The sequence below is a fragment of the Talpa europaea genome (assembly GCF_964194135.1).
Source record: "Talpa europaea genome assembly, chromosome: 14".
NCBI lineage: Eukaryota > Metazoa > Chordata > Mammalia > Eulipotyphla > Talpidae > Talpa > Talpa europaea.
This window is the reverse complement of record NC_140082.1, coordinates 72,294,299-72,400,812: the sequence shown is the minus strand read 5'-3', so window position 1 is coordinate 72,400,812 and position 106,514 is coordinate 72,294,299. Positions and strand designations below refer to the sequence as shown.

The window sequence follows — 106,514 nt, the reverse complement described above, 5'->3', positions numbered from 1 at the left end:
AGCTCTGCCCAGTACCTGCACGTGATTGTATCTCAGCCCTGGGGCACAGGCAGGTGTTGCTTGTTAGTGGCTCTGCTGTCAGCTGAAGCCAGGCCCATCATTGCTCACCGTGCAGTGGTGGAGCCCAGCAGTGGAGGGATGGAGGTGGCCCAGCTCACTGAAACATCACCTTGCCCATCTGTGAGAGGGGGAGGTTCTGGTGGCCTCAGCTCCCAGGGCAGTCCTGGGGATGAGGTGAAATACACACGTAGCGAGGCCACAAACATGTCTAGACCAGGAGCACACATGTTAACTGTCACCCGGGCTTTGAGGTGGACTTAGCAGAAGAATGAGAATGATAGAAAGCTTAAAGAGATCTATCAAAAGGAGGTGCGCTAGCCCAGGACACCCCTTGGCAAGGGGAGAGAAGTGACTTCTCTGACTGCTCGGGGCCCCTTCCATCTGAGAGGCACCCTCACCCCGGACCATGCACATACTCCCTGTCTCATCAGTCTGCCCTCTGCACATATTTTAAGGAAGACAGGCTTCATCTTCCTCTTCCTCGGGCTTCATCTCCAAATATGGACACAGAAGTCTAGCTTCCATATGACGGGAAGAAACCACTTAGCCTGTAGCTAGTGCGGGTGAGAGTGTACAGGCACCCCTTTTTAAGAGGCTCCACACAGCATGGCACATTATGGCACGAGACAGTTCACTCTGCAGAGAGGGAGAAGGGCACAGGCATCCCCACAGAGCAGTTCCCCACCCCCGAGGCTGTGCCCGAAACAGAAGGTGCCAGGTCACCTCCGACGGAGGTCAGGGCCCGAGATGTGCCTGGATGGTGGAGAATTGGGGCGAGGCTCACGTCCAGGTCGATGCGGGCTTTGTGAAACTGGGAAACACCCACCTCGACCTAGGACAAGGGAAGAACACCGCAAGCAACAGCAATGCTGGGAGCCGGCTCACCACACTGGCCCGAGATACCTTTTTTCCTCTGGGGTGGGAAAAAAGGCTTCGACTCCTTAAAGGCTACAGAGAAGAGAAAAAACCCTTTAAAAGCAGTCAATAAACCACGAAGGAACTTGCGGCAGCCCCTGCCGCGGAACGCCAGTGAACATACTGGAAAGAGGGAGGCTTTTACTCAGACACATAGTACATCCGAGTGAATAAGACCCCCTTCCCCTGTGCGCTGGACTGGACAGTCAGTGACGGGTAAGATCGGGGGCAGACTAAAGAAGGCACTGGCCAGCCTCATGTCTGTGACTCCTGACGACCTACGACAGGCGCAGTCCCCGAGGGGCTTCATCATAATAAACTTTGACGTTCAGATCAAACAAGGCCTACAAGCCTATAAGCCCAATCTAGGCAATAAGCCCGCAGTAAAAAAACCCCTTCTTTGCTTGAAAACAAGGCTGCTAAGAGCGTTGCCTACAAACAAGCCTGATGGAATTACCTACAAAGCAGTTTAACCATTAACCAGTTAGTCATTGTTTCTGAATAAGTAGTAACTTAGCAACTTGTCTATAATTATACTATTTTCTTACCTGGCTTTTTCTATATATGTAAAAATCAGTTTCAGGAAATGTATTGTAAACACATATGCTTAGCAACTTGTAAACCATTGGCTAGAAAATTGCGTTCTATGCCTAGGTGACAAGAAACATTGTTATGCTGGAAAAATAGATTTTGTGTGACCTAATGCCTTTTGAAAATCTATAAATATGCGTAATGATTTGAGCAAATTACACTCAGATTTTCACTCTCCCTTGAGTGTGTCTGTGTGTCATTCTTTCTTGTCCCCCGCCCTAATTCCTTCCACCACCTTTTGCTCGTTCTCACTCAATCCCTGAGACTGTCTCGATCTCCCGCCGCCGCTGGGCTGGTCCGCGGCAGGAACTCCCTGCCTGCTTGATGCAACTGGAGAGCCAGTGTATAGGCCAAGCCTGCTCATGAGACCGCTCCCCGCCTCCTTCAGTGGCTCACCTGGGCAGGCCAGTGAACCTCTCTCCTCACCTGGAATCTGAAGAGAAGATGAGAGCTGTACCATCTCCCAGGCTCCCTGGAGAGTGAAAGCCCTGGCTCGCAGGAGGCACCGGGCACCACAGGAACCAGGCCTCAGATATTGGTCTTTATTGTCGAGCTTTTCAGCCCCCACTGAGGGACAGTGCCGTGACCTACAGATGGGAGGACAGCACCCAGAGTTGCCTCTCTCCCTCCCAACAGCCTGTGGTTGACTTGCTCTGCCTGAACCTTCCAGGGCCCTAAGGGGAAATGCTGATGCCATTGGTGCAGCCTGGAGGAGAGCGCCTCATGCCCCTCACTGACAATGGCCTGTCTGCCTAGCTTCCTCCCTCAGAGGCCCCAGCGACTGGAAGGCTGATGCTAGGTTCCTGGCAATGTGGATGGTGCACAGCCAGTTGGGGTGATCCAGAACCTTCCAACCCTTGTCCTTAAGATCTGTTGTCCTGTATCTGGCACCCTGCACAGCTTATTCTATTATGGTGGCCAGGTCCTGTTTAATGTAGTCAGCAAACTGGATCTCTGCCCAGAATGATCCAGAAGCCAAGACTTTGCTGTGTAACTTGCCCAAGTTTGGAAATGCTGCCTGAGATTCCATTGGCCAGAGAGACAGCCTTCCAATGGAGGCTTTGGGGAAGCTAGTGTGGGGAAAAGAGACAATGCAAATGAAAGAGAGAAACTGGTAAAGAAGGTAGCAAATGCAAACAGACATTCATTCAAGTTAAATTATCCCAATAATTAGCCTAATTCTAAGCATAGTCCTGGTCATGCGGCTGAGCAGGACAGGTTAACTCACAGCTGGCTTTGATGCCGGAATTGTCAGGCCTAGTCTCCCAGCCAGGAATGGATTCCAGGCTGCAGGGCAGCGCTGAGCCCCAGCCGCTAGACCCCCCACGGGTTGGTGTCTCACGAAGCCGCAGCAGGAACTTCGCAGACGCTCAGGCAAGCAAGCGAGAAGAGGCAGGGCAGGTTTGTATAGAAAAAGTTTATTGAGAAGAAAAAGAGCAGAAATAAAGTGGGACTCCCAGGCCAGGGAACCAGGCCTGGGAGGGGCAAGGAAGCCAAAGTGGAATTGTGTCTCAGGGAATATAGACCTTTTTTTCCCTCATTATTCTAAAGCTCTACCAGTCTCTTTGTGATTGGTCAGTTTTTGGCTGTCTCACTTAATTTGCTACTGAGTGGGGGATCTTCACATTCCTTATCTAACAGGTCTGTCTCTCCCCATTTGTTATATTTTTATCTTTATGGTCTAGCCCTCCCGGTGAGCATCTTTACACTTTATCTTATCATCTGAAGAAAACCAGGACCATCCTTAACAAGATTATCTGTGGTGCTGGGATGTTTGTTTTTCCCAGTGGAATTGGTTTCATTTCCTTGCTCGTCCTTATCTCTGAAGCCTTCCTGAATTCTTCAAAGGTCCCCTCTTGCACTGTCCTAAAACTGCCTAATAACCCTAGCTTGCCCTGTCTCAGCTTGATGGAGGTTTTCTTTGGAGACGCTTAGAAGCTTCGTTGGTGTTTGGTTTTGTGGAGGAGTTGAAAGCTCCGTTTTTCTTTTCTAGACCCAGTGGCAAAGGCCTCCCATGTATTGGCTGGACCCGAGTGGGAAGTGTCTCATTGGCCATGGGATGCAGAGGGGCCCATGGGCCTTACAGCCTTTGCCCGGGGACTCCTCACCCCACCCCTGCAGCCCTTTCCTGGTCACCAATAATGGCCAGCTGCTAAATGAGCCAATCACTTGTCAACCGTGGGCCCTGACACCCAGGGAGACAGCCAGGAGCGGTTCCTACAGCCCCTTCAGTCTTGTCAGTAAGCCTAGGTCTGGGTCCCCATGGATTTTCCTAGTCAGTATTCTGTGTCACTTTGCCCTTATTCTGGAAGAAAAGAGAAACTCCTCAACGTAGTGGGGGCTCCATGAGAAACCTCCCTTAACTGCTGTCTTTTATAACCACATCTCAGAAACCAGGTGGCTACCCTTTAAAAAACAGCCCTGAAATGTGGTCACACGCACTAGTTACTTGGTGATGCCTCTTTCTGATTACGTGGAACAACACGCAACACGAAACAAGAGATGAGGCAGAATCTCCTGGTGGGAAGGTGTTTCCTTCAAAGGCACAGGCATCTAAGCTACGAGCTTACCCGTGGGACTCTTCCTATAAGTCAGCGCTGGTTGAATTTCTTTAAACTGCTCAGTGGTTCATGATACTAAACACCGATCAGATGACCAGATTATATCCACTAAATTATAGACCAAGAAAGCAAGTCTTAAAAGCATAACCCAGATTTTTGTCCCCAACCTTTGAAACAAACTCACATGTTCACGAAGAATCAACATCTAAATAGACTTTTATTTTTTTTCTTTGACTTATTTGGACAAAAAAGAAAATTCATCAGCTTTCATGAGAGTCTCCCTAAGTGTTGGAAACACATCAAACTCAGAAATAGTGGACCTTGTAGAAAAGCATCACAAATTAAAAATATATTTCTCCATGTGGTAAAAGTGCTTTCAATCCAGTCAAAGGACACGGCAAAGGTGTGTGAAACAATCTAAAATTTGACCTACAATCCGTGGCGTCGAGTTAAAACCACAGGGTGAGGGGAGTCACCGTGACCTAGTGTGCGGGGGGGGGGGGGGGACATGGAGCGCGGGCGGGAGCATGCTTTCCGTTAACTGAGTGTGAACGAGGAAAAAAGTCCCAAAGCCTGAGTAGAATAGATTTTGCATTTGTGAAAATCTGGGGGCTACATAAAGTGGGGGGAGGGGGATGGTGTCACTCCAGAAATTACTTGTTTCTCATCTGTGAGGAGAGCCGGATCATCTGACCGCTCTGGCCGAGGTCACCCACAGAGACGCGCCAACGCGGGTTGGAAAGAGAATGTTTGGGAAACAGGTGGCGCCCTCGTGGCCAGCAGCTGGTCGTGTAGCCCTTTCTGTGGGCAAGTTCCCAGCCCCATGGGAATCACACCACCGAGCAGGTACCGCCGTCCCACCGAGGGGCTTGCCACTGCCGGCCACGCCATTCCTGGGGGGTGGGTAGGGTGGGTGTGAGACCAGCAAACCCCGCCAGGTTCCCAGACACGAGTGAAGAGATGCAGCCAGGGCTCACCTGGAGAGACCCGTGGCTGCTCCCTTCAGCCAAGCCACCTACTTTTCAAAGCAAGTAATTCTGCCAGTGATAACAACTGTGACAAAGCTCAGGGCCGCAGCCCCCATGGGCCTTGATGGAGAGCAACCACGCTGATCTGGAAGCAAGCTGCCCTCTGACCCCAGCGTGGGCAGGGCACAGGCACAGAACCGTGATCATGCAAAGGAGCCGGGAGTGTGGTGAGGCGGGAGGGTGGCGGGGCAGAAAAGAAGTGGGACATTTTCCTTTTACAGAAGATCTTAAGCAACAGTAAGAAAATAACCTGAAGATATATTTAAAAATAAAAAATAGCATCACACTTCACTGCGATTCTGTTGGCAGTTTCCCTCCCCCACCCCACCCCCTCCAGCAGCTGAATAAATGAGACGAGCAGGAGGGCCCAGTTTACTGGCCAGAACAGGCCACCATGTCCCATTTCATCACTGTGTTTTCATGGCACCCCAGTTTGTGTGTCTTCTTTGAGACCTGCTCTAAGCACGCTGGACGTCTCCGCACGCAGAGCCCATCCTTGCTCCTCCCGTCACCTTTAGACGTGGCATGAGATGGAGCCACATCGCAAATGTCTTCACACCTACCGAGCAGGCGTTCCTATCCCTGGTGCCTTTGGTTTACACAGCCTTCCCAGGCCCCCTGTGCTAAGAGGAGAGCTCCCCTGCAGGCTCGCTGGGGTGTCATGAGGACGGACAGCAGCACTGGACGGTGCGTGGAGGAGTCTGGTCTGTGGCCCTGCCCCTGCAGAGTGTCATCACGAGGTGGGCGGCCTGGCCGGAGGGAAGACGTGCTCTTCTTTGAGTAGAAGCCAGGATAGTCGTCGTCCTCTGACCAGGTCTCTCCTCAGCCCTCCAGAGTCCCGAAGCCTCCCTCCCAGGCTTCAGCCACACCCCAGGGTGGCTCCGGGTCGCTGGCGGGGCAGGCCAGACGGCAGGCTCTCTTCCCCTTCTAACCTCTCCCTCCACCTGGTCCTTACCAAGCCTGGGGCCCATGCCCGTGGCATCAGTGGGTCGGGGAGGTGTCCTCCAGCCCCAGAAGCTCCCGCACAAGTCTCTCACCAAACTGTGCCCGGCTGTACCTCTTCACGTGGTAGGCATCCGACATCTTATACAGGATGTAGGCGTTGTTGATGGCGATGCTGATGGCAAACCAGAACACCTGTTGCCACGTCTTGTTTGGTTTATGAGAAATGAAATACCTAAGTGGACACAGGGGATAAGAAAGGCTGACCCAGGCATTTCACGAGCGCCCTTGTCAGAGAGATTCCCCAGAGATGTCACTCAACAAGTTGATGAGATGGAACAAGGGGAAGAGGGGGTAGGAGTCAGGCTGTGGGGTTCAGTTCTCGCTGAGGCAGTCACCATGAGCTTATTTAAAACAAGGATGACAATAATTTCTATCAAAAGATCAGGTGGAAGGAAGTGGGTCACGGAGGAGACTCTGAAACCAGGAGCCAGGCTTCTAAGGGGTGGCTCACCGGCTCCGTAGGGAACGGGGTCCAGACACCCCTCTGCGGTCCCTGCAGGGAAGGGCCCCTTCTCAAATGCTGGGCTCTGTGCAAGCAGGCTGTTTCCACTTTTAAAGGCCGTGCTTGCCCTCACCTTTCGGCCTCTGCAAAGCGCACACTTCCTCCCCAGTGCGCATCTCTTTGCCATCTCCACCTTCCCGCCTGATGGAGGACAGACATCACCTCAGGGAGGCCTCTCCAGACCCCAAAATTGAGGACAGTGCTGCCCCGGGGCTAACTCAAGTTAGGACTCATCCCGTGTTATGTCCTCCATCTGCATGTTTGCCTCCGTCCCCTGACTGCGAAGTGTTCAAGGACCAGCACCAAAATGCCCCGCTCAGGGCACACACCCAGTGTGCCTACTGAATAAACACAGATTTTCTGGTAATAATCCCATGAGTCTCAGCAAGATCCTGAGCGCATAGTAGGTATTCAATAGAGACTCATTGGAGTGAGAATCTCTTCACACCCAGGCTGAACAAGGGAGAATAAGGTCCTTGGCTTTCCCTCTGCAAAGACAAAGTCCAGAAAATACCAATCACCCTCAAAGAGGGCGCGTAAATGCTCAGTGGCTTTTTTGGGTTAATCCAACCCTATTCTAGATGGCGAGGCTCAGTCCTCATCCAGCTGCCCCTCCACGACAGGGCTGGAACTGGGAGAGCCACTGGGACTTGGGCTATACAGACAGGCGAGGCTAACTTGGATAACATAAGAGTTTAGTTCTGTCGATGTATTTTCTCTTTCTTATGATTTTCTTAATAATGTTTTCTTTTCTCTACTTGATTATAAGAATATACAATATATAGAATATATACAAAATAGGTGTTAATCAAGTATTTGTTGTCAATAAGACACCCGGGCAACGGTCGGCTATTAGCAGTTAAACTTTTGGGGAGACAAAAGTTACATGGAGGTTTCTGACACTGCAGGGGGCTGGACACCTTAGTCCCTGCCCGGTGCACAGGTCATCTGTAATTTATTGGGCATTTGTTTTCAGTGGCATCCATTTGTTGAGTGTCTGCTCATGGCCACGTTAAGCTTGGACAGGACATGGCATTGTGGTGTGGTGGTGTGGGCACCTGCGTGCCTTCTAACTGAGCCTTGTGTGCGCTTAAGATGAGCCCACACGTGACGCAGGTATTTGGGTTTGAGGTAATTTGAGTAGCCAGTTCTGGAAACCATCTGTTTCAGTGTGAAAGTATCAAGGCAGATGCCAAGTGTCCAGGGATGTGGAGGAGGAGGAGGGCAGTGGGAGCTGGAGGCAGGGAGAGCGCGCAGGGTCTGGACCAATTTGGAGGGCTGGCAGGACTGCAGCCAGTGAAAAGAGGGTATCTTTGGGCACGGGAAGGGAGATGGAGAGTGGTGGTGAAGGAGGCAGGGTGCCAAGAGGGGAGGGGCTGCATAGTCAGGCCTGGGGCCAGGATGAGGGCTAAGGAATACACCTCACAGGGTCTTCATTTTTTATCCTAATGATGGGGGACATGACTGACCACCCCCACCCCCAAGTTCTCTCTCCTGGGACTCCTGTGGCTGCGCACCCCACGCACTCACTTGCTGTACTTGTCGTCATATTTGCAGATGTAGCTAAGGTGGGCAGCGAACGCCTCCACGGCCAAAGGGCAGGGGATCTCCACATTCTTCCTCTTGATGATCACGCCTGCAGAGGAGGGAGGCGGTAAGTCCCCTTCTAACCACCTCCTCCCCACACTGATTTACAACTGTGCTTATCTCTACCCTGTCTGGTCGTCTTGAGTTAAAATAGAGCTGAGCTGAGAACAACTCCAGCCAACGCCTGTCCCTGGAAGCTTCCGGAGGACTTGAGAAAAAAACATCAAGGGTGGGTGAATGCGGGGCTATATGTCAGCTGAAACATGTGCCCGAGGCATAGGGCATCACAGAGCTTGTGGGGCGATGATGGGGCCACAGTGGCTCTAAGTGGCACCCAAGGCTCTAAGTGTCTCTCAAGGCTGCGCTGACTGGGCCTTGAGAGACAAAAAGGGAGCCATCATCAAAAGCCTTAAAAAATGACATACCCTTTGGCCCAACAATTTCACTTCAGGAAATGCCCGAGGCACAGCCAGAGATTTATGTATGAACATATTCACTACAACATTGTTCATTTGGTGGGGAAAATGATGATTAACAGGGGACAGAAAAAGAAATGATGACATATCTACAAGGATGGGACACGAGATGGTTTGCAAACTCATGTTTCTGAAGGAAAGGAAAACTTTCTTCATTAAAACAGTAACTCTAAGAGGTGGACTGGGAACAGCACTTCTGGGGGCGTGGAGGAGGGAACGCAGTTGACTCCCAGCCTGGGAGCTCCACTCCCCAGAGACGCCCTCCCTCTAGCTGCACCACTCAGGGTTCACCTGCTCTCCTCTTACCTCCGGGCTCCCAGGTGCTCACACCTCTCCACCATGGGAGAGCTGTGCCCAGGCACGGTGGGAGGGACCATGGGTTCTGGAGGTAGGGGTCAGTCTGCAGCAGTGCTGTAGCAGATTCCTGGGGGTCTTTCAGGGAGTCTAGAATTTGGGACTTTACAATTTCTAATACTTTATTTTTTTTAAGATTTATTTATTTATGCATCTAAGCGCTGGGGTATAGGCCAGAGGTGTGGGACATGAGAGGATTCACCAGAGACAGAGCAGGGAACAGAACAGGCAGACTGACTGAAATACACTGCTGAGGGGAGCAGCGGGTGAGACAGGAGAGGTCTGCTGCGCCATGTGGGTAGCTCCCTGGCAGGCCAGGGCCCAAACTCATGTTGCAGAGGCTTTGGATAGCTTCATAGTGATGTGCTTAACCCCTTGTTCCACCAGGGAGGCCCCGATTTCTAATACTTTAGAAATGGAAGTTATAGCTAACTTAAACATAAAATTTCAGCATATTTGAAAATCATACCTACTAATCTTCTCTTTTTTCCCAATTACTATCCTCTTTACTTAGTCTCTTGGTGTCTGATTTAAGGCCCAACCATTGAGACTGGGGCTTTAAGATTTGTCATCTTGAACCTTTTCACATTCTTTTTTTTAACCTCCCAATGCATCCTTTTCTTTTCATCACCTTGTCTCACCCAGCTCAGACAGTGCACGCCCTGCTTGGGAACACCTTTTCAGAGGCCATCACTTAAAATAGTTGGATGGGGAAACACCTCCTAAAACCTCCTCCATACATACTCCCTTGAAATACCCTTACCTGGCCTCCACCATCAGAGTACAGAAGTCCAATTCAAACTCTTGCCTTCAGCTTGCAAGGCCAGTTTGAAATATTTCCTCCAAATGGGAACTTGACACCACCAGAGAGTGGCAGCTTTCTACAACTCTAACCCAAAACGAACACACACACACACACACACACACACACACACACTTTAGAGCTCCCTGGCAGTGTTTTTTTAACAGGAAAGATGTCCGGATATAAAGGAACACAAGGGATTTTTCAAATACACTATATTACTGTAAATATTTTTATAAAGTGCTCCTTTGTCATTTCAAGTTTCTTTTCAAGAGCTTAATAATGTTTTAGCTGTAGTTACTTTAAATATAGACTCCCTGCCAAATAAATCCCTGTGAAGAGTGAATTTTAAATCCCTACATAAAATGAAGGATGAAATCAAATGTATATCCGCCTCCCACCCAGACAAAGAGGCAAAGCAAGTGTTTACCTTCTAAAGAAGACAGTGAAAGGATAAGAGGGTTGCTTGTTTTTGCTCCAATCAAAAGGTTTTTCACAAAATCCAGGATGAAAAAGTGATCATGGGCATGGCATTCAAATGCAGTCCATTATCACTGCTAATGTATGATCTGGGGGACCTAAGGCAGGCTGCTCAAGTCCCCTGCAAAACCCACAATCACGGTTCCCCTTGACAGCTGACAACTAACAGGGAGACGATCTTATCAAGGCAGCAGTTACAATACGGCTCAGAAGCTGATGAGTCACAGACGAGCCTGGCGCCAGGGCGCCACATTGGCAGAGGACTTCAGACCCGCGCCATGGTCTTGCTCAAGCTCATCAGGATCCCCTCTGCTGCCCACCCCGCCCATCTGCGCCCACCTGCCCCCACCTTGCTGTACGGGCGAGTAGGCATTGGTCAGGAAGCGGAAGTGTCCTTTGTTGTACCAGCAGATCAGAGACATGTTCCCCTTCATCTTGATCCGGTGCTGGCCCCGCGCTGGGGGGGTGGCCGGGTTGGTCAGCATGGACAGCGGCAGGCCTGTGCAGTCACTCTTCCTGGAGCTCAGGAGGCCGCAGCAGTAAATCCCTGGTGGGGAGAAGGGCCCCAAAGCGCACATATATTATCAGGACACCAGCAGCTCACTCCTTGGGGTGCTCAAGGAAAGGATGGGATTGTTCCCTTCTAAGGCCAATGAGAACAGGCTCTTTAGAAGGCTTCTAGAAGAGACTCTAAGGTTTGGGGACTTTATCCCAGATCTACTGTCTCTTTCAGTACTTTGATAAGTATACTTGGGATTATGAGTAAAACTGAAACATAACCAGTGAAGCAATAGTAAAAGTAGGAGCTCATTGTCAGAGTGCTTACTTGTGCCCGGCACAGTGCTAAGCACATGTACCTGCTATCCCAGATGCTTCTAGAAACTTCTGCATTTAGTGGGTTACTGTACGCATATTACAGAGGAGGAACCGCAGCTCCCTGGAGCCCCCCGGCTCACGGCTGGGAAGGCAAAGGTCAGTACACACAGGTCTGTCTGATGTCCAAACGACCATAATTGTCCCCAGACCTCAACCAGTGCAGGCCCAGCACATGGCGGTCGGCACAGCACCCAGAGGCAGCCATGTCGGATGAGTACCTTCCCCTGGGAGAGCTAAGTCCAATGTAGAGGAAAGAATCATCAAAAAATATGCATTAAGCCACTGTCTTTCCTGTGGACACAAAGTGCCATGTGAGCGAGTGCAGGAGCTTCCTGAGCGAGGAGGAGCTTGAGTGTGGCCTCCAATGCTGGAAGATTCCATGTGGTGGAGGGGGCGGGAAGGATGGTCTTCAGGTGCTGCTATCAGGAATGAGGAGCCTTCACTAGATTCTACCCTGGGCTCAAGGCCTTGCCCAGTCTTCCTTCCTCATGGATCTGCCCTGCTTGGCCGGGCAGGCGGCCACAGGGGCCATGAGGCTGCCTCTCCCTGCAGCCCGTCTCCTCAGTCTGGATACCTGGAGGTGAGCTGAAGTGGCACTTCTGACTGAAAACCCTGGGAACAGGAACTCGTCTCCTCCTCTGTTTGCTCTCAGAAAGTGGAAGACTGACACAGTATGGTCAGCAACCAGGGACATTCTGTATCCCCTGCATACACCTTCCTCTTTACGACCCCGGTACCCCTGGAAGGACAATTCCTCACTCCTGAGCTAACCCGTCCCCGGCACCCTATGAACAGCAGTGGGCTTGAAGTAAGACCCTCTGGATAGTATCTTCCAGGCTTGTTGCCAAAAAGAAGAGGGCTCCCAGCTGCTCAGACCTTACCAGCCACCCCAGTCTTATGGTTTCGATGAAGAATCTGTTTTCAGAACAGGGACGGGGATTAGCAGAATGGAGATGAGGGTGTGCTCTCACCTCCCGGGCTCGGCGCACCCAAGCAGCCAAGGGCAGCTGCAGCCCTGTGGAAGGGTTCGAGGAAAATCTAAGCATCATTCAGGTTTTCCTGAATCTGTTCCTTGCTAAAAATAGCAATTATGACATCAATGTCTTTTCTGGCTCTATTTTACAAAGACGTCTCTGCGCCCTAGGGGGACACAGCCAGATTCTCACTACAACTTCTCCAGCCCTGGCTGCCCTCAGGCTCTCTCGGGGCTCTAAAGAGCACACAATGTTTGATACCACACAGTTGAGTCCCAGGATGTGGGTGCAGACACCTCCATGGCTACGGTGGAGCCCAACCATCCTGAACGCTGGAGGCCCAGCCAGTGTGAAGGGCTCAGCAGCTTTAGATAATTCTATAAAACAGGCAATGAAATCTTTGCCCACTCTTGGAAAAACTCAAATTCCATGTCTAAGTGTTTTCCTCCCACCCGAAAAATCTCTTCCAGCCTCTCCCTAATTCTCTGAGCCGGGGAGCGCCCCCTACCCCCCGGGATCTGAGCATGTGCAGCCCTGGGGGAAGTAACACCGTGACCTGTAGTTGTTTTTTGGCATCTGCACTCTGCACCCCCCTGCCCCCAAAACAACACATTCCCTGGACTTCACTACCTGACTCTGGATCCTGGTGATTCGAGCACACGGGGCAGGGAGCAGACCTTGGAACCTCAGGGGTTTTACACCATACACACGGCGCCCACACTTGGACTTGCACGAGCAGCGAGTGGAGGGGCGGGCTGGCTCTCGTCCCGTGCCTAACATAGGAAGCTGCTGCCCTCCCAGTGTGGCTGGTGACACGCATGAGGGCCATTTCCTCCGACTGGCTTCCACAGGCCCACTTCACGCAGTCTCACTGAATTCTCTCAACAATGGGATATTGAGCCCGTCTGGGCTGAATGAGATAGTCCAGGCCAGCAGGAGCATGGAGTCCGGAGCTGCCAACTCATCACAGCGTGGAGATCACAGGTCAGAAGCTGTGCGCTCCCCGTTACTTTGAGAAGGTTTCATTTTAAGGCCAGACATCTGGCCTGTTGCTGAGCAACAGGTCTGCAGTCTGTGTGGCTGCCATCGCTGAGGGGGAGCGTTTTGTGTTTCTCTTGAGTGGACCAGCTATAAATCCCCAAAGGTGGTGCCAAGTGAAGGCCACTGCTGACCTGGACCAGATCTTTTTCTGTAGCCCCCGTGTCTGCCAGCGCCTGGAAGGCTGGTCCAGTCTTGGCAAAAATGAGACAAGATCTAAGCATGCGGGAACAAGGCCTTTTTGAGGTCCGTGCTATTGCTGCTTGTATACAATTCTCTGCAGTGTCTACTGGAAGGGGCCACACTGTGGGTGGGGGGCGAGTTCAGGAGACATCCTTAGAGCTTCGGGAATTGTACCTTGGTGCGACAGATTGAATGTCTATGTCCCCCACCCCAAATCCCCATGTTGAAAACCTAATGTCCCAAGTGACAGTATTAAGAGGTAGAATATTTTGGAGGTGCTTAGGTCAGGAGCATTGGTTCCTCATGAAGGGGTTTAGGCCCTTCTGTACGAGACCCCACAGAGTTCCCTTGCCCCTCCCTTCCTGGGAGGACATGGTGAGGGAGAGGGCTTGGAGGAGGGCTCAGGCACCCAGCCTCCAGAAGTGAGAAGCAAATTTCTGTTGTTTACAAGTTACCCAGCCTGTGGTATTTTCTCTGGCAGCTGAAGCAGACTAAAACACTGGATCTCCTCAGTGGCCGTGACCTCAAAACAAAGGACGCAGAGCTCTGCAACCAGACCGCGGCCTGTGACTGGTGTCCCTCAGCTCTCCAGCGCCTGCAGGGTCAGGGGTACCCCAGGCACAGCACAGGATGAGATGGGCCTGTTCCCTAGGGGAAGAGCCCCCTCACCAGGCGAGCCATGTTCTGTGCTGCACCCCCAGGCCTCTCCCACCCCATCTTCAGGGAGGAGAGGGCCACACTCAGAACAGCCTTGACAAACCTTGCTTCTCAAACTCTTCAAACAGGGTCAGGCTGGTGATGCTGGGCCCGGTGAAGATGATGTAGTTCTTGCCCGCCGCGTTCCGGCACAGGCTCCGCGCCACCATGCTGTGGAGCTGGGGCTTGTTCTTCAGTGCGTCCAGCCCGTCGGGGTCCCCACTTTCCTTCAGGTGGACGTAGATCTTTAACAGAAACACACAGGGGTCAGGGCACTCACAGCAGTATCAGCAGGGCCCAGAGTTTCAGGAAGCAAAGGTGGCTGTCCTGGGCTAGGGACTTGCAGGCAAGTCGCCCATTCCTGGGGCCACTCAGCCACCACCACCCTGTCCTCTCCTCATCCCTGAGAGGGCTCGGGTCTCTCCCAAGGCCACCTGCAACCTAGGCAGCTGGTGACTCAGTTCACCTCTCCAGTGTGGAAAAGTCAGAGAAGGAAGAGAGCGGACAACTACATGCAACGAACTGGCAGCTGAGGTCAAGGAAAATACCCTCCCCGCCAGTTCTGAAGCCTGGAAGTGACTTCAGTGGACATGAAATAAAAATAAAGACTAGCTCGCTGGTAAGGGATACACTTATCTGGGCACCGTCCACTTTAATACAGCTAATTTTAATTCACAAAATGTGTCCACAATTATTGTTTCCCTTATGCTTTTTTTTTTTAAAAAAAAAAAAAGATTTATTTATGCATACAAGAACTGGGGCACAGACCAGAAGTGCAGGGAGGGTGAGAGGACACACCAGAGACAGTGTGGGGTGCAGAACAGTCAGACTGACCGAAATCCACTGCTGAAGGGAGCAGCAGGCGAGTCAGGAGAGGTCTGCTGCGCCTTGTGGGTAGCTCTCTGGACTCCCAGGGATTGAATTTGTATTGCAGAGGCTGCAGATAGCTCCACAGTGCTGTGCTTAACCCTTTGCACCACCAGGGAAGCCCTGTTCCCCTTATTCTTTACAGCAACCACCAGGCAGGCAGAAGAGGTAACACGTACCTCTTATTGCAAGGGAGGAGACAGCATCAGGGACTGAAACTCACCTGCGGCCCAGGGGCCAGCAAAGACGACATGCTGGAATCACTAAGCAACATTTACACTTTGTCCAGTGAACATGTCAAGGGAGTGGGTTAAAGAGGAACATGGTCGTCAGATGACTGAGCCATGAAGGAGTCCTGTGGGTGTTACCTACTGTCCTCCTTTAGGGAGGACAGGCACAGTGCCTGTCAGTGCCAGGGGATCACAACTGACACCTGGAGGCAGGGAGGCTGCCCTGACTATCCTCCAGGACATGAGTGCTGGGAACGGGGCTGAACATGCAAACCACCAATGATGCTTCCTGGGGAAAAGCAAGAGGGGTGACAGGGGACCCGGGCTCCAGAGGTCACACATCAGCAGCAGAGCATATGACAGAACCATACACCCACGGTCAGTGGCACAACACCTTCTCTTGAGGCGGCTGTGGCCCCTGACTGAAGAGCAGATGAAAGGTGCACAGGACCTCCCTGGTGGCACAGGGGTTAAAGACAGTGCTATCAAGCTATCACCAGCCACTGCAGCACAAGTTCGATCCCTGGCTGGCCAGGGAGCTACCCACATGGTGCAGCAGACCTCTCCTGTCTCAACCACTGCTTCCCTCAGCAGTGTATTTCAGTAGATCTGCCTGTTCTGCTCCCCACTCTTCTCTGGTGAATCCTCTCATCCCCTCCACCTCTGCCTTATACCCCAGTTCTTGTATGCATAAATAAATAAATCTTTTTTAAAAAAAGGCACACGAGCCATCTCTGCACAACTCCTCCAGCCATGCCTGCCCCACTCAGTCCTAACAGCAGAGGGTCCCAGTGTCTAGGGAGAACTCTCATCCTCTCCTGGATCTACTAACAACCTAGAGAGAATCACATCTTTCGAAAGAGTTCTGGCCAACAGTGTTCTCATAAATGCCTTTCCAGCTCAGGCACTGGGTGAGTTGGAGGCTTAGAAACTCACTTCCAGCAATAAAGCAAATCTTCTGGAAGCCAGCTTATGCAGGTTATCAGGTAACTTGGGCTTCAAAGCAGTGAGGTCTCCCTTTGGGGTGCAGGTAAGAACTGTGGCTGGCTTCCAGGGAAAGCAACTATGTGATTAGGGTGTTGGAACTTCCAGTCCCACCCCAAATCTCCAGAGAGGAAAGAGGGATTGGAGGTTGAATTTGATTGCCAGTGACTGATGTAATTAATCAGGTTTATGACTAATTAAGCCTCTATTAAAAACCCAAAGAGAGGGGTGTCAGAGGGCTTCTGGGCTGGTAGGTACAGGGAGACTGGTGGAGCGTGGTGGGCTGGAGAGGGCAGGGGTGATGCACCCTCTCCCGAAGCTGTGCTCTGTGCACATTCTTCCATCCCACTGTGCCAAGCTAGACTCTTTGGAGTCAGTCAGTGATCTAGAGAGTAAGTGGGTTTCCTGAGATCTGTGAGCTGCTCTAGCAAATTATTTGAACCTGAGGAGGAGCCCTGAGCACATCTGATTACACAGGTGTTGGTCAGCAGCACAGGTAATAGCTTGTGACTGGCACCTGAAGTCTAAGGAGATTAAGTCTGGGAGATTAAGCTCTTAACTTTCGAAATCTGATGGTATATTCCAGGTAGAAAGTGTCAGAATTGAACAGAACTGTGTTTGTGTCTGAAACACCCTGCTGGTGTCTGAGAATTGCTTGTTGCTGGGAGGCCCTGATTCACCTGTGCACAGCAGACTCGGGCCCAGCCCAACCGGAACCACCTGGGCCTGAGGGCAGAGGGCAGGCTGGGGCTTCCAAGCAGACATTTACCTGGAGGCCCTGTGCTCCCCTGCTGTGGCTCTGGGCTGTTCCTGCTTAGGGATCCTCTCACTCGGGCAAGGCAGAGGGGTAGAGGAGTGACTGGGGGTGCAGGGAGAGGATGGCAGGAAATGAATGCAAAAGCCCTGTGCTTGGGCTACAGTCAAGTAGGCTCAGCAAGGTGGGGTCAACTGTGACCCCAGGGCTGGCCAGCCTGACTGATGGGAAAGGGAGTCCTGAGCGGTACAACAGGAAAGCACAGCCCAGGGCAGCAGCAGCTTTTCAGGTGCCACGTTCTGTGCATGCCAGCCTGCCCTTCTGGTGCTCTCTGTGCCCCGGCTGCTCCTGGCAGCTCAACATCCAGCATTATCCCCACAGCTGAGCTCAGCAGCCTCTTCTAAATGGGCACCTGAGGTGGCTTGGAGCAGAGCAGGGCAGGGATAGCGAGCAGGGACACTGGCTCCGAGGCCATGCCTCCTGATGAAGGCCAAGCCAGCCAGTGCCTGGGCAGCCTGTGAGGCAGGCGTCCTTGGGTCTGGAAGGCTGGACAGACACCTGGCAGGGGGGTTTCTGGGGATGCCACATAGCAGGCTCTCAAGACAGCAGACAGTCCCCTCTGGGACCCACTGCTGGGGTGCGGTCCCAGTTGCCACCATGAGAGCCTGGGCTTCGATGAGGCCTTACTGCTGCTATCTAAGCCAAAGAGCTGGAGGGGCAGGAAGAACATGCAGGGGACGGTGCCAGATGCCCCCCATCCCAGTGAGACGGGAAGTAGTCCAACTGCAGCTGAAGCATTTTGGTGGGGCACAGTGAAGGGGTGAACAAGCAAGCTCATAGGTTACCCATACAGCTGAGACCCCTCGATCATCTTCCCCTGGCCTCTGGGGCCCACCTGGATGATGAAGCCAGTGGAAGAACACTGCCTGACCCAGAGGCTGAATTTCCGCTTTTTCCTCTTTCGAAGTTCCCGCTCCGTGCACGTGGCAATGAACACGGGGTCCTCGTCAATCAGGGGTTCATGTAGCACCTGCCAGGAAGGAAAAAGCAGGGATTCTCAAGGAAGATGGCATGAGCTCGGAGGGTCATCAGGTTTGGGCTCAAATCCAGTCTCTGCCTTTGACCAGTTGTCATTTTCTCCCTCTCTGACCCTGAGTCTCCTCATCTCTAAAAGGGGAACGATACTGACACCAGCATTTTGGGGAAGAGAAAGAAATTGTGCACAAGACACTTGCCACAGGCCCTACCATATTACAAGTATTTAGCAAACGGGAATAATAACAACTAATTAGTATCAGTTCAAGCTCCCCCTTGGTATTGGGATTGCTTGCAGGGGCCCTGACTCCAGCAAGACCTGCCTGGGGGTGGGCGCCTCTTCTTTTCAAAGGAAGCTCCAACTACTCATAAGTCTTTCTCTCACTGCCTCAAACTTTGCCTGCATTTAACCTAAACCTACTGATCTGACCTTAGCCTTGTGGGAAACAGAAACACACATATTCTTTCCTGCATTCAAGATCACGCTCCCATGTGGGCCCACCACCCTCTTTTTCCAGGCTGGACTACAGTGAAGTGACTACTTCACTACTTCACTTCACTACTGTGAAGTGACTCAGTTCCCTTGTTGCCTTGTAGCTGCCACCAGCCCCAGGCTGTCCTATCCTTTCTGACATGGGATTCCCAAAGCAATTTTTAAACTTATTTCACCTATTTCAACTTCTTTTTTTTTTTTTTAAAGATTTATTTATTTATTTATACAAGCACTGGGTACAGTCAGAAGCGCGGGAGGGTGAGAGAATTCACCAGAGCCAGAGCAGGGAGCAGAGCAGGCAGAAGGACCGAAGTACACTGCTGAGGGGAGCAGCGGGCGGCAGGAAAGGTCTACGCGCCATGTAGGACCCTCCTCCGGTGGCCGGGGAGCAGCCGGGGATCGAACCGGCGCTGCAGAGGCTGTGGGCAGCTTCGCAACCCAGCGCTCAACAGCTGACGCCACCGGGGAGGCCCTATTTTAACTTCTTGATACCACAGTGCTAAGACTTTTTCAAAGACAATAAAAAAGATGGCATTAAAAAAAAAAAATAGGTTCCCCGTGGTGCTCAAAGGTTTCCTTCTGCAAGTTGAAGCTTCTGGGCAGAGATTTTTGGGTAAATTTTAAGAATCTGCTTTACTTCCCTCTCCAATCCTATTTCGCGTGTAGGAAGAGTGTCTAGTCCATGGAAATGAAGCGTGTAGGGGAATTATAGTTCCAAGAAGTCTACACAATCTCCAGGCCTGGGGGCAGCAGCCTGTGCCTTTTAGACCCAACCTCCCGTTGTAAAGGAAGGTTTTACGGGAACCTGCTATTACGTAGTCAGTTAGGTGTCACCTGTGACTGCATCCTGGCTGCAGCAGCAGAAGGGACCAGCTGCACCAGAGGCCCTATGACCCATGCACAGCCTCTAAGAGACTCACTGCCTTGCCACTGGCACAAAACGTACACAAGCCCCTGCTCCCCACTGGTGCTTTTCAACCTTTCATGAACAAACCAGTCATCTGGGGGTCTTACCAAATGTGGATTCTGATTCAGTAGGTTTGGCGGTGGTGGAGGGTGACTGTTTCTGCATTTTCTGCATGTCAAACAAGCTCCCAAGCAATGTCAGAATGTGATCTGACCAGGGCAGATTGGAGGATAATTCTTCCCACTTGTGATTTGGACATATTCTTCATTCATGTTGTCATGAACTCAGGTTCCCGTAAAACCTTCATTTACAACAGCAGCCTTGTGTGTGGTCTTAGCTGTGCATAACAGCCCCCTGGTTTTCTCTCCCCCATCTTGTGCTCATCAGGGAGGGCTAGAGATCTGCTGGCCCATGTCCCCCAACCCCTCATCACCTCCCAGGCTCTTGTGCTTGCTTCTCTTATTCAGTGGCTCCAGGTCGTCATGAAATATCAAGGTCTATTTGGAGTCATTCTAGCAAAATGGCCAACTCTCCCGCAAGGTGGGGACATGGGGCAGAGGGGAAGGGGCATGTGGCCTGAAGAAAAGGTGTGCTGCTTGCCTGCTGCCCAGCCAGTGGTCCTTATTTAAGGAGCGTGTTCCACTCCGAGGCCACAGAACTGGAGCTGCCCTCACGCTCATCTCCAGAAACCCAACCTACATCTATGCCACTTGCATTAAACATATAATCAGTTGTAAATTTAGATTTAATCATATGCCTCCAAAGATTTAATCATATGCCTTCTTCTTTGCTATCATCATGACATGAATTCTCAAAGGGTCAGTTCTCCATGAGGCCCAGGGTAGTTCTCCCCATGTCCCCATGGCTCTGCAGACACATATGCCAGAAACCCATGGCCTTCTCCTCCAGGTGGCAGACGGGCCAGCTGTCTGCTCTCCGTTGTATTTCCCACTCCCCTTCTGTACAAATTCCTCTGGGCCATGGCAATGGAAATACAGAGCATCCATTTTTTTACCTGCATAATCCTTTCCCCCCAAAATTCATGTAAGGAAAGAGCCCCAAGTTTTGAGGAAATGAAGTACCTTCCCATTTTGAGTTTGTGAGGACACACAACACACACATGCACACACACGCACACACACTCCATCCAGGCAGCCTTGGGACAACTGCAAAAGTTCTAAACTCATACCCAAAGGTTACATGTGCTGGAATAAAAATGCTCTGGAGCTTGCAGGGCAGAGGGCACATGTGAGTCTGCCAGGCAGGCGCGCTGTGTGCTGAGTGGATTATATGTAACGGGGCAGAGGCAGCGCAATTCTGGGGAAGTCTGAGCAAATGCATCCATCTGACACAGGGAGGGAGATTGTTCCGAGTGGTCTCCGCAGGCAAAAGTGAAGACCCTTCCATGGAGCCCTGTGGAGCTGGGGAGGCAGACAGCAGTGTGCTGCCAAGCCCACTGCTCCATCCCCTGTCCTTGAACGGAATGTCCCAGGATCCAAACTGGGAATTTCAGAGGGTGGTTGGAGGTAAACCAGGAAACCGTTAGGGTTTTCAGCTACTCTAATCAGAGATGACAATATAGAACCCTCTCCTTTTCTAAGAGGAAAAAAAAATGCAGAAATCAAGTGTAATGTGACCCGAGCAGAGGACAATGGGAAAATGCACCACCCAGGGAAAGTTGAAGCCCCCACGGTGAAAGGCCAGAGCTGGCGCAGACAGGGCTGAGCTGCTTATCCACGAAGGAAGAGCCCAATAGGAACCTCAAGCTACCAGGGAAGCCTAATCACGTTAAGAAGCACTCATGTGTTGCAGGTAATGAGTCATCCCTGGCTGACACAGAGATGACTCAATAGAACCCAGAGTCGGGAGGAAGAAGGAACAGCAAATGCCATCTAACTGGAAAATGGGCTCCTGTCTGTTGCCCCAGACACACTTTTCATCCTACCTACCCTGTGCTGCGGCCTTCTATAAGCCACAGCCCAGGTCCCTTCCCCTGGTGACTAGTTTGCTTGGCTAGCTGGGAAGCTGAGAAAGACCCAAGAGCCACTCCCTGCCTGCCCACTGCCTCCAGCCTGCCCCGAGGCTGTGGCCTTCACTGGGACTAGACTTGCTCCCCATCCTTGGCATCCATGGTCATGACCATGGGTGTTTCACCACCTGGTCTGCCCCCTGATCACACCCACCCACAGCCTTTGCATCCACTTCTCGACTGATTTTGCAGGCGTCACTACTGTTTCCTGCTGGATTCTGACCTACCCTGTAGACCTACCCCACTGGGTAGAAAATGGTAACAAAAAGAAAACAGAGCTTTGCCAATACAAAAGTAAAAAAGGTTAAATATAAAGTGAAAAAAAAGGGACCCTCACCATGACCAGAGGGCCTTCCCCTAACTGAACCTTAACTCAGACCCCTTCTCTCAGCCTTCTCAAATGCCAGCAAAGGTGAGACGTGAACTGAAAGAATAACGTGGTCATCTCTCCAGGTTCTCCTTGGTCCTCACCCTTACCCTACAGCTGCCCATCCGAGCCAGGCAGCAGAGTGGGGCAGAGCTGCTTCCTGGGATACTGGCCCACCCACAGAGCCAGCTCACTCAGGAAGTCCTGGGGCTGGCATGGGCATGGCTACAGGTCTCAGAGCTAGCTAGTGGGCACTGCAGGGGGCCTGCGCACTATCCCAGCCTCGGGGACCTCCTGGATTTTGGACTGTGGGCTCTCACAGATGGCATAGGGCTGGCACACGTGCCATGCAACAAACATGAACACAGTCATGGCTGAGGCTGCCTTGTCAGGGGCTGGCAGGATGCTCAGCAATCTTGCCTTTAGGCTGTTAAATATCATTCACCCTCAAGGTGGCTGGTTGATTCCTCAGATACTCAGGCACAGCAAGCCACAGCCCTCTCCAGCAGCCCTTCAGAAGGTCAGAATCTTTTCTCCCCCTGGCAGTCAGCCAACACGTTTCTGGTTGGGTTCCATTTTCATCAAGCAAATATTCAGGGACAAAAAACAAATGTGCCCAGCCCTGTATTGGTCCTACTGGACCAATAAGACAGAGACCATGCCCCCCAAAGACCCCACCGCCTGGAAGGAAGGTCAGTGACACAGAGGGAGACAAGGCAAAAGGCACTGGGCCACCCTGTCAGTAGCAAGGGAGTCGAGCAAACCAGAGTCGATGCAGGAGTGCTGGAGACTGGGCAACTGCAAGGAGGGAAAAGCTTTGGGGAGCCAGAGAGAGCACTGCAAACACCTGGGAGTCACGATGTGCATTCGGAGAGCAGCAGGAGAAACTTCAGTGCTCCCATAGACCTGAAAAAGGGCACCATCTTCCCCACAAATGCCATTTAGTTTTTAGGACATAAAGAAGGCAAGTTACGGAGCAGGGGAAAGATACAGACTGAAGAACAGGAAGCATGTGAGGGCTGATTAAGGCCCTTCAAGGGAAAGCACAAAAGTCAGCAGGTTGGTGGGTCTTTAAATGTATAAATAAAAGTGAAGTAAATTTCTGTCTCCATATAGAATGATAACAATCAAAGGAAATGAGTTCACAATGGCTAAGAACTGCCTGAAATTTTGGTTGGAGAAATCACTAGAAATTAGCCATCTCCTCGGTTTATTAGCTCAGTTGAGCAATTTGGAGAACGATTCTGAAACTGCATGTTGCTACAGCCAAATGTGTCCCATATCAGAGCCGGAAGGCAGGGGCTCAGGAGCTGAGAGCAGACAGCTCAGACCTTCCAGACCTATTCCAGAGGGGGAAGGTGTGGGGGCACGCAGCTGTTATATCTGGGGTTCTAACACTCTGTCACCCAGAGGCTCATGCTCCGTCAGGTGGTAGACCCCTGCAGCCATGACAGTGCTCATGTTTGCTCCATGGCACCTGTGCCAGCCCCAGGCCATCTGTGAGAGCCTAGGGACTGAAACCCGGGTAATAACTCCTGGTTACCTGTGAGAGGTTTTGGTTCCCTCCCTTTGCCACCCAGAAGGCTTGTCACCACCAACAGATGAATACACACTCAGAAGCTATGACAAGAAAATGAATATTAGAGCAAAACATAATTTGGGGGAAATGTGCAATTACAGGGGAGGGAAGATAAGGAGAAAAGAAGATGCAAATGGCACTTCAGAACAAAATACAAATCCTGACTGCTCTGGGGCTTGGAGAATCATCTATTGTTTCCCTCTGATCTAACAGGATTAGATGAGCGAGTGGAACGGGAGAGAGGGGATACCTGGGCGTGACCTCAGAGCAAGACAGGAATGGGGGGAGGCTCAAGGGTGCCTCTGGGCTGCCCCCGGGTCTTCCGCTGCCATAGGTGGGCAAAGCGGGCAGGTGGGGTCGGTTCTGGGCTCGTGCCCTGCACTTGGCCGCACCTGGGTTTGGGAAGGCCTGAACGCGGAGTCAAAGCCATTCTGCAGGGAGTCGAGGAAGGGCTGGACCTTGTAGAGGCCGTGCGTGGTCTGGCTGGAGCGGAAGGCCACGACGTGGAAGTACTTGAGGATCTTCTCGAAGCGGGCCTGGCTCATGACCAGGGCGAGGCTCCTGTTGCTGTAGAAGCCGCTGCTCCAGATGCTGAGGACAGACTCGCAGTGGGAAATGCTGGTGGAGATCATGTACCCCAGGAACGCCTTCATCTCCGTGAGCGTCACCTCCACCCAGGCGCCGTCGCTGCCGAAGCGCTCCTGGAACTTCTTGGCGTACATGTTTGTCTGCACCACCATGTTCTTGAGGACGTTGTCCGGGACAAAGAGCTGGAAGAAATCCATGGCGCTGGCGCTGGGGGGCATCTTTCGGGTTGGCCCTAAAAACAAAGACCACGTGTTTACTGGACCCTCACACGCCCAGTCCGGCACAGGGCTGCACCCTCCAGTCTGCGCAAGCACCACCTTTTCCAGAACAGCACAACCTCTGCCCCCTCCCTCCCCCGTGGTGTCCGACCTCCCCCCACACAGAAGCGTGGTCCCTCGCCGCTTCCCGCGGTGTCTTGCTTGCCAGCTCACGGCCGGGGCCTCTCGCCACACTGCGCGCCATGTACTTACAGACCCGGCAATTCAGAAATATTGATCCAAAGAGAAAGGGCCACAGGAGGGAGGGGACAAGACACAGAGTCACACCAAAGTCTGAACACAAGGCTTGGCTGTGGCTTTCTGGCTTTTGTGTTGTTTTAAGTTAAGGTGACTTTGTGTATCGAAATGCTTTCATCTCTTGGGGTCTGGAAAATTCCATCAGGTGAGATTGCAATTTTTATTAGGCACAGTCTATGTGATAGTTTTAAAGTTATTAGTGAATGAATTTGATTGGGCAATTTTAAGTAATTTCACCAACATAATAAAAGTTTCCTTTTTTTTTTTTAAGATTTATTTATTTATTTATACAAGCACTGGGTACAGTCAGAAGCATGGGAGGGTGAGAGAATTCACCAGAGCCAGAGCCAGAGCCAGAGCGGGTAGCAGAACAGGCAGACCTTCAGATGAAGCACACTGCTGAGGGGAGCAGCGGGCGCGGCAGGAGACGTCTGTCGCACCATGTGGTACCCTCACTGGCAGCCAGGATTGAACCAGCGCTGCAGAGGCTGTGGGCAGCTTTGCAGCCCAGCACTCAACCGCTGCACCACCAGGGGAGGCCCTAAAAGCTTCTGTTTTTGACTAATGCAATCTTTTGAAATATATAGCAACACACACATATGTAAGAAACACATCTATGAGACATGACTTTCAGTTCCATGTAGTGACTTAAGCTAGGCTAACAGTATGTAGAGATTTTCAGGAGACAAGCTTTATTCCTATTGCATTTTGTTAGTGATTTCTAAGAAAAGTGGTGGACAGTCTCCAGAGTTCTATCCCACTTCTTCCTCTATCACTGTGATTTAGGCATTCTCTGAAAAAACAAAATCAAGACTGACATTGTACACAAGACAGCCCAGGTTTTGCATTCAGATGGACAGATTTGGGAGTTGAATGTATATTTACTTAACTGCACAGTATCAAACATCATCTGTAAAATGGGTGTAGCAACACCTGCTTTGCAAATACTGTTATGTGGGTAGAATGAATGGGAGAAATACACAGGATTCACCCCGGGTGGTACTGGTTCCTAGCAAGGTGCCTCAAACTTCTTTGGTGGCTTTTATTGAGACATTATCAACAGAAGTTCATCATGGCCAGCCTGAGAGCTCTCAAATACTCTAATGGACCTTAGATTACAGAAGAAATTGAGGCCCAGACAGCAAAATGTCCACCAAGTTCAACTTTGCCAACCATTTTCTGGAAGGGTGGCAGGTGATTTTGGGGCCACGGACAACAAACTGGTCTTAGAGGAGGCGGTGCTGCCTGGAAGGCGGTGCTGGCATGACAGGAAGCCAGGAGGACAGGGGGACCAGAGTCTCAAAAGCAGCCCAAGTTCCATACCCAGCCTTAATGAAAATCATTTTATTTCAGGAAAACCTTGCAGCCACCGGTGGGTGAAGCCATAAATTATTCAGAGGTTACTCTCAAAGAGGAGGAAAACCAACCTTTTAATTGCTATATCATGCTGAATAAGCAGAATAAAATTTCCTCTTGCAAAAGTTAAAAAGTAATTTTGCTTCCCAGGCCAAGTCAATATGAATTTACACAGGATAGCTGGCGTGGCCAACTGCTTAATGAAGAAACAGGGAAGCCACTGGCTCCTTCTTCTCTGCTTCATTTGACTACAAGCATCTTCCATGGCCTTTTTCAGTTGCTACGATTCCTAGTATTTGAAGAGTGGTGGCACCGGCCAGTCTTTGGGAAGAGGGAGTGGTGGACGGGGAGAAGCAGAGGGAAGGAGAAAACGCTGTTTAGGACATTCATCCCTTATCACCCGCTTAAGAACATGTCCACTCAATAAAGCGGCCCTGGGGGGCGGGTAGCATCTCAACCAAGATAAGACCCCCTTACATTTAATTCATTTACAGGGAGCTTTTCCAGTTACAACCTCGCATGATCCTCAATACATCCCTGCAAAGCATCATCCTGTCCTGCAGGTGTGGAACAGTGGCTCAGAAGTATAAGGATACAGCCCAAGGTCACCCACTTCCCAGCGCCTTTGTCCTACCTGGCCCAGCTCAGGCCAAATGCACTTGCAGCCTGCTGCAATTTAACAGTGCCCTCAATTTAACAGTGCCATGAGGCACAAGTGCCTCATGGGAGCAAGGAGGGCTATGGCTGGCTGGCGCACACAATGACCTCCCTTTACCTCCAAAATGCACATGTTTCACAGTGGGCCAAGTAAGAGTAAGTGCAAAACCAGAAATACCTCTGAAGCAAAAAGGAGAATCTGCACTGCAAAAAGCGCAAAGGTGTGGTAACTATACAAGAAGATGGATGTTGCTGAACCTGCTGTGGTCATCATCTCACAGTATATGTCGTAAATCATGCCTGCCTGCTGTACATCTAAACTTACACAGTGATTCTTGTCAATAAAACTGGAACACACACACACAGCAAAGGCAGCGTGGAATTGGACCAGGAAAGCCGAAGCATGTATGTAAGAGACCTTCAAGGGCAGGGGTGAGGCTGGGAGGAAGAGTGGGAGACAGCTCAGCAGGGCTCAGCTCTGCCAGCTGCAGAGGGGGAGGGGACTGGCACCCCTCCAGCTACTCCTCCCCATTGCCCATGTGGTCTAGGAAGCCAAGTGGGCAAGTCTGGCAAGTCCTGGAGTGGAGACCCCTGATCAGGCCCCTCTGATCAGTGGCAAAGTGGGAGCACATCACAGAAGACTATCAGGTCTCCAGCCTAGGGGAGCCAACTCCGGATCTGGTTTTGCTCAAGTTCTTCCCTCCCTTTCTGAACTGGGGGAGACCACTCAGACCTCCTCTTGGCCCTCTCTCCTGGGCCACACAACATTTCTGCACCCCAGTTTCCTTATGGATCAGAGGGGGTGACATCGTCTGACCTTGACAGGGCAATGGCCTGTCCCAGCTGTCTGTGTCCCTGTCCTACCCTGACCATGGGGCTGTGAGGGCCCTGCTGGTGCCCCTCACTCTGCCCACTTCACAGCCACCCTCCCCTGCACCCCTCCCCGGAGGCAGCCGGCTGCCCTGCATGTGGCACTGACTTCCTCCTTCACCCCATCTGGAAGAACAGAGAGGCCTGGTGTGCTTTCCAAAGTGCAACCTTTCAGAGACTGGTGCATTCCTTTTGAGAGAGATGAGAATGTACCCCTAGTATTTAGAGGTGCAAGTCATCAGTAGTTTCATGACATAGATAAGGATCACAATAATTTGAAGTAAAGGTTTAAAATGATGAAGTCGTTTATTTCCAGGCTAAATGAAACAGGTATAAAAATACAACAGGAACATCCTGTATCACCCCAAGAATATTCCTCATGTTTGAGGCACTGACAATTACATTCCATAAAGGGTGATGTAGAAAATAGCCAACCCCCCAGTATTGTTCCCGTGCCAGCGCAGCTGGGCTTTCTCTTCGGCTAAATTAATCCTCATTTCTCTCATGCTCTGTTTTCCCTCCCCGCCATGGCTGACGTGCAGGATGGGCCAGCGGTCTGACAAACACCTGAGGCCCAAGCCTCAGTCATGGACTTCAGCTGCTTGGCTGGTCAATAGCTTCGCAGCTTGTTTTATTTAACCTCTTTGTTCCCAACAAGGGGACTGGTATCAAATTCATTCCTTAGCTGGATCAAGGGATCTTCCCCTGGGGTAGGAGCCCTGGGCTGAGTGCTCCCAACCTAACCCATAACCCTAAACCCTAACTCTAAGCCCTAAACCCCAGCTCTAACCCTCTTCTGGCCAATAGCATATAACTACGCCCCTCTCCCTGGGCAGCTGTGAACAGTGTCAAGGTCCTTTCTGGTTAGGTCTGATTCGGTTCAGACTAGTGTCTGTCCCCGACCTGGCACCTTCCAGTGGAAGGCACACGAGCAAGCCAGGCGGGTACTGGTTACTCCCTGGGGCCCTGAGGAAGCATGGAGACACATGGCCCAAAGACCCCAAGTCCAGCAGGGGTCACACAGCTGCAGGACTTCCTTGTTATGGAAACGTCCCGGGAGCTTTATGCCCACATGCACGTGGTCTTCCTCAAGCCAATGCAACACAGTGGCTGGCCAAAAAAAAAAAAAAAAAAAAAAGGCAATTTTTAAAACAATTTTGGAATTGGGCATCTGACTCAGCCAATGTTGCTCATGGGAAATACGGGCCATAGAGTCGATGGGTAGTCCCCTAAAGACTAGGAGAATCCTTTGGCTAGCAGACACATATCCACAACCAGGATTAGTGTCACGAGACAAAGAGCTGTGTGCAGAGAATGGGGGACATGCATCCGAGGCTGATGTATCAACATTTTTAACAACTAACCTTTAAAAAGGTTCACTATATGGGCACAAAGACACCTCTAGGAACTAGTTTAGCTCATGCAAAACATGGGATTTCATTTCTGTGTGATAGCCAGCTCAAATGCCAGCCACCTGAAGTCCACCTGTTCTAGAATACCTCTGCCTTCTGCTGGGCAGGTGGTCCTGACCGTCTCCAGATGCACAGAGCTAACAGAGCAGCCGGCAAAGGGGCAGATGACAGAGTCCACTCTACTGTGACCCTCCCTGCTCATACCTGGGCCCAAGGACCTTCCAGTGTTCTCTCTATCTGGAGCAGGACTTTCCATGTTCAAAGTCATGTGCACAAATGAATTTTGAAGTTTGTCAGTGAACAGAGATGGAGTCACATGTGTTTGTTTAGACACAACAAGGGACTTTTATCCCTCCAACCAGAGTTGGGTCTATAGGCGAGTGACACGGTGACACTACAACCAGTGGTGTAAACAGTGTACCCAGCACAGGGATGACCCCATGGCAGGGGATGAATGAACATAAGCAGGCGCAGAGCCTCCTAGCCACTCCCACAGCAGCCACGTCCAGGGGTGACAGGGTTGCCACCTGCATCTGTGAACTCGCTTGAGCCCTATGTGGCCTGTGGTTTCTGCATCCATACTGCTGTGAGAAAGCCCCAGGCCAGGCTCATCCACTTTGCAGGCAAACCACAGGTTTCACTTTTCCCTGGTACAGAGTTAAAACAGCAGAGAGGCGTCTCTAACAATGAGAAACAGATTTACCTGCAGTTGGGGTTAGGGGTGGGCAGGGGATGGTTCTGTGCCTGGTTCTTCACTAACTGAGCCTCTGAGAAGCTGTGATGCTGTGTCTCAGTGTTTTCATTGCTCTCTCCCTTCTAGGACTAAATTAAATGGTAAGACAATGATGTAAGTATTTTGAGGAATATAAATACGGTTGACCCTTGAACACCACGGAAATGAATTGTGTGGGTTCACTTACACAAAGATGGATACTTACAGTATCAATAAACAGAGCTCAGGACTGTCAATGTAATTTCTCTTCTTTATAATTTTCTTAATAACATTTTCTTTTTTCTAGTTTATTTTAGTGTACTAGCACAATAAATAATATATTAATATATAACATACAAGATATGTGTTCAACTCTTTTATTATAATAAAACTCTCACATTATCAGTAAGGCTTTCGATCCACAGCAGGTTATTAGTATTTAACTTCTGGGGGAGTCAAAAGTCATAATCAGATTTCCAACTTCATGGGGCAGGGGTAGTGGGGAGTCAGTGCCTGTACCCTCATGTTGTTCAAGGGTCCACTGGAGTTATATAAAGTCTCATCTTCTGGCTGTGCAGTGAATGTTGCAAAGTCGAGGATCTGGACTGGGGTCTGGCTCCCTGACTGCTGCGGTGTGTGATCTAGAACCAGTTACCTTCCTCTTTGTCTCAGTCCATTTGGGCTGCAATAACAGAATACCGCAGGCTGGGGGGCTTAAACAACAGGAATTTATTTCCCACAGTTCTTCAGGTCTGAAGCCCAAGATCAAGGTGAGGCAGATTGGATGGCCTCTAGTGAGAGCTGCGTCCTGGTCCACAGGGCTGTCTTCTTGCTGTGTTGCCATAAGGTAGAAGGCCCAGGGAACTCTCCTTTATAGTATCCTTTATAGGACACTAATCCCATCACCAGGGCACCACTCCCATGACTGAGTCACCCCTGAAGGTCCACCTCCTAACCATCACCTTGGGGATTGGATTTTAGTACACGAATTTGGGGGGGAGGGCACAAATATTCATCCTGTAGCCTTCTTTGAACTATGGTCTCCTTATTGATAAAGTGAAGATGACAACAGTATAGAACTGACAGAATGGGGGTGAGGATGAAGGGGGGATATGTATGTCCAGACAGCAGGCACCCCACACAGTGCCGGATTTTGGTGGGTGCCCAAAGATGGTACCTAATCACGTGCATGACAGCATCTGCTAATCCCTTATCACAGGCTTCTGTGGCTCTTCCCGGGAGCTGACTTAGCAGATGGCACTTACAAAACAGCAGCCTTAGCAACCGACCGCAGTTTATATTTCATTTAGACACTCTATTTTTCACATGAGGCTATATTTTTAAAGTCTCTGCTCTCTGCCTAGGGACAGAAAGGACAGCAGAAGTGTTTTTCCCTCTTTGGCAGAACCAGATGGGGAGAGGATGCAGTGGTGAGAAGTCGCTGGGGTACCATCCGATGCCCGCCCACCTCGAGACACCCACTTTCTGCAGAGTGGCAGTCTGCATGGTCACCCAGAGAGTTTGCTGATTTCCTCCAAGATTCCACAGCTTTCTCTGCTCCCCTCCTGCTCCCATGACACCCACTGCGGTTCTCCAGGTCCGTGTCTAGTCTCCACCTATGTGGGTGCTGCTCTTTCCCCACACCTGCCTCCCGCCGTTCATGGGCCTTAGCTGAGGTCACTGATGTCCCCCCACTGCCGCCCCTCCGGCTGGCAGTTCTGGCCGGTTCCACACACAGGCCCCCAGGAACACTCTAGTCTTCCCTTCGAGAAAGGCAACAGAGAAGGGGCCGTGTCACCAGGCACTTGGGAAGCAGGTGGCTGTGAAGAGGCTGTGCAGTCCCCCGGACTTCATGAAGCCTATTCCAGGTATGCACTTGACAGCACAGAAACCTTGGAGGCACCAGTTGGAGGGTCTTCTTGCATCAAGCACTACAAGGAGCACTTACTTGACCAATTTAATTCTTACAATGATCAACCAAGCACATTCTGGGACCACCTCCCCGACTTTGCAGCTGGAAAGCCAGCAGGTAGAGAACTTGCTCAAGGTTGCAGGAGCCGGCGAATGAAGGCGCTGGATGCTGCTCTCCCTCAGCTGCCCATGCTGCCGCCCATGCCAGTGTCACGGGCATGCCCCACGCCGGTCGTTCTAGCGGTGTGATTTCCCAGCTAGTGTTGACTTTCAAGTGGAAGGAGGCTGAGGAGAGGGTACAGGAAGAGAAGGCTTTGGGGAAGTTGAAGAGAGAGGGAGGAGTTGAAAGCTGACTGTTTAAATATACATGGGCTTGTAGCTCTTTTCTTGAATAAAATAAATTTTTAGAAATGTGTGCTGTGGAGGAGATGGGGGGCAGGGAGCAGGACCCATGGGTCTGGCTGCTAAGGTGCAAACTGACATGTTGGTATTTTAAGAGGAAGTCAGCAGGGGCTTTGCCCTCAGGATGACTCCCTGGGGAGAGGCTAGCAGAGAAGATCCAAGTATGGGCCACGCATGTGGGCAGGATTTCTATGTTTTATTCCCAACTCTGCCTTCAGGGCCAGGACAGTGTCAGGCCCACAGGCGGCCCTCGGATGCCTTGTGGAGTGAGTGCAGGAGTGAGAGAAAAGGGTAATGAAAATAAAAAGGGTGATGAATTTTCAGCATTTGAAGGTAGTCAGTAGCGTCCTTCCAGCTCACAGCCGGGGGCCAAAAGCACGGGGGTGCTCACTGGGCGGGATCTGGGGCTCAGAAACCCCTCCAGCCCAAGGTGGAGATAGGATCACAGCAGTGTGTATGTGTGTGTGTGTGTGTGTGTGTGTGTGTCTGTCTGTCTGTCTGAAGAGGTGGGAGTTTGGGTGGGACCCATTCTATCCAGGTTCCTCAACAGCCTGATTCAGACCTTTGTTCTTATCTACAAATGAGATTAAACAGATAACTAACAGGGATACACAGTGGGCTGGGCATATATAAAATGTGCCATTTTTGTAATCCTGTCATAGCATTTAAAAAATATGGGGAGACTAAAGAAGTAAACAGACAAAAAGGAGGGGGCATAGGCCAGTCTTGACCCTGCCCCCCCCCCCCCCCCCACGGCTTAGGACCACCAGCACAATCCATTACCTCCTCTTATGGGCCTGCCTGTCACTGCTGAAGTCACACAGTCCCTGGTCTACAGACCGCCATATGCGTCCCGTCATCGGGCCCTTGTACTTACTCTCGAGCGTCTGTGCTGAGTGGGGTTATAGTGTCAGGAGTGAGCAGGAAGAGCACAGGGGTGTGGCTTCTGCAGGGTACTCACCCGCCTTTCTACTACCGCTGGGTCACACATGGCACCCTGCACATGATGGTAGCAGGTTCTGTCTCAGCAGAGCAGGTTCAAGAAAAAACAATGGCAAGCTGGAGTTGCTTTCTCTGGGTACTAATTATACCCCCACTTCTTCCCAGCTTACCCACCCACATCCTGCTGGGGGAGAGAAAGCAGAGGAGAGACAAGGAAGAGACAAGAAACAAGTGGGGCTGGAGGTAGAAACAGGCTGGATGATGGGAAGGCAGAAAAAAGCAGCAGCTTGGCTGCTCCTACCTCTGCCTGCTCACAGATAGATAAGTAAGCAACAGCACAGGCCTCACACAGCTTCCGCATCTAAGAATGAAAGTTGGGCGGTGACAGGCAGGGGCCTCTGCAGATGCAGAAGGGCAAGGACAGGGACAGCTGGCAAGGAGCACAGGGGTGATCTGCATTCACATGGAGCCCACTGTGTACCTGTGCCTGGGTGTAGGGAGTGGGGCGCAGTCCGCTGTCATACTGTGACCTCGAGGACAGATGCCATCACCAGCCTCATCATCCCAAGAGGAATAAAGACCAGAGAAGGCCAATGTTGCGGCCAGTGACTGGGGTGATTCCCAGTGATGCCTTCCTCCTGGCAGGTAGCTTCTACTTTCTTAGGTCATTGCAGAGTCCAGCGAGGGGAAGCTTTATTGCTTATCAGTAAATAAAAGTAAGTCATGTTTCATTTTTAAACAAATACATAGAGAGCACTTATGTTTTTATACATAGGTGTGTGTCCTGCCTGCTTCGGTGATAACTGATTGATTCCTTCATGGCAACTTTGAGGGGTCTGCACCATCACTAGCCCCTATTTATCCAAAGAGGAACCCGAGTCACATAGAGGTTAAGGGACTGGCCTGAAGTCACACAACTAGTGAGGGGCAGAACCAGAACTCACCATTGGCCCAGAGCAGGTCTGTGCTCCTAACCACCACACTGTGATGCATGACCTCACAGCTCACTCCTGACTCAGCACACTCCCCACTCAGCACACACAGATGCTCGAGAGAAAGTACAAGGGCCTGATGACGGGACGCACGTGGGGGTCCATCCAAAACATGACCTCACAGCTCCAATATGGCCAAGAACTGATGGAAGTCTCTCTGGAAATGAGACAGAGAAAGCCAAGAGTCCTACTCACATAGGACCCCCCAAGCTGCCCATCTGTGATCTGGTTCCATGTATTATGAGGGCTGTATATCGCAAAGGCACTGGACCTGGACCCAGAGCAGGTTCTCAATTAATGCTGGTGGGTCAGATAACATATCCCAGCGTATCATCAGGACCTCCTTTTCCCTTCTGAGTATAGCTGGGCCCAGGACCTCACAGACCCTTCCAGAGGCACAGTTCCTGTTAGTGTCAACAGAGAGACTCTTCTCCACCTGCCGGAACCCACTCAGATCACCAAGACTCCCAGCTATTTGCAGCAGCACAAGCTCTGGCCGTGTCTGCATTTTCCCAGTGAGAGTTCATGCTGTCTTTCCAACAAAAAGCTATTCAATTGTCCTATCTTGTGACAATGCTATTTTTTCCTAAGCTTTAAATTATGTAGCTTCACAATGAGGTTCTTACAAAAACTCAGGTCAAATCCGTGGTGAGACCCAGCTCCAGGGCACGCAGGGAAGTTTTCATTTAGGGCATCAGACCAGGCCACTGAGTCAGTCGTGGGGGCCAGGTCCTGGCCAGAGAAAAGACAACCAGCTGGGGTCTGAAACCTAAGTACAGCTGACCCTTGAACAGCGGAGGGAATTGGGGGCCAGCCTGCCCAAATAGGAAACTTCCATGAGGTGAAACTCTGTGAGTTCAAAAGGATGTTGAGGAATATTTAAGGGTATAAGAATCCTTTCACAAGAAACTCTTTAAAAGCTTACAAAGAATAGTATGATCCAAACTTAAAATTTTAGATGTGTTCTGTGTGATATAAAATAACTGAAAAGATGAAAGGCAGGAGTCAGCCACCACGGCCTTTAAGTGTAGGACTACAGGATTTTTATATAGGAAAATAGAATTTTTATTATTCCTTTATATCTTTCTGAATATGACTTTTGGAAATAATTGAAAGAATTAAACACACAGCCTTTGTAAGTTAAAAAAAAAAAAACAGTAAATGTTATTTTAGAGAATTGGGCACTAGGGGTCCTGATGTTCTTCTAGACTTCCTTCAAGGCAGAGTCGGTTTCATTTGCAAAACCAGAGTGGGGTCAGAGGTCTCTAGCAGGGATGCTCTGTGCGTGTGCTCTGTGCCTCAAGCATCCACTCTATTTCTAAAACAAGGGCCATGAGAGCCCACGAGGAGCAGGAATGAAGTAGGTCCCAGGTCCTTCTAGAGCCCGCAGTCCCAGCGCACAGAGAACTTGTCCTCAACCCCGCAGGTGAGAGCAGAAGTTGAAGAGATTGCCAGTGGGTTCCAGTCCCATTGTCTTTGGAATTTCACCCTTCCCTAAGCTTCTACCAGGGAATAAGAGAGCAGACAAGCAAAAACACCCAAACTTAGCGAAGATGAAAGGCAGCACAGACCACAGGGGGTGAATTTTTCATGAGGCTGGAAAAAATAAAAGAATCTTAGAAATGTTAATATGACAGTCAAACACTTGTTTGCGCTTTCCATTGGTTATAAATAGTCCTCTTTCTAACCAAGGGCATTGTGTGTCAAGACTCTGGGAAGGATTAGAAGTTATGAGCAGATGCTGGCAAAGGCAAGCAAGCATCCCTGCTGGCGACTGGGGATGTGAAGGGAGAGGGGGCACTGATGGTCGAAGATGCAGGGAAGTTCCCCTGACCCCATAGGGGTCTTCTCCTCTTCCAATTAGCTATGAGTTGGTCCTGAAAGCAGGTTGGCAGCTTTAAATGTCCACACTGGATGCTTTAGGTGTACAAGGGAAACAGCTGACCCTCTTCTCAACCCCTTAGATGGACAGGCTAGATTTTGCATTTTCAAAAGCATAAGTGCATGTGAGCTTTCTCTTCCGATTTATCTTTTTTTTTTTTTTAAGATTTATTTATTTATTTATACAGGCACTGTGTACAGTCAGAAGCGCGGGAGGGTGAGAGAATTCACCAGAGCCAGAGCAGGGAACAGAACGGGCAGACTGACGAAGTACACTGCTGAGGGGAGCAGCGGGCGGCAGGAGAGGTCTGCGCGCCATGTGGGACCCTCCTCCGGTGGTCGGGGAGCAGCCGGGGATCGAACCAGCACTGCAGAGGCTGTGGGCAGCTTCGCAACCCAGCGCTCAACCGCTGTGCCATCAAGGGAGGCCCCTCTGTTTATCTTTTTTTTTTTTTAATAGATTGAAGAACCTCACAATGAAACATCAAACTATGCAGCAGGACATGGGCAGCAGCAGGAAAGTGCATCCCTCTTCCCTCTCCCAGACCTGTGCCAGCGTGATCCAAACCTGGCACCTTGCACCTCTGCACTTAGGATCTCCTGCACATGGAATCTCCTGCACTTAAGATCTTTCTGCACGTAAGATCGCCAGTATGGCACTTCTACATGAGGTTTTGTCTTTTCTTCAGTCCTCCCACAACTAGTGGTTGAGAGAGCAGAGCTGGCACCAGCAGCCTGGGTGTGGACCCACCACCTGTTAGCTACGTGACCTTGAGCAAGGCCCTTCCTCTGCTAGCCTCTGGCCACCTACTTTTGGTGCTGCTGTAGGATTAAATAAGCTGGGGCATATCAAGATGCACCCAGGACCCATGGGTTATACTGTTGTTGCTGTTATTTTCATTGTCATCTCACAGCCTCCTCATTTGACATGGACACAACAGAGTATAGCGTGGGCAGAGCCAAGGGATGTCTGAGCAGGAAGGTACAGATTCCTTCCCTTCAATGGAGTCAAAAGAACAGAGAGATGCTGCATGTCATTTTACTGGTACACTTTGCTCAGAAGAGGGCTCCTAGCTGCCCCGGAGTCTACCCCCTGACCCCCCCAAACTGGCAGCAGCCCTGTCTTCCTAGACTTAGTGCACCTCCCCTACTCTGTCCACACTTTGGCAGTCTGAGCCTTTGAGGTCCAGAAGGCCCACAGAAAATACAATGATCAACCAACCCTGCAGCCCCCGTTACAAGAGGGCACACTGAGGCTTGGCTCCTGGTCTTCCTTGGGTGGCCCTGCCTCCTGCAAGCTGCTATCGCTGACATCACTTGGTGGTGTCTTCATCTCACTATGGCTTAGAATCCTCATTCTAATGTGGAAGCTCACTTTCAGCACACACTGCAGGGCCAGGGCCCAGTATTGCTGGATGGGGTGGGCACTGCATGTGTGCTCAGACACCAGAGGGGCAGGGACAGCAGAGGGAATCAGCAGACTCTAGTGTGGTTTCACCACCGATGAGCAGCCAGACGCAGGGCAAATGACTCAGTTTCCTCATCTGCTGTATAATGGGGGTAGACTAAGATGTCAGAGGTAATTTCTGGCACTTTAAAAAACATTGCCCACAGTCAAGAAGCAGGCCCTTAATTCATTGCTTCTGCAATGAGGCAGGGGATACCTCCTCACTCCCAGGACTGACTGGAAGAGGACCGTGGCTGTATTTGTCAAGTTCTTAGAACCTTGCCTGGCACAGTCTGCGTGTCCATGAACAGCAGCTACAATTACCATCTGCTAGTAAGGAAGGGTCCACTCCTCCACTAAGAGTATTTACTGGAGGAAATCTCCTGAGAAGTCAGGGAAAGAGTTGCCCCATGGTGGGAAGGCAATGCTCCAGGGTTAGGAAAACCCCCTCCCAACTCTAAATTCATAAAGCTTCATGCTCTCCCAGAGAGAGGCGATTTCCTAAGTGCAGAGGTGCAAAGTCCAGGTTTGGATCACCTTCAAGCAATTTCCTTGGATAAAGCAGAATGGTGGGTTGTTTCCAGCAGCAGAGAAGGACAGACATCCTGCAGATGTCCTGGTCTTGATTCCGATGCTGTGCGCCACGGGAATTGCAGAGCAGAGAGGTGTGTGTGACTGCAGCAGACACCCAGAAATGGCCACCCGTGGGAAATGCCGACTGTGTCAGGTGTGTGGGAGGAAGCTGCGCTGCTGCAACACAGCAAAGGCCACCTGGCCCCCCCTAGATGTAAGGGCCTGGTGAGTCAGCTCCACCAGCTGCCCAAGGCCAATGTGGACCTGGGATGGGGTGCCCACCCCAGAGCCCACTGGGCACCATGCCAGCAATGCTGCTCCTGGCCCTGCAAGTCTCCAAGAACGTTCCTCATGAAGAGTGTGCCAGTGCTGAAGGCAGGCAGATCTGCCCCATCAGACAGGTGCCCTGGACGAGGTGCATAACCCCACAAGGCTTTGGCTTCCCCAGGTGTAAAATGCGAATGATTACAGTACCTACCTCAAAGCGTCTTTGTGAGAATACAATGATATTCTGCAAAGCGCACACAGTGGCTGGTACACTCTGAACTTAGCTATTGCTGCTAATGCTGACTGCCAAATGCTACTGCTGGGTGTGTGCTTCTCGGCACGGGCATGGTGGTTAGACTTCAGGCTCTCTCCTGGAGACCGGTGAGCCCCTGGCAGGATGCATCTCTGGCCTGATTCTGAGCAGGACTGAGAGGGATGCTACATTTATAGAGACTAATATTTAAAAATGTAGACCCCTCCTTTAGATCTCTTTCTGGTTTCTCTTCCCAAGCCCTAGTTCGGAGAACACAAGCTGCTCAGCAAGACAGCACATCACAGTTAACAAACACCAAACACACTTTCATTTTTGGAATCAAAAGCAACAGAAGTTATTCTGGGGACACGTTGTTCATACATCTCCCGTTCCTGATTATGTTCCTAAACCACCACGTGGGAGATGATATTTGACTGCTGTTGCTCCCACCTCCCATGCCTCTCTGCAGGGACAGGCTCTGATATGAGGGGATCACATCATCTCCTTTGCGAAGACTGTAACAAGATGATTGTTGGGCAGTTCTTTCATTAGTAAGATTTGCTGTCTCAGCTACCATTCTGTCAAAAAGGAAAAAGGCTGCCCAAGGCCAATGTGGATGAAGACTGAGGAAACGGGCAATCTCCGACACCACTAGCCTGCACTGACTATCGTTCTGGAAGACAAATTTGTATTAAAAAGTGTTGGCCATTTTGACCCACTAATTCATTTCTAGGTAATCAGTCTAAAAAGTATTCACATCAAAGACATCTTTACAGACACATCACCCAAAGCAGTGATAGTGAAGGCAAAGATAAACTGCTGGGACTACATCAAATTAAAGAGCTTCTGCACAGCAAAAGAGACAACAACAAAAACAAAGAGAAACCCCACTAACTGGGAGAACATTTTTGCACCCAACACTAATGATAAAGGACTGATCACAAAAATCTGCAAAGAGCTGATGAGACTCAACAACAACAAAGAAAATAACCCAGTCAAAAAATGGGCAGAAGAGCTAAAGAGAAACTTCTCTGAAGAGGAAATGCGAATGGCCAACAGGCATATGAAAAAATGTTCAACATCACTTGCAATCAGGGAAATGCAAATCAAAACTACCATGAGATACCATCTCACACCAGTGAGAATGGCACATATTAAAAAAACTAGCAACAACAAATGCTGGCGAGGGTGTGGAGAAAAAGGAACTCTTCTGCACTGTTGGTGGGAGTGCAAACTGGTCCAACCACTATGGAGAGCTGTGTGGAGATTTCTGGACCTACTAAACATAGAGCTTCCATATGATCCAGCAATTCCACTCCTAGGTATTTATCCAAAGGCCACAGAAACATCAATTCCAAAGAGCACCTGCACCCCTATGTTTATAGCAGCGCTATTTACAATAGCTAAGCTTTGGAAACAGCCCAAATGCCCAAAAATAGATGACTGGATCAAGAAGATGTGGTCCATATACACCATGGAATATTACTCAGCATTCAAAAAAGATAAACACATGCAATTTGCAGCAACATGGATGGCGCTGGAAGGGATCATGCTCAGCGAAATAAGCCAGAAAGAAAAAGAAAAATACCGGATGGTCTCACTCATAGCAGGAATCTAGAAAACTTAAATAAGGGACCAGGAAAATGAATAACTATAAGAAAGTGAAAATCAAAATCAACAAAAAACTATGAACCAGAGACAGTTTTGTGGGGGTGGGTGGTGGGAGTGGAGGGATTGGGTCAGAATGAGGGGGTTGCAATTGTATGGGGAATATAAAAATAAAATTTATTATTTTTAAAAAATAAAAAAATAAAATAAAAACAAAATGCTAAAAGATAAAAAAAAAAAAAGAATGTGCCTGTGGCATCAAATTCAAGGAGAATGCCATAAAAATCAATAAACAAGAAAAAGACTATCTAGTCCCTATCTTTAAAAATCAAAATTAGTGCAAAAGTCCATGATGAATAAAACATCACCCATCTAAAAAAAAAATAATCACACATGATGTTTTTATATATCATTGTGTATAAAAAAACTAGCATGACCCTAAATGCCCATCAATATAGTAGGAAAAATGACATTCATAGGACAAGTTAAGTGTCCACTGATGAAAGAAAGGATAAAGAAATCGTAATGTGTGTGTGTGGAGGGGGCATACATGTGTGCGCGTACATGTATATGTAGCAGACTATGATTCAACCTTAAAATAAGGACATCTTGCCACTTGTGACTTGAAAGAAGCTGTGGGACATTACACTAAGTGAGCCATACACAGGAAGAAAAATACGGCCTGATCCCAATGTGAAATCTAGAAAAATCCAATGCAGGAAGCAGAGAGTAGAACGGTGGTAACCACAGGTGAGGAGGTGGGGGGATGGTGAGAAGGTCAGGGGGCACAAAGTTAGTCACACAGTCACACGGGATGACCTGGAGATCCAGGGACTTGCAACAGATGGCCACAGTGAGTAACACTGCACAGCAAATGGAGCTTCGCTAAGAGAGAAGCCTGGAGGTGTTCCCACCACACGCACAGAAGAGAACCAAGAGAGATGTTAATTAGCTTCACTGCAGTCACCATTTCATTATGTATGTGGAATCATCCTGTTGTACACCTTAAATGCACACACTTTTTATTTAAAAAAAACTAGTATCTGCCATTAGGCTGAGTTGAGGGGTACAGGGAAGATGAAATAGCATCACTCCAATGCCTGTCCTGCTCGCCCGCCCGGGTCATACCTGCTATTCTTTCTGCACTTGAAAATCTCCCAGTCACCTGGAGCCCATGACTAGTTCACATGTGCTCAGCTACTCATCCTCACCCACATCTTAGTGTCCAGGAAGATCAGCAAGGGGCTGGGGTGGGGGTGTGGGAACCTGGAATTGGGGAGCTGGGACATCCCCTACTGCAAGTGGCTCTCTACGAGGGGCTGCTTCTCTCCCCACCACCACTGGCCATTGGAGCCACCCACATGCCCCTGTTCCTCCTGGGTGGGCACACAGCCCTGAGCCTGGAGGCTTCCTGCAATGGACAGGATCTCGCAGGCCAGACATCCCGCAAGGACGAAGACCACACTGGCCACACAAAGTGAGCATTTCCCCCAGGTCCTCCCCCCTCCTGCCATCTCCTCAAGACCCCCGTGAAGGGGGCCAGCTTTATCCTCCTTTGTCACAAGGACACCCCAGTCACTGCCCCAGGCCATGTGTACAGGAGATAGGAAGGACCTCACTGCCAAGCCATCTAAAGGGGAGTGGGGGCTTCTAGTCCCAAACCTGCCCCAAGGGCCAGTGGGGCCCTGAAGGAACTCAGGTGGCTCTTAACCACCCAGCAGTCCCTGCTCATGATTTCCGACTCTTACTCAAGTGCGGGCTCTGTTTGGAGCTGACCACCTATATGGTCACCTCTGGGGAAGCACCTCTTTCCCCAACAGGCTCTCTTGTAGGCACCCCATTCACTCAGTCATGGGCCATTCAACTTTTAGTAGGCCTCTCCCTACCTCCACATCCCGCCCATGGGCAGACCCTTCAGCTCCACATCCTGAGGGCTCCCCACCTTGCAGCTCCTCAGGTCAAGGCTCACAGCCTCTTTTCAGTCTCCCCATCTCCACCCATTGCTAGAGTTAATTTTTAAAAAGGGACTCCCGCCACTGCCCTACCTGACATGCCATGGCTCACTCTACCCATAGCATAGGGCAGAGCCCTTCATGCAGGAAGCGCTGCAGAGCTGTTCTGCTCCCTCATCACTGTACCCTGGCTGTCACTCTAGGTACCTCTCATTCCAGGGATTCACCACACAAGCCAGCCATGTTCACCAACCCACCACCACCCCAGGCTCCTGGATTTTGCCTTGCCATCTTCCATCCTGTCCATCCTTCTGCACCCAGCCCAACTAGCCCCTCAGCCCAGGCCTCACTCCTCCCCCATGTCCTGTAGCAACCAGCTCACCCTTTCACGTGACATAAAGAGCCAGCAGGTTCCAAGCACATCCCACATACAGGCTCCCCGCTATCCCAAAGTAGAAGGTTCCTACTTGGGATGCTTTAGTAGATTATTTTTGGATTCTGAGAACACTGTTACCATTCATTTATATGGACAAGTGTTTGCACATTCCCAGACCCCCAAATCATACCAAATACGTTGTACTTTTGGATGGCAGGGGAAACCTGTGCCATGTGCTCTTCTAAGCACTGACATGTATTAGCTCATGGAATCTTCATCCCACCCTTTAAGATCTTATTACTGCCCCCATTTTATGGATGAAGGAAACTGAACCAGGAGATCCGATGGCTTTCCCATGTGGCTGAATTTAAGCCCAGGACTTCTGGCCCCTGCATCTCCTTATTACCTGTGTCACACTGGGCTGTAATAGATTTCATGTTTACCTGCTGCCCTGGGGCGGGCAGACCTCAGGGCAGGGGTGAATGCTATTTATGCTGCAGACCCTGGGCCCGGTGAGTGTCACCCAAGGACAGACTATCCCATGGAGGACAGGAGGCCAGTGCCAGATGGGTGGGTGTGCGTCAGGCCTCTTGGCTTAATTAAATCAAATGGCTCTCCCTTGTAATCATGGGATGGAAAACAAAGCCCGAGTGGGAACAGGTCGTGTGGAAGAGACAAGCAGTACTTTCATGCCATTTTTCCTTTACTTAATTACATAGAGAAATTAACTCTGCTGTGAGTTTCTAATTCAGATGCCAAATCAGTGTCAATGGCAGCAGCCAGACTTCTGCCTTCCTGTGGTGGGGCCTCAGGACACCTGAGGCAGGGCACCCCACAGAGTGCCCCAGGAGCACGAGTTGAAGGCCGGTCATCTATGGAGGAAAGTGGTGCCACCACCCATCCCCTTGGACAGAACCCGGTCCCCCTTCTCCTCCCCACTCTCCAAATTGACACATGCAAGAGCTTCTTCCTCTTGCAGCCAAGAATCTGTGTAGCAGCAGGAAGGAGAAAGGAGAGGCAACGTGCCGTCCATGCGCGGAGAGGGGGATGATGTTAGGGTTGCTGAACACAGTCCTGTAAGCAAACGCACACCCAGCGGCGGGGAGTCTGTGGCTAGCACTCCCGTGCACCCGAGACCCAGGAACACAGCTTCTGCCTGTGCAAAAGGCTTCGCTTTTTAGAGGGACAACTTAGTTGGAATAAAGATAAGAGCATCTCAAGTGTCCCAACGGAGAGAGATAGGTCAAATCAACCCAGGAATGGGAGAGAGAAAAAGCTCAACCTGCTGTGGACATACTGTCTGCCCAGAGTGGCAGGTGAGGCCGGCTCAGGAGTAGGCGGCCATCAGCTGCCAGAGACTTCTGTGGGGTTTTCACACAGCAGACAGACAATGAGTATAACACCTCCCATGTGCACAGTGCTTTCCAGTTTATAAGCCACCATCACACATACTGTCTCCTGCTGATCTCCCAAGGAACCTCTGAAATACTCATTATTTTATCCACATTACAGGAGCTGAGGAATTTGCCTGAAACTATAGAAAGTTAGAGCCTGAACGAAACCCCGGTTTTCTGTCCCCAAGCCCTGAGTGCGTTCCTTCTCAACTTGCTCCCTGGCAGCCCATGGACATGCTCAGGCACCGCGCTATCTGGCTGTCAGGCTCACTGCACATGGCTCGGCCAGCAGACGGGACTCCCGGGGGATGCCACGGCTTCCCCTCCAGGATGAAGGGCGCACTCTGCTGCAGCCTGGACTCCGGAGTGAACACAACCCCGGCCGCCTCTCCTGGTGCCGGCAAGGTCATAGCCAGCTCCCCAGATGGCCACTGCAGCAGGACACACATCTTGGTGCATAATCTCAGCGTCCGTGCTGGGGCGGGTGCTGGGGCGGGTGCTGGGCTCATGCCATGGTGGATCAGCTATGCACCCCCACCCCTGGCAGAAGTTGGGCCCTCTGGCAGTACGGGCTCACCCGTCCCTGCCGAGCACACTGCCCGGGCAGAGCCTACTGTAAAGCACTTAGCAGAGCCTGCAAGAGCCTTAGCCACACTTACTATTTACTGCAGTATCCTGACTGCTAGCCAGGGCGCCTTCCAGGGCTGACCCCTGCTGTGTCAGCCCAATACCCAGCCACCCATCAAGCCTAGGAACCCCCAGACCCTGCCCAAGTGCTTTCTCTTCCCTTCTCACTCCAGAGTCCAGCGCCCAGGACGGAGTGGGAGCCTGCGTCCATGCTGTGCCCTCGCCTATGAGCACCCACTCCAGCCCTTCTCCCACCCACATCCACTCTCTGTAGAGCTTGCAAAATCTAGCTCAATTTGTGTTCTTTTTCATAAAACCTTCCTTACCATCTTTTAAGAAAAATCATTCCCTACCTCTGAATTCTCTCATTTTACATCTTTCTAATATGAATTTTAGCTTTCCTCTGTGTCCTACTATTTACTTTAAGAGGGTCACCTTCTCTCCTGCCCGGTTCTTCTTTTGGGCCCTCATCCTTAGAATTCAGCACATAAATGGGAAGTGCTCAGAGTCCGCCCAGTATGTGTTGATGCAGAATTACCCACTGGTAGTTCAAGAAGGTACTAGAAGTATATCCTGCACATGTGTCCCTGAACAGGCAGAAAATACTGCAGAGGACAGACTTGGCACAAGGCCTCTTTTCTGCCAAGAAGGAAGTGGGCCTGTTTCTCCCCACCAGTCCCTGCTCTAGCACCTGACCTAAGGGTCCAGCCCAGCACCACACTGCCATGCGTGCACACAGCCAGCTCGGTCACAGCACACAGGACTCAGTGAAGTGAGGGGGTCTTCCCCAGAGTCCATGACCATTCTGGGCCATCTTTTAGTCTACCTGCTCTGTCCTTTATTCTAATTCTGAATCTAAACCACACTGGCTCCTTATTAAGTAATTGAATCAGGGTCAAGAAAGAAAGGAACTTTCAGTAAGGCTAATTTATTGTTGGCTCAGAAATAATGAATCCTGGAAACGAGGTTATAAGTAAGGTCATTTTGAAACCTGACACTCTGTTTTAAAGCTTTTTGGCCCATGTGTCTTCCTTCTATTTAGAAATTTTAAAATTTTTACATAAATGAAACTCTATACACATATTATATATACTACTATCTTTCTGCTACATGATAAGTTTTATTTTAAAATATTTAAATTCTTCTAGCTCCATGTTCTTAAAAAAAATCCAGGATCAAAAATTATATGAAAACGGGAACTAGTTCTTTAGAAAGTTTGTTGAGGTTTTTCTGATTCTCTCTGAAGTGGCGGGGGTGGGTCATCTTGGTCTCATCTGAACTCACTTCTAGAAGCAATGATTTTATGCAGGCTTGAGGACAAAAGGCTGTACAGTTACGTCAGACATACTCTTCCACTCAGGCTTCCTGTCCCCAAATTCCCTCCTGTATCTGGAACAGAACTACACACCATTCTAGAAACTCCGACTACAGTTGCAACATTTTAAAGAGATGATACCTTAACTGAGACCTCTATGCCATCAAGAAGAAAAATGTCAACCACCTCAAAGGAAAAAATTAACTGGGAACTGAATGCTTTAGAATCAAAATAAATAAGTGAATTCATGTTTAACCAGACAAGTAGTCGAATTAATCATTGGTGATGAGGTTCCATTTATTTTTAGCAAACTATCAAAGTCTTTAAAAAAAAGGATAACTGCCAGCATTGGCATAAAAAGGGCATTCACACTTCTGACGGAGTGAAATTTGACAACTTTCATCAAAGATCTTACGAGCAGCATCCTCTGCTGACTCTCCTATGTAGACAAGGAGGGAGACAAGGGTGTTCATTGCAAGGATGCTCACTGCAGTACTGATTATGACAGGGAAAATTTGTATAAAACCTACAAGTTCACATAATAAGAGACTAGTTTTCTAAATTATAGCACATTTATAAAATGGAATATTAGGCAACGATTTAAAATGATGTAGTCCAGAAGTCCTTAAACCCTAATGTACATAAAAATCACTGGGGATCTTGTAAAAATGCTGACTCTGGAGCTTGAGAATCTGTATTTCCAACAAGCTTCCAAGTGGATGCAGAGACTGCTGGTGCAAGCAGCATCTTCAAAATACTCTGAACAGGGCCTCCCCTGGTGGCTCAGCAGTTGAGCGCTGGTCTGCGAAGCTGCCCGCAGCCTCTTCAGTGCCGGTTCAATCACCAGCTGCCAGCGAGGGTCTCCCACATGGCGCGCAGACCTCTCCTGCCACCCGCTGCTCCCCTCAGTAGTGTACTGCATCAATCTGCCTGTTCTGCTCTCTGCTCTGGCTCTGGTGAATTCTCTCACCCTCCTGTGCTTCTGACTGTACCCAGCGCTTGTATAAATAAATAAATGAATGAATGAATGAATGAATAAATAAATCTTAAAAAAAAATTTCCTCAAAATACTCTGAACACCAAGGGTGCAGACATACTTATTGAAAAACACTTGTTTACGATATGCTGTTAAATGGTGGGAAGATACAGTTCAAAACACAACAACATATCAGCTCAGCTTTAAATTAAAACACATCCAGGAACAGCTGACCCTTGGACACATCATTTGTGATAAGGGCCCATTTATTTTTTTTAATTTTTTTAAATTATTATTTTTTAATTTTATATATTTTACATCAGTTTTCATTTTTGCACAATGTATGCATTTTCATATTGGTTATAGTCCCCATACAATTCCCACCCCCCCTTGTTTTGATCCCACTCCCTCCTCCCCCCCACCCCATCTCTGGTTTATATTTGCTTGTTGATTTTGATTTTTACTTTATTATAATTAGTCTTTTGCCTGGTCCCTTATTACACAATGGCATATTACTCAGCAATCAAAAAGATAAACTCAGGCCTCCCCGGTGGCGCAGCGGTTGAGCGCTGGGTTGCGAAGCTGCCTGCGGCCTCTGCGGCGCCGGTTCGATCCCCGGCTGCTCCCCGGCCACCGGAGGAGGGTCCCACATGGCGCGCAGACCTCTCCTGCCGCCCGCTGCTCCCCTCAGCAGTGTACTTCGGTCCTTCTGCCTGCTCTGCTCCCCACTCTGGCTCTGGTGAATTCTCTCACCCTCCCGCGCTTCTGACTGTACCCAGTGCATGTGTAAACAGAAAAAACAAACAAATAAATAAATAAATAAAACATGCCTCTATTAAAAAAAAAAAAAGATAAACTCATGCAGTTTGCAGCAAAATGGATGGAGCTGGAAGGGATCATATTCGGCGAAATAAGCCAGAAAGAAAAAGAAAAATACCAGATGGTCTCACTCATAGCAGGAATTCAGAAAAACTAAATGAGGGCCCATTTATTTTTATCAAACTATCAAAGACCTTTTAAAAGGATAACTGTAGGAATTGGCATGAAGAAATGGGCCCAGCACTTCTTATGGAGTGAAATTAGGACCACTTAGATGCTGATACTCTTGCAAACAGACAACCTAAACTTAAGCTATTGATACATACAGTATGGCACTGTAAATGGATTTTTTCTTCCTTATGATTTCCTTTAACATCTTTTCTGTACAATGCTTTGCTGTAAAAAGAATATATAGTATATATAACATACAAGATACATGTTAATCATCTGTTTGTGTTATTGGTAGGGTGTCCTGTCAACAGCAGGCTATTAGTAGCGAGGTTTCCGGGGTGTGAAGAGTTACAGGTGGATTTTTTGGCTGTGCAGGGTTGGCGTCCCCAGTGGTCAAGGCTCACCAGTACAATAAAGACAGTTGCCAAAATGCGAGCACCGCTCAACTCAGAGCAGTGGGAGTCCCGGGTGCTTTCCTCTTGGCTTATTTGTATTTCTAATTTTCCCTACTGTAAATGAATCTTCTCTGTGCACACTGAAAGAGGCGGTGCCGGAATCGGCTCTGACTTGGCTCCCCTGGGCACACGGGGCCCACCTGCGAAGGCCTTGAGTATCGCCCCAGCGCTCATCCTGCCATCATAAATCCCTTTTGCATTAGGAAGGGAGGTGCAAATATTTTAAGGATTCATTTCACTTTTCCTGTCACGTAAAAGCTGTGGGTCTGGCTCTTTAAAATGTTGCTTAAAATTCTCCCTTAAAAAACAAGGCAATTACTTGCCAATCCCCTGCTGTAGCAAGGAAACCTTGTAATTACCAACCATCTGTCTCTCAATTCAAAGTCAAGGCCCCACAGCCAGGAGACACTGTGATTCAGCAAACAGGGACAGGGTGAATTATGGGGACTCTACATTCAAACCCTGAAACATCAAGTGCAGGAGTCTACAGAATTTAAGCCCAAGGCCGGGCATTCCTTATCATGAGAAAAAATTAAAGCAAGTCAGTCAACCTCTTTCCTTTGGCATAAGGACAGGATGCTAAATAAAAGGAGGGATTTTAACTGCCACTCTGGCAAAGAGTAAAGTTGACTTCAGTGACTAAAAATAAATTTACTTAACAACAATATTCCCTTAACCAGGTTCCTCACTACGGTTCAGGGAAGAGATGTAAGCCACTGACACCGGGAGGTCAGCAGGCTCTGGACCAAAACTGGCATTTCTGGAAATGGCTTTTTAGAGCAAAGGTCAAACAATAGAAGGAGAAAGGGTGGGGGAAGGGAGCTAATGTCTCACTGAGCAGCTCTAGGTGCACAGAAATGCATTAAGGACTGGACCACACTCAGAATCACAGGAATGCCCATTTTACAGATGAGGACACCAAGGAGAGGAGGGGGCATGGTGTAGCGGGCCAGACCGAAGACCAGAGACCTTGCTCTGCCCCTGCTACCTGTGTCACCTGGGATAAGTCACTTCTATCCACTCAGTTTCCTTTTTTTTTTTTTTAATTGCGAAATGTGGCTAGCAGAACTACCTCCCATACTTGTGAAGCTGAACGAAGGGTGCATCTGGTGGTTTGCTAGCACACTGCCCAGCCTGTAGCGGGTGTGCAGCAGATGGGAAATAGATCAAAGGGATGACACTTTGCCCAGGGTGCCCAGGCCTGCAAACCAGAGGCAGGACTTGAACCTGCGTCTGACTCTCTCCAGAGACCCTGTGCACAATCTCACTGCACCGTGCTGTACCCACATGGCCAGTTTCCAAAACACACGTGCCTCAAAACCTCTCTCCCACCTCCATCTCTCACTTCTGCCATCAAAATTTATCGACAGATTTCACCAATCTCTCCACAGTCAAAACATGCTCAGTGATAGCATACATTCTCTTTTTACTTCTTTGGTTTTGCTTCTATTAACATGATATTCAAATGATCTTTAATCGAACATTAATGTTTGACATAGACGACCCAATAATAAGCCCAGTTGTCATTTCCATTTCCCCAACTCTCTTTCCAGAAAAGTGTGCACCAGAGAAATCAAGAATCTTCCTGTCCACAGGGCAAACTGGCTTTTCAACTGCTTGACCAGAAGCAAAGGTGTTTTTGCTGTAATGGCCAAGTAAGTCTCCTTCCCAAGTCCCGTGGCCACTGTTGTTTACCCCTGAAATCACAGGGGGCTAAGTCTGCCCACCTGTCTTCACCCTGACTTCTCTCACCTGTGGGCCCCCCACTCCCAGACCTGCTTACCCTGAAGGGAGCCTCCCCTGAATATGTTTTGTGTGCCAAGCCAGAAGCGGGGGTGAAAGCAGCTGATGGCCAAGTGCTGCATGCCTGGCTGGCTCCGAGCAAGGGAGTTCTCAAATACTGGTCCACAGGCCCCTTCAAAGGCCCAGGGAGCTGCCTCTTCTCTGTCAGACTCGGGCACTGTCAAAGACAGTGAGCTGGCACAACCTTTGTCCAGACAGCTCCCCCAAACTCCAGTCCGAGGAAGTCTACATAGAGGGTTGGCATCCTTGTGTGAAGTGGCAGGGATGCCTGACTTTAAAGAACCCTTAATAACGTGTGCCTGCCTTCATAACAGACTCCTCTCCTCCAGCCCTTGGGTGACCTACCGCTCCCATTTGCCCAGGACTGTCCTAGTTTTAGTGCTGAAAATTCTGGGTCCCAGGAAACCCCTCAGTGTAAGGCAAACCTGAATGGCCGGTCACCCTCTCACCCTCCAGGCAGTGGGTGAATGAGCCAGCCCTAAGAGGTCAGGGTGCCTGCCCCTCAGGCAGGAGCTTCACTCACTACCATCGGCCTGGCCTGCTCGACCTGGGCAAGTGCTCACAGGGGCCCATGACAGGCGGGCGGGCGCCTCAGCTTTCTAGGGCAAACTTCTGCTACTGGAAATTCTTGCAATTCTCTCATTAGGATTCCATTCCTTTGATTCAAGATCCTTGCCACCAGTGGAAAATTATAATACCTCAAAATGCTCAGGAAGATAAAAAAAATCATTATATTAACACCTAGGCATAAACACTTTATCAGCTCTTTCTTAAATGCCAAGAGAAGCTTTAGAGGGGAAGAGATGCCTCATAAAAGTCTGAGGACCCTAACAAATTCTACTGCTTCATAATATTAACAATTTCACTTACCGCCAACTTTAAGAATGGCTGATAGACAGTCTCCATTTGCTTTAAGCATGCTCTCTTATCTGAAAGCAGCAGCAAGAGAAATTTGGGATAGAGTGCACTTATTTCCCCAAACTACTTCTGTTCTTCAGATGCAGTCACTCCACTGAAAACACAAGTGTGTGAAAAGCTGGGCTATGCAAACGTAAGTGGCCTGGAAACTCCGGGGACCTCACTGTAATGCTGACTCAGAGGGTCTGGGTGGTTCTTGACCTGCATTTCTAACCAGCATCCAGGGAATTTCTGGGGCACCGGGAGTCACAAGGCAGCAGATTCAGGAGACAGGAAGCAGGTTCTCCTTCCCACGAATCACGTCTACTCTGAAGCCTCAAAGTGACAAAAGATGTTCAAATATTTCCCCAGTTTTACTCAGTAGAAGACTGACTCAGATTTGAGGATTCGGGCAACAGACTCCCATTTACCCAACTTCAGGGGACACAAGTTTCATTGAGTTCTCTAGGAGCCCACGTATTCCCTGAGGAAATCTTGAGGTGGGGGAAGACCAGGCCATGGGCAGAAACGAGGTGATAGATAGCTGAGTCCCCACTTGTCTCTGACCCTTAGTTGCTCTGACATACAGTCAAGAAGGGTCCTTGAAAAAGATAACACCCAAGTGATTTAGATCCCCAAATGCACTGACTGACTTAAACACAGTACCTGAGCTGCCCAAACCACCTGTCAGGGTGGCAACCCACCTCCCAAGGGTACAGCAAAGAGGAGCTGTTGCCATCCTGGGCTTTGGCTGAATCAAGTTGCCAAGGCAAGTAAGAGGAGCCTCCCAGGCTGTGGAATGGAAAGGGAGGACAGAGGGGGAACTTCAAACAAGGTCTCTTGTTCCGCCCTGGCCCTTTTCCTATGCCCACCCCATCCCCAGCAGCGGGGAAGCCTGAGTGGACACCGGCATGGGGTTTGATGTGCAGCTGTAGGCCATGGCAGTGCGGGCCTGACCCTCACCTATGCATCCCCCACCCAGCCCAGGCACATCTGTGCCTAAATTGCCACATCTCACAGGCTTTACACCACCTTCTGCCATGACTGGAAACCCTTGGTGATTCTGCAAAAAAGATAAAATTTGTCTTCATAAAAATAGACATGCACACTTATAGGTAAAATTTCCTATAAAATATTCAAGATTCCAAGGACTCTGCAAACCTGATCTATGGGCTTAGAGAACTCCCAGTGTCCAGTGTCCCTGCCGATGGGGGAGCAGGGCCTCTTTATTTTGTAGGCACTGTAGGCATAGCGCCCAGGAATGAAACTTCAAGTCCTGAAAAAGGTTTTATTGACTCCATGATATAGAAAGATTGATTGTAGTAAATAGTCTGATGATAGTGTGTAAATGGCAAAAACAAACAAACAAAAAACAATTAAAAATGCAATTGACAAATGTTTGTTAGGACACATAAGGGCTGGCCTATGTCACCTGGTCCTCAGGAGCGCCTCTCCGACATTATGGGACTCACACGTAACTTGGACTCTCTAGGTACCATGGTGCACAAGGTGTGATCTGCCTGCAACCACTGGGGATGGAACACGAGGACATTACCCTGTCCCAAAGGGAGAGTGCCTCGTGCAGGGAAGGCTTCACCCCACCTCCTTCTGAAAAGAGGAAAAGGGGGTCCAGAGGAGGTGAGAGGGTGAGCAAAACACAGTCCTGGAGTGAACAGCTAACAGCCAGGCTGGAGTTTTCCCAAGTGGACGTAAATGATGCGCCCGGAATAGTTCAGTCATCAGATAAGACCTCTCTGTGGCCTGGTGGGGCATGCAGAGAGGGGGGCATTCTGCACCGTGAGAGTAACCCAAGTGCCCTCCCTCCAGCCAGCATGGGTGACAATTGCTGCCCCACTGCCAGACCCGCTCCAGTTCAGTTTTTCACCTTCTAGGTAAAAATAACCAAAAGCATCACCAGTGGGACTACACCGGCCTCAGTTTCCTCAAAACCACCTGAGCATCCACGCGGCAGAAGCCCAAGCGCTGTACTGAGCTCTTCTGACCCCTCTTACCAAAATATCTCCAATTTCGGTGTGTGCTCTCATGTAACAGATCAAATCAAGCCACATTTATTTGGCAGTTACGTTCCCGCTGTCTTTGCTGTTGGGCCTCAACCAGGGCCAGGGCACACCACGTCTAAGGCTGGGTCTCTCACCCGGATGGGGGTGCAGGATCAGCCTCAACAGAGCATATCCAGTCTGCCACCCAGGCCCACTGCCCACTGCAGGAAGCCCAGCTTGCCCTCGCGGCAGCTCTGAGCCCCTGAGGAGCTGACTCATCGGGCGTGGGTTTTAGCAGGGGCTCAGTGCCAGTCTGTCTACCTCCATTTCACACTGATGGTCGCTGTGTTTGGGGTTAGTCCATCAGGAAAGAACCGGGGCACTTCGCCAAGGACAGAGTTTGCCTGAGTGTGTGTGAGCTGGGGTGAGGGGAGAGCAGCTGGCGGCCTGTCAAAGCTGTTGACAGCAGACATCTGGAACAAAGCAGAAGGGGGTTAATTGCAACAGCTCAGGGTGAGGGTCCAAGACAGGGTCCCGATTCACTTTCTGATATAGTCATCAGAACATTTAGGAAGGATTCAGAAACCGCCTATGGTCCTACAGTTCAGTAATTTTCCAATTCTGTCCCCCTCATTTTTTCCCCTAGGAAAAAAATATGTTTGCGTTCTTCCTCTCCGCGGGGATATAATAGAGGTTTTTACAGGCAGAATGCCTCCAACAGCACCATTCTGGAATGGTCTATACCAAGGTGCAGCTCATGAATGACGCTGGATCAGGGGAAAGTATTAACGCTGAGACGCATGTAACGTGGGACCTGCTCCTCCTCCCCCTCCGCGCCACGCGGGCTAAGTCCCAGCATTCTCTTCCCTTGCGCCAGGACGGTTTTCAGCACCAACGGTGTGAAGCTGTGAGAATAAAGAGCAGTATTCGAGCAGCTCTTGGAGCTTTTTGATACAATGAAGAGAATGTGCTACTTCCCAAAGAAATAAATCTCATCCTCACCATTTCTACTAGCCCATAAATAGAATGGTTTTTATAATTATTCAGCAGACCCAAATGCCTGGCACTGATCTTCCCCAAATCATTGGATGGAAAGGAAGCCGGGAACTGCAGGCTCAACAGTAGCCAGAGCCGGCCCCAGAGAAAGGGACCCCTGGAGCCGATGCAGGCGTCGCGCTGGGCGCCCGCTCGTTTAATGATGTGGTTAGAAAGGAGCAAAGATGAAATGACTTTTTGCAGGAAAAGGCAGGATTGATGCTTTCCAGTGGTCCAAATGACAACCTCAGTTCCTTTGAATTTTTTTCTTTTAAAGTAGCTTGGAGAGCTTCCACCGTGCTGATCCCAGACACAGCTGGCGCTGCCCGGCCTTGGTGCAGCCGCTGTGTGGTGGGGGGCCAGGAGGCGCCAGGCTGGCTGGAGCTGCCGAGTGAGCAAGGCTCTGACTTGGGGCCAAGTGAGGAGCCCTTTTGGTCAGGGGCAGGGAGGGGGCTGCTGAAAGCATCAGGTTCACCATTTTTTCAATTTCACACACCAGCACAACTCCTTAGGGTTTCCAAGTTTATCTTGCTACAACCACCTTCTCCCCCCGCCCCCCTCCAAAAAACACCCAGCAAGCTTTCAATCATTTTAACCTCAAAAAAGCAGAAGGGATGGAATCTCGATAATGGAAACAACAGCTATGAAACCATTGCCCCTGGGGGCCTTATCTTTCCTCTTTTCGCTGTGGACCACCAGTAACTTCACTGTACCCTAGCAGTAGTTCACAGGCTGGCACAAGGGACTCCCCAGCTATGCCACACCCACACCCCATGCCACTCTGGCTCTGGATACTATGGAACACACTGCAGGGAGCTGTGCTGTCAAACACAGTTCTGTACTGAAAGCTTCATTCTCTCATCTATGAAACGAGGGGTTCTCCCTACCTCTCATACAATGACTGCTCGGTACCTGATTCTAGGCCAAGGACATGCCTGGTGGTACCCCAATCACCTGCTCCCTCTCCCTGGGAGTGTCTTGTGGTACTGTGGCTGGGCACCAGTGGATGATACTCTCAGGCACAGAGGAGTCACATCTGCATCAGCATCAAACACTGCTTTTGCATCTGCGTCTGCCTCCCCCTCACATGCCCCAGGCTCTGACACCCCGAACAGACAGAAGGTCATGGCCACTTACATTTCTACCAGGACTTTCTGCCAAAGGGCTCAAGGCATCCATAAGAAGTCTACACTGTTGGTGTCTGTTGTCAGTAGCAATTTGGAAAGAGGAGAGAACACAGACAAGAGAAGCCAGACCTTGGACTCAGTCTTGGGCATCTACTCCAGCTAACATCATCAGTGCCCCCTCACCCCTGCAGCACAGGGGCTACGCTGAGAGGTTTGTGAAGAGCCAGGTGTCATGGGTGGGGGTGGGGGGTAACCCTGAAGGAGGAAGCCCTGCAGGATGTCACCACAATCCCCCCTCTGCCAGAGGCCCCCCTCTGCCCTGAGCCAGGGTCTCAGCTGGGATGACTTTGCAATCGCTCCTACTAGGTGGGAGCAGGTGGCTGGGGAAGGTTGAAGTCTGGCCGGTGAGGCAGAGACTCTGATGACAGACTGCCATTGAGTCTATTTTAAGTGGAAGCTTCAAATGTCATTAAATTCCAGGCAGTTCTTTCTCCTCCTGAAGTTCAGTTAGTGTGCACCCAGAGCACTGCCATTTTCTCTCTCACTCACAGGAGCTCCTGGAGGGTAGCCATCTTCCCCACATACTTGGAGTCTGTTCGCCTTTTCATCTTCCTGTTTACCCTTCCTTCAGAGCTTCTTGTAAACTCATCCTTCACCAAAGCATTGTCTAGATTTCCTGCCACTAAAACCTTTGCTTTTCAGAACTCTGGGGTCTCAGTGCCCCACCCCCTGGGCCCCCGGCTATGTGCGCCTCCACCATTCAAGAAGATGTGGTACATGTACACAATGGAATATTACTCAGCAATCAAAAAAGATAAACTCCTGCCATTGGCAGCAACATGGATGGAGCTAGAAGGCATCATGCTCTACGAAATAAGCCAGGAAGAAAAAGGAAAATACTGGATGGTCTCACTCATAGCAGGAATTTAGAAAACCTAAATAAGGGACAAGGAAAAACACTAATTATAATAAAGTAAAAATCAAAATCAACAAGCAACTATAAACCAGAGACACACTATGGGGGGGGGCGGGAAAGGGAGGGGGGATTAGAGTCAAAATGGGGGGGGGAATTGTATGGGGAATATAACCAAGATGAAAATGCGTACATTGTGTAAAAATATATAAAATAAAATTAAAAAATAAAAAGAAACACTAATTATCAAGGAAAAAAATGAATCAGGAGCGCGCATACTCATGGATTGTCGTGAGAGCCTGTATATCAGCTACTATGTCAATGGACACTCAAGTTTTAAGATCAACACATCAGAAGAGCACCTTGAAACTTCATGCCCCTGTGGGCCATTTCTAGGGATCTGGACTCCCTCTCCTGGGGCTTTCTAAGACAACAGCTGGAACACACCAGTGCCACTGGATGGAGCATCATTTTGGTTGATACCTGATACCAGGAGCTGGGAATGAACACTCAAGTCCACTGCCACCACCCCCGTGCACACAGGCACACACACCCTGGGCTGCTCAACCTCGCCTCTGAAGGAGACCCCCTCCCAACATTCCCTGCTCAGGACCCCGCTAAGGCGGGGAAGCCGCCACCTCACCAGCTAACAGTTCAGGAGACTGTCTTCTAACTATGGATTCTAAAGCCAAATCTCCCCAGTTGTACTGGCACAGAAAATGTAAGAAAATGTTACTGAATTTCTAAGGCATAACAACCCAATCATGTGGATCCAAGGTTTTCTCTCATCCCCTTGCTTTCCCCCAGTCTTCCATTCCTAGTTTTTGACACTGGAGGTGACATTGTGTGTGTGTGTGTGAGTGTGTGTGTGTGCGTGTGCATGTGCTCGACTGCGTGAAGAAAGAGGAATCTTTATGTGACAACCTAATCCAAGCAACAGAGGAGACTTCAGAATATTTATCAAATTCATCCCTAAGAACAATGATACAAAAATAATTTTAATTACCCAGAGATGTCCTGGCCATAAAAATAGCTCTAGGATGATATTTTTCCAAAACCACCTCCAGGAACACACAAGCATAGGCATGAGCTGTGCTCCTCCGTGGCTACGTACAGCTAAACCACATCAAGAAGTCAGACCCCCTCAAGGAAGGTCAGTGGTCTCTCACCCTCTGAGCTGGGTGACGCTTTCCTTTTGTGACTTGCCTTCTGTAGAGCTTAACCGTAAGGTACTGCTGGGAAGAACCAGGGCCTGCAGCTGGGAGCACAGGGATACGCAGAGCAGAGTCCCAAGTGGAGCCCCGCGGGGTCCCCCGTGATGCGCCTCTGGCCCTCCCCCGCCCTCCTCTCCCCTTGCTCCTCGGGCTCCTGCCTCCAGGCACACTTGCACCTGGGACTTACACTGGCATCCCCCCACCCGGAGGGAAGGACAGGCTCCGGAGAGTCACCCGGCCAACTCTCTCACCTCCTGTAAGTCTTTCAGCCTTATCTTCTCAACAGGACCCACCTTGTCTGCCCCATTTAATTTTGCAGTTGGCCCCCTTCCCCACGCCATCCCCCTCGTCCTGTCTACCGCTTTTTGCTTTTAAGCATGCTTCCTTTCTAAGCTGCTGTTTGTTCTGATTGTCAGTTTCCCCCTCCGGAATGCATACCTCATGCAGGCAGGCATCTATTTTGTTCAATGGCATATTCCAAGAACCTAGGATGGTGCGTGAGACATAATAAATGCTCAACAAATACTGATTTACTTCATGGCCCACTGCATAAACACAGAACAGTAACAGCAAAAGTGCCAGTAATCACAGAGCCCCTCATACATGCCAGGCTATGGAAGAGGCTTGATATTGTTTCATTCAACATGGACATGGCCCTGACTCTGCTCCAAGTCAGGCTGAGACATCTCCACTTTATAAGTGAGAAAACTACCTCAGAGGGGTTACTCAGCTACCAAGTAACAGGGCTGGAATTCTGATCCAGATATTAAAGCCCAGGAGATTAGATCATCATCCCGAGAAGCATGCATTGTCTACAGTCACCTTGGATGCACCATCGTTGCTCAACACTTACTCTGTCCCTTCCAGATGACACTGACATTCACCAGCAGAGACGGTCCCATGCACAGTCAGGGAATGGGCCATGTTCACTGCCCCAGAGGCTGTATGGTATGAGGAAGGGACACTGGTCATAGTCCCTGGGGCAGAGACACCCCTGCTCATAGGCACCTCAGGTCATAAGCATTCTTGAGTTGGGGCACCCCCTCTTGGGTCACAGTGCCCCTGGGTTGTTGGTAACCCCAGGTTACAGGTGATCCTGGGCTGTAGGTGGACAGCTCATACTCAGTGGGGTGTGGAGTGTGGTCAATGCATAGAGGACCCAGGCAGCACACACCATGGGGGACTGCATAGTCCTCAGCAGGAAGTGCTCAAGGATGCAGTTGACTTTGGTGTATCCCTCTCACAGGCAGCACCCTACCTGTCACGTGGAGGACCTCAGGACCAACTGCACACTGCCGGGGGCAAGAGGGAGGGAAGAGCAAGGGGCCCTGGGTGAGCTCGGTGAAAGCACCCACAGAGAGAACCTGGTGGCCCAGTCCTGACAGCAGGAAGAGCTGTGGTGCCAGAGGGTTTGGTCAGAGCCTGCGGGCCCTGCTTGGCCAAGGGTGAAGATAGATGAGTCCTGGATGCCAGTACAAGCTATTTTCCTTGTGAAAGTGGAGGTGTCAGCCAGACCCAGAAGGAAAAAAAAAAAAAAACTTTGTATACAATTTACACTCAAGGCTGACTTGCAGGGTTAAAGAAACACTGAAAACATGTTGCTATCAACTAGTAATCAGGGGGGCAGGCTTCCTGAAGTTCTAATCTCTGCTCTCTGCTACTGCTAGTCTCCCAAACCAGGGACCTCACGTCTCTAGTCACCTGCTGTCTGTGGCCAGCCCACCAGCTCAGGGGAAGAGTTCTGCTGCTTTGGCCTCTGCTCTGCGCCCAGGCAGTAAAGGGAGCTAACACCTACCAACCCAGACAAGACAGGGGAGAAGACCTGTGCCAGGAGCTGTGGCCAGTGGAGGGTGTGGGGCCTGCCTGTCCTCTGAACAAGTCCTCCAAGTCCATCCAAGCCCTTTGAATTCTGACTTTCTTATCTTTCCTGGAAACAAGAAATGATTATGCTCAACATCACTAAATATATTCACTGACATCTGACTCTGCATATAGAGTGATCATCAAAAGGAGTAAGCTGGGGCACTCCCTGATGGAGCAAGTCCCATGTAGACAGTCCATATGGCCCAACATCTCTCCTCTTTACCCTCAAGGAAGGTTCTGGGGGATAGACAGAGGGGACTCACATTTTTGGAGGATTTGCTATAGGTTAAACATAAATACTTTATAAATATGTAATTTCTCCCCAGATGGCTATGAGCTATCTATAATTTCCCCATTTTACAGACTAGAAAACTGAGGCGCAAGTGATTAATCATTTACCAAGTAATTTAGCAGAGGCTGGGAAATCTGAGGAACCAAAGATCTGGATGGCTTCACAGTAGACTTGGAAACTTTGACCAAAAAGATCACATTCTTTACACTTTCAAACTTAACCCAAAGTTAAGCCTGAACTTCCCGAGGTTCCCTTGGATATGGCACTTAATAAGCCATTTGGCAGATGCTGACAAATGGGCTGGGTGAAGATCAGGGAACTTGACTGAGTCTAGACCAGAAATCTCCTGATACCGAGGATCTGTTCTTGTAAACTCTTGGTAGAAAGTGAGGGGAAAAAAGGTCAAAACAAATTTCAGTTATCTTCAAAGACCAAAATGAAAAGACTTTTTTGATAGCAACAGCAACATCTTAATATGTCTCAGTTAGGTAATATTTAGCTTAGCAGAAAGCATGCAATTCCCTGCTGAAGGCATCTTGACACATCTGCTTACATGGTCATTGCACTTGGTATTCCAGAATGAGCATATTTAGGGAGACTTCTACCTTCATACTTCTTGTCTGAACCCAAGCAACTTCTATAACCAAATCCTTATTAGGAAGTTTGAAGCATGAGAGCTCTGGACATAAATCCTGTAGGAAAACAACCCATTGCCCCATCATTTTCTCCAATGCACCCCATGGGTTTCTGACTGTGCATTTGGTAGAGCGCTGCAGAAATCCAACAGCTACCATTATGTGTTCCACCAAGCTCGCCTCCAGCCCTGTTCTCTCCAAAAGAGACACAAGTAGCTCAGAAGCACACCAAAGTTAGATGCTGTGGAACTTACTTAGCTCCCAAAGTCTGTTTCATTTGTACAAGAGCATGCCAATGCATATCCAAGTTTGAAATAAAATGATTTAAATGCCCCTCAATAGCTCTTTATTTTTCTTTGAGATAGCCTTTCACTTTTCTCTGTGAAAGAATATGGTGACCCCAACATTGCCCTTTCCTCCCTTTTGTCCCAATTTTGCCTCTTTGATGCTGGGAACAGGTGGTTGTGGCACTTGCTGTGGCTTCTGGCCGAGAGGTTCGGAGTGGCTCGGGCTAGGGGAAGCAGCCCCAGAGTCCCAGGAGGCTGGAAGACACCTGTGAATTGGAAGGCTTGTGCACTCTACCCTGGGCCAGCTTCGAAGGCAGAGAAACAGAAATAAGAAGCGTTCCTGCCCTGAGCCAGAGTGGGGTCACAGGGAGGGCTCTGCAGGAGTCAGCAGTGGACACAGGGAGGGTAGTTTTCTCTGACACAACGTATTCCACCAAGCCCATGCCTGGGAGCCGCCAAAGAAAGACAACCTCTCTTGTATTAGTCTCAGCAGCAGAGAGAGATAGTTCAGGAGAAACACATAGCCAGGATGGGAGTGCTACTAGAAGATACAGACAACAGCTTGAACTTGAATTAAAATCGCAATAGCACTCAAAGTAGTTCCATTGTAACATGGGGAGAGAGAGTTTACCTATAACTAAAAACCCTGAGTTTCCAAGCACACAGTTCTCCAAAAAAGATGAAGGTGACACATGACTCTTAAATCAACAAGTCGGAAGGTCAAGTGCAACAAAGCAGAGTACAAGTACGAAGAGATGGAAGTCACAAAGAGTAAGATATGAGACTTTAAGGCTACATCCTCACACAGGGAAAAGAAAAGGGAGGGATAAAGGAGAGGTCACAGGGGGCACATAGAGGCAAGTGCTAGCAAAGTTTCTAAATCTAAGGACTGAAAAAAAGACAAACCCTCAGGCAGAATGAAATTGTACCTGAAAAGGAAGTGGACACAGGCTGGTCGCGACCAAATGGCGACCAAGTGGCAGGACGACGTCTGTGCACAACGGGCACCTGGGACTGGCCTCCCCAGGCAAAATAGCTTTCAAGAGAAAAGCTTTCAAGAGAAAGCGAGCAAGAGAAAAGCAGAGAAGAATTCACAGTACATGTACTATCAGACGTCATGCTCCGGAGCAGAGAACAAACAAAGGAAAGGCTCCAACAACACATGAACCAGGTCCAAGACTAGACTCCAAGATCAGAAAAGGAGAGAAAACCGATGACCAGTTTGCTAAACAGCCTTGGTCTTGGTGAGGCTGAATGGCTGATGCCTCCTCAAGGTCGTGCCTGTCCTTTCATTGCACAGATCCCATCACCCTAGGCAGTATAATTACCTCAGCAGCACCCATGAGTCACACCACTCAGATCTGTTATGAATATGAGCATTCACTTCCACATTCAGGTTGTAACTCAGAAATATACATAGATGTGCTTTCTATGTTAGAATTTTTTACGTTAAGGGGCCTCCCCGGTGGCACAGCGGTTGAGCACTGGGTTGCGAAGCTGCCCGCGGCCTCTGCGGCGCCGGTTCGATCCCCGGCTGCTCCCCGGCCACTGGAGGAGGGTCCCACATGGCGCGCAGACCTCTCCTGCCGCCCGCTGCTCCCCTCAGCAGTGTACTTCTGTCCTTCTGCCTGCTCTGCTTCCCGATCTGGCTCTGGTGAATTCTCTCACCCTCCCGCGCTTCTGACTGTACCCAGTGCATGTATAAACAAAACAAACAAACAAACAAATAAATAAATAAATGAAACATGCCTCTATTAAAAAAAAAAAAAAAAAAAAAGAATTTTTTACGTTAAAGTATAAATGTATACTTACTATAATAAAAGTAAACTATAAACTGATAAATTTAGAAACAAAAAAATATAAAGAGATTAAGAGCTTTCAAATGTTTAAACTGAAAAATAGTGGCAATTAACATAAATACTAGAAATACTAAAGTAATAAAGTATGTGGTCCAGATAACTTTAGAAAGAGTATTTGTCCACTTATAACTGACAGTTATAAAATTTAAGTATTGAAATAAAGCAGAATAATAGTTTATAATTATGATTACAAGCTTTATAGAACTGTTTCATATATTAGCTTTTATATTCCTGAACCTAATAACCCTTGAGAATTCAATGTAATTTTATAGTCATTTAATTTTATTCAGGCTATCTGTATTTCAAAAAAAAGTCTTACTTGGAAATTCTCACCTAATGAAGATAAACTGTGTACTTTAAAAATTAAGGAACACTTGGGGACTCTCTGGTGGTACAAGAGGTTAAGATGCAGTCTATGAGGCTGTATGCAACCACTGAGGCCATGGAAATACAGTGCAGCAGACCTCTCCTGACTGCTCCCCTCAGCAGTGTATTTCAGTCAACCTGCCTGTTCTGTCCCCCACTGTGTCTCTGGTGAATCCTCTCACACACACCCCTTCCCCGCCTCTGGCCTGGACCCCAGTTCTTGTGTTCATAAATGGATAAATCTTTAAAAAAAAATTAAGGAACACAGAAAAATTCCACAATCGTGTATGACAATATACACTATAAGCCATGTTCATTCTAGATCTGAAAAATAATAGAGTATGAAGAAAAGAGTTACTGAAAATTTTTGTTTTCAGTAACCGAGTTTTAAAATAATAGACATAAGAATACCTTTAAGAAGACAACTTCTTGTAGTTTTAAATCATGAAAACCAATGCTGCACTCAAAATGCATATTCAAATTATTACTGTGGACTAACTACCATCTTCAGTAATGAGGAGACAAAGGGTACTCAAAAGTCATCCGAATTATAAATCCTGGTGGCAAATTTCTCTCTGGAAAATGTGTCAGTGAAGATTTTCCCCCTGAATTAATGTGCTCTTTCTGTATCTTGTACTGAAGACATTTGGATATGCAAACACATCCAGAAGGCCTTTGAGGACTGACAGCCTGCTGGAGAACGGAGGAAGTCATCCCCATTTCCTGAGAATGTCGGGGAACCAAGCTGATGTGTCGTGAGCACACAAGTGTTCCAACATGAATCGGCTTCTCCGGGAAGATTGAAATCCATGTTCACATACCACATTCTGAGAGGCAGACAGAAATTAAGAAATGAATTTGTTAGCTTGAAATAAAAACCAGTCCACGGTCACATTCCTAGCTTTTCTCCAGCGATTGCAGGGAGTGGCAACTGCATGCAGAACTAGAGAAAAATGAGAAATAAAATTGTGAGGGTAACATCGGAAGTTTCCTCCTGAAAATAGCCAAAGAAAAAAAGTCAAAGTAATGACTGAGTGTTAGTTCATGGAACTCTGTCAATGAAATTGTGTCCTCTTGTATAGTGACCAAATCTTAAAGTCTAAGAGATGAAAAGAACGTTGAAAAGATGGGAGGTCTTTCCTTTGAGGAGTTACTCATAGGGAAGAAGGATTTCACTTGCAGACGTCCCTACACTGGCATTGCCAAGACACCAACCCCAAAGACAGTCAATATTTCTTCATTTCATTAACATGCAGTAAAGTGACTAAGTTACAGTGAAGCGAAGGATAACAACAACAAATATGATTCCTTTATTTCAGTGTCAATCTCCTGAATTTTAACACCTAACATTTTGAATAAACTATAATTTCTTAAAAAAAAAAAAAAAGAAAACCTTCAGACTGCAGCATTATCCTAGAGGTTCATTCTATGATTCAGTAAGCAAACATTTGGCCATTTGACAAAATGCATATTTGGTGCAGTATGTGTGTGTGTAAAGTAAAAAGGCAGTAATAAATCTCTAGGACTATGTAATACAAGTTGCGGATTCTTGAAACAGAAGGTTTTGTTCTCAGGAAAGCTTTCTTAACTGGAGGAAAAGTATATTGTTTTCAAATAATAGTAAAGAAAGACACATTTAATTATGAGAGTGGAAAGGAAAAAAAAAATGGTGCTACAATGGAAACTAAATTATAACCCATTGACTTTTGACAAAGGAGCCAAAATAATTTAATGGGGAAAGAGTAGTATTATCAACAAATGATGCTGAAACAGCTGAATATTCACAGAAAAAGAATGAAATTGGAATCTCATCTCATACTACATAGAAAAAATAACACAAAATGGATCAAAAATATAAACGTAAGAGTTAAAATGGTAACATTCTTAGATTAAAATATAGGAGTGAATCTTAGTGATCTTGAACTTGTCTAATAAGGGAAATATATCCAGGCTATGCAAAGAGTTCTTACAACTCAATAACAAGACAAATAGCCCAATTTAAAAATGGACCCAAAATCTGAATAGACAGTTCTCCAAAAAAGATATACAACTGGCCAATAAGCACACGAAAATATCCTCCATTAGGGAAATACAAATCAAAACCCACTGAAATGGCTGCAATCACAAAAACAGACAATAACAAGTGTTGGCAAGGATATACAGCAACTGGAACCATCATGCATTACTGGTAGGATTGAAAAATGGCACAGGCACTTTAGAAAATAGTCCAGTAGTTCCTCAAAATGTTGAACACTGAGTTACCAAGTGACTCAGTGATTTCACCCCTGGGTATAGATCCAAGAAAAATGAAAAGTATGTGTACACAAAAAGTTCTACATGAAGTTTTTAGCTTTTTCATAGAAGCAAAACAATCTTGATGAATAGATTCATTTCCCCAACAGAAGGAAGACATCTCTCAGATGCTACCAAGTTCAGTTTCCCATGCAGGATAGAAATCCCTATAAAACAACCCCCAGACTGGCTTCTGTATCTTCCTGGTGAGGAATTCATTCCCTCATGAGCTCCCCCACTCCCTCAGTAATCTGGATGTTAAAAATGCTCAACTCTTTAAAAAGAATATTCAACTTCTTGTAAACATTTCTTCATTGCTGCCAATTTCCTTCCCCTTTTTAGAAAATCTACTTCTGCACCCATCTATTTTGTTTGCTCATCCTTTCAACAAAATGAAGGGCTTACCATTTTAACTGTGACCCAGACAGCCAAAATCTCAGCACACACTGTAAATGAATAGCTTATATGGCTTTTAGGAGGGACAGAGGTAAGGTGGAGATTTTAGATTATTGCAGACAATGACTTTTGTACCAACACCATACTGAAAACAAGCAAGGGCTGCCATTTGAGGATCAGGAGGAAGAACATTCCATAAGGGACCAATAGGCACAGTGGCTCTGAGATAGACAGATCATATGGCTAGAGTGTTGAAGCTGGGAATCCGAGCATGAAGGTTCCAGTATCCTGGCCAAGGGGCAGTATTGTCTTGGTTGATAGAAGTAGAAGGAGTTGTGTTCCTAAAACTTTATAATAAAATGACTTGTTAAATATATTTATCTAAATATGGTCAGATGTTCACACTTTTATAATCATTCTTCCTGGAATTCACAAAGGGGATGCAGCTTTTTCTACCTTGTGCCAGTCTAGGCAGAGAGTGTCATCTTTACATCATAGGACATATAAGGTATTCCATTCCTTTGGTATGAGATTCCTCTCCCCCAAGAAAATACTGTACTTCTTTTAGCCAATGAAAGTTTTATCTTTTTGTAGTCATCTTAAAGACGCAAGTGCTTCTACATGAATTCTACCCTTTCTAAGCATTTATTTCTCGCCAGACTTGCCAAATTCCCCTCTCTGTGGGATCCAATATTTGTTAGGCAATTCTATATCCATGCCTGAGCTTGAGACGTGGATTCCAGCTACAGTCACTTGCAATGGTAACAGTTACAAATGCCAAATTTCAAGACATTTTTGGCTAAGCAGACCTCCATAAGGATGATCAGTTTTCGGGAGAGTGGGCCTGTCCATAGGCAAAAATGGTCTTCCTTCTCTCCCCTCCCAGCCTTTGCCTAAGTTACTCCCCTGGTTTGAGATGGACCTTTCCTTCTTCTTCACCTAATTTTTACTTGTTCCTCAAGAAGCTTACAGGTCATCTCCACCAGAGATGCCTCCTCTTCCCAGCCCAGTTGGCTTAGGTGATGCAGCTCTGGAATTCTATATAAATCCATGTTTACCTTGATTAAAGCATTCACCATAGACTCTTATCTCTTTTTCTGCATTTGTCTTTCCTAGTAGATCCCAGGGGATATGTCTTCTTTATCGTTTTATCCCAGCAGGATTTAATATGCTTGCTGATCTATGCTGATAACACATCTCCTGCTGGTGGGTGCATAATCTATTTGGCAATATCCACTAAAAGCATGAGTTCCTTACTGTGGGTGATTCTGTTTCCCAGGGGACATATGGCACTGTGTAGAGATATGTTCGGTTGCCACAACTAGAGGAAGGGCATGCAATGATTGGATACAGCACCACGAGTGTGGCTCAACATCCTCCAGTGCACGAGACAGCCTCCTCAACAAAGGACGACCCAGTCCACACTGTCACCAGTGCCAAAGCAGAAACATCCATTTAATCTATGACCCAGCAATCCTATTCCTAGGTACATATGCCCAAGGGAATTGATATATATGTCCATCGAAAACATGTGCAAGTCTGTCTGTAGCAGCTTTATTCATAAAAGATCCAAACTGTAAATAATCTAAAATCCATTGATAAGATAATGGATAACAAACTGTGGTATTAGACAATGGACTAATACACAGCAAAATAAAAATAAAGGCTGCTACATGTAATAGTATGAATGAATCTCACAGATATAACAATCAATGAAAGAACCAGACCAAATAACAGGCAAAGTTAATTGATGGTGATGGGAATCAGAATAACGGTTACCCATGGGGATGTGGACGTAATGATTGGGAGGAGGCAGGTAGGAAACTTCAGGGGGCTGGGAATGTTCTTTATCTTGATCTGGGTGGTAGTTGTAGACACTGAGCTATGCACTGTAATTCATGCACCCCGCACATTACACCTCTGTGGGCTTTACTATGAACACGCCCTCTAAGAGCCACGCTGCCAGTGGGAACACACATTGGCTTGCTGCCTTATAGCAAGATTCCTAATAAGCTTTTCGGCATACTGCTGGCATGAGTGTAAGGGGGTACATTCCTGGAGGGCTATGTCACAACAGACATCACAGACTTGAATATGTACAAAGCCCTTGATTCAATTTGGTCTCCATCATTCTGTGCTTAAGAATCTAGTAATGAAGAGTACACAAGTGAAGAATATTTACCATGGCATAAAAGATAAGTGAATAAATAAATGTAAATAAAAGGGGAGAGGGCTATAATCTCTGTACCCCACCCAAAGGGAACTGTAAAATATGATGAACTCATTAAAATCACATTTTAAATTTTAAATGGAAAGTATTTACAGTATACTAATTAGAATTACAATGCAGGTCACTCAACAATACATCATTTAAGATATATGAAGGGTTAACTTTGATTATCTCTGGGTAATGAGAAATTGTTAAATTTCTTAAAATTTTATCATTTTCTAAAATTGCACATGTATTACTTGTTAATAAGAAAAAATATACAATCATAGTTCTTAAAAATAAAGATGAGTTCTAGGCTCTAAAACTGAGATCTCTCATAAACTCCCAGATTGCCAGTATATTTGAGACCTACCTGTGCTCCACCCCGCCCCCTCATGGGGGAAAAACTTTAAACAACCATTGCAATGGCTCAGGGATAGTAGGGATGAAGTAAAGAGCTTGATAAAGTTCTAGGTCTTCTGCTCCATATCCTGATTGTGGGATTGAGGTCACTAATTCACATTTATGTTACACCTCATACAACTTTATATCCCCCCCTCCCAAATTAAAATAAATTCCATGTATAAACTCGAAAATATGACTACTCTTGGTGGGTGATGATCCCTTAACTAGGTGATCATCATCACCAGACTCTGACTGAAAAGACATGTTTTCTTCTGGAAAGTAAAGATGATCGCTTCAGTTTCACAGAGTGCTAGTGAAAATTCAGTGATGATGCACAAGAAAGCAAATTACAAATGTGAACTTGGGTTATCATCATCATGAGCTCAAGTCACACCTACACATGATCAGATTCCTGGGAAAAGAGCAAAACATGTTTTTCCTTCTCTGAATTCTGCATGGCTTGATTATTACATAGTGCTGCATGGCCTTCACCTTGTAGCTCACCAAGGCTCCAGGTGGTAATGAGCTAGAGAAGGGAGCAGCTGTTGAGACTGACCCCAGAGGGGAAGCCCAGTACCTTAGCTCACAAATCACATCACAGGAGAAGGGCTCAGTTTAATTCTGGTCTTCAAAGATTTTTCTCTTCTTACTTATTAGTCAAAGAGACTTTAAAACAAATAAATCAACAACCAACTCTGAAGATAAAACATTCAACAATGTCAATTTTCAACACCATATGTTCCTCTTCAGGTTTTCAAGGTCATTTCTCCCCACTGAATGATTACAAAGGGGGCTGACATGGTACATGGGAAAAAAACTCCTATGAAGTTCAACATCTAAAAGAAGGAGCCAACAGCTCAGCTCCCATCCAGCCACGACAAAGAGCTGAGAAAAAAGACAAAACCAAACAGATAGAAGAGGCCTCCCCCCTGCATCTGTGAATCTGCCTGCCTGTTCCACAGCCTCCTCAGAGAGAAGACATCACAAGACTGCTCAGAATAAGAAACTAAAAGGGCAGAAACCCAAAAAAGCAGAAGGGCCCAAATTTCATGCTGTTTCCAAAGAGTGAGCTTGCATGCTGTGTTGGTTATTTGCACAGTGGGCAGAGGAGGCTGACAGCTTGAGGGGCTATTTTAGGGGGATATGCTGTAAGTCTGCTTAAGAGAGGGGCTGGGCCTGCTATTCCATTATTTTCAGCTCCCAGCCGGCCCCTCCACCCTGAGGCAGGCTATGCGCATTGGCCAGCCCTGCAAGCAGTATCTATCCTTAAATCATTCCAAGGGAATCCCCACTTCAAGTCATAGCCAGAACCTGGGGTGGGGCAGGAGGAGAAGACAAAAGAAAGAGGGGATTGACACTTACAATTATTGACAACACTTTGGGAGACTGATCCAGAAAGCTAAATTCACAGGAAAACAGAAGCAAGAGGCAGGGAAGACAGGGATTAGGAGTCTCCACTTTAACCAGAGAAATGCTTCCACCTTCCTTCCCTTCTTCTCAAGTATCTCCCAAGTGTGTGTGTGTGTCCCCACCCCGGGGCAAAGGCAGCTGGGAATACAGATGAAGGCACAATGGTCCTCATTGTTTTCTCCACCTCCTTCATATACAGGGACTCTGAATGGGGTGCTAGGTCATCAAGGGGCTCCCCAGAAGCACTTACAGTCTTTGATAAAAGAAACTCCTCAGCCCAAACCAACATGCAAACAATACACATTTACATACAAGATACGGCTACACATATACATACACGCCTTAGTTCAATAAAATATATTTACGCACATACATGGACACATGTTTCTACAGCAGAAAGCAGGCAGGAAGCCTGTCCCATAAGTCTACCATCCTCTGCTTTCCTCAGTTGATTCTAGCAGCAACAGCAGTTCCTATTATAATTTCCTATTATGAGGGCCGCTTGCAGATCAAAATGTCCTGTTCTTGCTTGCCTCCCCGAACACCAGTTGAGATTAGTTGATAAACTAGAGAACAAAGAAGGAAGAGAGAGACTCAGGCTGATTCCTGGAAAGTAGGGAGCATGCCCTGGTTGAGTGTCTTAGATAGTTCACTTTAATAAATGCAGCAGGCTAAATCTCTGCTCTCGGAACAGCCGGGGTACAGCTCGCAGACTCATCTTTCTCCACTCTACCATTTTTCTGACCAGCAACAGATTTCTGCATCTATTTTCAGGCCCTATAAGTCAAATTCCATTGTTTCAGGGAATCTGAATTTATGATTAAATCAGCCATCAACCTTATCCCTCCACCTCCATCCCAAATTTCCCTGGGGGAGAGAGTGTTGCACGGAAGAAGGAAATTCTTAATTAGGTTTGGATTTAAAAAGCAAGTGTCCACACAAAAAAGGAAAACACAATTGGATATAAATGCCACCAAATGACCACTAATGTCTTTCGTTCAAGTGGTTGACTGTGATTCTCAGGTCCAGGTGTGAACTCAGTGGACACCAGAAGGAAGCACAATTTGAACCTAACACCAAATGACAGAGGATAATGCTCTTTACGACTATCTAAGTGCTGCAGCAGCTAAATTAAATTACTTTGCTGCAGAATTCCTCCCATTTATAGGTGACTAAGGAACATTCTGTTGCTTTAAAATTCATCCTCACTCATTTTTACTCATAACTAGACTTAACCTAACATAATTCCTCTACTTGCCCCTAAAATATACAGAGACTTGCTGTGCTTTTCCCAGGTAGAGAAGCATCTCAAGTGTTCCAAGATCAAAAACTGAATCACAGAAACTCATAGCATTAAATCAGCCAAATCAGGACTCTGGGTAGGCACAATGCTTAAAGAACCTATATGAAAAATACTAGCTGTCCATAGCAGGAAGCCATCATGACATTCTAGAAAATGTAAGGGGGTGTAAAAGTATTTGGCAGAGTGATATGACTTTGAAAATTCCTAAACTCTTAACTAAAACCCAAATGAGGAGATACTTTTACACTTACCCACCCTAATGCACTAGACAGTTAATTGGACTCTGTAAGCCCAACTGCAGCTCAACGCATCCATATTGCAGCCCCCCTGCTGGAGGTCAGCAGAACACTCCCTGCTGACAGCAACCAGCCTACCCTACCAGCCTACCAGCAAGCTGCAGCAAGATGTCCAGACCCCAGTCCCAGCCACCACCAGGGAGCCTCTTGCACCTGGCCTCCTATGTGCCCTATTCCTGACTGGGTAAACAATCATCAGGAAGAAACACAGGAAAAGCCACATCATGCCCCAATGTGGCCACTCCCTTGCCCTCAACAACACCGGTTGCTCACACTTCCACAAACTAAAATGGTGTGCTGGAACAAGGCCTGCCACAGAAAGCTGAGCAGGAAGGGACAGAAGTATCAGATGATGCTGGAAACCACGGGTCTCCAACTCTCAAAGCAGTCAGAAACGGCTGAGCTTCTGCAGGGTCAATAGTGACATCTGACAACCCAACTCTGCAAAAGAAGGCAGTAAAGAGGACTTCAAAGCAGCCATGGCTGCCAGCACTCCAGCCACCTTCTCCAGGTGACAGAGGCGCATCTGTGACCATGGGAAACTGCCTTCTGCTGCAAGAGTATACACATTAATGCTGCTAAGCGGGTCATTTCACTCTCCCTGTCTTGTTCTAATCATGAGATGTTGAACGGCAGGGAGAGGGAAAGTTTCCTAGATTAACTGGAGAGAACGAAAACTCAGTGAAGACGCGGCGGGTGGCTTCTCACTGGTCCGCGCTCAAAATGCTACCAGTCCTATTTCTGGCATCTGGGTAAGGCTTGTTCCAGGATCATCTGTACCGAATGACACCACCCTCCAAGCATGTCAGGCTTTCAATATCCCCTCAACGAGGATCGCCTAACTCTAGCACCCCTAAGGAGCGACCCCACAGGTGTGCCTAGAACAGAGGCAGGATGCTGGCGCGCTCCCAGGAAGTGAGGGAAGGACCCTCCCAAGGCTGTCCTTGCCACTGACAAAGTGCTGGCCGGGCCTCCTCTCCATGATCTCCACCTACGAGCCCCCACACGCAGACTGATTCTCGCACTTTAAATCCCCGCTCCAGCGGCCTCATCTGATTCCTGGAACGTACCGCACCACCAACCCGGCGACCCACGCGGCACCTGGAATTCTCCCGCCCCAGCACGCACGCCTCCCGGGGGGCTGAGGTCCTCAGGACAGCCCAGGGTCCCAGCGCCGCCCCCCCCCCACCCGGGCCGCGCCTCACCTCCCGTGTCCTCGAAGCGCGGGGGCGGGCGGTCTCGCAGCGTGGCGCTCCAGCCCGCGCTGGCCTCGTCCTCCTCGGGCTCCTGGGCGTCCGGGGCACGCGGAAGGGCCGCACCCCGCGGGGGGCCGGGGCGCTCGCGTTCATCGTCGGAGGAGGCGGCCGAAGAGGACCGCGAGGCGGCCGAGGTGCTGTAGAAGGGGTTCCCGCCGCTGTCCGGGCCCGACTCGCCGAACACGTCGTCCGAGATGTGCAGGCTCTCGTAGCGCGCGCGGGCCGCCTCGAGCAGCGCCGGCGCCTTCCTCCGCGCGCCCCCGCCGCCCTCGGCCATGGTCCCGGCCGCCGCCCGCGAGCCCACCCCCCACAGCGCCTCCCAGCCGCACGCGCCGGGCCCCGGGCCCGCGCCGCGGCCCGCCGCCCCCCACCAGCGCAGCCCGCAGCACAGCGCGCGCCGCCCCGCGCCCGGCCGGCCCGCCGTCTTGGCCGCCTCGGGCCCGGCGCCCGGGGAAGCGCCCTCGGAGCTCGGGCGCCGCAGGCTGGGGGCCGCGGCGGGGGGCGCAGCGCGCGGGAGCGAGGCCGGGGGAGCGGCCAGGATCGGGCGCCGCGGCTGCCGCCAGCGCCGCTGCGTCTCCTCCGCGCCCGCCTCGTCCCCGCGCGCCCTCCCCGCGGCACCCCGCGCTCCCCGGCCGACCTTCCCGGGCGCGAGCCGCCAGCGCGGGCCCCGCCTCCTCGCACCTCCGGCCCGCGGCCAATGGGAGGCCAGACCCGGGCGGGCGGCGGGGACTGGGCGGGCCCCGACCCGCCGGCGCCGCCCACCCCGCTCGCCCGGGAGGGGCGCGGCGCGCGGCCTTGACCAGCGGGAAGGGGGAGGGCGGCCGGCGGCTGGGATGTGCCCCTGCCCAAGCAGGGACGCGCCGCCCGGCCGGGCCCACCAGGCCGCGCGCTGCCCAGCGCGGGGACAGGAAGAGCCGGCGCGGGTGGGGCCCGCGGGGCGGTGGTGGGGGCCGCCGCGGTTCTCCAGTCTCCGCCACCCGCCGCGCCCGCGGCCCCCGCCTGCCCCCGCGCCCCGCGCCCGGAGCTGTCCGCCCCCGTGGTCCTGAACTGGGCGCTGCGGAAACTCTCCAGGTAGGCGGCGGGCCCGGGTCGCAATCCCCGCGCGCGCCGCAGCTTCCCGCGGGGCCCGGCGGGGCGGGCTGCACGCGCCGGTACATGCAAGAGCTGTGTAGCTGCCCGGAATCTTGCCGGCGTTAGGAGCAGACCTCGTCGGGCCATTTTTGGGGTCAGATGCTCAGTCTCATCAATACCCTTGTCATTTGAGGGTGGCATCTGGAGTTGATCATTCCTCATCGTCTTTCACGTCTGACATCTTTTAAACTCAGAATGTTCATTACCTCCAAAATATTGATTATTCTACCATCATTGTTTCAACATTTCCTTCAGTCACATATTTGACACACTCATCTATTAAAATATAGCCCAATCACCCAGCCTTCGGTGCTCAAATAAACAATAGAAAAGAAGTGTTCTATTCACCCCTCTTCCTTGGGCAGGAGTGTGTTGCGATTATTCTGTTGACAGTGATATATTATCTGTCTGTCTTACTGTTTTGTTCCCCTCTCCCACAGACAGTGCAATGAGTCATATTGATGGTAACTGGGCCATAATTCATCAAATAAAATAAATCCACAGAGGTGTTAAGGACTTCAGTAGGCATCAACTAAATAAACTACACAATATGGATAAAGCATGTTGCTGTTTCTACGTGTGTAGGAGGAGATGGTGGGTCCATTCCACCACCAACTGAGGTCAATTGTATGAACAGGCAGGCATGGCATGCCCTTGTGCTCCTCTCCCCTGTATTTATTCCTCCCAGTCCAGAATCTCTGTACAGGCATGGATTCATGTTAATCTAAAAGGCAATATATAGGAAGGAAGGGAGTCACAGAGCATTGCTTGATATGGATTAGATGATAAATTTAAATGTTTAATTTAAGCATTTTCATTCTCATGGATATGATGCCATAGAAAAGGACTGACTCCCGGTGTGTCTGTAAACTGTGAGCCAGCCAAATATTTTGCACAGTGTACCTATAGGTCATCAGACATACCACAATGTATCAGGAAACAAAAATTGAAGAGGCAAATATGACTGTATAGCTTAAGGTGAAATTCTGCAATTAGGAATTATGTAAGACTCTTGTAAGATTTCACGTTTTCTACTAAAAATAATTGAATGGGATCCAGAGGGGTGGAATCTATAAGAAATAACTCCTTCTCTTCTCCAGGAAGCCAATGAAAAAGTCAGCCACTAAGGTGAGTGTAGGTTTTAATTGCAAAGGACAGTTTTGCTACTCCTAGAAGCACAGAACAAAGCAATAGCAGTTACAAGGCTAGACACAGCCTTACATTGTCCCTAATTTGCAATTGTATGGTGTTGATCCCAAGGAAACCCTGTGCTTTTTGTGCCTCCTAAACTCACAAGTGTTTGTAGCTCACACAGCAGACATTGGCACTGAGAAGAGGATTATATGATCACAAAAGAAACAAACTGGGAAGTCACATTATTACCCCAAATCCTGTCAAATAAAAATTGGAGGACTATATCGGCCTAGAATCTACATTTAGCATGTTACTTTGTTAAGCAAATGTTTTCAAACAGAAAAGTGAAACTATTTTATCCTTTAAAGAAAAGTGGCTGCTTCTGGGTGTGGAGGGAGGAAAGGAAAGAGAAGAAAACAGTTGGAAAACAGAACCAAAAACACTTTCCCAACCTGCCGGGCCTCCTCCTACTTAAGGTTACCATAAATAATTCTACATCTTTAACTATTGAAGATAACATTATCTGTGAGGGTAAATTGTACAACAGAACCAATACTATATTGAGATCTTTTACCTTTTTAAAAAAGATTTTTTTTTATGCATACAAGAGCTGGGGTGTAGGCAAGAGGTGTGGGGGTGAGGAGATTCACCAGAGACAGAGTGGGGAGCAGAACAGTCAGACTGACTGAAATACACTGCTGAGGGGAGCAGTGGACGAGACAGGAGACGTCTGCTGCACCATGTGGGTAGCTCCCTGGCTGGCTGGGGATCAAGCTCGTGCTGCAGAGGCTCTGGATAGCTTTATAGTGCTGACACTTAACCCCTAGTGCCACCAACAAAGCCCCGATATCTTTTAACTTTGAGTCAAAAACATCTTCCAAATAATATAGCTTTGTAATATAATTAAAATTTTAGATTAATATTGAGTCTGTGACTTTCCAAAGAGTGCCAGATGGCAAAAGTAACCCATTTGGTGTACATTCCTTAGGTTTTGTTAAACAGGGGTTTGGGCTTTTATGTAACTGGGTCTAATGGCTGTGTTTCATGCACTGCTCCTTCACTGGTATAGTGCACCTTTGTTTTATGTATCACTAAGGGGAAAAATATTTTAAGTTAAACTTTGATGCTCTATTTCCTCTTTACTAATAATTTCAATTTAAACTTCAAAAAAGCTTTTGACAATTAGATTTTTATTATGCATCACTCTAATGCAATACATATAAATAATATATATAAGTTAAAATAACTGGTTGATATTTTCTAAAATTTCACATTCACATGTGAAGTTTCACATGTGAAATTTTTTGCTTAGCAAAAGAAATCCATTTGGGACTGTTGTTCTTTTTAAAAAAAATATGCAGTAACCTGATTATTTTCCTTCTTCAAATGGTCCTCAAAAGTCCTGTGACCTGGTTTGTCATGGGGCATGGGTGGTCATACATGCCCTATGAATAATCATTATGTTTTCACACAGGCTCAGGCTATGGTAACTTCATAGAACTTTTACCTGCTGAGCACCAACAATCAGACAGTACTTCATGTTAGAGATGTGAAATGTAATGGGAAAAAAAAGGAGGGGGCCGGGATCTTAGGATCAATAAAACATAGTCTATTTCTCCCTGTGGGTACTTTTACAATTTTTGATTTTGCAAATGGCCACACTGATGCAAGAAAAAAAAAATGAACAAAAATCCAAAGTGACAGAGACCATCCTAATGGCCCCAAGCTGCACAGGCCAGTGCAGTCTATAGGCTATGGAGTCTATAGGCTATTGGGAGTCTATAGTCTATAGTCTATGGGAGTCTATAGGCTATTGGGCCACTGTGAACAGAGAAGGTAGAGCTGGAGTTAAAGCAGCTGCTGCTTCTCCCCACATTACCTTTATCACCCAAAGTAAAGAGGGCTGGGGCCGACAAGGAGCTCCTGAAACTGAGAGGAAGAGGAGGGAAGAGTCATAGATGCTGAACCATGGTTACCATGGGGAGGAGAAAGTTGGAGGCAAATGTTCATGACACACTACAACATTTGGGGTCATTTATGCTATTGACCTGGCTAAAAATTGTTTTGAGTGATGAAGCCAACCCAGAGAGAGAATAAAATAAGATGGTACTATAGGAAACTCTTGGGGCAATCCCTCTTGTCAGAATTGAGATTTCCAATTTATCTATTGATGATAAATTCATCCATTAATTTCACATGTATGTACTGAGAATATATTATGTGCCAAACCTTCTTCTAAGTACTTACTGGGGATACATCAGGGGAAAAAAGGAAAAAGAAAACTATTTTAATAGCACTTACATTCAAATATAGAGATAAGAGACAAAAATAGACCCATAAACATGTACTTTCCAAGTTGTTAAAAGCAGGAAAATATAGAGGAACAGAGATTGTGGTAATTATGATGGTGGTGTGAGCGTATCTGAGAGTGCCTAAGTGTGCATGTGTGTTTATGCAAATTGTTTGGGAGAAGTTACTCTTTTGGGCAGATGTTCTAGCAAATCCTTAATGGAGTAAGAGAGCTAGTACAGGACATTCAGGGAGATGAAGCAAGTGCAAAGCCCCTGAATCCAGAGCAACTAGCTGTACTCAACACATTAAAGAGACTGGTATGTCTGTGACAGAGAGGGCTGAGTGAAGTGAAAGGAGATGAAATCAGAGAGGATGTTGGGTGTTAAATCTTATCAGGCTAGCTTTTATTTTGAGTGAAATGGGGAACCACTGGAAAACTTAGAGAAAAGAAGTAAAGAGATCTGACTTGTATTTTAAATGGATTGCTATTGCTACTGACTGGACTATCAGCTGGAGCAAAGTCAAGATGGAATCTGTAAGAACAGCTAGATTACTGTGCCATAGGCTAAGCCATAGAAGAATGTGCTTTGGACCAAAATTGTAGTGATGGCAGTCATGAGCACTGGTGAGATTTAGAGTATATTTTGAATCCATATCCTTTACCAAAGAACTAAATGTGGACAGAGAGAGATGAGTCTATAATGACTGCATAGGTTTTTGCTTGAGGTACTGCAAGAGCAGCAAGATTGGAGATGAAAAATAAGAGTTTGGTTTTGAATATGTTGGGCTTAACACATTGTTAACTAGAAATGAAGTCCCAATGCTGGTTAGAGAAAGAGTAAGAAAGAGTTAATGAGATAATCAAAGTGAGGTTTCCATCCTGAGACACAATCTAGCAGATTTTACTTTGTGAGAGCTGTTCCAATAAGCACAAATTTGTATTTAGTTCACAATGAGTCATTGACATTAAGAATGTCATTATTTTTGATAGATGTGACTTCAAGTTCTAAAATGCCCAACCTAAAGATATGGTGATGGTAGAGGAAGGCCGTGAGGAATTTAATCTCTCCTCCCTAAAGAATTCATTTCAGAGATGCAAAAACTGGGTACCCAATGTTAAATCTTCCTTATCTGACTCCTTGGTCATCAGTGTGGAAAGGCTGGCTTTGCCTGCAGGCATCAGATTTTTCATAGTTGTTTCAGACAAGCAGGCGACTTTGCTCTTTTACCTGTTTGGGCTTTCCCAGAAATTTTTCAGTAATTTCACATCTAAGTGGATCTGGAAAGGAGGCTATTGGGGAAAGGAATCTGAAGCTCAAGGACAAGGTGGGGACTGGAGGTAGAAATGTGAGAGTCATCTGCAGAAATATGGCAGGGTGGGGGGGAAGCAAATATTATCTAAAAAAATGTAAAAAAATAAAGGATAAATGTTAAAATAAAAAACAAGAAATATGACAGATAATAACCGAGATACCCAAGGTTTTAATATAGACAGGGAAGAGTCTGAGGATGAGTTCTGGAGCACACTCAAATTCAGAGAGCAGTGAAATGAGAATAGATCAATGATGGAGACTGAAAGGCCAGAAAATGAAGACAAAGTGTTTCAGAAAGGACTCCCCATAAGAAGGAGAGGTTCCTTGTTCTCTGCCCCAAATAATGAATGGAGGAGTTGAGTCTCAAGGCGAAGCTAGAAGTTAGAGGGAAGACTGAGAACACAGAGGAGACGTGGAAAGGGACAAGCAATGCTGAAATTTGGAGAGACACTTGCAGGGCATGTGGGGATGGTTGGAGTGAACTTCAGAGAATGGGAAGGGAAGTCAGGGTATTTAGTAAAGACAAACTTTAAGGAGTTTACTGCAGAGAGAAAAGAAGGTACCAGAGACAGATTTGGGGTGAGGGAAGAGATTTCTTAAGAAGATGCTTGAATAGTTGTGGTAATAATTTGGAATACTGAAGAGGTGCTGGAAAGGGGATGGTTACTAACTCATGGTCCGTGGTTGCTGAAATTGTGATGGACCAGAATGCACAGGCTCAGAAGGGTCTGAAGTAAAGACCCCCATCCAGGTAAATTTAGTGGGAGTCTATGGATGTTCTTTCCTTACAGATCATTAGAAAGGTCATCAGCCCTATCTGAGGAATGTGTTCAGTTTGAAATCCTGGTTGTACATTAGAATCACCTGGACAACTTTAAAAACAGACTCATATCCAGAATCTGATCTGATTTAATCAGATTCTTTGGAGGTAGGGCCAAAGCATTCATTAGAGATTCAAAGGTATGGATCTGTGTGTTGGAGTCTGAGGAAAGAAGGTGTGAAATATTCAAACTGAATCTGTGGAGAGTTGAAAGTCAATTAAACAAACATTCAGATTTATGATTGAGAATTCAATGTGAAACCTACTCATGCTGTGTTTTCTTTCAGCTTTGTTCAGGTGCCAGGGGCAGACCCAGAGTTGGCAGAGGGCTGTGTTTAACGAAGTGGAATTTTGCTGGGTGTATATGATGGAGGGTACAAGAGAAAGACTATAATGGTGAGCGTGGAGTGAGGGCAGCAAAAGAGAATTTGGGGGAAGGATTAAGGGACATTAAAAAGAAGGGACATGAATGGCATCTTATCACAGGAGTTTTTTCTCTTGTGAGTGCTTTAGATTATTACAATTTCTATCAAATGATTGGGGGCAGCTAGACCCCTGCAAAGCAGCACACACAGCTCTGATTAGTATTTTCATCCACCTTTTATTCTCAGGGCTTGAAATCAATTTTTTTTCAAAACATGTGAGCATTATGAGGCATTTAGAGTGAAGAAAGAAAAGTTAGCCTTTCACATTCTTAGAGAATGGGATAATTTATGAGTCAGCTCTTCCCAAGATTTGGTATGTTTGTCTTGTGTCCTTTCTCTGCCCCATTGGTAATATTTTCCCTACCCTCACTCTACTTATTCTCCAGCAAAAGAAAGGGATTTTATGTGAGTCCCCTCCCTAAAGTTCAATTGCCTTTAAAGGAGAAACTGCAGGGCCTCCCCGGTGGCGCAGTGGGTTGAGCACAGCACTGTGAAGCTGTCCATCAGTCTCTGCAGTGGTGGTTCGATCCCGGCAGACAGGTGAGAATCCCACATGGTGCAACAGACCTCTCCTGTCGCACCCGCTGCTCCCCTCAGCAGTGTATTTCCGTCCTTCTGTCCATTCTGCCCCCTGCTCTGTCTCTGGTGAATCCTCTCACTCTCCTGCGCCTCTGGCCTGAAACCCAGCTCTTGTACAAAAATAAATAAATCTTAAAAAAATAAAAAATAAATAAAGGAGAAATTGCAGTGGGAGGTTGATGTTGAACATAAAATAATAGATTATTTAGTGGTATAAACCTGGGCATTTTAAGAAACAGGGAGATATGCTCCCTCCTAGAGAGGAGACTTTATGATATTCCCAAATTCACAATCCTGTACTTGATGCAACTTAAGGTATAAATTGGAGTTTCAGGGTTAAATTCCTTAGATCAGTGAACTGATAGTTTCACATGTCGTGTTAAAGCCACACCTGTGCCTCATAATTTTTACCATGAGAACGACCAAAGGATGGTTCTTACAAAGTTGTCTGTGTGGAGCTGGCCACCTATAACCCACCTAGCACACCTGAATGATCACCTAAATAGAAAATAATCTGCAATCTAATTGTAGGAGAAAGCAAAGCAAATTACAAGAAGAAACCTTCTGGTTGAGATTTTCAAGAAATTCAGTGCAATCCCCAACCACTTCTCTACTTTCACCAGTAAATTTTTTTATAAACCTTTGTGTTGGGCTTAATAATGCCCTTGGTTACAACAACTCAATTATTATTGTTGTTAACATTTGTTCTAATTATTAAAGCACAATAGCTGACTAATAGAGGTTAGAAAAATTTCAATAAGGAGTTAACAAAAAGGATTTTCCAGTTAATTCTAATTCAACACAGATATCACTTTCCCTAAAATTCAAAGTAGTTGATATTTTTTTCAGAATTACCATGTGGTTCTTTACAGAAGACTGAAAAGTGGAGATCCATAAAAATGATGATCAACTTTCATCTGTGTCTTCTGTATGCCAGGAACTGTGCTAAATGCCTTACCTGGACTATTCTCAAAACAAACCCTATGGCATCAATATTGTCATTATTCTCATTTTTATGGATGACAAAGCTGATGTTTACAGAAGGAAGCTCAATTTTCTAAGGCCACACAGCTAATATATGATGGAATCAGATTTAGAACTCAAGCAGTGGCCACCCATAGTGCTTGATTGTCATTTGCTCTGCTCCTCCCAACCCCCCACTCTCTTTGGGGAACAACCCACAACACTGAAACCAGTGGCTGAGTGGTGACTGTGGTTTAAATTCTTTATACCCAGAGTGGAAGTGTTGCCTCATTGTTCTGTTTCAGCTCTTTTCCCTGCCCAGCAAAATGTCCATCCTTTAAATGAGCAGTATTAATTATTGTTCGGGGTGAATTAAACTGCAGAGGTCACACACAGATTACTGTGTCTTCCATAGTTTTTTCAGGAAACCTAAGTAGAATTTGGTTAGAGATAAGAAGGAACGATGGGGGGGATGTTAACAGGGACTCTTGAACTTTTTTCTGGACCAATAATCATTCCAAGTCCTTATGTTACTCTTGGGGTCATTTTGATGATTCTTGAAATGTGTGATTTGCCCTAAGATTACTTGGCTTCTCATAATAATCAAAAACTCCCAACATCAGTCAATATGTTACCCCTTTTGCTGTAATTCTACAATTTAAAAGTATTTAGCAGGCTCTTTGCAGAGAATGTCTTTATAAGGGGAAGAAGTGTCACCCTTTTTTTTGCAGCAAAGGATCAGGAAGGGAACTTATAACATTTGTTAGGAAGGAGAAGCTAGGAATGCTTGTTGAGGGAGCATTTCCCAGTAGTGCCCAAACCCTCCACAGCTTGGAGACCTTGGCTCTCAGACTCCCATGCAGCCAGGACCAATGGGTGCCTTCTTCTTCGGACAATAGAACATTTTCTGGAGGCGCTTTGGTCTAAAGACCAATCAAGAAAGACCTCTAACTCCACTCCAGAAGACCTGCCCTTCCTACATCTTCTGGCTTTGTCTTCCTGGTCAGAGAGATTCAGCCAACCCTGCATTTGGCTGTGAGATAGAGGTGAAAGACCACACACTGAGTATATGATAAAAGACAAATGATCGGACCTCCATGCACCTTGATTATAACACCCAAATGATGGGGTTGTTGTGAGGATTAATTTAGAGAATGTCTAAATTATTACCATGGAATTGAGGATTAGCTCTTGAATGCAATGTGTTCCATCTCACCACAATAAGGAGCAAGTAAGAGGTAGCACCTCCCTCCTGAGCAGTGGAGGAGGGTGGAGCTTTGCAGAGTCACCAAATAGGCTGACCCAATTGAAAGACCAGTCTTTATAAGTCAGGTATTATAAGTCATTGCCTTATAATGGAAAGTCTGGGAAAATAGAAAAATACTGGGGGGGGAGGGGAGACACCTTCCTACTGTAGTTATAAAGCAACAGGACATATTCATATTCTTTCAGTTTTGACTCTGGTCTCCAGAGTTTGAATGCTCTTGGGGAGAGGAAAGGAAGAGAGACAGAGCTAACCTTCCAGTGGGCTACCCATGTAGATACACAGGGCTCTTCCCCAGAGAACCCCACACCCAGGAGGCCCTGCCTCCAGAAGGCCTTACCCCAGGATCTCTGCCTCCACAAGGTCCTGGACTCCAAAGGCCCTCCCCTCACACAGGCCTCAGGACAGATTTAACACCCTGTTCTCAGAGTCCTGACATCCTCAGTAATTTTATTTCTAAACTTGTGCCTTGTGAGTGAAGTGGATGGGACACTGGAGCACGAGCAGGTGCAGAGTCTGCCATTCTTTGCCTCCTCATTTGCAGGTAGGATTCACCCTGCCTGGTAAGCACCGGATTAAAGTGGACTGTCCACCTGTGGAGTTCAGTGAGACACAGCACAAGCACAAGGTAAAAACACACCTTCCCTGCAAACCAGAACTTACACTGGACACAGAAAGAAGACAATGGCTTTTTGTGAACATCCAGGAATCTTGTTATATACTTTGTCATGGTCCTTTTCTGCGTAAACCAACAACTTAGGTTGAGAATGGTGACATAGGAGGAAAGGGAGAGACAAGCCCCACATTGCTTCCGCCCTTTTAGCTATTCCTTACTCATCAATAAGTAGGTGGGAAGGTTGGTAGAATATGTGCGTATCAAGAAATGAATTAAAAACAGTTGAAGTAATTTTAATTTTTGCAGTTTCTGCTGTCCTGCTAACAAGAAAATATGTATGCATATACCTGCTATGAAGTATGAACTGTATAATTTTGGTGAGCCCACAAATTACTTAAGGCTGGCATCACACAATATAAAGATGAATGGCAAAATTCATGCTAATTAATTAATTTCAAAAAGTTTTACTTAGAGTGATATTCAATGGCAAATAAAAAACGCCATCCATGATAAGTCAAGGACAGGTCAAAAGAGAGGCCGTGGGAGAAAAGAGTGTTCCAATTTAGTACCATTAACAGTACTTTGTTTAGGCGATTATACTTTTCATTTTGCAATGGGCCTGCAAACTCTGGCATCAGCCCTGGGCATAGCTGTGCATGGCCCAGTGTTCCAGGGTCCCGGGGTGCTAGAGTCACAGTCGGGTCAATGTCACGAGCCTCTTGACTTGCCAAAGTAGCATCACAAACTGCAAACTGAAGCAAAGCTTCATGGTTGAGGTGTGGGGCAGAGATCCTTAAATCAAAAGGGACCATTTCTGTAACAGATGTATCAGCCTGCACAGGTGCCATAATGAAGGGCCACAGATGGGGCAGCTTAGACAACAGAAATTTATCCCAGTCTGGAGGTTGGAAGTCTGAGATTAAGGTGTGAGCAGGGCTGGTTTCTTCTGAGCTCTCTCTCCTTGGCTTGCAAATGGCCGTCTTTTCTCTGTGTCTTCACATGCACGTCTGTGTCCTACTCTTTTCTATTATTAGTCACAATCATGTTGCTTAGGGTCCATTCTAATGGCCTCATTTAACCATAAATGCCTTTTAAAGTCCCTCTCTTCAACTACAGTCACATTTTGAGGCAGTAGGTTTGGGATTTTAACATCTGAATTTGGGAGTGCACAACTGAACCCAGAAAGGCAAAACTGAATTCAAAACAGCAATTGAAACACATTAAACAGAAATTTACTTTTTGTGCATCTTAGTTGAAAGACTGAGATGTATTTGCAAGCTTACAGAGAAACATCCTCTGGAAGGAGCAGAGATTCCATATAATTCCATAAACCACAATCAAAACAAACCCCAAGGCTTCCTAGTTTAGGACTTGGCCATCTTAAATTTCAGTGGCCACAAAAACCTGCCTAGAGCTTTTCTTTTGTTCTAGCAGAAAATTAATAAGAGGAATTGAGAATTTAGACATTGTACTGCTGTTTGTTTTTAATCATAATCTACTTAGTGGCCCAAACCTAATTAAGCTCTTGGCTTTACAAAAGAGGGATGACATTAATTACATGTCATTGGCCACAATGTGCCTTTTAAAAATCATTATTACTGTTTGTGTTATTTTAAATATAATGGATAAGCTTTATCTTTGTCAGTTCAGGCTGCTATAACAAAAATACCATAGACTGGGTGGCTTAAACAATCATCTATTTTTCACGTTTCTGGAAGCTGGGAAATTTCCCATCAAGTCACTGGCAGACTATGGTAGAAAGAGAGAAGGATCTCTCTGGGGTGGCCTTTGTGAAGGTACTAATCCCACTCATGAGGGCTTCATAATCATGATTCAACTATAATCCAAAATTAATTTGCGAGTAAATGTCTTTTTTTTCTTTTCAATGTTTTATTTGTAAATATTTTTCTAGACTTGTTACAACAATATCACCTTTTAAAGACAGGTTTATGATACTAAGCACCAAGCCCTTCTCAGTGATTTAGATGTCATGTTTTTGAGAATGTAATGCTCATTTACAGGAGAAGTAGACTGGACATAGCCAGTCTCCATGTCCCCTTGAAGCAAAAGGTTGACTGTAAGGATTTTATGGTCTCGTGACCTTGAGTTTCTAATTATTTGCAATTAAATGTTTTATTCCTATAATTTTATTTTCAGTAATTAAGTTGGCACCATCTATGCAGATGGACTTTATTTCAGTAATACTATTATTCAGATCATTGAGAAGTGAATAATTTAGTAATTACAGGATTTTGCTCACAGAAGAGGCCCTCTTAATTCACCATGACGTCTTGGGAGCCCACATGAGTTTTGTGTCCTGGGCACCTCCTGCCAGCTCCTGGACACTGTGACCTTCATAGGGGCGAGGTGGTCCCCACCATACCTCTTACTGCCTTTAGATCAGGAGGGCCCTGTATTTTGACCCCTTTGTGTCAATTCTCCTCAGAACAGAGATTTCCCCCACCTTCCTTAGTCTAGAAAATTACTGTTTAATGCATGGGCCATGATTCGAGTGTTTCTCTTGGGGTCCTCTGTAATTTATAGGCCAAGGTGAGGGCCCTGGTCTGTGCTCCCAGAAGAATTTTTTCTAAGTTAGCATTAGAGAACCTTTCTAAGTTGGCGTGCGGGTCGGGACTATGGCCTCTTTGGCTTTGTTATCACTGTAGAGGGGGCCAGGTTAAATGTGGATTTCAGACATGGGAAGTGGTTATACTGAAAAATGATTCATTGTTTATGTGAAATTCAAACTTAATTAGTGTGGACTTAGAAAAGAGAAGAATCCTACATTTTGCTGAAAATGTCACTTCCACTCTGACAATATTGTAAAGCTGCTTCAGAGGCTGGACACAGCAAAACAATAGTTTCTGTTTGCTGGGAAGAATCCCTACAGTGCGAAACTAGGAAGTTCACCTCTGTCATGTTTGAATTGGTGGAAGAAAGGGCTACCTGCACACTCATGTGGTAGCAGTGTTCACTGGGTAAGAGGCTCAAATGCCCTTTTTCGTCCTTATGTCTTTCTATAGAAAGCTCTGGCTGAACTGACTTTATAAAATTGAGGGATCATTTTGAAGTTGTGAATAGTGCTTCTCCTATATCATTAACTAAGAATGTTAGAAACCAATTTCCTTTAGTTAATTGAAATGTTAGAAATAAACTAGTCTACTTTTACTTGTTAAGATCATACATAGGGTCTTAATACATATATACACACACACATATATATATATATATATATATATATATATATATATTCTGTGCATGTAATTTACCTATATAAACTGAAACCAGTCCTGGGGGTCTGGTCATTTATAGAAATCTGATGATAGCCTTTTTTAAAAAAGATTTGTTTATTTATGCATACAAGAACTGGGGTGTAAGCCAGAGTTGTGGGGGGGGGGGGTGAGAGGATTCACCAGAGACAGAGTAGGGAGCAGAGCAGTAAGATCTACTGAAATACACTACTTAGGTGAGCAGCAGGCAAGACAGGAGAGGTCTGCTGCTCCATGTGGGTTTACTCCCTGGCCTGCTGGGGTTGAACTCACCCTGTAGTGGCTGGCAGTAGCTTGATAGCACTGTCTTTAACCCCTGAGCCACCAGGGAGGCCCTGATGATAACATTTTGGGCTAGGTTCTGAACAATCTCTTCAATGAACTTCGTTTGCTAAATGCTGAGCTCGCTTCCCAGTGGTGATTATTTCAGTCAACACTAGGCATCCTTTAGTTTCTGTCACTTTGTTTACTAAATTGGGCAACCCTATGTCGATGGCAGAATATCATGTATGAGTGTCAGGGAGTCTTTGGAGACTTTGATGAACCCACTAGCTTCTGAGTGACCCCACCTGAGAGATGGACTGGAACAATAAACTGTTGTCCCATGACTTGACAGTATGCCTCCTTTGGGTACATAAACGAGGATGTTCAGGCTGACTGAACTGCCTCCATCTTATGTCCAGACTCCATCTGACTGAGCTTTGCATTTTTCACATAACTACTTACTGACTGACAAGAAGCAGTTTTCGACTAGACATGGTCTTCTCTAAGAACTGTATCAACATACTTTACTTTCTTTTTCTTCATTCCCTGGTAACCAAGGCCATTTTGAATAAAAGCCAATGAACTATAAGAAGGGTAATCTATAACCAATCCTAGTTCTTGCAATTCTTTCTTTCTCCTTCTTTTTACTTTCCTTCATAAATTACTTAAACAAAGATCCCAGTGGGATACAACGTGGGCTAATACCCGAGTTTGCACATCTAAAACTCTGCACCCCCCTCCATAAACACTTTTATTTTATTCTAGTCTCATTATGTTCTTCTCTGTTGACAGATATAACCACATTTAAATTAGTTTGGAAAGACACCATTTGTTCTCTGCAGTGGGAAAAGAACTAAGCTCTCAAGGAGCTACGGCTCCTTGTATACAATCCGGGGGTTGGGACACTGAATCCTTGAAAACCTATGAAAGCTATAGAGGTCTCTCCAAAAACATGCATGTGCATAAAAAAACTAGGTGCAATTTCAGAGGATCACAACTGCAACTTAAAAGATTTCCTGGTTCTCACCCAGGGTGCCACAGATGACCCTTCCTGCCATAAGAGGTCATTATCTGTGGCTCTCGTCCTGCTTAAGGAATAATAAAACAGTATGGAAAAAATTGAAAACCATGAGCCACCTTGCATGTGCCATCTTGGAGCATTTTGTCAGATGGTAACAATAGATTTTACTAAATTTAACTTCATAGTCTCCACATGTGCTCACCTGAAGGGTCCCTTAGGTGGTGCTATTTGCTATTTATATGAGGAAACTGAGTAAAAGGAGGAAATAAGAACTTTTCAGAATTTCAGGCGCATTCTCTAGCATCATATCTTACTGGGCTCTCTCTTCCCTCCCTCTCCTCTGAAGGGAGATGAGACCCAAGAAAAGGTGACATTCTCTGACGCCTGGATCCAGAGCATGTGGATGAAACATGCAGCATAAAAATGAAACTTGGCAAAAATACTAACTGGGCACTATGAGTGAGAGAGACCACACAACCGCTACCACTCATTGGGCACTTACTCTGAAGGCAATGTGCCAGGAACTGTATTCGTTGCTTCATTTAATCCTCAGGACAACCGCACAAGGTAAGTGTTGTCACTCCACCTTATACAGAGACTAAGGCTTGGGGGGGGAGGGTGGGGACCTGAGGAGAGTTTGGTAAGGTGGCGGCAGCGTGAATACACGGCCTGGTCTCCTCCGTGTGCTCACACCTAGGTAGAAGCAGAACGCGGTCACAAGCCCTGAAGGGAAAAACAGATGACCACAGCACACACCGGGAGCAAAAGCTTGGCAGAAAGGGGTAAGAAAAACTTGAATTAAACTGCGGTCACAGTGAAGCCAGGGCCTCGCAGCCATGAGAGGGAGGGGCCGCAGCAGGCTCAGTCCCTAGAGAGGCTGAATCGGGGTGGCGCCAACATGCAGGATTTGGGAGACTCAGACTGGGTTGGATGAGTAGGGAGCAGAGTTGACACCCAGGACAGAGGGTGCACTGTTGGAGGACTATGGGAGCAGGGAGGGAGAATTATTGTCTTGAACGGAGGCTCTCATTACGGAACAGCTGGAACTAAACTGACGGGAGGAAGCGGGTGGGCCAGGTTACCTGTGTCTCCTCATGAAGGAGGCTACTCCATGAAGCCCGAGGTTGGGATAGTGAAACCCCCTTCTCCCACTAAAACCAAGGCTAAATCCAAAATAACAAATGATGCACCTCAGGACAGGCTCTGTGCTGGAAAGGAAAATGGCTGTGACCCCACATCAACTACAGTTGGTGCCCAGAGCTGCAGCTGGTGCTCAGAACCAGCCTGGAATGAGAGCAGGCACCGGGGCTGAGAGAGGCATGAAAGCTGAGGAGCTGGCCCAGAGGAGCAGATCACTGTGGATCCCCACCACACAACTCTGCTACCCAAACAGTTGAATGAAAAGTCTTGCCTGAGGCCACAGACTCTCCCTAATATTAACTTTAATCCACAAAATGCCGTCTGTAGTTCTGATGTCTTAAATAAGATCCTGGGATTGTACCCCCACCCCCCCCCCCCCAAGGAAAACCTGAAGATAGAAGACAAACCTTGCACATCAGGTTAGTCGCGCTCCCTGGGACTGCTGATGCAGGTGGAAAGGGACACCAGCATTTAAAAGTGGGCAAAGGGGTGGAGTTAGGCGTCAACTGCTTTCTCTGTGTGCAGTCTGCTCCCAGTCTGGCTACCCTCTGATCAAGTCTAGTCATGGAGGGAAGGTAAAGGAGACATACTGCACGGTCCTGGGGGAGTGATCACCCTCGGGGGGAAGCAAGGACTTCCTGGGCAGGACTGCGGAAGAGTCAGGACTTGGAACTTGGAGCTGTTTGTCGCTCATATACCCCGTGAAGCCAGAGAATTAGGGCAGCTCTGGGGGAGATCCCCCACCTTATCCCCAGATTCTCAAATAAAGGCTTGATGTTCTCTGATCTGCCCGCCAATCCCAGTCACCCAGAGCCCCATGACTGTCATTATAGTTTTTGCAGGAGAGTGGGTTCCTTCTCACAGCCTGTCTTAGACTGGCATCCTGCTAACGTGGCCCTGTCTTGACATGAGTGAAGGGAGCCACATCAAAGTTCCAACCATCACAAACTCAGCTCTGTCTTCAGAATGACAGGAATCGTTAACCAGGTCAATAATGCAAAATGAACCAATAATTGCTTTCATTTTCTACAATAATAAAATGACAGCACCAGCCAAGTTCATAACCTTTAGCAGACATTTCTTTTGAGAATCAAAGTGACAGTTTTTAAAGGTTTTTGTCAACATGCAGCATCTATTCTCTACTTTAAAAAAAAAAAGGGCATGTGAAGTTTAGGGAACAGACTTCAGAAATGACTTTTAACCTTGCTATTATCTAAATTGATTCAATTTGACCCACTTTTGCTGTGCATGAAGGTCAAAAGCACTTGTGGTCTTATGGGCTGACTTTTGCAATTTCTAAAGAACAGAGGCATTTTCAGAAGATTGTCAGTTTGCTTGAAAGATCCAAAACTGAATTAGGTGAAGCAAAACAATCAGATGGAGAATTCTCTTTTATTTTTTTTATTTTTTAAAGATTTATTTATTTATGCATACAAGAACTGGGATACAGGCCAGAGATGTGGGGGGGGGGGGAGAGGATTCACCAGAGACAGAGTGGGGAACAGAACAGGCAGATTGACTGAAATATACTGCTGAGGGGAGCAGCAAGTGAGTCAGGAGAGGTCTGCTGCACCATGTGGGTTGCTCCCTGGCTGGCTGGGGATCGAACTTATGCTGCAAAGGCTGCAGATTGTCTCATAGTGCGGTGCTTAACCCCTTGCACCACCAGAGAGGCCCTCTCTTTTATTTTTAATAGCAAGACAGAGAATTAACATTCTTGGAACACTTATTTTGTACCAAGAATTTGTACCAACACAAAGAATTTGAGCATCTTGCATACCTTCTATAGATATTAATACTAAATATAAATATCCTGTATTTAATCCTGACAAAAATTTCAACAGGCAAACATTACATTAACTCTCCTAGCTAGTAAATGCAATTCTATTTACTAGATCCCACTGTTTTCTCAGAAAAAAGAAATATTCTCCACTCTTTTAGGCTAATATTTAAAAAGCAAGTTAAAAAACTGAGGTCATGTGCTAAGTTTTGTCACTTACCCACATTTCTGTAAGCACCACCTTGAACTCAATAGAGAATAGACACGTCCCATAACCCCAGAAGCGTCCTCCCTTCAGTCAATGCCATGCACCCTGTGTAACCAGACCTCTGTTTTCTATCACTGTAGATTAACTTCGCCTGTTTTTTTCAAGTTACGTAAAATGAAATAACATATTTATTTGTTTTTAAGTGTTTGGTTTTTCACACGGCATAAACCTTTGAGGCTCATGGATTGCTTTTTTTTTTTTTTTTTTAATCCTGAATTGCGGGCCTCCCTGGTGGTACAAGGGGTTAAGCACTGCACTATGAGGCAATCTGCAGCCTCTGCAGCACGAGATCGATCCCCTGGCTGGCCAGGGAGCAACCCACATGACAAAGCAGACCTCTCCTGCCTCGCCAGCTGCTCCCCTCAGCAGTGTATTTAGTCAGTCTGCCTGTTCTGTTCCCCACTCTGTCTCTGGTGAATCCTCTCACCCCCGACATCTCTGATCTGTAACCTGGCTCTTGTATGCATAAATAAATAAATCTTTAAAAAATAAATAGATAAAATCCTGAATTGCTTTAAATTTTGTGACATGGTCCTTCTGGTGTCATTTATAAATTGTGTACATTTATTAGGATCTTGCTTAAAGCTGAGAGTATTCAAGCTTGTAAAAAATATTGTCTTTTGCACCAACAATAAATCTGAAGAAGAAGAAATCAAGAAAACCATTCCTTTTATTATTGAAACCAAAAAAATCAAATACTTGGGAATAACCCTAACAAAAGAAATAAAAGACCTATACAAAGAAAACTATAAAATACTGTTAAAAGAAATAGAAGTAGACACAAAGAAATGGAAAGACATCTCCTGCTCATGGATTGGAAGAATTAACATCATCAAAATGGTCATCCTACCAAAAGCAATCTACAGATTCAATGCTATACCAATTAAAATTTCAACATCATTCTTCAAAGAAATAGAAAAAATATTGATGAAATTCATATGGAGCCACCAAAAACCCCGAATAACCAAAACCCTCCTGCAAAAAAAGAGGTAATAGAGGCATCCTTCTCCCAGATTTCAAACTATACTACAAAGCCATAATAATCAAAACTGCATGGTATTAGAACCAGAACAGACACACGGACCATGGAACTGAATAGAAAATCCAGAAATAAACCCAGATTTATGGTCAACTAATCTTTGACAAAGGAGCAAAGAATATGCACTGTTGCAAAGAAAGTTTGTTCAATAAATGGTCCTGGGAAAACTGGGTCGCTACATGCAAAAGAATGAAACTTGGCTACTAACTCATATCATGCACAAAACCCAACTCAAAATGGATTAAAGAACTAGACATAAGACCTGAAACCATAAAATATATAGAAGGAAATATAGGTGAAACACTATATGACTTGCATCTCGAAGACATCTTTACAGACACATCACCCAAAGCAGTGATAGTGAAGGCAAAGATAAACAGCTGGGACTACATCAAATTAAAGAGCTTCTGCATAGCAAAAGAAACAATAACCAAAACGAAGAGAAACCTCACTAACTGGTAGAAATTTTTTGTACACAACACTAATGATAAAGGACTGATCACAAAAATCTACAAAGAGCTGATGAGACTCAACAAAAACAATGAAAATGATCCAGTCAAAAAATGGGCAGAAGAACTAAAAAGAAACTTCCCCAAAGAGGAAATACATATGGCCAACAGGCATATGAAAAATGTTCAACATCACTTGCAGTCAGGGAAATGCAAATCAATGAGATACCATCTTACACTAGTGAGAATGGCACATATTAATAAAACTAGCAACAACAAATGATGGCAAGGATGTGGAGGAGAAAGGAACTCTCCTGCACTGCTGGTGGGAGTGCAAACTGGTCCAACAACTATGGAAGGCTGTGTGGAGATTCCTCAACCTACTAAAGATAGAGCTTCCATATGATCCAGCAATTCCACTCCTAGGTATATACCCAAAGGACACAGAAACATTAATTCCAAAGAACACCTGCACTCTTATATTTATAGCAGCACTATTTACAATAGCTAAGCTTTGGAAACAACCCAAATGCTCAAAAATAGATGACTGGATCAAGAAGATGTGGTACATATACACAATGGAATATTACTCTGCAATCAAAAAAAAAACCACATGAAATTTGCAGCAATATGGATGGTGCTGGAAGGGATCATGCTCAGTGAAATAAGCAAGAAAGAAAAAGAAAAATACTGGATGGTCTCACTCATAGCAGGAATCTAGAAAACCTAAATAAGGGAAGAAAAAAAAAGAAAAAGTCAAAATCAACAAACAACTATGAACCAGAGACACACTATGGGGGGTGGTGGGGAAAGGAGAGTTTGGGGTCAAAACAAGGGGGTTGTAATTGTATGGGGACTATAAAAATAAAATTAAAAAAATATTGTCTTTTTCTTCTGCACTCTAGATAGAAGAGGTTATAGTAACATATTTTGTCTTTTTAGAAATATATTTTACTATTTTTGATTTAATCATCTAATGCCCACTCCTTTTTATATCAGCAGTTTGTTCCTTTTCATTGCTGAGTATTAATCCAATTAAGGAATACTATGCCATAATTTATTCATCTGTTTTCCTGTTGGTGAACATTTGGATGGTTTCAGTTTGTTACTGTTAGGAGTAAGTATATTATATACACTGTGTCCTTATAGGACTCTGGGTGGCATATTTTTATTTCTTTTAGGTATATACATAGATATATTGCTGGGTCATGGGATAAATTATTGTTAGCTTTTTAAAGAATACTAATATATTTCTAAATTGTGTTTCTGGTTAAATATTAAGGTTGAGTGCTAATAAAACAGAACAAAAGTCTCTGCTATTGGAGTGAGTTAGTTGGGGAAGGACACAATAGACAAATAATCAAGTTGAATATAAAATATTAAATGGTCTTAAGTGCTGTAGAGAAAAATAAAGTTCCAGGAAGGAGGAAGAAGCTTTTTTTTTTTTGCTGTCGTAGAAAAAGATGAATTAAGAAGAAATTTTATTCCCAAGCCCTTCAAAGATTAATATAAACACAAATAAAGCATTAAAAGTGTCCCAAATTAAATCAAAGCACATCATCAAAGAAAAATATGTGTGACTTTAAGAATGCATTTTGATTGTGATTTTTTTCACATTACTTTGTTTTTAACCATTTGCAGTGTTCTGTAGGTCACATTTTAAAGACAAAAATATATACTTTGTTTAGTTTTATTAAAGCAACATTGATTTACACGCTCAGCACCAAAGCACCTGTAGCCTGCGGCCTTTGCTCCCCAGTCACCGCTGCCCTCCGGTAGCCTCTGTTATGCAAGTCAGATCACAAGGGTTTATCTGGGTTTGTTCTTTTGCTTTGTTTTTATATACCATAGATGGATGGACTCATTAGATATTTGTCTTTCTCTTTTTGACTTCTTTTTCTTTTTTTTTAAAGGTTTATTTTATTTATTTATGCATACAAGAGCTGGGGTGTAGGCCAGAGGTGCAGTGGTGGGGGATTGTGGGGGTGGAGAGAGGATTGACCAGAGACAGAGAGGGAAGCCGAACAGGCGGATCTACTGAAATACACTGCTTGGGGAAGCAGCGGGCAAGACAGGAGAGGTCTGCTGTGCCATGTGGGTCAGCAACCTGGCCAGGGATCGAACTCATTCTTCAGTGACTACAGATTACTTCATAGTGCTGAGACTTAACCCCTTGTGACACCAGAGAGGCCCTTTGGACTTGCTTTTCTTAGTATAATTCCTGCTCATTCCATCCATGTTGTCGCATATGGCAAGCTATCTATGTGGTTGGGTAGTACTCCATTGTGTATCTATATGTCACATCTTCTTCCACTCTTGTTTTTGAGGCTTAGGTTGCTTCCAGAACTTGTCTATTGTAAATAGTGCTGCAATGAACATTAGGAATTCATATATCCCTTTGGACTAGTGTTTTTATTTTGGGAGAAAAATACCTAGGAGAGGGATTGCAGGGTCATGTGGTAGTTCTATTTTTAATGTTTTGGGAAACCGCCATACTATTTTCCATTGGGGCTATACTAGTCTATATTCCAATCAACAGGGTATGAGGGTTCCTTTTTTTCCTCCACACCTTCACCAACACTTATTGTTTCTGGTCTTTTTGAGATGGGTCATTCTTACAGGTGTGAAGTGGTTTTGATTTGCCTATCCCCCATGATAAGTGATAATGAGCATTTTTTCATATGCCTGCTGGCCATCTCTATGTCTTCTTTAAAGAGGTGTCAGTTTAGCTCTACTGCCCAGTTTTCAGTTAGGTTCTTTTGTTGTTAAGCAGCATGTATTTTTTATAGATTTTGAAGATTAGCCCCTTAAGCTTTTTAAATTGATGTAGTCCTATTTGTTTATTTTTGATTCTGTGTCTCTCGCCACTGTAAGTGATTCCATAAAGAAATCCCAGAGACAATGTCATGGAAAATTTTGCCTGTGTTATCTTCTATATGTTTAATGGTTTCAGGACTTACATTCAAGTCTTTAAACCATTTTGAGTTAATTTTTGTAATTTTTTTTATTCTTTTGTTTGTGGCAGTCTAATTTTTCCAATACCATCTGGAAGACAGACCAGCAGGGTGGTATCCTTGCAGGAGTTCTGCCTGCAGCTCTGAAGAAGCTCTGTGCCCAGCTGGGAGCCCATGGCACTGGACCCCCATGGGCCACTGGGTTCTGCTACTTCTTGACCTATTGGATCAACTCATTGGATTTTGTAAATGGAAGACAGAGATTGTTGGTGACCTCGAGAAGAGTTTCAATAAATCATAAGAGCTCTTAGTTAGCTGTGAGCTGTTCTTGCCAGTAGAAACACACAAAATAGACTCTAAATCCTCACTGATGAGCTTTGGGCTTTTGAGAGGGCAGTGTCGGCTCAAATCCTGGGTTGGTGGTTTACTGAGTGCCCTTGGGCAAGTTATCACTTGCTCTCAGTCTCAATTTTCTTATTTTCAAATAAAGATAATGATAAGAGCCCTAAATTCACAAGGTTATTAGTTCAAAGAAAATAACACTGAAACTGAAATAGGATAAACAATTAACTTTGGTTGTCAGCATTTTATAAAAGGAGTGTATTGTTTCTTTTGTGACCTAATTGAGCAGTTGAACCTCATAGCCTACATTTTCTCCAAAATGTATGCATATCTTTGAAATTGATATTCTCATCATCATGTGAGGTTTTCAGTTGCCACTTCTGCAGGACCCTTTTGAGATTACTTAATTTGACCCCTAGAGTTTCTTTCTCTTCTCTGTGCTGACCCAGATGTGCAATTCAGTCCCTTTTCCTTGATTACCACTCTAAATTTTGCTGTCATATAAAGCAATCAGCGATAACAGAATAATTGATGGATGAGAAGCTGAGGACAGGATCAATTTATGTGATGGTATCCAAGAGACCTTGAAATGACCCCTAACACCATAAATTCAAATATTCCACACTAGAGTCTAGTTCTGACATTGTGTCCTACTGCATCATCCTCTGACTTTCTCCTCTCTTTTTCTCTTTTCCCCTCTGTTCTTAGCAATACCCCTGCCCTCAGTCGCCAAAATTCCTGTTCATTTTTTTCCCCAAGAGAGATTTAATTGTCTCATTTATATTCTTGTTATTTGAAACTCCTGCTCTCGGATCCAGTCTCTATTACCATGATGTTTATCAACAAAGACTCTTCTCCAAAAGAAGTTGTTATAGTAGTCGTACTTGATAAATAGCATTTGGCAAATGATAGCTCTTTGTTTTAGTAATCGTCATGTGTGAGAGGAAATGTCTTAATTTTGAACAGGGATTGAGATTTTCCCATAGTCTGAATGTCTGTGCTTTCTCAGAAGATATCTCAGGAACTTGAGCTGGCTTTTTGATCAGTAGAAGAGAGATTTGGGCATTCTTGGGGCCCTGCTGGGGTCTCCCTCCAGGCATGGTGCAGGGTGGTAGGGAGGGCCCTGCAGTGATCTGCTCTGCAGAAAGTCAGCTCCATCCCTGAACTGTGCTCTTGGACTGTCCTTGTGAATCTCAGCTCATTTTCTGCATGTTTGTTTCACTAAAGAAGCCTTTGGGGTTTTCTTTACATCTTACAGTGAATTGGCCCCTGGGAGTCTCTTTAAGTGATTTCTGAGTTCATTTTCTACAAGTCTTCGTATAAGTTCCATCATGTGCATTTCCAGGAACCAGCCATTTCTCCAAAGGAAGTCTGCTTCCTATTAGTAGGAAATGATATTTAAGGATCACAATCTGATACTTGTGGTACTTATTGCTGGTAGATTGGTCACTGGCTCAAACCTTTTTCAGTAGACTGAACTAAGAAATGTGCATTTTAAAAAGATTAAATATTAAGCACATTATGAATTATGAACCTCTTTCATATTATGTTTGATATTGAAATCTTAGTTCCTAACCACATTGACATAATAGTTTATCTTCTCTTTCAGAACACCAATGGCAACTTTTATTAACCATGTGATTACATGTTTTCAAGTTCTTAGGAAGTATTTCCTTAGAAATACATCATCAAATGTTTAAAATTCAATTAGAATAATTTTCTTTATTTGATTATACCAATAACTCACTATATAATAGTTATATTTGTTTCATTTTGCATTTGATTTTTTTAAAAAAGATTTATTTATTTATTTTATTATACAAGCACTGGGTACAGTCAGAAGCGCAGGAGGGTGAGAGAATTCACCAGAGCCAGAGTGGGGAGCAGAGCAGGCAGAAGGACCGAAGTACACTGCTGAGAGGAGCAGCAGGCGGCAGGAGAGGTCTGCGCGCCATGTGGGACCCTCCTCTGGTGGCCGGGGAGCAGCTGGGGATCGAACCGGCGCTGCAGAGGCTGTGGGCAGCTTTGCAACCCAGCGCTCAACCGCTGCGCCACTGGGGAGGCCCCTTGCATTTGATTTTTAGGGATATTACACAATCATGAAAAAATCTTCTTATTTACAAAATCAGCTCTGCAAAACAAGATATATTCAGAAGTCTGGTTTTTACCACTTTCTTTCTATCCCAATCATTCTACTATAGTTGCTTAATTTATTCTTTCTTGTTTTATTTTAATAAGAACCAACATATTTATAGACTCACATTCACCCAATGGGAGTGTAATGTATATACTTTTCTCCACCTTGCTTTTAACAGGGTATATGGAGGTATATTCCAGCTGAGTGTAGAGGGGTGCGTAACTCATTCCTTTTTTAACTACAAGGTACTCAACTATGTGGATATATCATAAACATTTTATTTAACCAGTTTCCTGTTGCGGGACAATTGGGTTATTTCCATTCTTTTGCTATTAGAGTGTTCCAATGAGTAGTCTGTGTACACATCTTTCATTTTGCCACCTGAGATATACTAAAAGAAACAGGATCGCTGTGTCAAAGGACAAGTGCATATGTAACTTTGCTACATGTTACATAATTCTTCTCTGTTGGGGAATCTTGTCTACCGATTTTATCCAACAAACTTTTTAAATTCTCTTACCAATTAAAATAACTTCTTGGTAACTTCTTTTGTGTTTTCCATATAATCATTAGCAAATAATTGGGATTTACTTTTCTTACATATTGGTGTCTTTTCTTTTTCTTGCCATGTTGCTTACTCTGCGCATCTAGAAAATGTTTTCAACATTTTGCCATTAGGTATGATGCTATAAATATTTTAAAATACTTTTCATTAAGCTATGGAAATTGCTTCCTTCCTTTTATAGTTTGCTAAAAGATTTTATGCAATTTTTCTGCATCTATTAAAATAATTTCATCTCCCTGGTGGTACAGGTTAAAGACAGCACTATCACCAGCCACAGCAGCATGAGTTCAATCCGATCCCCTAGCTGGCCAGGGAGCTGATACATGGCGCAGCAGACCTCTCCTGTGTCGCCTGCTACTCCCCTCAGCAGTGTTTTTCAGTAGATCTGCCTGTTCTGCCCCCCACTCTCTCTGGTGAATTTTCTCACCCCCCCACTTGAACCTCTTACACCCCAGTTCTTGTATGCATAAATAACTCTTTTTAAAAAATAAATAAATAAAATAAAATAGGGTCAGAGTTGTAAAAAAACAAGATAGTTTTATCTATGAGATAGGTTTTAATAACCTTTATTATTATGGTGAATTTCATAAGTCAGTTTTCTAACATTTTATCTTTTATTCCAAGGATTAAATCTTCCTGATCATGATACAGTCTTTTTTTTTTTTTTTTTTTTTTTGGCTGGATTTCATTTGACTAACTTTTGGGTTTTTTGAGCCTTTCTAAGGTAAGTTTATTTTATTTATCATTATCATCTACTTTATCATTTCTGCCTTCCACTTTCCCTGGATTATTTCTGCTGTTTTCTTAAAGCTGGATGCTCACCTCATTATTTCAGAGAATTTTAGAAAATGTTAATACTTAGGTTAATAGAGTACTACTCTCGCTATTTCATAGTCATATGCAATCTTTACATTATTTCAGATAATGTAAGTGTTTCAGAAAACAGATTTTTTTGCAAACTTTTTAAAAATATTTTATTTTATATAATTCTTACATCATTTTTCATTTTTGCACAATGTATGCATTTTCATTTTGGTTATATTCCCCATACAATTGCACCCGCCCTTATTTTGACCGTAATCCTTCCTGTCCCTGCCCCCCCCCTTAGTGTGTCTCTGGTTTGTAGTTGCTTGTTGATTTTGATTTTTACTTTGTATTAATTAGTCTTTTTCCTGGTCCCTTATTTAGGTTTTCTAAATTCCTGCTATGAGTGAGACCATCCGGTATTTTTCTTTTTCTTTCTGACTTATTTCGCTGAGCATGGTCCCTTCCAGCTCCATCCATGCTGCTGCAAACTGCATGTGTTTATCTTTTTTGATAGCTGAGTAATATTCCATTGTGTATATATTAGAACTTCTGCACAGCAGAAGAGACAATAACCAAAACAAAGAGAAACCCCACCGACTGGGAGAACATTTTTGCACACAACACTAATGATAAAGGACTGATCACAAAAATCTGCAAAGAGCTGATGAGACTCAACAAAAACAAAGAAAATAATCCAGTCAGATAACAGATTTATAAAGCAACTTCTTTGTACAGGACCTTCGAAAGTGGTCACGCTTCCAGCTGCTCTGCCCTCTGCTGGCCAGTGAAGGAAATGGATTGATCCTACAGGTTTTTATTTTCTTTTTTGCATCTTTGCTGTTGCATTTTTAAAATTTTTAAAATTATTTTATTTTTTACATCATTTTTCATTTTTGTACAATGTATGCATTTTCATCTTGGTTATAGTCCCCGTAAAATTCCCACCACCCATTTACCAGTGAACTATCACTATGGTCCCTTGTGTTTTTCCCACCCTTGTTTTGATCTTATTCCCTTCTTGCCCCCCGCCCCCAGTATGTCTCTGATTTATAGTTGCCTGTTGATTTTGATTTTTACTTTATTATGATTAATTTTTTTCCTGATCCCTTATTTGAATCCTTTACATTCTTGCCATAAGTGAGATCATCGGATATTTTTTTTTCTTTCTGGCTTATTTTGCTGAGCATGATCCCTTCCAGCTCCATCCATGTTGCTGCAAATGACATGGGTTTATCTTTTTTGATTGCTGAGCAATATTCCATTATGTACATGTATCACATCTTCTTGATCCAGTCATCTATTTTTGGGCATTTGGGTTGTTTTATTCTTCAAATAAAATTATTTATTGTTATTGGCATACCATTGTTCCACATCCTTTCAGTGCTTTCACAGTATAGTATTTTCCCCAAGTGTTGTTGCCATAGCACTCCCCCTACTGAAGCGCCCATCCCTATCTTATGCTTTGGGTTTTTTTTTTTTTTTTTTTAAGATTTATTTGTACAAGAACTGAGGCACAGGCCCGAGGCACTGGAGAGTAAGAGGATTCACCAGATACAGAGTGGGGAGTAGAACAGGGAGATGACCTAAAACACTACTGAGGGGAGCAGCTGGCGAGACAGGAGAGGTCTCCCCTATGTGGGTATCTCCCTGGCCGGCAGGGATCGAACCTGCATCGTGGAGGCTGCAGACAGCTTCACAGTGCTACACTCAATCCTCTGCGCCACCAGGGAGGCCCGATCTCATGCTTTATTAATGTTGCATCTTACACCTTATCACTGCAGTCTCTGATCCTTATCTTCCTTCATATCTTGTTTCCCTTTGTCTCTATCAGCTTCATTCTGGAAAATATTTTTGACCTATCTAAAGCTAGATTTCTGTTTATCTCTATCAAATCTGCTGGTTTGCTATTGATTTCATTTCATTTATTATCTTTCATTTTTTGATGTTCTTATTTAAATAATATCTTTGTAGTCATTTTGGGAGAGTTCATATTTTCAGGTTTTTTGAGGTTTCTGTTTTCTGTCTGTTGCTTTTGCTGGTTCTCATTTCCTTATAGGGTTTGTGATTTATGCTATGAGAAGTTTATTCCTTGGGCCATTAAGTCTGAGAATTCTTTGAGTTAGGGCTGATATTAAGTTCTTCCAAATACAAACATCTTCTCTTCATAGTACCCTGAAGGTGCCACCAACCTGGAACCATTTTAAATAAATTTATCTACTGTGACTTTGGGAGTCTACAAAGATGATTTGAATTTTGTCTGAAAACTTGCATAATAACTTAGTTAGAATTATGTATGCTCAGAATGATTTTTCTGTTCCAAGCACTAAGTTGAGATAGTTAGGTTTCCTTACTTTGCTTTCTGCATATTAGGGTTTATTTCTGGTTTACTCTAACACCTAAAATTATAGCCCTTTGGAGTCCCTACCTTATACAGGTATTTTGTATCAGATTTCTCACTAAAACTGGCCTCTATGGTTCTAATCTGGCCTCTCACACCTTTGTACTCCTCAGAGCAGAAGCTCTAGTATTGGTGTTCAACAGAAACCTTCTAAGTGAACTCTGCATTTGCTTACCAGGTAAGGTTAGTGATTTTACTTTGTTTTAAGTCTCTGCAGACTTAATATTTTGATGCCATCCAACAGTGCCTTTCAAAGGAAAAATTTAACATTTATTCAACAATGTAATCACTCAAATCATAAGGGCTGGCCAGGATCCCCAAACCTCTTTATTGCCTGGAACAGGAGTCTAGCTTTTGGTTCTAACAGAAGCTCTTTGGTGACTCAGTGACTAGACACACATACCCTGTAGTGTTCCCAAGAAAACAACTCATGCTCTACCCCTCTTCCATGACATGCACCTTAGATGAAAACCCAAAAAGTAAATGACCCATTTATAATAACTTACTAACGGTGGCATTTCTGGCATGTTGCCCATCACAAGGATCTATTTTTTCTAAGTGTTCCTTTTAAAAGTAGAGTGACTTGCTCTTTTGTGAAGGTTAAGATAACCTGATAAAATGTTTCAGCTCAGCGATGAAATTTCCAGGTCCATTTAAACATGTTCTAAAGAGAATAATATCCAAGTTTACCATGATTCCTCAAAGCAACACCTTAGCTGCCAAGAATAGCTCAGCGCATTTAGGATCCTGCCCTCAGCCTTTCTCTGGAGACTCAGTTCTGCAGCCATTCACAACTTAAGAGCATGATTTATTCATCCCCCAATATTATGAGAACCAAAATGGATCGTGCTCATCTGAAATGCAGATATAATTGCACTCTAATTACAATCGGCCCTGTGATTTTTACCATGAAGCTCAAGCCCTCAAATGGAAGTTAGAAAAATCTGAATTACAGCAGCAATGAAAGACTTTGCCCTAGAATTGAAATGAGAGGGGGAAACATGCGAGGAACAAACCAAGCTAATACCAAGTTTCTTTCTCCCTTTCAGTAAATATCTTACTTCAGACCACATGAAGATCCAGTCATTGCAGCTGCAGACAGAGGAAAGAGAAGATACATCACTATCTGTGCATAGGGTCTCTTTCAAGAGGTTAGAGGAAGCTGGTGAGTCTTTCTTTCTACATGATTTTTAGAGGCACAAACCTAGCTTTGATTCATGAAAAATAGCATTTACTTTAGTGACAGTGCCACATCTCATTTTGGAGAACTGCTGTCTGTTTAAGTGAGACAGCAGAGATGTGACTGCATCCTTCTCACCCTCAGCACTCACAGCCTCACGCTCAGACTGCAGCTCATGTTTTGTCACTTCTGTCTCTCTCACCCTCACTCACACATCCACACACACAAATTCCAAAAACAAAAATGAAAAAAAAAAAACATTAGAAATATCTCTAGGAGTCTGTGATAGCTCTGCTTTCCCCTGCACTCTTCCACAGTGTACTGTGACATCTTGGACTATAATTTTTTCTCCTTATCAGTTCACTTTTTTATATAATGGTGCCCTTAGGTCAAATGTATATGAAAATAAAGCCTATGCAAATGTTGGCATCTAAATACATGTGTATGTAAAGCCAGCTTTCTCTATAATCAGTGTAAAGGCTTTATGTATCTATTTAGCAGACATCCCAACTATATTCCTCCTATTCTGTTACTCTCGATCCTGCTGACCAAATCCTTTCACAAGTTACATTGTGCACCCTCTATCATGACAAAAAGAGGGAGTTCAGCAGTGGAAGTGTCTTTGTCCATTGGAGCAGTAAATCCTGGGGTCCACTGTGGTATTAAGGGAGGGGAAGACCCCTCTCCTCCCCTCAACTCATTTAGAATCAGATGGCCCTTTCCTTTAGGAGCCCTTTATTCAAATGTTAGTGTGTTGGGGGGATATTTGTTAGTGGGGTTGATTAAAGGGGAAACCTTATGACGAACTTTCCCGAAGGAAAGCTTGAATAAGCCTGTTTAAACACTGTACCCCTCTGAAAGTCAGGGAGCTCTTTGGCTCCCTGTCTGGTACATGTGACCCCAGCACCTGGCCCTAAGTCATTGGGACTATGGGGGTGCCTTTCCCAAATTGGTATACCTGCAGGCCAGCTTGTGCCTAGGTCAGGTGGCTCAGACAACTCAACTCTTCCCGGGATGGTGGTGAGTGACAGAACTGATCATATCCTCTCAGAGCTTCTGGACATGAGACAGACCCAAGCAAGCTCCACCTAGAGATTGCAGCAGGAGCAGCAGGAACAATGACAGGGCAGGTGATCTCTAAGTTAGAGGATGAGGAGAAGGGAACAGTGGAAGCCTGTGATGTCCCCAGGGCAGCTGGCAGGCTGCAAAAGCCATTGCTGAGCTAGAATGAATGGGCCCTCGATTTTGAACACTTAAAATTAGTTCTACACCATGTTGTTTCTTTAAGAAAACCACTCCAGGGCCTCCCCTGGTGGCACAGCGGTCGAGGGCCGGGCTGTGAAGCTGCCCGCTGCCTCTGCAGGGCCAGTTCGATCCCTGGCCGCCTGTGAGGGTCCCACATGGCGCGCAGACCTCTCCTGCCGTGCCCGCTGTTCCCCTCAGCAGTGTGTTTCTTTGTCAGTCTGCCTGTTCTGCTCCCCGCTCTGGCTCTGGTGAATTCTCTCACCTTCCTGTGCTTCTGACTGTACCCAGTGCTTGTATAAAAAAATAAATCTTTAAAAAAAAAGAAAAAGAAAACTACTCCATCTTACTTCTACCTTGGCTCTTAGACTGTGCATTTTTTAACATCTTTGTTTGGTGGTCGTCCAGTTTTCTTCACAAATTTGTGACTGTGCTATGAAAGATTGAAAAGTTGAGTATGTAAGATGCATGGTATTCATGTGTGAATTAGTGAGACTTAAAATGTAACAGCTTATCACCCTTGAGATATTATGTGATATCTTCTTAGGGAAAGCTTGTTTGCAAATTTTCAGCTTGAAAGTTATTAGGATAGTTAGTTATTAGTTATTAGGATAGAAGAGAATTAGAAAATATATGACTTCTCATATTTTTTGGTAAATGCACTAATAATTGTGTACAAATCACAATGTCCATATTAATCTTCAAAATAACCAAGAAAATCTCAATTATGAATGAAAAGAAAATATGAATGGATCCACATCTCACCAAAAATGATGTACAGATGACAAGGAAGCATATGTAAAGATTCTCAACATCACTTGCCATCAGGTACTTCAGATTAAAGCAACAAGACTACACACTCATACTTTATCATGGCTCCACATTGGCAACACCAAATTATATAAAGAATGTAGAGTAACAGGAACCCCACTCACTGCTGGTAGGAATGCAAAATGGTACAGACGTTTTGGAAGATAATTTGGTAGTTTCTTACAAAGCTAGACATAGTTTTACCATACAATCCCAACTTACCAAGTGAGTCAAGAATTTATGTCCACACAAAAATCTACATGTGGATGTTTACAGTAACTTTATTCAAAAAATTGGAAGCAACTAAGCTGTCCTTCAGTGGGGGAATGGACGCATAAATGTGGCACATCTAGAACATGGAGTATCATTCAGCACAAAAGAGAGTGAACTATCAAGCCATGAAAAGACAAGGAGAAACCTTAAATGTTAACTGAGAGAAGTCAGTCTGAAAAGCCACATATTATATAATTTCAATTACATCATATAATAGAAAAGGAAAACTATGGAGACAGTGAAAATATCAGTGGAGCCAGGGTAGGGAGGAGTACCTAGGTGGAGCACAGATTTTTAGGGCAGTAACTATTCTGAATGGCATGTGGATATGTGACATACATTTGTCAAATCTCATTGAACTTTTTTATTAAATATTTATTTTATTTATACAAGAGCTGGGGTACAGGCCAGATGCGCGGGAGGGTGAGGGGATTCACCAGAGACAGAGCAGGGAGCAGAACAGGCAGACTGAGGAAATACACTGCTGAGGGGAGCGGCGGGCGAGACAGGAGAGGTCTGCTGCGCCATGTGGAATTCTCACCAGCCAGCAGGGATCAAACCGGCACTGCAGAGGCTGCGGACAGCTTCACAGTGTGGCTCTCAACCACCTGTGCTACCAGGGAGGCCCAAAACTTAAAGAACTTTAAGCTTAGTGAATCTTATTGTATACAAACTTTAAAAAAATCATTTAATAGGTTGGGTGATCCCAGGAAAGAATGCAGACTGAGAAAAGAGAATCCAACTGTACCATGAATGTGTGAAGCAAAGACACTTAAGGGGTGCTGAGAAAAGGTGCTGACCAAAGTAACTTTGGAAATGAATGGAATCTGTATGTCAAAAGCCAAAGGAATTGCACATTATTCTATTTGGAAGCACTATATTTTAGCTGAAAAGTTGCATAATTGATAAGAATTTTTTTTTTTATGTTTGACTCCAGACAGTGATAGGGACATAGTTCTGTGTTAGGGAGAACTCTGTGTCAGCGTATGGAGACGTGGAGATGAATCTGCAGGGGACCAGCTGGAGGCAGCTGGTTGTGAGGCCACTGTCAATGTCTTAGAGAGATGACAAGGGCCAGATGTGAGCAGTTGTGGGTATAAGGTCAGGAATGCTTATCAGGCTTCGATCACTGATAGGACATGCAGAATGAGGAAGAGGGAAGTGCAGAAACATTAGGTTTTTTATATTGGTGGGCAGGGAGATCAATAGTATAGATGTCGATGAAGCAGTGTCTCAGGAAGGCAGGTGAGTTCCATTTTGGACAGGCTTCATTTCAGGTGACTTGGGCTCCCAAATGTGATGTCAGAAGGCAGAGGTATACTAGTCTAGAGCTTGATGGAGTGGTCAGAACTAGATTCACATTTAGGAGATGAGGGACTGAGGGCCTGAGACCAAAAGAATAAGTACAGGAAGAATAAAGATGGTCGACCAACTGCCTCCCTCTGAACACCATTTTTTCAGATGCAGGTGGAACTAGAGGAAGTAGTGAAGCAGATCAAGAAGGGGCAATTAGAAATATAACCAAGAGGAAAATGCATACATTGTGCAAAAATGAAAAATGTTATAAAAATATAAAATTTAAAAAAGAAAAGAAAGGGCAATTAGAGAAAGAAGAGGATGCATGAAGGAGGGGCCAGTAGAGTCAAAGGCTGCCAGAAGGCTAGCAGTTTGTAGAATAAATACACCTCTGTACACCCACTAGATCGGACAATGTGTGGCCCACTGAGGGATCAGGGGTGCGAATGGGTGGTGAGGATTTGGAACATCAAATCGGTAAATCTTGGAGAAATGAAAGGAAGGACCCAGTGAAGATGTGACTGAAGATGGCAGAGAAGGGAGAATTTATTGGTGGAGAACCCCCTGGAGGTAAGCAACGGGAAATCCAGAACTCAGGAGTAGAAAGTGGCATGGGTGGTAGGAAAAAGACCTTTTCCTTGACCTGAAAGAGAGGAGGGGTAGATGGCAGAGATCATCACCATCCATCAGAAGGTGGAGGCAAGAGGAAAGTTAGACCCAACGGCTCGTCTTTCTGGAGGAAGTCAGAGACAAGTCAGAGGCAGAGTGGATGAGTAAGGTAAGAGTTTCTCAGGTTGCTGAAGAAGGGCAACTGTGGAACTGTCACTTCATGAAGGCAACCAAGGGAGAATGGACTGAGAACCAATAAAGGGAGCACTAGCAGGTCTCACTGAGGATGCACTGTGCAACGAACAATCTCTATGCTCCACGGATACTTCCAACTAAGCCCAGTCATTCAGCAGATTGACACAGATAACACAGTGGGATTCACTGTCCAGGGAGTAAGGTAGAGGGACAGAACAAAATGGAATTTAGAGGGAG

General features: G+C 46.4%; 1 protein-coding gene across 1 annotated transcript; it reads right to left on the bottom strand.

Moving 5' to 3' along the window:
- Nucleotides 1-6,136: 6,136 nt before the first annotated feature.
- PGBD5 (piggyBac transposable element derived 5) lies at nt 6,137-71,979 on the bottom strand (the record flags this gene model as incomplete). Its single annotated transcript, XM_084253717.1, has 7 exons — nt 6,137-6,332; nt 8,193-8,298; nt 10,711-10,908; nt 14,193-14,373; nt 17,859-17,993; nt 23,766-24,193; nt 71,652-71,979. 7 exons carry the CDS (start codon nt 71,977-71,979, stop codon nt 6,137-6,139), a joined length of 1,572 nt encoding a protein of 523 aa, XP_084109843.1.
- Between the last annotated feature and the right edge of the window lie 34,535 nt (nt 71,980-106,514).